The sequence below is a fragment of the Silurus aristotelis genome (assembly GCF_946808225.1).
Source record: "Silurus aristotelis genome assembly, chromosome: 20".
NCBI classification, from domain to species: Eukaryota; Metazoa; Chordata; class Actinopteri; order Siluriformes; family Siluridae; genus Silurus; species Silurus aristotelis.
In genome coordinates this window covers 13952079-14069381 of record NC_139593.1, presented here as the reverse complement: position 1 = coordinate 14069381, position 117303 = coordinate 13952079, and the positions used below count along the sequence as shown (strand labels likewise).

Genomic DNA, 117303 nt, shown 5'->3' with positions numbered 1-117303 from the left:
TGCACCTCAAAACAGCTATTCGAACGTATGCTGTAATTCTTAAAAGAAGCCTCAAGATGGCGATATTGTCAAGCTTGTGGTTTTTTTTTTTTTGTTTGTTTTTTTAGTCTTCAGTGACTAAAGTATACACACCGTTAAACAATATACAAGTGAGCCAAAGGGATCATTTTACCATTTCTGACAATTGTTTCAGGTTATTAAATAGTAAAATAAAGCACTACATTACATAAAATCGAATAAATAGACTTTTCTCTAAAGTTTAAGCAAACATTAAATAATAATAAATCTAAAAATACTAAATGCAAACAACCTTTATCAGGCTTCACTTTTAAATTGTATTGAATATATGTTTTTCTGCACTTTCTGCAGTCCATATTCGAATGTAATCACATGTTGATAAGTTATACATTTTCTGTCATTCGGTGTGTTTGAATCATATATCCCGTAAATTCGTTGAATATTTTCTATTGTCAGAATGAGTACAATTTCTCAGCCATGCGTGATTCAGCAACAAGCAATCAAATAAAAGGTCACTCGAATGATCACTTTACACCCTGTAGTGGTTGCACAGGAGCTGTGTACTTTGTGTACATTCTTTTTGTGTGTGTACATTTGTGTACATGCACTTTTGGTATAATTGAAGCAACAATAGAGCTTGTGTAATGAACTCGACCGTGTGTCATGCGTGGTTGGAGCTGGATTTGACTCATACGGTTTAAAGGAAGCACAATATGCTTACAAAAGGCATGTCCAGACATGTCCCCATTGTTGTCATTAGCATCATAATCACCACTTTTAGCCTTAATACACTTATAGCTGTATTAACAAGTAAAAATAGACAACAAGCTGAGGTCTGTGCACCCACAACGGGACATTTAATATTCGCAAACTGGAACCATTTCTCTCGTTCCAAATGTGTGCACAAGTATATTATTCCCCTTACAGAATCTGTGCACGATCCTGTTTTAAGTGCCAATTACAACAAGGGGATGCAGCAATGTATTTAATGTATTGAGAAAAAAAGATCTTTATGTGCTCACACAAATGAAATGTTTACACACTCATTTATCCACAATAGTGTCAGTAAAGCAGGAACTGATGTAAAGCATAAACCCGTGTAAAGCATATCTTCATGAAGCTGGCTTTATGCACAGGTGCACTGTAATCCTGGAACAGTTTTGGGTTACTAGATATATCCTAGAGAATTGTTTGCCTCCAACATTGTAGTAACAGTTTAGGGAAGAACCACTTTGTTTAAACATGTTTACACAGAACACACACAATTCTCTGTCCAGAAGACTTCCATGTGAAGGTTAGAAAATACTGATACTGGAGACTTCACTTATAAATGCTGAATAAAGATGTCCTTAAAGAAAATGTCACCATATCGGAAATCAGATGTTTTCTTCTTTTAACAACAGTGTGTCAGCAACACATGTCTGTGTGAATCATAAAGCAGAAGAAATGATCACCAATCAAAATATGTCAGTCAGCAGATCTGTTTTATAATACGTCTCCATACCCCTCTGTCCTCTACATCTGCCTCTTTCGAATCAACTACCTGCATGTCTTCCCTCACCACATCCATAAACCTCCTCCTTGGTCTTCCTCTGTTCCTCCCTCCTGGTGACTCCATCCTCAGCATTCTCCTACTGATATACCCCATGTCCCTCCTCTGCACGTGTCCAAACCATCTCAATCTCGCCTCCCTCACCTCGTCTCCAAAACGTCCTACATGCACTGTCCAGCTAATAAACACATTTCTAATCCTGTCTATCATCATCACTCCCATCGAAAACCTCCCATCTGCTACCTCCAGCTCCACCTCCTGTCTTTTACTCAATGCCACTGTCTCTAATCCATACAACATCGCGGGTCTCACCACAGTCCTATGAACATGCTTTTGTGCCGGATTCACAGAAAAATTAAGTTCTGATCATGAGAAAACAACTTTTGTTATGGCAAGATCACGAGAAAAAAGACCGAAACATTTTTTATGCATGGGCTCTTAGGATTTCCGTACAAAACTATAAGATTTGTTCTATCTTAAGGTATTTGATTGGAAATAAAATCCAGTCACTCGATTAATAAAGCATTCATATATTTGATGATATTTGAAGCAGCTGAAATGTTTATTTGTTATTAAAATGAATGCATAATTCCTTACTACAGTGAACATACACACAGTGTACCATCAAACCTGTGATGCAAATGCTGGTGTGCAGTCGGATGCATTAGAAAATTGAAACACTATGAAATCTTTTTTTTCCACTGTTTCACAAAGGATTTGAAATACTGGATTCTGGACAGTTCCTCAGCCGGACTGTGGTTTAGAGTAAAGCTGAAAACAAGAAAAAATAATAAATGACTGGCCAGTTCCACTGATGCATTCCTAACTTCTGCTTTATGCGAATTTGTTTTTAGAGTCCACTGGAATCTTGTGACTTGGTGACGAACAATTCATCAGCAGTTGCCCACTCCTTGTCTGAGACATCACGTGTTTGAGGTAAGTTTCTTCATGGCTATAGATCCAATTCCTGTCTTTCCTCAAGTTGTCAAATTTACAAGTTTAAACACATCACCTGATGTTATCTGGAACCTGAAAATTAAAACACTGTTATGTATTCCTTTAGTGACGAACAAGTTGCTGATAGAGACATGCACCTTGGCTAACTTCCAGTCACGCCATATATTTCTTCATTTTCAGTGTGTCCTCTTTCAATCTGTTGATTGCTGTACATGTAACTGATGCCACTTCGAACCGAATATCTTGGCACATTCGTACAATATTAAATAATTCAAAGTTGAACTGACTATTTCTTGGCTCTGTTTCTCTGGAAAAAAAAATTATCATCTCAACAGGTGCCAACTTTTGGCACCTGTCATGAAAAATGTGGAAAATAAAACTGCCACTTAATTGTTAACCTTCGTATTAATCCTAGCATTATCTTTTTTTATTTTATTTTTTTAAATCTTTTTTATTATCTTTTACATTGTTTTTTATTTACATATTTTTTTCCTGTTTATCACTACAAAACTGAATCTGAGAAAAACATGCATTTGACAGTAAAACATTTATTAATTAGGAAAGATAAAAATTATATTGTGCCATCTCTGGTATAAAGCCAAAATATGCTTTCTCATATCTTATCATAACTATGATAACCTTAAATGCAGCTCGATACGAGTGTTAAACCGATTTCGCAAGTGTAAATCTTCATATTTATACACTTTAACTTGCTGTTTGGATGGACAGTTTCAATTGGGTATGTTCGTTTTTTATATAGAAGCCTGTGCCCATTCTCCTAAAGAGTGCCGATCATTTTGCAGATAATTGTCTAGAAGTTTGTTACTTCTTTGACATTAATGTTTTTGAGATTTTTACACAAATCTAGCAAAGACCTACAAATGTAGATTGGATAAATTGGATATGTTTTTATTCGAAAGGCATTTAATAAATATTAATACATTCCAACTGAAAGAAACTGTCAGAGTTATAGCGCTGGACTGTGGTTCCTATCAGCCACTGCACTTCCACATGCCGAGCAACATGATCTCTTTAACTGATTCACCTCGTCTTGTAATTAGCAGATGTCTCCCCTTCCAAAACACTCACTGTCTCAAGTGTGTCTTCGATGGGTGTTGTTATTGTTCCCGGTCAAGGTTTCTTTGTTAGTTTGTGTTTAGTTTATTTGGAATATGCACAACATGCAAATGAGAAAAGTTCCCAGCATTTCCATACATGTCAAAATTATACATCTTTCCTTTTGATTTAGTTTTTGCTACAAAAAACCCACATAAACACTTTTAGGTGGGTTGCATTCGAACATGAGGCTCCTCAAATTGCGATTGTGTTTTGACAAAGCTCTTATCAGTGAAACTCAAATATTAGCTCTTGTGAGTTGACTGAACTGAACTATAACCTGCTGCCTGAATGTGAGACCTGTGTGAGGAATTAAACACGACACTATTAATAAATAGTCAAATACAAGCTGGTATGAATGTGGCCTGACCCAGTTACAGTGTTATTTTCCAATAACATTATACCCTGAAGTGTTTTGTATGTCAAACGCTATTACAATTTTCATTCAATAAAGAACAATGTGTCATGAGCTTTATGAAATTCTTGAAAATGATCTTGTTTTAAATGTATACGTATATATCATACAGCTTGTCAAAATTTTGGAAACACCTAGTCTTTTATGGTTTCTGAGAGACAATACGAGTTCCTTTTGTTCATATACAACTTTGACCAAACAAATACATAAATAAACAGACAATGAACTTTATTTTCATTGTAAAATCCTCCCTTTATATGAATAACAGCTGTACACACTCTATGTATCCAGGAAGTTTGTTTCTCCAAACATTCAGCTCAAATTCTTTAAGATGACTCTTGTAAAACTTGCCAAAAGTGTTCTCCATTAGTTGGAGATTTCTTTGTGACCTTGCCATCCAGTTCATCCCAGAGCAGTTCAATAGGATTTTGGTGCGGTAACTGGGCAGACCATTCCATGATAGAAAACACTCCATCCACTGTTTGCTCTGTAAATAGTGCTTACAGAGCTTGGACTTATGGTTCGGGTCATTGTCTTGTTGTATGGTGAAGTTGGTTCCAATGAGTCGCAGTCCAGATGAAATTGCATTGAGTTGAAGTATAGAATGGTTGCCATGTTGGTTTAGTATCCCTTTCACCTGGAATAAGTCTTTAACCTTTCTTCCTCCAAAACAACCCCAAACCTTTAAGCTTCCACATCTCCTGGTCTCCATCATAAATAAGTTCTTCTGTTAGAGCCGAAAATGTCTTATTTGGACTCATCTGTCCACAAACCGTTCTTTCAGTCATTCACTTTTCAATTGTTGTTAGTTTTTTTTCCTTTTACCTAGTTTGTTTCATACAAACAAAAGAACCATTTATGTGTTTCATCAAAGGTGTTTCCAAGCTTTTGACAGGCACTGTAACAGCTATCAAATACAATTCCCCTTGTATTTTCTTTGTTAGCAAATTTAAAAGTGTCACCTGTGACAAAGCGTGCATTTTGTTTCTATGCAAATAATAATGTATTAGATATAAATCATTAATTTTTAGAACTTCAGAAATGCTGATACAGAACACAGCTAGAAGGCATACGGTATATTCTTTAACACGCGCCAGCTCGCGTCTCGTATTCATTTTCTATACTCACTCTAAATCTTTTTTGATCGATATAATTTAAATATTTTCACCACAAATTCAATCCTACTTTTTTTTTTTCAGCAGGAGCTTTAATCTTGCTAATGACCTCCTGATGCACAGCATCAGCATTAGGTTGGAGTCACACTTTGCTTTGAGTCATACTTTACATTTCAATTGCTGATTTATCTGACGTCATGGTGCTTCTGACATCATGGTTTTCGACTGCTTACTATAAATATTTAAAAACAGGGATGTTGCAGAATTGTATACAGTTAGATGAGCAACACCTAAAGGCTGAAAATCAAAAATGGTATCATGAAAGATTTGGTGTGTTGGTGTAAAATCCAATTGAAAATTATATCTCTCTTTGTTGGAATTCTTATTGTGCATTTTTTGTTAGATCAAGTGAGTATGGCATCTCTTCCTTTATTTGCAGAAAGACATTTTAAATGTTTTATAATATTTGTAGATACGGCATTCAGACAATCTGTCCTAAGTCTCAGAATTTGCTAAACAGGCGCAGTGTTCATGTGAAATAAAGTCTCAGGCTTAGAAATGTAATGTATGGATGCACTACTCCTGATTGTAGTAAATTCTGATGCTGACTGACTCTGCTACCCATATAAAAGGTATTATAAAGCTGGTGTTCATACATTTTAATGGGTATTGTAAAGCTGACAGTATGTGCTTCCCCTGGTTTAAACTCATCTATCAACGTTTTAGTACAGTAGGTTGACAGGATGTGCTTCACCTGTTATGAACTCATCTATCAAGGTTGTAGTACATATTGATGAGTATATTAAGGCTGACAGGACCTGCTACCCATATTGAACATACTGTAGCAGATTTCGTCACACTAATGCTTGTACTAAAGCTAGGTCAAGCTGAGGAGGTAGCATCGATTAGCAGAACACCAGCTTAACAACTGTTATGTTTGTACCAATCTAGTATTGCTCTCGTTATACCCGTGTTCATTTCAAGGACACACACGACAACAGGTTAGTTGCTACAACTTTCACCGTTTCTATACACCGTCTCACAACCCCAAAATACATACAATTTGGGGTGTCCTCCAGTGACGAACGAATAAAGTGAATGCAACTAAATACATCCGAACAACGACACTAACAAAGGTGTCTAAGCTATTAAACAATTTTCCCCCATAAAAAATATTAAATTGTAAGCAAAATAGTTCACACATGCACACAAACATATATATATAAACACACACACACACACACATACCTAGCCTGACCGGTCTAACCTGTCTGTCAATAAGTGAGTCATTAGGTTTGTTGTATTCATTTCTACCGAGGCTTATTACTGCGAGATCCGAATTCAAGATCAGGAAGTCTGCAGCAGTTGAGTTATTTCTTATTTGAGGTCAACACTGTCCCTTTTATTATGTGCTTTTATTCTCTTTTGTGTTTTGAGTTTTCATGCAAAACACCACACACACACACACACACACACACACACACACACACACACACACACACACTCACACACACACACACAAATTTCAAACCCTTGAAATTGTATGCTACCAAAGCTACATATCACATAATCACATTTCAATTTATTTTCAGATTTAAGCTTCATCACTGTTTTTTTTTATTCCCAAACCTCTACTCATGTACATAATAACAGTCGAGCTTTGATAAGGGATACAGTAATGAGGGCTATGAGCGGATACTATTGCAGATCAAACATCAGTTAATTACCATTGCAATAGACTCGCATTCTATCAGGATGTGTTCTGGTTTTGTGCTCAATGTAAAGGATATTCATTGTAACCCTGACTAGGAGGAACAGTCTCCTGAAAATGACTGAACGAATGAGTCAATGATGATGTACTTTAGAAAGTATAGTTAAGGAAAATTCATCAGGGTCTGTTGGATGTCTAGCACAACAGATGGACACCTCTGGCATCGAACCGAGCGAGAACACCTTGCGGTATTTGTTACCGCCGTTGGTTCAGCCAGCCAGAATAAAAAGGATGGACAAAAAGCTCCACATGCCTTACACAACTGCTAAATCGAATAGCCATCTGGGAAGCTGACCAAACTTCATGCTGATTCGGCGTGATGGCAAATAGCCTCCAAATTGATCTGAGACCAGCACCTCACTGTGTGTATTTTAGACTCCTTCCTGGATGCTTTGTGTTAGAATCCACCCACTTTAGATTATGGGCTCAGAGTATCATTTCATTTGATTTAACATCCAGTGCATCCAAGTAATAATTTGAACTCCTCACAGACACTCCAGGTATTTTAAAGGTTACTAGGCATGCTTGACTGAGAAATCACCACACATATCCTTGGAGTGAAGCATCCAAAATGTTGTGTTTACCTAAGTGAGATAACAAGGGCTGGTTTAGTATCAACTTTTTTCCAATTTCCTATCGAATTATTAAAGAATCCTTTGATGGCTGATTTGTTAAATGTTGCTGACTATCCGTCTCCTTCATCACATTCTTGATTATAGGTTATTACCTGCCACATTTACAGAGCCTGTCAATAGTGTGGAAACACACCTAGTCTTTTATGTTTTTTGAGACACATGCAGCGCTCACTAGAATTGGACAATGAATGACTGGAAGTATGTTCTGCAGAAGGATGAGTCCAGATTTGACATATTTGGCTCTAACAGACGTACTTAAGGAAGACACAGAACAGAAGAAAAGATGTAAGCAGACTGCCTCACCCCACAATCAAACATGGAGGTGGAAGCTTAATGGTTTGGGAAGGTTGGAGACTTATTCCAGGTGAAAGGAATACTGAACCAACATGGCTACCATTCCATAATTCACTACAATGCAATTTCATCTGGACTGCTGCGGCTATTTAGAACCAACTTCACCAAGTCAATGGCTTGACGCATGCATCCAAGCTCTGTGAGCCTTATTTAGAGAGCAAACAGACGGCTGGAATGTTATCTACCGTTGGACAGCCCGCCCAGGCACCGCACCTAAATACTACTGAACTGCTCTGGGATGACCTGGATCGCAAAGTCAGAAAGAAATACCCAAGGACACTTTCGGCAAGTTTTACAAGAGCCAAGGCAAAGTGTTTCGGCTGGATTTTTTGGAGACACTACCTTTACGGATTCTGAGAGAGTTATTTAAAACTAGGGAATGTTTTTTCAATGAAATTGTATATTTTCGTTTGGTCAACATCAATCTTTATACCGTTAAAACGACCGTATAAAAAAATAAATAAAGCACTGCACTTTTTGCAGACGCCGTATTATCAGTAGATGATGTAGTGTATGTCCTTGGTCCATGTCCTTGCCAATTTTTTTTTCCTTTGCTTTCTCCAGGATTTGAATTGTTGTTCCTTAACACACACTTATCCTGTCTACCTCTGTAACCTTGCATAAAGCAAGCCTGGAGCTCAGAAAACACCCATAATGACTGTACCAGTGAGTAAAACAGACGGATGTGTCAGGCTGAGTGATTTATTTGCACACTGTAGCTGAACTGTAATCCGATTGTTTCCTTTGACCACGCCCATCAATTCCGACCACCCTGGCACACCATTTTTTAAAAAAATTTTTTTTGGAAACCCACGACCCACGTGCGCGTTTGTGTGTGTGTGTGGTGCGTGTCCGTCAGCGCGCCTCCGGCTCATTATTATAATTTTTTTACATAAAAAAAACCCCAAGCAAACACATTTTTGATATATTATTTTATTTCATGTAGACATCTCCAGTTTCACCTGGGACTCTATAGTGAGTAATAAACCACTCTGTCTTGAATAAGCCCTGCCCTTCTTGTGTGAATCAGAGGACCGGCTTCCTGTGTTTGTGTTTGTGTGTGTGTGTGTGTGTGTGTGTGTGAGAGAAAGAGAGAGAGAGAGAGAGAAAGAGAGAGAGAGATTGTGAGTGTGTGTGAGAGAGAGAGAGAGAGAGAGAGAGAGTGTGAGTGTGAGTGTGAGTGTGAGTGTGTGTCTCTGTCTGTGTCTCTCTGTGTGTGTGTGTGCTCTTCATGCACAATCGAGCTGCCACCTCAACATGGAGTATTGAGTGTGTGTGTGTGTGTGTTTCAACCTCAACGGCTCCGGAGACAGCCGTTTGCTTTTCTCCCAGCAGAAAATATTGTTATTATTATTATTATTGTTATTATTATATTGTGTTGCTTCTGCGCAGTCGCAGGATTGCTTCCTGAGTAAAGAAGAGAGAGAGAGATTGTATTTATTATAGAGAAGATGGCGAACGACTCTCCAGCTAAAAGTCTAGTCGATATAGACCTGTCGTCCTTAAGGGTGGGTATCAGAGTCTACACACACACACACACACACACACACAGACACCAAGTCATTTGGACAAAAAAAAAATATTTCTCTCAACAACTCGTTCTTTTCATTTGCATTTCTTCATCTTTTCTTTCCTTGTATCCAATACTGAGATCTTGGTCTCCAGTCTTACTACAGGCTGTTCTTGGACTTTTTCCTTTGTTTGAAAAACCTTAGTGTGTGTGTGTGTGTGTGTGTGTGTGTGTGTTTGGAAACAAAAGCCGCGGCTGTTTTCACCTTTTTGATTTTCTTTTCAAAACTAACAATATAAACATCTGCACGCTTTCATGTTGAAAATTTTTTTTTGTGTTTATTTATATATTTGTATTATTTTCTCTAGGACCCTGCTGGCATCTTCGAGTTAGTGGAAGTGGTCGGAAACGGGACATATGGACAAGTGTACAAGGTTGGATTCTTTTTTACGTGTTTTTATTTTTTTTTTAGGACATTGATTGACGTTTTGAGACGGTTAGGGTGGAGAGACGTGTTGTTGTGGACCAAAAAGGCGTGTTGATTGCGTTTAATGGCGTTTACATGGGCTGAAGGAAGCTGCCTTTTTTTTTTTTTTTTTTTATCACTGCTGTTACAGTTCAGAGAATCACATTGTCTCCGGTTTATACAGTGTAACACGCCGTCTGTCTCTTTGTCTATGTGTCTTCAGCAGGACGTTTCCTCCTGTCTCTGTCTACACGCCTGGATCTTATACTGTCTATCTCTCTATCTCACGTGTCGTTTTATCATTTATTATATTTCTCATCCGATTTACAAACGATGCAACTTTTCCCTTTTTTTTTTCTTTTTCAAAAAGGATTTTTGGCAGTCAGCTCTTCTAACGCTCTTCTAATGCGCGTGCACGGCGCATGACGCCACTTCCGCTTCCTTTTTTTTCCCCCTATTCTTTATAATTTGTCGCACGGATCAATGGAAAAGGAAGTTTGTCCAGTTTGTTGCTTTTTGGGTTGTGACCTTTTTTTATTGTTATAGAGAAGAAAAAAAATGTATGTATTTTAGGACTCTTGAAGCAGGGAGTGTTTGAGTGGAACACAGGAAATGACGTACCTATAAGTAGTAACTAAAGCATGCGTCCTAATTACATGCATATTATGTAGTGAAAGTATGGACTCTTGGTATAATTGAGTGAATGAGAGTGGAAGTACTGTAATACAACTATATTCGCACGTGAAGACATGGTTAGAGATGTAGATGTTTCGAGCCACGAAGTCAAATTAAATAGGAGTAAAGACTGGAAAGCATGTAATGGGTGACAGTCAGACTTTTAGAAAGATGCCTTTATTTGTGACAAACACAACACAGCTTGTTAGAAAGGTTGTCTGAGCACAGGGTCAGTCATGAACCCATGAAGCAGAGAGGGTTGAGGGCCCATTGGCAGCTTGTCCATGCTGTGGTTCAAACCTCCAAGATTTGGATGGTGTGCTTTCATTGCAAATGGCAGTTTGCTTCCTCCTAACTTATATGCGTTGTTGCGATTAAATACAAATTCTCTTTCTCCAGACTGTTCCCTTTTTAGCACCAAGAAAAGTCCTCTATGAGGAGTAGCATTGCGTACTGGCCACTTCATAGTACAGCTAACGGTGACGTTCTTGAACATTAAATGGGCGACAACTTTGTCGTCATAAACAAACCCTGCGTTACATTTCAGCTTTTCACAGTAGACCGTAAAACACACATATTAGAGCGTGGTGTTTCCCGTAAAACAAACATTAGACATATCAATGGGCTTTAATACTCTTATTAAAGTCCATCAAGACTTTCCTGGAGACTCCTTCTGTAAACAATCCATAACCCAATTGAATCTGTTTATTAGTATGAATTGATTACAGCTGATACGAAAGTCTGATTTGTGGATGTTAACCAGGACTTTCTGACCAATTCAGACCAATAATTGGGCAGTCAATAAATGTAATGCTACATAATTTGCATTGGATGCTCGTTTTTATAATTTGATGTTTATTGAAAGCGTCTTTTGTGCTGCACAAAACTCCCGATTGCAGTATGGTTGATAATATCCAAGTAATAGGAGCAGCACTTTGTGCCATAGCAACAGATGTTAATAATATTGTTTTTTATTTTAATCAGTTAATTCCAGATTTAATTATGCAAAGTACGAGTATGTGTTCTGTGTAACTGCTCACTTGATTGCACTCAATTCTTTGGTATGCGTTCTGCTTCACGGATGTAGTACACTCCTGCATATTCAGCAAACTACACCGAGTCAGTGTTCACTACACAATTATTTACAGGATAACACACTATTTTTTCCCCTTTACAGTCGTTGAAGCGTTGCATTTATGCCACTTGTTTCTGCATGTGGAATTATGTTGTCTTATAAATTTTTTTATTTTATCTGTGGATGTTGTAAAATCTGCGGCTGTTGTTGCGCACGTACGTAGGTTACGGTCGAGGCATTTTAATGTTTCAGGATGCAGCTAATGAATTAAAAAGTCTAGAGAGAAAACAGAACTTAAAAAGCGAAGGTTTGGGAAAAGAGCTGGACCTTTATTCCCGAAGCCTTTTTAACGTGCTAGTAAACAAGTTTATACGCACACTCACGTGGAGCACGTTCCTACCATTCATTTTTGCTTTCTTTACTCTGCCTGTGAAGTTTTATACATTATTTTTTCAGCTTTGGGTGAGGAAAAAAACTTGATGAGCCTTAATATAAACTTACTGTAACTTCCCTGAGTTTTTCCAATATCTGTCCATACCAGATACCAAAGTGTTTTTTTTTTTTTTGTTTTTTTTTTCCTTCTCTCTTTTTTTTAACAATAGCAGTTTATTAACGATTATGCATAAAAAAAAAACAATTCCTCTCCGGCTTCTCTTTGTATCCTGTGTTGTGAAGACTTTGTGTCAAAAAGCAAAGCAAAGCACTGTAACTGGAGACTCCTTTCATTAAAGCCGCCATATCGAAAGTCACATCACTATATAATGATTAGGAGTCTTTTCTTTATCGAGTTTTCAACGTTAACCACTTTTTAAATGTTAGCCCCGTGCATGGGTGGGTATTTTAGAAAACGATAACGTATTCGAGCGAGCGCAGCGTAGCGTTATGTACGTGTATACCGGTTTTTCACTATTTCGAGTTCCACGCCTATGTGATTGACACTTTTGCCTGGGCCAGCTGCTTTGTCGCTCACTAAAAACACTTGCATTCCTGCCATCTTACATGTGAACAGATGGTGTCTTGGGGCATGATATGATACCTAGCCACAGTCATTTGATATGGTCTTTTATTTATGTATTTTTTTTTTATTAAAGGTAAAAGAACCATATTCTGTTCATTTATTTAATTATCATGTGGCCCCGATTGTTTCAAATTACGAGGCAGCCATTTTTTTCCCCCCAGTCCCTAGACTCATCGGTTTCATGAACAAAGAGTTCATGTTTTTATTATTCTTTTTTTTCCTTTAGTGCTGCAGACCATTTCACATTTCTGAACACTGTGCACTAGTGGTAAAGCTTCGTCGCTAGTGGACAATACACGAGAAGACTTAACAAAATGGAATTGTATCCATCTAACATAGGCAGATATGAGGGAATATTCGGGCTGCAAGGTTTTAGCGTGCATATTTATTCCCCGAGGAGTTGCGGTCTCATCATAATGTGCTCGGTGTTTCCTCAGTAACATTTTGCTCAATGGAACTCTTTTTCGTACTCGCCGTTAAATATTCAAACCTTTGATACACTGCCATGTTGCCCGCCCCAACTAAATGTCTTGCCTTTTTTTTGTGTGTGTTTTCTCTATCCTCAACAGAGTGTGTGCTGCATGTAAGATCATTCTGGTGTGGTATCGAGCCCTCTGATTGGCCAGTTTGCTTGTCTTGTTTAACCGAGTGACAAATGAGCAGAGCGGGTCTAACGCCGAAGCCAGCAGCTGTCGTTGTGTCACTAAGAGCCCTAACTGCTTTATTACAAAGGTGGTTTTGTTTGGCTTTCTGTGGGCTGTTTAGACTGCTTCTTTTTTTTTTCTTTTCACGCAAAGAAGGAACGAGTGTGTTTAGAAAAGAAGGCACCAACCCCGGTATTAACATGGATAAAAAAAAAAAAATAAGTTGAGCTGCCACTTTCGGAATAACCCCCGTTTTTAACGATTGCAGTTCGCATACAATTGCAGTAAACTGGAACATTTTTGTCCTTATTTTAAACAGTAGGGTTGTCTTCCTGTATTTTGTTGTGTTAAGTGACAGTCGCAAGTTATTTTTAGCATTACTGCAATGCCCATAGGACAAAAAGAAGACACGTAGAAGAACAGAGTGTGCCAGTGTTTCTCGCATTTTTTCAGTACTACATGTTCTCTAGAAACAAAAGGGGTGCAAACTTCTGCACGACGGTGAGATAAAAACCACTGATTTATCAGCCAAGTCCTGATACTTCCAAAGGTGGGAACATGCAGGATTTTCCCTGCCCAATTATCTCCACATTTTTTTTTTTCTTTTCATCTGCTAGTTTCTTCCTACCTACATGATCTATGAGCTAGCTCTTCCATCAAACAACAAATATCAGATGTGCAGGGTGAAGACTAACATGCTTCCTCCAAGACGGCTCGCCTAATCTTTTTACTGCTATGTGACATGACAAAAAAACATAATGCAACTCTGAGGAACGCAATATCTTCATACTTACTCCAATAGTGATGTTTTTTCATCTGCCAGGATTTCAACCCGGTGCACTACTTTGTTTTTCTTTCTACCACCGGGTTACCTGAAGAGGAACAGTAGCAGGATGTAGAACATGCGTTTATTTTTGGTAGTGGTTAATTTTGCTTGGTCTTGAGCGCTAATGATAAACAAGTAGGCAGAACTGTGGGCTCCAGGGGTGGAGCTGTTTATGGTTAAATAGAGGTCAATAGATAATTTACTGTTTTCCTGTGCTTAGTGCACATCTGGGGATCCTGTTGGCACCTGATTTTGTTACTCTCCTTTTTTTTTTTTTGAAGTTTAGGGTCAGGAAGATGGACGTTGGAAGAAAGGACATGACTGAGACCCAGTTTTAGTTTTTCTTTCACTTTACTTTCTAGTGTATAATGCAAATTTACATGCGGGAGTAGACAGGACAATATACAACAACAACGAAAAAAAAAAGAAAGGCACAAACAGCCACGATCACTGAGTTCGAAATAGTAAATCGTGGAGGGGGACTTAATGGCGGTGGTGGTAACAAAACAACTTCTAGTTCAACCCTAGTGTGTCTAAACAGAAAACCTTTACTTGGGGGTATGTAGAGGTGCCCAATCTACCTCTCCACACTGCGCTGTCCAAACCGGTAGTAACAGCAGGAGTGATTGTAAGATTAAGTGTGTATGTATATGTTAAATAAACGTTATTGCTATTCACCGGGGGCATAAAATACAGTGTTGCTTTAATTTTATAGCCAAAATGTCTAAACTAAACAAACACACTAGAACGAACGAATGGTGTGATGCCATATAATATTTAAAATTTTTTACTTTAGAAAACATCTGGATTTTTATTGCAGTCTGTTGTGTTCATTCCCAGAGATTTGGCCATCTAGACAAATCATTTCCTCTCATCTTCTTAGTCTGTTTGATGGCTGATCTTTCTTTTTGCCACGCCAGCTGCCGACTCCAGGGTCTCTGAATATATCTAATAAATCGACAGTCCTGTCAAAGCCAACAGCGTCCAGCAACAAATCACACGTTGATACGGAAGCAAAAGCCTGCAAGTTTGGGTCTGACTCTAACGAAGACCCGCAGACTCTTTTAACGTAGCGTACGTGCAATATGGTTTCCTAAACATCATAGATAAGGGATTGTTATATTATTATTGCACTCCACAGTAAGTTAGGGCAAACGTGTTTGACTGCATTCATCCATTACTTCTTTTTTGTTTAAAACCTGTTCCTGTATTGGCTTTGCAGAATTTTTTTTTTTGTTATCCTGGAGTCCATTTATATAATATCATTTTATAAAATTCACTCAGATTTCTGATAATACTTTCTCTCTCGCTACAACATGCTTAGCGATTGGTCAGAGTGAATAAAGAAAGAATCTGTGTTTTATGTAGTGATTGCCTGAATGCAAGTGCCACCAAAATGTGGCTGTTCTTAAATAAAGTCAATCAATATATATCTTTTGTGCAGAACTCTGGATTCTCTTATTTATTTATTTATTTATTTATTTATTTTTTGGTGCTGATGGTTAAATATTGCCAATTTGTATCATTACAATTATATCCACATTTATTTCCTTTCTATTATCTATTCGTAGCCTTTGTTTTGCTGGGAAAAGATTCCAAGGCGTGTTGAAAAAAAAAGGTTTATTTTTATATATATATATATATATATATATTTTAAACAGTCACCTTTTAAAAGCATCGCTGATGCTTTATAAAAAGCTGAATGTTTCAAATAGGACGAGCAGCTTTTGAGCACAGCTTTGTGGAATCCGTTAGAGGTTTTTATCATCCAGGTTTGGGAATTCTCAGGTGGTTTTCTTTAAAAAAAAAAAAAAAAAAAAAAAAAAGGCAGAAAACCAAAGAAAGTGACTGCAAAATTCTTGATGTGCCATGCATTCGAGCGAGTGCAAATAATTCCACCATATAATGGCCATATATAGTCAAACAACCGACAGTCCTCTGGACTTCACTGTACTATTTGGGCTGGAGTGCAAAGCTTTGCGTCATTTGTTGGATCCCAGCTGGGCTTTTCTTTTCTTTTCCCTTTTTCATTTAATCTCATAAACCAACCGCATATCCTCTGATATCAGGTTTTTCCTTTGACCTCTCCTCTCTCCATTCTCCTTATAAACCTTTGGTCATCATTCACTTCGTTTCTACCATATTTGCTTTACTATTGCATTAATACGAATTAAATGAAGTGTGTTTTCGCAATGGCAGAAGAAGGATGGGTTTCGCATGGTGCATTGTTACTCGGAGGTGCCAGACTTGCGAGAATTTTGCCATCAACCAGTCGCATGTCTTGTCACGGTGCCATATTTCTTTGCCAGCATCCAGGGTCACACAGAGTACACACACTCCACGATTTTATTCTTGGGGGAATACAACAATTGATTGCTGAAACTTTCACAGGATTCAGGATTTTTGGCATGGAAAAGGCTTATTTATTTATTTATTATTTTATTTTTTTTTGGCAAGTAAGAGACTGTGCTTGCTTTCTCACTGTATAAATAATATAAATAGCTCTCTCGTTTCATGAACAGTATCGAGGGAGATCAATTCCAGGATCAATTGGTGGTGTAATCATTAATGGTAAATGGTAGACTTTTGTATTCTAAGCCAATAATATTCACATTTTACATTTGTAGCATTCGTCCTTATACAGTGTTCCAGAAATGTTTGGTTGCATCAATTAAAGACGTAATTATTCTAGTTCAACAGATCAGCATCTAAGAATACCATTTAAGCTAACATCCGCTACAGAAAAGAAAGCACAAGTCAACAATGATGCATGTCTAACTTGTTCCTTCATGGAATGTGGCTCCATTTGAGCCATCTTTTATTTAGCTGCAAAGCATTTCATCCATTTTTCCACTTGTCTTTCCATATTCTTCACTGTTATAATTCACTATTTCAGAATCTCCCCAAAAGGCCCTTTGTGTGGTGTTTGTTCGGCTATGGTGGATCTTGACATAGCATGAATCTACACACTCAACTGCTCTGCTCCTTTTGGCTTTTTTTTTGTTTGCACTTTGTGGCTACATCCTGGCTCCCAATTCAGTGTGTGAGTATGTGAGAAATACTTTTTGGCTACTGTGTCCTTGTTTGGTCCCATGGTAACTAATGAATCGGGCCTGCTTCCTGCTATATTTGGGCTAGAGCTGTGACGAAGGACGGAGGTCACATGGCAGCTCATGGGTCAAAAGAAAAGCCTAATGGTTTTTCCCTTTTCTTTGCTCATTGAAGCTAGTGAATGTGGCGGTTGATACATGGTGTATCAACCAAGGCAGCCATTTTCAAGCCTTCTGGTATTGTTACTGCTGGCTTCTATTTGGTGTTTACTCACTGAAAGGTGCAGTTTGTGATGGTCGAGGCCCGATGTTTGCAGTGAACAAATGTAACACGGAATTAACATTTTAAGTTAGGTTCAGGGATCAGGAAGAACATGCACAGATGTTAGTCAAAAAGCCAGATGTGTGAAGCACTTGAGGCTATCATAATCTATTCGATCCACCTCAATAAGCATATCTTCCCAGTGGGAACCATAACTGGCTATCAGCTTGGCATTAAATGCATTACAACCACTGTCCGAGGCCTTTGTTAAACAAGATGGATGATAAATTGGTGGCTAATTTTCTGTATGAGGTATCAGTCATCCAAAAAGCCTTTTGTCCTAATAATAAAATTAAGATATTACAGTAGTTTGCCGTTTAGACAAGTACAACAGGGCCACCGAAAGACAATCCAATAAAAGGAAGACAAAGTTTGCTAACTCTGTTTCATAGCAAAATTAAAGCTTTCAGGATACTGGTCAGATTCAGTATTTTGTGCCCACACAGGCTGTAGTCCTACTTGTGGTATTGGGCGCCATGTATAAGACTGCCGGCCCCTCTGCAGCCATTTTTAATCCAAAGGTTGTGTTTAGGAACTTAGTCAATTTTTACATGTCTAGAAACATGGATTAGTTTTAGTTTTTAAAAACGTGGATCATTCAGAGATGTATTAAGGTGCTTTACTATTATTATTGACCGATAATTAGAATATAGTCTGTATAGCCAATTCTGTAGGAAAAGCAGGCAGCCAGCGGTGCTGCTAAGGTTGGTTAGCTGGTATGTCCTAGCTGTGCACAGCTTTATACAGACATGTCTGTCTCCTGCAGGATGCACTCAAGTGGCCCAACATAACAACCTTAATGATTTGTCTGCTGAGCCAAGAGAGATGATGCAAATGGTTGCAAGCTTGCGTTCAGGGCACCTGCAGTCTGCCACCGAACGGCTTAGCTGCGTTTCCCCACAAAGAAATATCCCACTTCCTTCTTTTGTGTAATAGCCTTTTCACTGATTCTGTTTATTTTCCTGATCTGTTTAACACCTAATAAAGTAAGAGATGGCCAACACGATTAACATTTATTTTGCCGTGTTTATTTTGCATTTGTGTACTAGAGCGTTTCTTTACTCGTCCGCTCGTTAAGAAATGCAATTTTTTTTTCTTTCCCACTTCTCATCAGAGATGCTGCAGAAGCACAACTTAAAGTCCGCCTGTGGTGTTCTGCTGGCTGTGGTTAAACACATCCCTTTAGTGCAAGCTGCCTAATACAGTCTAATACTAGGCAGGGCCATATGGACCTGAGTGAGGGATTCACCTCACACTAAACCTGCAGAGACACTCTCATAAGGAGGAGCAGGGAATCTATGCCAATTTGAAACCCAGAATCTTGGGCGGTTATCAGCAGATCTTTGAAGATATTGACAATTTGCCGTCAAGTATTCACATTTGCCATGAAACCTAATACACACAATGTGATACTCAACACATTTGACCCTTTTTTCCTTGGTACCATTTGTGTTCACTTGACCTATCCATGGGAGGAGCACTAAAATGATTAGCTAACATTCTAGAAAATCATTCACCTCACGTGGCTGACAGGCTGACAGTTAAGACAGGACTCAGCTGAGCAGACAAAAAGGTTGCTGTTCTTGATCAATGATCCAGAATCGGCTTTAGCGTCCAGAGATTTTAACTCTCAACCTTCTAATCCGTGGCCCAATGCGTTAACCACTGATCTAGCTCTAAACTACATCCTATGAACTTTGGTGAAACCTATTACTTGAGTCTGACTAGCATGATTATTTAGTATGGGCATGTTCAGCAACAAGGTGCCTGCATGTTATAAGCTGTCGAACAATCTTGTGGAGCAATGTTCTTGTTTCATTTTGACAGGGTTTACACTTGATTGTACTTGATAGAAAATCTATCAATCATTTTTTTTTCTGTGCACAATAATTAATATTTCTGGTTGTTCTATATCTGCTATGGTATTTGATTTTTCTACCCTTTATCCTGGTTCTTATTCAGTGTTCTCAATGCGGTTTTAAATGAGACAGCGTGGGTAGTGACCTTCACCAGGCAAAGAACTCCACCCTGACAACGTCTTGTACCTTCTTAAGTGTTTAATCAGAACTTTCTGTTTCCTCTTCGTTTTTTGGCTGTTGTTTTTCCTGCTATTGCTATTGTACTCGCCTGATGTCTTGTGAACAAACCCAATAGAAACGTTTCTTCTAATTTACATTTGTGCCATTTAGCAGACCGACTTGTCCAGAGCGACGTGCAAAAGTACTTCTAATGAGACGCTCATTCACTGTAATCTTATTTCAGTTGTTCCAATTACAACACACATTTTCCCACTTTACACCGGAAGGCAGAGGTGGAAGCATGGTCAACAATGTATCTTAAACCTGGTGTGTATCAAGTGTTGCATGCTAAGCATAAATGAGACATTGAAAAGTGGAGGCTTGTGCATGGTGGCCATATGGTTGTGGGCAAGTCGTCTATTTTTGACGTTCAAAGGTTTTCGAGGATCGCCATGACTCATGTTGCGAGGGTTCTTATAAACGTTGCATTCTTTAATTGCACACTCGACTATTTTAAAGCCAAGTTTGTGCCTCATAAACACGCAACGCCACCAGGCTCGCATTTAAATAACGCATACATGCACACAGTGTATACAAGGCCGCCCGTTTTAGCATCTGTGGCGTCCTCCACACAGGGCGTGCTGTATGTTTGTTGTAATTCTAGAGGAAGTGGGGAAAGAGGTTGCAGTTTCAGTCATAGTCTTTACATCCTTTTTTTTTTTTTTTTTTTTTTAAAACAAGATGCACATGATTTCAGTGTTTCAGTAACCAGGAGTGAATATTTTCAGGCGGCTTCGGATGAGTTTGCCTTTTTCATTAAGCGTCTTGTATTCGAATGCTCCATCTAACACTTTGAGTTAACGACCCCTACTGTGGTTAAGTGCTATGTTTAGCTCAATGGAAACAGAATTGTGGGTTAGTGTGCTAGAGGGAGTGGTGGGCCACAGGCACATTTGTTTTGCTCAGCTTTCTCTTTCTCTAAATAATGGCATTTTGCTATTTGCTCAGCCACAAAGGTTTAAAAACAGTCTAAAATCCTTGTGGCTCTGCCCAGAGTGGCTCTGCTTTTTGTGGCCCAAAGTATAACATGTACCACGTTTTCCCGCCTTTGAATGGCAGAACCCTTCTGTTAAAGGAATAATGGATGTTCTGTCTTCATTGTGTTGCATATTGGAGGCAGACAGAATCTGGTGAAATGGCAGAGGTTAACCCCCCCCCAATCCTTATGGATAAAATGGTTGGGTGTTGAATGTCAGCCTTTCAGCTTTTCAGCTGGCAGCCAAGTGTCACATTGACCAAGGCATTATCAGAGTCCACACATTTCTGTGGCCCAGTGCCAGCATGGTCCTAGAGAGAGAATGGGACGCCTGAACAAAAGTAATGAGGTGCTGAGGCAGCAGGGAGGGGACGTCTTACCTAACTCGTTGAATAGTTGCTAAGCTCCTCAAACTAATAAATTCGTGTGTACATAAAAATCACCTCTTTCTTTTGTCTCTTGACTCCATTGAATCTTTGCCCCCAACCCACACTTTTTTTTCCTAGGCTGTAATAGATGTCACAAGAGCATAAATCCATTGACTGTTAATGGAACGTCCCAAATCCCAGATCTCTCTCTCTCTCTCTTTCTCTTCTCGGAGCCACAGTTTGTTTAAAAGTATCTCTATCTCATTTTACATCTCCACTGGTTAAATAATTGCACTCTTGCACTTTCCATAAGTGGTGATCTTTTATTACAGCCTGCTGTGAATATGATACCCCACCTCACTGCACAGCTTCTGTTTAGTTTAATCTTAGGCACTTGGAAAATGGCGAGAGAAAAAAAATCCCCATTTTGAAGTTGTCACAGTTACACCGTCTTTCCCCGAAGCGGACGGTTGTTAGCAGCCCCGAAGGGTCCAGTAATCCCTTTACAGGGTGGATGTTATTTCTAGCTAAATGATAGTGTTAGCGATGCTCCCATCATACGCCCATAACATGTAGGATTACTATGTTAACATCACACTGTGCAAGCAGCCTTGATTTATTTAGTTTTTTTTTATATGGGAAACATGTCGTCATGTAGAAGTAGAATGGAACTAAGGAATAGGGCCACTGCTATCGAGTATTCCAGCGATTATTCCATCGAATAATGAAGTAATTGGATTAGAAGTCCTTTCTTTATTAGTACTTTATTAAAGAGCAATACTAAATGGAGGGAGAAAACGAGACGGGTCTCTTATTTATCTTTTATTAAAGTAATTTGGTTTCTTTTTTAGCAATATTTATGTTTTTGTTGCTGAAATTGCATGTAAGTATATCTAAAAAACTAAACCATTTGGTGCATAGCCACATTACATCAAAATACAAATACCGTGCGTTCAAAAACAGTCCCTCGGCAGTGGCCCTGTAGCGTAGGTTATGGGAAACTAATTTGTTTTAACGAAAGTCATTATTCTCACTCGCGTATTTATTTATGAAATCTCGCACAGTATCGCGATGTGTTCTGTATTTTCTGTGGAAAAGCTGCTTGGGATTTTCCACGGTATAAATAACAGCTTTAGAAAGGTGCTCCACTACCCGCTATCATTTCAGCCCTACTAAGGAACAAAAAGAAGTCAGGAATAAAAGATTCTACACCCTGTTTTTGCTTGGTACTGTAAGTTGTGTATGGTAGATGGGGAAACCGATCAACCCGGACACCCCTGCTGTACCCCTCATTCCACAGTTATGTAAGTTACATGGTCAAGACGTCCATTTAAAAATCATGAAGCTGCCACAGTGTGATTTTTGCCATAGTCGTCTCGCATTTTATAAGAATGCTGCTCAAATTAGCTTCATGGCTCAATCCACAATAAATCCTGTTTAACCCATAAGCTAGTTAAACGTAGTTGTCAGCATGAGGAGTTTACGTTAATGAAACACAGCTTGGGTAAAAGGAGAGTTTGTGGCGTTGCTCTTAAACCATAGTTTCATGCTTTGCATCATAATCGAATGTTGTTTTTGTCACATGACCCTCCATTACTACAGTAAAACCCCATTGTACGAGCATAATTCGTTCTTGAAAATTGCTCGTAGGTCCATTTGCTCGTACGTTCGAACTGATTTTCTCCATAAGAATGAATGTAAAAGTGATTGAATCCGTTCCGAGATCTCATTTGATCGCCTATTTTTCTGCACTTAAAAAGTATTTGTAGCCTATTTTAACAAACAAATACACCGCAAAATACCGTAATTTAAACATAATTTAACACTCATGTGCTAGTGGTTGATTGCGAGTGTGAGAGGCGCACCACTCTCGTAACCTTCATGGTAATTCTATTTACTTTCGTTTTCACAGCACCATCACTGATTTTCTTGGGAGACATTTTTCAAGATTTCTAGTGAAATAAAAATATAACACTTGTTTTTTAAGTTACGTTTTTACTGCACTGAACAACGTCATCAACTAAGCGACTGATGCTTCTCTCCGCCGAAAACGGGGAACCGGCAGCGTGGGTTTGCTCCTGCCTTCGAAATTTGCTAGTGAAATAGGGTATTTTATTTTAAATTTTGCGAGCAAGGTCGCTCGTATCTCCGTTTGCTCGTACTATAGGTTGCTCTTAAAACGGGGTTTTACTGTATATCTTTCAACAAGGTGAGATATCAAAAAGCTCTAACATACGAGTAAATCACGCGTTCCGTGTGTTTTGGCGAATTCCCACTCTTTTCTTTCACGTGTTATCTTAATTCTACACTTCAAACATTTCTTTATCTTTTAAAATTTGTCTTTGTCCATAAGAGCATTCGGTTGTAATCACCTACATTAATAATGGCCTAAACATTTTCAAATGTTCCTCCACTGGATTTACAGATTCTGACATGGATATAGACGGCATATTATTTCAACTGTGGACACAAAGCTTTGCAAAGTTTCACCCAGCAGCCTGAGGCCAGAGTTCACCTCCTTGGTCTGCTTATACAGCAGATTCCCAACATCAGAAACTTCAGATCCCAGGAATTTTCTTTATACAAGCGCACTCAGCCGAGCGGCTGTAGAATGTATTCATTGGAGCCCGAACAAGATTCAGACTTGTGCTTTCCGTGTCACTTGAACAGAAACTACATCACTGTTATAAAGCAGACAATACATGATATACCATTATTCTTTTCGGTATGTTAGCACTTGTTTATGGTTTACATCTGTTTAAGATTCTCAGCCCCCATGTACACGCATGGGGACTGTTAGATTTTCTTTCTTAGTCCTAAATGCTTGCAGAATGAATGTGTGGATGATATACTTAAGTAGAAAGTCAAGAAGACTACAAATCCTTATGAGGATCGTGATCGGTATTTTTCAGCAGTACGGTACATATTGTATTCCTTTTATACTCGATATGAATTTCCACAGAAAAATCTTTTCAAACAATAGTTCTCTGGATCCTCCAGGAACACCAGCACACTCTCTGCCAGCAACATCTTTATGTTCTGCTACACATCAAACTTAATGTTGCTGTGTGGTCTGGACCCATTTTAGTGTAGCAGTGATTCTGCTGAAGTGCTGCAAGCTGCAGATTTACTCGATCAATAGCCATGCCATTATGGTCCACTGCTTGAGTCAGTCCTGTTAGTCTGCTGCCGTTTCTGTATTTTCTTTTTTTTTTTGGCTCTCCTTCACAATCGTTATTTTTTTGGGCTCTGTCCATTTCTGCTTTTCTCTTTCATGTCACTATTTCAGCCTGCCCTTTGCAGGTGTGTTTTGCACGTGAGAGAGGAGGGTAAGAGGCAAAAAGAACATTTGTTAGATCAGTGGCATTGTCCAGTCTTTGTTTACTCGCAATCTGCATCCACTTACTGAGGCAGCGCTTCATTTGTTTTTGAAGGATTGCTCACTGCAGGTATGCACATAGGTCATGTTAAGAAAAGAAAAGAAAAAAGCATCCTTAGCAACATTGGACCTTTACATGACCTGGTGTGTGTATATTAGGTCAATTTATTTTTGTTCAATATAATGTATGTGCAATACCCTTTGGACGAACAAAGAAATTACATGCGTTATTACACGCAGCAGATGTAGCAGCGAAAGTACCGGCCGCATGGGGGATTAAGCAGACTTTTCCCAATGTTTGGGAATCATTAGCGTTTACACCACATGCTTCTCCTGTTCCACAAAGATGTATTTGACCTGTTTCCACACAGTGTGGGATACAGCTAATATGTTGTCATACTGTATATTCGACAGAAAACCCATTTCGTTCACCAACTCAGCCGTTAACTTTTTTTTTTTTGCATAACCCCCAATTGCATAACCCCAGTTTTTGCGCTACCCCTCTCTAACCAGCAAATCATGTTTTTTTTATTAGCTGTTGTTTGATTTGAAGCAAATCCTTGTATATACAACATAAAGCACCAATCTGTTTAATGTCGATGTTGTTGTAGCCATGCTGAATCCTGGACGTTAATGCTTTGAATTCTGGGGGAGTTTCAGACGAGAAAACTACCCCCAGTTCCCAAATAGGAATGCTTCTATTCAAGCAATTTACACTATACACCATGCACTTGATTTGACTAGTACACAGTAACTAACCTTTTATGCCAAATGCAAGGACAATGGTACCTCAGAGTTTTAGATACCCAAATGATTGATTATTAGGAAGCCTGAAACGCATGCTTTGGTTGGTTGATGCTATAATTTTGTTATCCCTTTAAAACCTCAGTCGTGGGCCATACTGACATCGAAGGGAGAAAAAAAACCCACAATTTCTGACACGATGATCAGATTTTTCTGCTAGAGGCAAGGACATCTTGATCACCATTTCCCTGTAGCAGTCAGTGTCAATAATAGATACAGTGAGCACTGGGCTCCATAAAGGGAATGTAAAGATTATGGGAATAACTCGATTTGCTTGGTATCGATTAAGGTATTGGAATGATGGTTGACAATTTAGCAGAGGTGGAAAGTAACGAATTCCGTGTTGTTGTACTTTTTGAAGTGGTTTTTCAAATCTACCGCACCCCATGCTATAAAAAAATAAATAAAAATCGGTAACTTGTACTTAAGTACTGCTACTCCAATTGAATTTTACATTTTACTCGAGCAGAATTTTTTATTACTCCTTCCACCTCTGCACTTCAGACCCTGATTGTGTCGAGGATGTGAAAGCTGGATAGACCGCGGGGTCTAAATCCCATTGACGCCCCGACAACAGGAATCAAACTGCATTGTGGTTAATGTAGGGAAGTCTGAAGTTAGACCAATGATGATGACTTTGAAATAAAATGGCAAACCCAGGATTTCGTCTCGAAGAAAATTTCACACACACTTAATTAAGTTTCAGTTTGCATTTCCAGTGTTGCAGTTTTTTCTCCTTGGTGCATCAGCCATTTTTTTTCTACACACATTTCTCCTCCAGTTCTGATGGGTAGTGCAGACTACTACCACTGAGGGGAAAAAAAAAAAAAAAAGGTGCCCCAGTTTAACTTTCTCAAGCAGATTTTTAATGACATTTTACATCTCGACGGATTTTCCACTCTGAACACGCTTGTATTCAAATTACACAATTTGAGACACCACTACTGACACTCTGGGGCAGGTGATTGAGCAGCTGTGTTTAGAGCAGCACCGCTGTTGCGGTAAAGCGGAGGCCCCGTTTTACCCTGCGCACTGTAACGGGCTCAACTTCGGCAATACACAAGTTGCCAACGAACAAATGGTCCAGTGCACTCCATTTCTTATGCTCTCACCAGCTTTCCTTTTTTCACCACTGCTCCGAGGGTTTCAGGGATCCTTTTGTGCTCTGCCTTCATTTTGCTAAAACACTATTGCGCATTATGGCTCAATCCTATTCATAAATAAATGAAAGCGTCTACGATCGGATCTTTTCCACGGGGGTGGTGATGCATCTGTAATAACTAGACGCAACTCGGCATATCGTTCACAACAGGACCGAATCCAAACGTTTCTTTCAATTAAAAGAAGGGAGAATGGAGAATTAAAAAGGATTGCATGTGGATTGCATTCTTAATTGACTACCCAAGGCAGCCAAACCTATTCACAGCCGTTTTTTTCAGCACTGAACCTAATGAACTTTGAGAGTCTTGTCAAGGATTGGAATCGAGTACCGTAACCTTCACATGTTTAGTGTTTCAGCCCATTTAACCCCCTCAACCCATCCACAGGAAGTAGCACAAACATGCTAATATCTTTTACATTTTGATATTTGAGCTGCAAAAAAATGAAAGACATAATAGAAAGCTGAGCTCCATTTTGGCCTGTTCCAGCAGAGGCACAGTTTATTTAGGATATCTGGTCTGAAGAATGGAAAAATAATATAACGCAGGCTGTTCAAGTGACATTCTATGTGAAACATTTCCATTTCCTGTTAACATATGTTAGAGCATTTTCGTCCTCATTTCAACATTTTAGATGCTTTTTGGTTTTTCTTGGAACCAAACGGGGACCAAACAGAATACAAAATAGGGGTATCGGTTTTACTCTTTATAACTGTGCTAAAAGGATATCAGGGGTACCCCCCCCCCTTTTTTTTTTTTCACTTCTTGGATCTTCTCTCTCCCCCAAACCCACCCCCCAACTAAAAATTATTTTTTTATTTTTTTATTTTTTTTTTCTTCTCCAACAAATCTTGATATTTAGTGAGAGATGTGGTTATGTAAAGCATTTTCAAAGTTCTAACTTGGAGCAAGGATGAATTTTATCATTTTAGTCAAATTTTTCAGGATTTCTCAACCGTAAACACATGGACAATCATGCACAGACTTTACAAAATAATTTTTCCATTGGTAGCTGGAATATGGATGTGCCTGGAAATATGGACAATTATATTCAGCCTACAAAAGATAGCACACAGTCTTCGAGCCATAGATGGAGTGTCTAGACAGAGACTAAGTGTAATCTGACTTCAAGTGACTATAGATCATGGTTTAGTTCTAATGCAGTCAGAAGAAGGCCTGTGTCTTGGAGTGCCATGAATGCTCATCTGTTTAGTGTTCAGGACAGTGGAGGAACATAAGAGGTTCCTGTTTAACCTGGTGAGACTATTTGTAGACTCTGGCAGATTCCCAGGGGGTTGTTCAAGCTTATGCCTCTTTTAGCAGGTATGCTGATTTCCTATTCCTTTTGATTTGTATTTATTTATTTATTTATTTATTTATTTATTTATTTATTTATTTATTTATTTATTTATTAGCTAATTGCTTATTAGCAGCTGGGTAATAGATATTTTGCTTTCACAGCATGATCTTGCATCATTTACGCAGATCATAATTAAAATAGTGGTAACATCGGAGAGATCTGGCAACCTTGCACTGTTGAATTTGTTGAGTCGAAACGCCCGGGATGAGTTAGTGTTGCGCCTCATGTACAGTTTGAAGCCAAATTAAAGATGGCAGATATTAGATGTTTGTAGATTATTTTTAATAATTATATTTTTAGTTATGAATTACTTAATGTCTACAATGGACCAGTTAGTATTTGAATACAGTTTGAAAGAACAATTTATTTATTTTTTAATGTTTATGATGGCCCGAGGCTTAAAAATCTATAAAATGTTACAAAAAAGCCTTATTTTTTTTTTCCCCCTTTCTTACTTTTACTAATATATAAGAGATCAAAATGAATCTCTGCACTTGTATTTTCTTACAGTGGTTATTTACAGAAAGTCAAACTGTTCTCCAAAAGAGAAAGACTTGGAGATCACACATGGCTTGTATTAAGTCTTCAGTTTTTGAGCCCTAATGTTAATTCACCTGCATTGTTCGTTAGTGAACGGTAACAGAATGTGCATACAGCACCCTTACTAGTATTCCAAACTTCTCAATTCTCATTCTTTACATTTAGTGATTGCAGGACATCTCGTGTGATCTGCCTGCATGCTGTTTTCACTCTCAGGTCCCTTCTCATTTCCTTACTGCCAATCTGATCCTCACCACTTCCTGTTCGAGAGGCAGCTCTTCAGCATTCCTTCCTGCACTATTATCTCTCTCTTCCAGCTTTGTCCCAGAATTATCGCATCTCATAAATTGCACGGGATCAGTGTTTGTCAGGAACAGTGGTTGAGAGAGAGGAAAAAACTACCCCCCCTCCCCACTCCCAAACTACCCGTCTACCCCACAAAACCCTCTCGGTTGCACCTGTGAACTCTGACCCCATCAAAGGCTTGCGTTTGCAGTTGCCTTGAAATTGATAACGTTTGCTGTTTTGATAGGCGCATTCTTACATCAAAGCCAAAGGAGATTCGGCTTCAATCCGCGCCGTCCTACTTCTGGCTGCTTATGATTTATAGAAAGCCAAGTACTAATCAGTGCGTCTGCTGACCTTCGGGTCATGTAATGATCATTCATTAAAATGTGATTTGGTCGTCTATTGGAAATATCCGCTCTCTTTTGTCACACGGTGGAAACCTTTCTTTGATATTGCTGTTTTTCTTTCTTTCTTTCTTTTTTTTTAAATAGTGTGATGAAATCACTTGGAAATTCTGGCTCACAGTTTGATGCTGCGACTAGGAACACTACAGTTTGTATTTATTTATTTTTCTCCAGAAGAATCACTGGGATTAATTTTTTTTCATTTCTTTTTCACTTTTTGGTAAACCATACCATTTTTGCTATTGCTTAGTGTTTTTAAGAACAAGTATGTGAAAAGACCCTGTAACACCCAGATTTAGGGTATTTGTTCCAGGATTTAAAAAAGAATCTACAAAAAAATACCCGACAATCGCCATTGAATGTTTAAATATAATTCCTGCAGCTATTAAGAACATCTGCTTTTTGCAAATAATCTTCAGTTTTGTAACAAAATAAAGTATAGCATTTATTCTTCCATACCACTTGTATGATCTTTTATACAGTAGACAAAGACAGTTTCTGATTGTCGAGGTTAGTGAAATATCTACTGTAGTGCCAAATCTCCCATTCAACTCGATGTAAAAAGTAGGTAAATCAAGCTAATGTATGTAGCATGCTAGTCACGGCTTTAATCAGGCACAGTGTGTATCGAGCAACACAGAATAGAAATCCAGCATGGAAGACCCAATAAACATTGGATCTCTGCAGCATGGTTCAGTTTTTACTGATATTTCCAATCAATGCAGAGTATTTTAACTTTTTTTATTTATTTATATCTAGTTGTAGAAGCACATGGTTGTTTGTCCATTGCTCTGGTTGAAATTTTAACAGCTATGCTAAAAGATCACTTGAATGTTGAGGCTTGATGTTGATTTTTTTTTTTTTTTTTTTTTAATGTTTTGATTTGAATTAGATTATTTTTCCCCCACAGGATTTCATACTTCTGGGCAGATGTTTTGCATCTCTGTGACATCTGACTTTTCCAGCCATATGTGGGGCTTTCCCCAAACTGTTATCGCAAATTTCGAGACACATTTGTATAGGGTTGGATCTGGTAGCAAAATTTCCCTTCTCCTCAATCTTGGAGAGCCAAACCTGTTCCAGCATGGCAGTGCCTCTGTGCCCGAAACCAGCTTCATGAAAAGATGCTTTTCATGGGTTTGACTGGAGGATCTGGAGTGGCCTGCCACAGAGCATTAAATGTAACCCTATTGAACCCGTTTCTGATAAACTGGAACACTGACTGCACCTCAGGCCTCCTCACATGACCTTCATCAGTACCTGGCATCAGTACCTCACGCCTAAAAGAGTGAAGGTTATTATAACAGCGAATGGAGACTAAATGTAAATTGAAGTGTTTAAAGGTGTCCACAAACTTTTGTCCACATTTGACTAATAACTGAGTTAAATTTAAATGATTGTCTAATATGATCTGCAATCCAATTTGCCCTATAAATGATTTTTATTACTCAAGTCATGCACATAGTAATGAGGAACAGGATAACGATGGAATCGTTCTTATGTACTAATGTACTCTTTCAACATTACTGGTCTTTAAACAGTTTTGAGACTGGTTTAATGGAGCTTTACCTGCCTATCACAGTTGCTCACTGGATTTAGTCTCCTCTTTACACTCAGGACATCACCTCACACTCTCTCTGCCTCTTTTGGATGTGGCTGGAAACTCACAAAAATTGCTGTAGCCTGTTACTGCTCTGTTGGTTTGTGCAAGTCTTTCCACTGATATATAGGATAAAGGGCTGGAGCTGGCGATATATTATCTGCTAGGAAATGAGGAAATGTCCGTCATCTATTTTGTTGCTCTATGCCATAGAACATGGTGAAGGCGGAGTTTGTGTTGCGGCTAAAACAAAACGTGACGCACGGATATCCTTTAGTCGCGTCACGGTTATACCAACCTGTTCCCACATGCACTCTCAAGTCTCTTTTTGTTAAGATTTCCTTTCGAATAATTCTTTTGTGCGTGCGTTTGTGGAAACTGCTACTTCGGCCAGTACGATTTGCCCAGTCTTTAGAGGATAAAGGTTTTTCTTTTTACAATTCTGTAATTTTAGTCATCATGTACAAGACCTTACCTTACCATCGAATGTTCACGTGTGACTCCCCTAAAAATGTCAAATGGAATTCCGAAACCCTCTCCCACTGAACCCATGCACACTGTATAATACCAGAGATTTAGCTCTGGACCTGGTAAAGAACTTTGACAGGGTCACACAACAGCTCCGTGTTCTGCTTGTGCTCCAGGTCAAACACAACTATTTGTTTGATGTGCCGTATGCAAATATGTTCGCTACAGCCCTGCTGTTTATTTGCAGTAAACCACACCGCTTTTGTCAGTAAGCCATTTTTGTCTTTATGGGCTGACCATTCTCTGTGAATGCTGGTTCCCTTCAATATTTGCTATGACTCGTTCTTCCTGGCATTTCCTCAGGGAAGTCCAGTGCTCAACACCCGATGCTATCAAATGACTGTCGCTTTAAGGCCTGGGACATTTTAGGACACTGACTTCCTTGGTACCGTCTTTCTTCAAATGACTTGCCGAAACTCAAGAAAACCTGTTTTTTTCTTTCTTTAGTTAGACTGCAGACTTTTTTCACTCGTTTTCTTTCTCCTTTGCTTGCTCCAGCTTTGTGTCAGAGACGGGCTTTAAACCACGCTTGATCAAAAATGGTTTGTTTTCGGGTGCCAAATCATCGTTTCTCTTTTTTTTGTTTTGTTTCTAAACGGAAATGACCTGATGTGTGTTCGCACTATATGACTAAAATATAATTCCAAGCAATTCTAATCTCTAATTATGACTTTACTATTGCCCCCCCCCCCCCAATTTAAACTAATCCAGCAAAACTTCAACGCTAAAAAGTCACTAGGGTGGTGTGAATAGGGTCACATTTTAATAGATTAGCCTGGAGCTTAAACTGGTGGTGCCTGGCATCCTAATGAGCCATCCAGATAAACCACACTCATTAAAGTTTGCCCTAAGGCACTGAAGAGGCCTCCGTCTTTATCTAGATGAACAGAAACGCACACTGGCTCAATTCACAATGGGACATGCCAGAAGCATGCGTTAGCAGCAAAATGCAATGTAAAGATAATGGAGAAAAATGGGTACATGTGTAGCACTTGGATGTGAAAAGGGCTACATCTTTTCTCTGTAGACACGAGTTGATTTCCTGTCTGCGCCATTAAAAACCCGCCTCATCACTCGACAGTTGTTGAAATGCATTTCAAAGTGTTCCTCAAGCCCTCTTTATGTCGTACAGAGTGCCGAGTGATTATAATTTCATCTGGTACTAGTTTTACAGCTCAGTCAAATTTGAGTGACTCGACACAAAAACCCTGCTGGATTCCAGAAAGCAATGAGCTCACAAACCCACTTTTATCTGCACAGCTTTCTGTTGGCTGCGCTCCCGGTCTGCCAGGACTGGGCGCTCGGTTTATAGGTGCGTTTGTAAAACGTGATCACTGTGGTGTTCTTTAGATTGAGCAGTCGAAGAATCCTGTCTTTGCACCAATAACTAATAGAGTATTAGCCAACATTTGTTGTTTTGATATTTCATCTTTTTGGTTGTTAAACTGGACTTGCATGTTTGCTGCAGGTAGTGACTGGTCGTAATGTTGATGTAATGGTGCCTGTTTTTTGACCATTAGGTGGAGCAGCTATGTGTAAGTGAACACACGTTGGTTCGTTTTAATGGTAGTATTCTAAATTGCAGTTGATCAACTGGTGGGCTGCAATCTTTTAGTAGGTTTTTTTTCCCCCTCCACTGGACTAAACCAATCCTGTAGCATGAATAATCTAGATCTATATGTGTTTAAAAATGGGCAGTTTTGTAAATCGGAGTCCCTCGTTGCCAATTGTGCAGAATGGATTTTTGTGAAAAAAACACTACAGTTACTGGCTTCAGAAGATCGGGGTGTAAAACTTCACAAATAATGTGTGTTTGTTTAGTATTCGATATTCATACGTTTGATATTCAGATTTCAATCGTGTGAGCACATTATTATTTTTAAATTTTGGTGGGAGATCTATAAATTAAATCAGTTTAATTTGTATGTACCTTATGGTAGAAATTTGGTTTTATTTCAGGGATTATTAGGGCAGTGTTTAGGTTGGCCAACTGGAGTAAACCATTGATTGGGTGGTGGGATTTATTGTTGCAAACATGGATTTGGACTTAATGTTCTTTGGATTGCCGGTTCAGCATGTAAGATCTTGGTAGGAGAGGCAGCAAATCATGTGCAACACTGCTAACTTGCTCGCCAAACAGATACTGAGGAAAAAGATGAAGCGGTGTCCACCATATTTCTTGCTCTATGAACATGCTATAGGCTAGTTTTAGTTTAGGTGTGTTCGCATGTGGGGGAGATTGGAGAGGGGTAACTTTAGTTGGAGTTGGGAATTTTGCTAAAACCACTTAATGCTGTCCATGTACTTCTACATGCTGTCCTTTCAAGCTTCACATAAAAGTAAAAAAACCTTTTTGTTTTGCCCTCTGGGATCCTCGACCAATGCATACATCTGGTGTGATGCTTTCTGGCAGGCTTTTATAGTCTAGCCTGTCTACTATTCATGTCTGTATTTGTATTACATACCATTTTTTACAATGATATCATTTGGCAGACACTCTTATCCAGAACAAGTGAAAAAAGTGTTTTGAATGCTCCATCAATAAATGTTTCCTTATAGCGGTTCACAGGGTCACAGGCTAAGAGTACCACCAGTCTTAAAAACTGTGTTTGGCAGGAAAATAGTAAAGCAAAGAATTTTTAAAGGTCATTTAGTACTTTTTTTGTAGGAATAATGTATTTTTATATTCGAATACATCCGTACCAAAAAGGGAAGTGTGGCTTCCTCTCATTTACCCATTCAAGTTTTGGGAGTGAAGTGATAACTTGTTAAACTTGAATTGCTCGTGAAGCATGCAAATATTTTTTTCCCAAGTTTAGATTTTATTATAGAAATGTATTGGGAACAAAAGAAAAAAAAACGGAGGAGGGTGTGTAAGTGTGGATTGATTTTCTGCCTGGGCTCTACCTCCTCCTGACATATCTCTATACCCTGCTTTGATTAAAACATGTTTCCAGTTTTGCATACAGCCTCTGGTTTTACATTTTCCCACAGTATGCTTCGATGTTATTGCTTCACCTCTCCACACATTAAGCTGGAAGCAGCATGATGTAATTCCACTTTACTTTTGGAAAAACTGCCAAGGACAGCGTATTGACCCACAAAGCAATCATAATCTATCCATCCTAGAGCTGGTTTCATTTCTTATCTGTCATCCCCCAGACCTCTGACCCTCTTCATAACCGGGAGGCTGAGAGAGTAAAGGACTTGGCACTTCTATCAACTCTGTATAGAGGGGGAAATAAAGAAATCTAATACCTCACTGCTGCCCGATGCTATTTTCTTTTGGAGCAGGTTCTGTTCAGCTCCTGTTTTTTTTTTTACACGAGCTTATCACATCCAATCGATTGTCAGAATGTCTTCGCTTGAGAGAGCATGGCGTCAATGATTGACCATAACAATCCCGTGACATAGGACGACTGCTTTACTTTCCACGCCACCCAGCCTCTTTTCATCATTGCTTCCCCAATGACCCTTTTTATGGTCAGACGGAACAGTGCTGTAAGAAAATCTTCATTTGGGGATAAGTTTACATCTGAATTTCTTTAGACTCCTGGTAGTAGTTCTTTTATTACTTACCACCAAAGTCACCTTTTTTTCTGCACTCTAAAGGTGGTATTTCCAATGTGTCCCATTTTTTTTTTTCTTCCCCCAGCAAAGATGTATTTTTGCACACATCTGCACGTGTCTGCAAGTTAAAGCCCTAGATATTTTGATAGGTTTCATGATTGCGTAATAACTTGATAGGTTTCGTAATTGCCTAATAATAGTGCTTTTATTCAGGGACTTGAGATTTGGATATCAGAAAAAGGACGAGTCTGTCTATTTTTGGCTTTGTTTATTTATGCGATGAGTGAAGGACAGAGCAATGTTTGAAGTCAGAGAAATCCAAAGGGAGAAGAGATTCTTGAAATGTGCCAAGGAGTGATTGGGAATGTTTTCACGAGGGCCCAGGATCGGGGTAAAACTTCTAATGGCTAAGAGGAAGCCTGACATTAAGTTTTATAAAAGCATGAAATTGTAAATCATCTTCGGGTTGTGATTTGTTCTTTCAACAATAATGTGGCAATGATGTGGTCACTGTGTTTTTGTATTAGTTCACTCTCTTTTGGCCGTACATGAGGAAGTAATAATACGTTCAGAATTTTTTTTTTTTGCGGAATAATTGTCCAAACCACTTCTCAGTTCACGAAGTTCACAATTTCCCCTCTTAGAACTTTTGTGCCAACGAGAGATGGATGAACAACTGTTTTTCTTTTCTTTTTTCTCCTACAGGGCCGACATGTCAAAACAGGACAGCTGGCGGCCATCAAGGTCATGGACGTCACAGAGGTAAAGTAATACATTGCTCCGTTGGAGCCTTCATCCATTAAGAGCGCAGATTTCTAGTCATCTTCTTTAGGGTTGATCTGAAATGGATTAGTCCTGGATAAAAGTGTGACATTGGTTTTGTTCATAGGGATTAGAACAGTTCATTCTGTTGGTATGAGAGAACATTTACCACTTCCTGTGTTTATTGGACTTGCATAGGGTTAAAAGAAACCTAAAAAAAAAAACTTTCACTGTTATGTTGTGAATGGTTTGATGTTTATATAACTTTTAATGCTACATATACAAAGGCCAACTAATCTGAGTACTGCAATTGTATCAGATTGAATAATTCATTTTGCAGCGAGAGGCTATAATACACCCTGGATAGGATATTGGACCATCGTCGTGCACCATGCCCACCTAATAGCTAATCTGTAAGCAATTTCTGAGAGATGTAATATGTGAAACTTCACACAGACAGTAACCTCAAGCACCGAATCGAACAAGGGATCCCAGAGATGTGAGGCAGCGTGCTGTGCTGCTTTGCTATCCATGGATACCGGAGTATAGATAAGACATTATACTCACCATAGAAATAATCAGTTAAACGATTTAGATACATTTTCCTACCATGCTTAGAAGCACGGGCAATGCACAGACATGGCGCAATCTGTTTTCAACCAGCCAACCAAAACATCTAGCTGGCAATGCCAAATTAGACATTACAACAGGTTAGATCTCAGTCATTTTACTGAGCATTTCATTCAGACATATCATTAACCGCTTATCTTTGTAATGACTCATGACGATTGTGACATCGATTTCACTTCCTTGCCGTCAAACATTAACCATTAACCAGTTGGCAAGGCATACATGGTCTCGCATTCGGTATGAAGGTCTCCCTCAACTCCTTGTCTTTACTCAAACGCGAATCGGTTTTATTGGCCAAAGCCTGCCTAAACATACAAGGAATTCGTTTCTGGTCTGTTACAAACCACCAGTGCACATTTACACATACAGACACTGTACAGAGGTGCTGGACCGAATGAGACATAGACTAATCCGAACATGATTGCACTTACCACATTATGGACCACGGTGCAAAGCATCTAAAACCGCACACACTCAGAGCAGTCCAGTGCAGAGCATACACACATTAACAGTGCGTGAGCCAATACTTGAGAGGCTTCATAATGTTGCATACGTTATTGGAGTTTGTGTATTCACTATAGCAAATGATTTTGCTGATCAATTATTATATTAAACCTCAGCAGCAGCAGCAGCAGCAGGTTGTTTGGATGTGATTTCAGAGCAAATCTGTTTAATAAACAAATTTCTTGTCAGCATTTAGATTTTTGCGTGTCCAGCAATTTGACTGTATGTGGTTATTTCCCAATTGTTTTTTCCATGGCATTGGTTTCAGTCATGACAGCCTGTGTCATTCACGTTAAAACCTCCTAGCTTCAGAACAAAGGCCCTCAAATATGACTCAACAGGCGCAATCAGATTAAACGTCCGCAAAAATCTAAACATTGATAAACACCAAAGCGAGGTTGGGGTGCGTATCATTTGTTACCCGATTCCCAAGCCACCCGAAACAGTTAAGCAACACTCAGATATGATGAAAGACTTTATTATGAAACTCAATGCCAATGACATAAATAAGGAGCGTCCTCGACAAGTTCTGACACCTTAACAAAACTGGTCCCACAGTCTTCTCACTGGATATAAGCCAATGTTTTCAATTCGGAGTACAAAAAAAACTGGGTTTTTTTTGGCAAGTGAGTCAATGTTTTGATTGCATTCGAATAAAAAAAAAATTGGATCTCAAAACTGTCATTTTGAATATAATCCACAACATTGAGTGGATGGACTGCTTCATAGATATATCAGTGAAATGTAGAGAAAGACTTGCTAGATGTAGCTGGTCTTTCTTGATAAAAAGCTTTCATCTGATCACTTGTTAGGTCTTTTTATTTTTAATTGGAAACATTTTCAGCCATTAATGGGACGTTTCCCTTTTAGTCTGTGCCACATGGGAACAGAGAGGGAGGGCTGTTTAATTGGAGCCGCGATAACATTCCACATCGTTTACACCGTACGCAAACCAGCAATAACGGCTCACAAGGAATACAGATTGGCAAACATACAGCCGCTATGAAAGTCAGCTAGAATAAGAAAACTTTTTTTCAAAACATTGAACTTGGCCATGCTTTGCTGCTTTGGATGGCAGATAGTTTGTGAACTCCAGACTGTAAGTCTGGATCTGCTGAGCTTGAACGTGTGGACCCTTAATATGGGCTGCGTGGGTGGGCATACCCCTCTCAACCCTCAATTACTACTCTGTGTGTCTGTGTGTACCACCACCACATTTTTGGGGGTGTTCCTCCAACAGGCTCTGCAGGAAATCTGGCTTGTTAGATAGTTTTATTTCTACAGTGGATTCACATTGACATATGTCAAGTCAAGAAGCTTTTATTGTCATTTCAACCATTTATAGCTGACACAGTGAAATGAAACAACATTCCTCCAGAACCCTGGTGCTACATTTAACAACATAAAGCTATATCACAGAAAACCCGGGGCTAGGACTAGTTAGTGTCCTCGCCACATAAAGTGCATCGTGTGCAACCTGGTGCAAACAGTGTAAAGACAACACAACAACAATTTACAATGTAAACAGGATGTTGTGCAAAAAAACAATAGCAGCAGTCGAAAAAGGTGTGCAAAAACAGCATGTAAATGAGGCGATGTAATATGAGCGGTGCTGAAGACGTGGATGTGTGAAGTGAGTACGATTGTGTGTGTTGTGTCCGGGTTGATCAGTCACACAGTTGTGTGTGCGTGAGTTTCAGTTCAGTTCTGCGTCTAGTGTATGTCCAGCATTGACTAATATATAGGCATGTGCAGTATAACTGATTCTAATATAATCATTATAGTGTGTGGACACCTGATTATAATACTATATGTCCTGGTTCAACATCTCATTTTTCTAGGAAAGCTTCTCACTACATTTTGCAGTGTGACTGTGGGGATTTGTGTTCATTCAGCCACAAAGGCATAAGTGAGATCAGATACTGATGTTTGAGAATGGCTAGAGTGCAGTCAGTGTGTCCAGTTTAACGTAATGCTGGTCAGTGGGGTTGAGATCAGATCTCTGTGCAGTTTAATGGAGGTCTTCCACTCCAGCCTTAGCAAAACCACATCTTTTGTTAAGCTTTCATTAAACAGGTTTGGGTCTGTTGATTTCAGTGAAGGGAAATTGTAATTCTATAGCACACACACATTCTAAATATTGTGTGTGCCCCCAAGAACAACCACCACATATGTTGTTAATGGTTGGGGTGTCCAAAGATTTCTAATGTATAGTAGGGGTGTAATGAGGCAGATCGGTAAGTACCTCATCACGTTTCGGTTCAATTTCAGTACAGTTATGGGGAAGAAATGCAAAACAAAATTGCTTGGTTTTTTTTATTATTTTTTTTTTATTAACGTCATTTATTATTAGTAACATTTGTAAACAAATTTTTATTGAATTTTTTTATTTTAAATCAAATGCATGCCTGGTGTAAATAAAAAAATCTCTCTCTCTCTCTCTCTCTCTCTCTCTCTCTCTCTCTCTCTCTCTCTCTCTCTCTCTCTCTCTATCTATATATATATATATATATATATATATATATATATATATATATATATATATATATATATATACAAGGATTAAATCAAGTTAATGCAAAATACTTTATATTTAGTTATTTAAATAATGGATTAAATGGGTATAAATGAAACAGATTAAATGAAATCGTTTACATTTGTTCTCCTTGACCATTCTACCTATGGTAGCATACTTTTTAACAAACGTCTGCATTTCAGGAACACGCAAGAGATTTTTTTTTTTCTTTCCTTAAATTTATGTATTCAAAAGTGAATTCATTCCATTCATCCTTCATTTATTCACTCCCCTGATACGCAGATTTTTAAGAAAAATTCTTAAATGCAGTGGATGAGGGGAATGGCACCGGTTTCCAGCATTTGCAGGAGCAGTACTAATGGTGTTTCCAGCAGGGATCAAGCAGCGACACTGCCCTCAATGTGCGAGGCGGAGACCATGTTCATGAGGGAACTTTAATTTTAACTAAGTGCGTAAAACAAGGATCGCACTCGGTACACATGTGCACCATACTTCAGTATAAATACGTGTACCATTACATGTATTTATACGAAAAAATTTGTCGTTTCAGGAAAATGTTACTCTCCTGGCACAGAGATTTCGTGTCAATTTGTGTATTAGGGGAGTCTGTAAATTAGCACGAATTTAGCTAAAGCTCTAAATAAATTTAGGAAGTTGTAGTTGTTTTAAAATGCATTCTGTAGCAGTTCACTTTTTCTTTGTCTGATGCCGGAACACATTTCTTGGTTTTTCATGGTGTAATACAAATGCTACGATGTTGAAATGATGACAGAATATGAACTCTGGTAAACCTGCACTTTCAAGAACTTGACACTGAGTGAAAATGACATGATGATGGGTCTTTTACATGTTTTTTTTTTGTTGTTTTTGAAAATCTCCAAGATGCCCCTTGAGCATGAGTGCAGCATTGATTTAACATTGAATCCGAATTGAAATGAATAAATTGAATATTCTCATTTTTTTGTATTATAAGAATGATTATTTACCCTTGAGAAATCCAACTGTGGATCATGTATACATGTGTATATATTTATAAAGCCAAGCCATACTTCTGCTTTTCTTTGTTTTGCATTTCTGCATTTATATGCTCTTTGGTTTCCGCAAGATGCCTGTCTAGTCGTCATGGCAGACAGAGTAGTCTGCTCTTTTGGTTTATTGTAAGCGCAGCTTTGTTGGCTCTAAAATAGGATCAGTAGCAAAGGGCAGCATATTTTAGCACAGTCATAAGTTGGCTCTGTCTGTGTTCATCTGTTCATCAGTGTCAGGTGACAGATGTAATGTGACCCGTTAGAGTGGGCTAATCCAGACTGCCTCAGGAAGATTTTGTGTGTGTGTGTGTGTGTGTGTGTGTGTGTGTGTGTGTGTGTGTGTGTGTGTGTGTGTGTGTGTGTGTGTGTGTGTGTGTGTGTGTGTGTGTGTGTGTGTGTGTGTGTGTGTGTGTGTGTGTGTGTGTGTGAGAGAACCACTGACAAATTCCTTCAATGAACATAGAAAGTCCAAAATTAAAAATGCACTTTTGTGATATTTTGAAAGCATTTTCTTTATTGTGGTGGTAATTGTATTTTCTAACTGCACATAAATTAGGAAGCTAACAAATTGTTCAGAAAATATTAACAAGGTCTTAGTTTAGATTGTTTAGCCATGTCTGTGTTTTTTATTTGATCTTCCTTTTGTTTTGTGGTCAGTTTCCACCTACCAGTCATGTGACATTTATAAAACAAAGCGAGTGAATGTTAACACATGCTTCCTAAAAAACACAGGAACGGAGCTGACCAAACCTTTTCGAACTGCTGCTCATATTGCCTCGAATGGAAGAAGGCAGGAAAGTGCTATTTACCCTCTTCCACATATACGAGCTCACTGATGACAGTGATTGGCGACTGCATCAGTGATTGACAAGGGAGAAAGAGTATACAGTCCCTCCCACCTTAAGAGCACAGCTTGTTTTCCTCCCTCGGGCTCTAAACGGCTGTGGCATAATTAAAATTCCCGTAAAAACTCGCCAATAGGGCAGACATTTTCCATGCAGGAGCCGATAGAAGAAATGTTTTCAACTAGGTCTCCATACTCTGGTCATACTTGTGATTTGATTAGATTTTTCTTTGTGAAATATTATTTCCGTAAATGTTCTAGTGAGCAGTACTTTTATGTACTGACTAGCAGGGCTATTAGATGGTTTGTTGGTTTTTAAGGTGAATATCAGCAGGGAACGGTGAATAATTAATTAGTCAATTGTGCTATGACCAGATTTCTTTGCAGCTAACCAGACTAGCAGCAGAGGCTATTTAATTGCGTTAGACAGAAAGCCTTTGTAAAAGCATGCCTCATCCCTGGTGCACTTGACTCACGGATAAACAGAATGTTTTAAATTAACCATAATACGCGGCGAAGGAGTCAAGGGCTCGGCTTTGGTCAACGGCATTTTTTCACTCCGTAATGGCAGTGGATAATTGGGTGGATCCGCCGTCTTACATCCTGGTGAACGGTCAATGTTCCAGACATCATCTCTGAAGGTGTGCCAGCTGTTTTTCCCCAAGAGTCCAAACATGAAGTCCTACCACCTTGAATGATTTGTTTAACAAAGAATAAAAACGGTGCATCTTATATGAAATCCTTGTGCCAGTAAAGTAATCCTGCTTATTTGCTCTCCTCAGAGCGTTCATTAGGAAAATCTTGGCGTTCATTTCTTTATACCGCTTTGAAAAACGACCGAAGGCCGACGCGGCAAAACCAGGCTAATCAATTACCCCTAATTTCTATAAACCGTGATTTAAACGGATTACGCTCTTTCTTTTTTTGTCTTTGTAACGAATGTGCCATTTTGAGGTTTTTATAGGAAGAGAGCCAATTACACAAATTTCAAAAGGAGGTTGTTCATCATGCATTGGTTAGCATCGAAACCAGACTGTTTCTCATCTCATTATGTGAATCCATCTGTCACAGGCCGAATCACATAAGACCTCCTGTAGTGCCTTTGTAAATGGAATTAGCACAAACTGTGTCCAGGCTAATTATGTCAGGCTTAACTCCATATCTCATTTAATGTGATTTTAGGATGAAGAAGAAGAGATTAAGCTTGAGATCAACATGCTAAAGAAATATTCACATCACAGAAACATTGCCACCTATTATGGCGCATTCATTAAAAAGAGTCCCCCAGGACATGATGACCAGCTTTGGGTGAGTTGTGTTTTTATTTATTTTTTAATAATTTTTTGTGATATACAGCATATATATATATATATATATATAGTGGTGCATGTGTGTTGTTTTTCTTTTTTTTTTTCTTTTTTTATAAACAGTTTTTAGAAAATATGAGGACTATATAATATAGATGTACTGCTGAATTCTTTAACCTTCCTTAATCGGTCAAAAGGCTTTTTTTTTTTTTATTTATTAATTTTTCGAATGAACTGAATAATTTGTTATACTTTTGCAGGGTGGAACTAATAAAAAATGTTATTGAACGGTAAAACATTCCTGTAAGGAAGCACTCGTGTCATTGCTTTGTAATATCAGTAGGCTTTCCACTAAAGAAAAGACTTCACAACTGAGGACTTTGTGTTTTCTGATTTTCCACTAGCGCAACATCTTTACCAAAGTCCTAGAAGGCCATGCATTATAATATATATTTTGTATATTATTAGAACTTTTTTTTTTCTTGTTTTCTCGTGATCGCGACTTAATTTTCTCACGATCTTAACATAAACATTGCTACTGTGATCAGCGCTTCATTTTTCTGTGTATTACACACACACACACACACACACACTGAAGCATGGCCTCAGGATTTCTGTACAATTTTTTTATTTATATATCTTTTTTCCGGCAGTAAATGCAACTGTTAACAGATAAAACATGGCATGCTATTTATTTATATACTTATTGGCTTCCCAAAAAAATTTGCTGCCAAATTTTTTCATAAAAATAAAATATATTGGCTTGTGGTATGAGGAAACACTTGGCATTTTGGCACCAGGCAACCTCATACCACTCAATCACTGATGATTTTCCCATAACCCCCCCCCCCCCCCCCTTCTCTCTTACTTATTGTGTCTCGCTGTAGCTGGTGATGGAATTCTGTGGAGCTGGCTCAATCACAGACCTTGTGAAGAACACAAAAAACGGCCTGAAGGAAGACTGGATCGCCTACATTTCACGAGAGATCCTCAGAGTTAGTAGATTTAAGCATGTTTTTCAGTTTGTTTGTTTTTTCTTACCAACACGGCATTTATTATAAAAGGCAGCAGTACAAGAACGTAGGATAGGTCTGTGCACGTGTAGTAATGAAGTAGAGTTTGTGCTTTAAAAGCTTATAGTGAGATTTTTATGACCCTTAATTATGAAAAGAGGTTTAATCGTTGTTGCATGAAATACATGTTGCGCAATCTGAACTTTCTTCTCCTGCAGTTTCTATGTTACAAGAGCTTTTTTTTTTTCTCAGGTTTTTTTCTGGTTAGATTTTAAACATTACAAATAATCTTTTTAATTCAAATATAACGAGATATTGTTTACTAAATGGCTTGCAAGTAAAACAATCCTCTACCGTTTCCAGTCCATTTTAGATGCATTAGATGTTGCTTTGTTTTGGATTGTCGTGACCGAATTCTACAGTTTGCTATTTATTCCAAATTTCTACTTATTACTCCTAAAGTGTGCATTAAATGCACCAGTCGGAACTCCATACCTTAATACATGTCATCATTACCTTGTGTGTTCAGGGTCTGGCCCATCTACACGCACATCACGTCATCCACCGTGACATCAAAGGCCAAAACGTCCTGCTCACAGAGAACGCCGAGGTCAAACTAGGTGAGAGAAGTTGTTAATGTAATTGTGTGAAATGAAAATAAACCTTCGGAAGAAAATCATTTTACTGCCGTATCCCAGCGTCTGCTTCATCTTGTTCTGTGCGATTTCCTCCAGTTGATTTTGGCGTGAGCGCCCAGTTGGACCGGACAGTCGGCAGGAGGAACACTTTCATCGGCACGCCTTACTGGATGGCACCCGAGGTCATCGCCTGCGACGAAAACCCAGACGCAACCTACGATTACAGAGTAGGTTTATTTAACTGGCTTCAGTAATGTTTTTACTATTAGGTTTTATCGTGACGTGGTTTATTCTAATGATTATGATGACCACCAACACCACTAATTGTGTATTTTTGTGCAGAGTGACCTGTGGTCATGTGGAATCACTGCTATTGAAATGGCAGAGGGAGCTCCCCGTACGTATTCTTACACGTTGATCTGTACATTATATACAGGCATGTGCTTATATGATATTGGGGTGGACAGACCTCCGATTTCTTATTTAGCTGACCTACCAGGCCAGAAAACAAAACTGACTAGGAAGAAAATCTAAAACACAAAGCAGTTTGATGTCTGTCAAGTACATTGATGTTCATAAAGGGAAGAATAGAATGTATTCAGTATAATGGATTATAACAGTTTTTAACGCAGCACATTGTTTCTGAGCCCTAGGCAAAATTGTTGACCAGAATTTTGAAAAAGATTAAAAACAATCTTCTACAATCCTCCAGATCGAGTCTCGACTGATGATTCAAAGCGTTTAATGTAACAATGTACATAGTGAAGTGAATTATATTAAAAACGTACAGAATGAACCAAAAAGGTTTTGTTTTGCAAAAGTGATTGGATTTTTCTGGTTTTGGTTGTTGGAACTATGAATGCAAAACTAATAGACTGGATATTATATCCATTTAAGTACCCAAGCTACTGTCCACCTGAAATATAGGTTATACTCTAACTTATGGTTGCCAGGGAGAGTTTGTAAAAATGTGATAATCCTCCCTTTCCTTGTTCAGCACTCTGTGACATGCACCCAATGCGAGCTCTTTTCCTCATCCCAAGAAATCCACCTCCCCGTCTGAAGTCCAAAAAATGGTGAGGTTCTTGAACAATTGCCTCTTTTAAAAAAAAATAATAATGATTAACATTTATGGGGGTTTGTAAAAGACTTTTTTTTTTTTTGCAGCATGATTGTTAGCTTTAAGTCAGTGTCGTTATAAAGTATCCAGCCATGTAGGTCTTCTACTACTTGGTTCTAAGGCCTGGCTAGAATGTCAGGAATGTGGTGATTGGTTTTCACTGCATTATCCAGATATAATAAGGTGATTATGGAAGCTGAAACACTTGCCAAAAGGAGCGTTATGAAAAAAAAAAAGCTTCGCACTTGTATAATTATGGATGAACCTGAATGCGGCGCCTCCTATTGACCTAAGGTCTGTTTTCCGGATAATGATGAATCATTTGCCTGTAGTGAAAGGTTTCTTTATTGGAGAATTCTTCAGACTTGATGCAAGAGCTAATAGTGCTAATATACATCCTGTTCATAACGATTTTCTCATTAACCACCGTGCATCTCTAGCTTAGCATGCGCTAATGGAGTAAATCAGAACAAAGGTCTTTCCTTGTGCCTCGTATAACCTTGGCTGGCTGATCTCACAATTTCCATGATACAACCCTCTGTCTTTAGCCATAAAACTGAAATGCAGGAGGTTCTTGACAGTTTCAAGGCTGACCGCTTTCTCTCACGGAGTACAACGCCCACATCACAACTTGCACTGTATACTGACACACTTCCTGAAAATCTGTCTAGACAAGTGGCTTATGAAACTTTCCCAAAAGAAGGTTTCTCCTTTTATCTCATGTTCATATTTTACACATCTGTATTTTTATTTTATTCTCACCAGGTCCAAGAAGTTCATCAATTTTATTGAGAACTGTTTAGTGAAGAATTACACCCAGCGGCCACCCACCGATCAGCTTCTAAAACACCCTTTCATCAGAGACCAGCCGAACGAGAGGCAGGTCCGCATCCAGCTCAAAGACCACATCGACCACACACGCAAGAAGCGAGGGGACAAAGGTTTGACTTCGACTTCTATTTATACTCGTTCATTATTTTCACCTAAAGTTTCTTAATGATAATGAATTCTGCGTTAGGTAACTACAGATGTCCAAATTGTATTATTCAGAGTTTACTGAATTACTTGCACCACTGTCTTGCAGATGAGACAGAGTACGATTGGAGTCTAAGTGAAGACGAAGAGGACGAGGCTCCAGAGCAGGAAGGAGAACCCAGGTACTTTTACTATTTTACGCAATTATTGCTAAACCGAACGGTTGATTAATTTGTTTTCCACTTTCAGTTTCACATTATGAAGCCTAAGATGCTTAGGTAAAAATCCTAGTGTGTTGTGTTACCAGCATAAGTAATTTGTTTATACAACAAAGTGTTGGATTTATTCCCAATGTATTTGTGCCATGGCCAAAATGAACAAAGAACACCTTGGTTAACCTTTCCCACGAAGTTCTACATTTGGCAGAAAACCTACACTGCTTCTCACTCTGAATCACAATAAAGCATGATTGTGGTAGCATCATGTTGTAGGGATGCTTCTGCTCCATACCCCCCTGTCCTCTACATCTGCATGTCTTCCCTCACCACATCCATAAACCTCCTCCTTGGTCTTCCTCTTTTCCTTCTTCCTGGTGGCTCCATCCTCAGCATTTTCCTACCGATATCTTCTACCGATCAATACTTTCTACTACTTTCATTTTCAAAACAGACTCATTACTTCAGTTTGAATCTATTCGGTGACACGATCAATATTTTTTTTCTGGTTGCGTGCCGTTTTCAGCCTATTACCCCGATTTGTTGTCATTGCGCCGCTTTTTCAACCTGCCACTGGTGTTTATTTTTTGCCTCTCACACACCACAGATGTAGGCTAGTTTACGAAGCTCACGATGAGCAGGGCAGAAGGCTACAAGAAGTCTGGGGTTAACATGGATGAGACAGAGGGATTCAGCAATGTGAACATGACCGAGAACAGAGACCTTCCTGATCACTGATAATTTTTCTCTGCTTGTGTTTTATATGGTGGTTATTCAGCTTGGATACATTCGTTAGATAACAACATGGTTCTTTTGTATTAATATATAATGTAATGTGGTGATATGACGTGAGGTCCAGTTACCAGCGTGACACTAAAACCGGTAGTAGTAATGACTACTTTTTACTTAAGTACATGTCAGAGTCCAAATTTCTTTACTTTAACTTGAGTTAAAAATTTCAGTATTGCAACTTTTACCAGAGCATTTTTAAAACATAAGTATCCGCTTGAGCGAAGTGTGTGTGTGTAAATAGCTGAAAATAGCAGCAAAGTCTGTTATGTTTTATTGTCTCGTTATGCAACATGACAGTGATGGAGGAAAAAACCTATTAAGAACTACACTCTTTAGCATAATTTAAAGCGCTTTGCAAAGTTTTTAGGATGGCTGCTCAATGATCTTATAATTAAGCTACTCTGAAGAAAAATAAGAAGCTATTTGAAACTGTCAGCCAGGATTATTAGAATGTTTTTAATACTACTTTCTGTTTCTTTTCTCACAGCTCTATCGTGAATGTACCTGGCGAATCGACGTTGCGACGGGACTTCATCCGGCTGCAGCAGGAAAACAAGGAGCGCTCAGAGGCCCTGAAGAGACAACAGCTCCTTCAGGAACAGCAGCTCCGCGAGCAGGAGGAATACAAGCGCCAACTGCTGGCTGAGCGCCAGAAACGTATAGAGCAGCAGAAAGAACAAAGGAGACGCCTGGAGGAGGTGAGTGAGAGGGGGAACACCTGAGTATGTGACAGTTTAGAGAGCGTTTAAATCATTTGGTCATATTTCAACACACTGAAACCTGGTGGAGGTCGTTTTAGCGACTGGACTTGTGCGATTCGCTTTTTGGAACAATCTGACAAAGACTACGGAAACGCTATGTCGGCAAATTTACAAGAAATCCATTCAATCTAATTGCGAACATCATCATGCTGCATGTCGATTATTAAAAACATGCTGCCAAAACAACAAAGTACTATCATTAGGGGGTGGGGGGGTGGCTGTGGTGGGGGGGGGGGGGGGGGGGGGGTTTAGACCAAATCAGTCACCAAATCTTCACACAGCTGGCATGTTTGTAGAGGAGCTTGAAGTGGGGAAACCCCCAACCACCATCCCCCCTACAAAAAAAAAAAACAACAACAACGGAAGGAAGCTGCTGTACAAGTCTGAAAAGGCATTGCAAAAGGCGGTGCAACAGTTTAACGTCCATAGTGGGTTGGCAGCTTGACGCAGTTATAGTAAACGAGGGATGGTTTCCAAGACCATGTCCTACATGTAGATGTTAACATTAGGCAATGAAAGTTAAAATTCGGGTCTGTTTGTGCTAATTAAAAAAAAAAAAAACAGAAAACCAAAGACCAAAGTTTTCTCTAAGGGGTCTCCTATTTGACTTTTGATCGTAATCCCAAATGTTTTCAGTACATAGCAAAAATAGAATCTGCATTGCTGTTCCAATACTTTTGAAGGGGCCAGTTCTTTGTCATTTTGCATCTTGCTAGAGTGTTCAGAGGGTTTTCATAGCAAACCCGGGCTACCATAGCAAAGGCTCTGGGTTAGTAAAAGGAAGGTCGGGTATCGCCAAGCTTCTCCTTAACCATCTGTGCTCCAGGGGGTGCTGTATCATGGCTGACCCTGTGTTCCGACCCCATAACATTGCTGGGACATTCGAACAAAGAATTTCACTGTGCTGTTAAAACAAGTACATCTGACAAATATAAAGCAGCTTTTCTTTCTTTCTTTTATTACCGAGTTTAAGTTTGGCTTGTTAAAAAAGGTCCTGGAGAGGCCATTCTGTTCTCAGCCCTTATCAGCATCATCAGCCAAGCGCTTTTGTTGGAACTGTTTTTGTTTGGGGAAAGTTGCAGGGTGCACCCTGCATGCATATGTGTATTTTGTTCATCTTTGGACAAGGTTAATACATTTGGACAAGGTTAATACAGGTTAATACATGTTAATACATTTATATCTTATGAGATTTTTTCAGAGCTGAACCAAGTCCACAGACCGAGTTCTAGTTAAAAAAATCGCCAAAACCCAAATATCGTGTTGCTCATTTAAAACATTTGTCAACTTTGAGTTTCCTGTGCACGATGCACTCACTGTTGTTATCTCCTGGCGTGTTACAGCAACAGCGTCGTGAGCGAGAGTTGCGAAGGCAGCAGGAGCGTGAGCAGAGGCGGCGGGAGCAGGAGGAAAAAAGGAGAATAGAGGAGCTGGAGCGCCGGCGCAAAGAGGAGGACGAGCGCCGGAGGGCAGAGGAAGAGAAAAGACGGAATGATCGCGAGCAGGTAATCGGACAAGGCGCCTGTTTTTCCTGCAATTTCTCAGATAACCGAGTTGTCTTTGTGGACGACGCTAGTATTAGGAATTCGAGGATGCCATTTTTTTGTAATGGAAAAAATAAATGCATTACGATTAGACAAAACGGTTAGATATGCATGATGCAGTCTAGATTGAAAGTTAAGTAATGTGCATAATTATTGCATCTATCACCAGTCTAACAACACTGATTCTTTTGTGGTGCTTGAGTTTGGAGCATGGATTTGGAAATCCTTCTTTTATTTTGTAATTGACCTGTTGGAAGGTTCACCCGTGACACAGTTATTGTTTCTTGGTTAAGTCAGACTGACTAATTTTAAATCTAATGTATTGTACCAAGTTTCTCAGGGCTTTTAGAGGCTGAGAGAACCTCTGCCATAATTAACAGTGCAGATGATGTTCTTTAGTGAATAACTCTCCTTGTTGTTCTGCCAAACCCAGTGTTGTCGAAAACTTTTTTTAGTCTCACCTGCCCAAGAACTCGGTTCCTTTCAGAGTGTGTTGTACCTCAGGTGATTACATTTGTGGTTAGGTGAAAGAAATGACTTTCTTCACACACGCCTTCGAAACAGCTTGTGGTCATGCAAGTGGCACTTAACTGTAGACGTAGTGGTGGTGATTTTGCAAATCTCAAACGAAGATCGCAAAACGGAAAATGTCCGCTTCCCTGAACATCCTCTTCCAGACGACATCATCCTTCCTAATTGTTGACCTAGCAGTGGTTGTTTAGCTATATTTTAGACATTGTATTATTGTTTTCTTTCATGTTTTGTTTTCAGGGTCCGCACAAACTGTCAGGACAAATCTTTGTTTATTAAATGTGTACACTATTAATGTAGCTATTTATTGCCCCGGTTTTATTTAGTGCCACATTTTTTACCCTGTAAGGTCCAAGGAGACATTACTTATAGTCTACTTGTTTTTACTGAGGTTTGGATTAAACCCATTCACTTGAAATCAACTTGAAACATGTTTATACAGACAGGGTAATATGTCATTTCCAACACTGTAACAAAAAACTAACTAAATAAAAAAAGATTCCTGCTTATAATTACATTCTAAGAAAACAAGGAATTTTAGAGTTTTTGAACATTTAGGTGCACAAAGTGATAAGAATTTTAAGAGCAGCACATAGGACTTAGTAGATATTTCTATGTAATCATTTATATATTTACATGAATTATAGAGTGGAAATTCTGTTCTCTTTATTGTGTGACCAATCTAATCAAAAGGAAAAACACTTTTTTTGATGCTGAGCCGAGTCTAACCTCGACACGTTTGATCGACAGGAATATATCCGCCGTCAGCTGGAAGAGGAGCAGAGGCATCTCGAGATCCTTCAGCAGCAGCTGCTTCACGAGCAGGCCATGTTACTGGTAGGATCTCTGAACTTTCCTTCTCAGGTTCTCTCACAAAATGCCTTAGAACACAGTCTGTTTTTTTTGTTTAGTTTTGTTGGGAGCTCCGTGTTTTTCTGGCCTGTTCCGTTAAGCTAAAATGTCATTGAGCTCAACACAAGATCAGAGTCACTTAGATTTCTAATGGTGTCATCAGTCATGTTCAGTATATCGTACGTTCTCAGAGTGAGAAGGTTTAATCTGTATAATTATATGAGTAGTCTCATGACATTGCCACAGGAAATGCCCAGCAGGAAGAGCAGGGGATTTCCTTCCATTTCTTTCTCTCCTGTGGTTAGGCCAAAGTCATTGTTCTTGTCTTTACAGAGAGATGTTTATGCTATAAACAGGCTGCACAATATCTCAGGGGAGAAAGTGGAAATGAGTTAATACGGGACAAACAAAGTTAAATGCTTCTCTCTCAGGGTTTTTGTTGACCTTCTCCCCATTTCTTCCTCTCATTTCTGTCCATCACATGTCCACCAGTGCATAAACAAATACAGTATTTCATTAAATTACTAGTTAGAAGCTTGTAAAGCGATGTTTCCATGTTTGGGAAAAGTGGTTTTGTGTAAGCAGCCGGAAACAAGTTTTCTCACCGTTGTTTGTCCTCATGGAGATCTTACAGTTTTAAAACAGCACCACATGCACTAAAGCAAAAATTTGATTCTCAAATTATTTACTAACTGTGAGCTTATTAATCTGTGAAAAGAATATTTACAGGCCCATCATCAAGACCATTCAATTTAGCTCACTGAAATGTCAAGAATATTTTGGCTATAGTTTTACAGGGTTTTCGCAGAGTCTTAAAAAAGCCTTAAATTAAAAAATCCAAATTTTAGGGCTTAAAAAAGAAGTCGTAAATTCGCTGTTCGAGGCGTTAAATAATTTTAAACGGGTCTTAATTTTTCAATGTCCATGTAACGCCGCCTTTTATGCACTTCGCTCCCGCAGCACTTTAGAATTTTTTTTCCCTTTGTTTCCTTGGTGTTTCTTTCGCTAGCCCAAATATCATTTGATGATTTGCGACTACAACCAAGAGACCAACACGCAACAGTCGATCATCTTTCTGTTGCTGCTGCGAATCTGTCTTGGATTGTACCACAGACGTGAAATGGATTATATTTTTCAGATATGGGGAAGTGCAAGTTAAGTGATACTTGGCTTTGAAAAAAAATACTGAATTTAAGGCTTGTTTAAGGCCAGTTGCTAATATCTGTGTGTATGTTTTTGATTTTGTGATATATCGGTCATAAATTTAATTCTTAATGGTTTCAAAAGTCTTGAAATTTGACTACAGAAAGCCTGTATTAAAGCCAGTGTTTGGTATTTACTCTGACGCTAGAGCGTGTTTATACAGTAATATTTGCCTCAAATACAGAATTTAATGTTATAGACCATACTGAATAAAATTACAAAGCAACCTATTGTATTAGCAGTATGTGTACCAGCACATGTAAGGATTTAAGACGCATGGAAATGTCTTCAATAATTGTGGAGCTTTTTCATGGAGCTACACTCTGTGCTCAGGAGTTCAAATGGCGAGAGCTGGAAGAGCAGCGGAAGGCGGAGAGGCTGCAGCGGCAGCTCCAGCAGGAACAGGCTTACCTGCTGTCCCTGCAGCACGGGCCGACACAGCGTACCTCCTCCCTCACGACCCCGCCCGACTGGGCAAAATTACCCCAAGCACGCCCCTTAGACAGTTCTGATACCCCAGTTAACTCTAACACAGATGAGTGCAAGCCAAGGGCTGACCTTCCACGTCAGACTGAGAGTGAGCAAAGTATAAATCCAGATTCAGAGCAGAATAAACCTGTAGATGGGATTGAAGCCCTTACTGAGAGCAGGGAACATACTGGAAGTGTATCTATGGACTCATCCCCTTTAATCACACAGCCAGTGAGTGAGACAGACAGGACTGACGACCCCCTTGTCCAGTCAACGCCAGCAAGTGGCCCGGTGTCTGAAGCCCAGCCAGTCAGAGAGGTGAAAAACCATCCCGTTGGTCCACCCACTGTTGCCTGCTGCTATTCTGGCTTCTCGAGCTAACCTCGGCTCAGTATTGCATGTGAAGAACGTTTAACTTACAGGCTATTAGGTAAAAAGTGTGCTGGTGGAAGTGGCAAAACATTGTTTTTTTTGGGAAATTGAAATTCTTTACCAATCATATAATAAGCATCAATATTTTATCATTATTGTTTATTCACCATATCACATTTTGCTTAATTTTTTATGCAAATTATGTCTGATTGATGATTAAGTACAATATAAACATACTCCCACACCTTTTTTTTTCCACTGACAAGGTGACGGCTTGCAGTCTAAAACAATGGAGACATCAAAGACCTCATAGGGGGGAAAAAAGAAAAATCCTTTAGACGTTAAATACACTGTCAAAGAAAATCAGTGAACTTACACACGCATTTAGAGGATTAGGGTTAAAAATCAATCAATCAACCAATAAATAAATAAATAAAAGACCAGACATCCGAAGTTCCAATTGGATTTTATCAGTTTTTTTTTTTTTTTTTTGTTTGTTTTTTTAACAATTAAAATGAAGAACAGGTTTAGGTGCATGTCCTCACTCCGCTGCTAGCCTGGGCATCATGTCAGTGGAAGGCGTATGTTCGTACGCACTTACACGCTTAAAAATTGGATTATAAACGTTTTCAGCCAGAAAGAAAAACATATTGCTCACCACCATAGTCATGTACCAGAACCCCACCTTCACCTTGTCTCCCTTTGTCTTGTCTTGCTTTCTTGTGTAAACTAAACTCACATATTTGAAATTTAAATATAGTTAAATAAATATAGTATAAGTTTATTTTTTTTTCCATCTTTTCAACTTGACCTACATTGATCATTTGTAATTATTAGTTCTCAAAGACTTCTTTTCCCATTTTTCCACGTTTGTTTTGCATGTCACGGTTTGGCTGTGATTCTACCTCTTAGGAAAGACATTGTCTTAATATTTAAAAAAAGTTTAATAAAAGTGTTTTTTTTTGTTTGTTTTTTTGAGCATGAAACATGGCTGTAATATAAGCCAGAGCAACAATGTCCTAACAATTTGTCTGTTTTGTCCCTCTCCTATATGAGCTTGCTGAGAGCAAATAAATATCAGCATGCAGTCTCCTGGTTTGGAACGACTGTCAATTCCCGTTGACGTGACCCTCATTAAAACCAATGAATCTCCTTTGTGACAGGCTGATGAAAGATATCGCAAGAACCATCAGGGCTCGCCTCAGACAGCGCCACCCAAGCAGCCGCCGGTACCTCCTCGTTCGTCTGAGCCTTATTCTAATGGGAATGCCTCATCCGAATCCCCGAGCATGCACAAGCCCATGGAACCACAGGTAATGCCCAACATCCCCCTTGTCTGTTTCTGCACTTTTGATGTGTCTCACCTATACGTTGCTATGAAAATGGCTGTATGATACCAGATGACTGTGGTCATCTAGGGAATGTGCGTTGCTTCCATCGTGCATTTTGTGTGCTTGGCTGTGATCACGCCTTTCTGTCTCACTGTGTCTCTGGTGTTCTCTTTCCTTCACACCCCTCACCCACACACCCCTCTCCTTCTGTTCTTTTCCCTTCTGGAAGGTCCAGTGGTCTCACCTGGCCGCTCTAAAGAACAACGCATCCGCTCCCCCCGTGTCCCGTTCCCATTCATTCAGCGATCCGGTCCCTAATTTTGCACATCTCCATCTGCGCTCTCAGGAGCCACACCACCCAGCGCACCCTGCACATCCTACACGCTCTGAGCATCCACACCCTCTGTCACTTTCCCAGTCTCGGAGCCATGAGACACCTGAACCATCTCTTAATGAAGAGGTTCCACCAAAGGTAAGAGCAGGATCTGTACTTTACTCATGTATTTCCGTTTGGGGAGACTTTTACTTTCACTTCACTACATTTCAAAGTCAAATATTAAACTTTTTTACTCAACTACAATTCAGGAAATCAGTTGTTCCTTTTTATTAATGAGTGGGTGAAAGTTTCATTACTAAAATTATATAATTTTATAAATAGTGTAGCGAGTGACGTTTTAAGTCATAGAGGATCGATCGTGGCTTTAAATAAGAACCGGGGGAAAAAAAAACAGACTCCTGTCCCGGTGACCCCAAATTGTTTTTTTTTCTTATTTAAAGCCGCGGTACGGTACGTTGGATGCGCAGCTGGGATGAGCGTATCTCAGATGCCCCACTCTTGTTTTTTTTTTCTCTCTCTCCTCTGTTTCAAGAAAAAAGCAATTTTATCGATAAAATCATGTTTTAAAAAGCCCCCATGTATGTCTCCTGCTGGTAGTGAAAATAAAGAAGAGGAACGCCATCAGTTTGGAGCAGAAAATTTTAATTATAAATCAGCATGAAGCAGGAAAGACTGTCAGTCATAGAACTATCTATATATATAAAATATCGTAACGTATCTCCATCGTAGGTAGAGGACTACTACGTAGTGTGTGTGTGTGTGTGTGTGTGTGTGTGTGGATAGATAGATAGATAGATAGATAGATAGATAGATAGATAGATAGATAGATAGATAGATAGATAGATAGATAGATAGATAGAGTGTAACATTTATGGCTATAATAAATAATAGTACTTTGGATACTTAAGTATATTTGGAGGCAAATACTTTTGTTTTATTTACTCAAGTAATATCTTATCTAGTGTGTCTCTACTTTTATTTAAGTACATGGTTTGTGTACTTTGTCCAGCACTTCTAATTACAATTACTGGTGTCATTATTACTTAATTTGTGTTTAAAGTACCTGGGGGCTAACAGTGCAAAGTAATGAAGAGAGTAGAGGACAGGGTGGCATGGAGATTAAAGATCTGCTGTGGTGACCCCTATTGGGAAGTAGAAGAATAAGATTATTACTTAGTTGATTGCAAAAATAAACTATGCTGTTTTGCATGATTTCTTGGAAATACCAGATGCCCAGATGAAATACATTTTACAGTAGGGTTAGGGTTAGTGATCCAGTAGAAGAAAAATAAGACTCTCTGGCAAGACTTGACATGCCTAATGGAAACAATAGTGCTGATTTATCTGTTACATATTTTTTTAGTTCGCTGCAAACAGCTTCATATTAATAGCACGAGTGACACTGGGTTAGAAAATGTCGAGTACAGTGAAATAAACAGGGTAATACTGCAGTGCACCTGGAGGCTCGGATTAAAATTCACACCGTGGGAAAGTTTGCCACACTATAAACACAAAATTTTTAATAACTAAACATTTGTTTTACTGACGCCAAGTCTCAAATGAAGCACCAAAATCCGGCAATTAAAACAGTCTGTGTGGAAACATGGCAAAAGTTCCGTTCCGGTGTCCTGATGTTTTAGGTAATTTAAAACACCATGATTTAAAACATTACAAATACTAGAGTATTTTTACGAGCTGCCTGATCATCTAAAATTGTAAACAGGCTTGTGTAAGCAAATTGCTCAGGGCAAAAATAGAGAAGTAATGGTAGCCTGGTATGTCTGTTTTTTTTTGTTTTTTTTTCATGTGTCCACTTGGCATAAACAAATATTTTGGGGAAATCTGATAATCATTTGAAACGATGGTTAAATATTTGAATATACATACATACAATATATACAATATATACACACACACACACACACACACACACACACACACACACACACACATACACATACACATATATATATATATATATATATATATATATATATATATATATATATATATATATATATATATATATATATATATATAAAAAATATTATGGTAAATGATGTGGTTGACCATTTCAACTTATGTCACAGAAAAATAAATGAGCTTGTATGTCTCTGTTTCTGTAAGGTCCCTGTGAGGACAACATCCAGATCACCTGTTCAGCCTCGGAGAGACTCCCCACTTCAAAACAACCAGCAAAGCAGCCAACCTGGACAGAGGAATGCTGGAAGGTCTGATCTCTCGATGTTCTATGATTCATGCTAAATCTCTTTGACTAGTTATACTGAATGTGTTTATCTGGTTGTACAAGTTATCACTCTACATTCAGAAGAGAATGAAGATGTATTGTTTGTTTATTTTGTTTGTCCTCTCTTTTATTCCTTGTCAGTAACGTGGAGCCGCGTCTGCTGTGGGATCGGGTGGAAAAGCTGGCTAGACCAGGGAGTGGAAGCTCTACTGGCTCCAGTAACTCCAGCTCACAGACCGGCTCTCAGAGTTCCGGGGAGAAGTTCAGGGTTCGCTGTAAGTATTGCAGATTGAACCTTTATCCAGTCATAAATCATCTATGAATACATGTTAGATTAACATAAATTGTTTAAAAGTTGTATGACATTTCCATTGACGTGTATTTTTTTCAACTTTTCGAAGCATCTTCAAAATCCGAGGGCTCGCCACATCAACGGCTGGAAAACACGAGCAAAAAAAACGAGGAAAAGAAGGACTTTGTCAGACCAACCAGGCCCTCTGTGAGTTCAAAATTGGTTTGAATGTTGTTTACATCACCAAACTGTTTCTAAAGAGTGTTAAGCTGAATGGAAAATTGGGTCCTGGTGTTTCGGTTAATGTGGCCTGTTGCGTGCTTATTAAGACATTTATATATTAACACCACTTTTAGGATCTCACTCTATTGGCCAATGAGGTGCGTGCAATTGAAGAGACACGTCCTCCTCACAAGGTGACCGACTACTCCTCATCTAGTGAAGATTCCGATTCGGAAGAGGATGATGAGGTGGAACAGGAGCTGGGCAACGAGTCTACATCTGGCACAGAGGATTCAAGGGCAAGGTGTGCCATCTTCATTTTATGCTTTACTGTAACAGACAGACATACAGAGTACTATATTGTCATTGCATAGTACAGGTACACAGCAACGAAACCTAGAGGTTCAATTAGTAGCAATTGTGCAAATAAATATGCAAATGTTATGTACATGAGGTAAAATGTGTGTATATATATAATAAATAAATATAAAGGCTATGCCAGTGAAAAATGTCATGAGCTGTTGAGTAGGTACACCAAGAATAAATATATGGTGCAATATGTGTAGTGTGTGTGGTATATAAAAATGTACAGTGTGGGATGTGTACAATGTATGAACAAAGGTTATACACAATGTATATGCAAATGATATTGATATGAGGATAATCTGGGATGTGCAATCATTTTATATACAGGATAAAGGAATAGAACGATTGAATAAAATAATAGTCTTAAATACAGAATAAATGTCACACCGAATGTACACAGTGGAGCAGAACTGCATGATGATTACTGCAAAAAAGTGTCAGTGCGCCATCAGTGTCCTAGCGATGTCCCAGATATATAATCACACAGCTTGATTAATGCGCTTTTAGAATGGAAATAATTGAATGATCCTGTCTGTCTCTGTCCTTCAGCTCAGCGAAAGTTAGCAACGGTGAGACCGAGTCTGTAAAGACCATGATTGTTCAGGATGATGCAGAAAGCGACACGGCCATCACACCCTCTAAAGACGGCACTTTAATTGTCAGACCGGTACGAGGACCGCTTCTGTTTTTCTGTTCGATATTTTGTGTCTTTTTCTATTTTCATCATTCGCCCATTCCTTTTGTATGCACTTTTTAATTATGATTTTTTTGTTTGGTTTGTTTGGTCTATCTCGGAAAACCAACGCTCTTTTTTTTTTTTATACAAATGCAAATCCGAGTAATTAGTTTTGCTGGCCCATTACTCCATTCTTCCCCCAAACCACCCTCCCCACCGAGTATAGACTCAGCTGTGCTTGTTTTTGATTCCAGAGTGTAGCAGAGAAAATCCGATTGGTTCCGGGGCCTGGTTCTGGTCCTGGCCCTGGTCAAGGTCCTGCTCTAGGCCACCAGGAAAGAAATGGCTTCGCAGGCCGTATTCACCTGTTGCCCGACCTCATCCAACAGAGCCATCACTCCCCCTCCCCCTCCATCACCTCCTCCCCTTCCTCCAGTCACACCAGCCCCTCCATGTCCCCTCAATCCGCCTTGGAGAGGCTGCTTGCCAGCGAGGTATGTTTAGCCATTGTACCACTCTGTAACTGCTGGCTAGCTTTTCACTTAGCTTTATTCCCACTATTCACTAATTGATGCTGGGTGATGGATGAGCCGTAAGAACCATAAACGCCATAAGGAGCTAATTTTGGGATGCTGTTGTTCCCTTGAGGGAGCTATTTTTATACTGTTATCAGAATCTCTCGTATTTAAGAATTCACTTTGTTTTAGTTGCTTTTTTGGCTTAAATGTTAGTGTTTTGTAAAGTAAGAAAAATCACCCAAAGAGTAAAAATAAAAAAAAATCTACAAAATCACATTTCTCCCCCGATCACTGTTGGGATTTTCCTGGCACAGGTTCAGTAAAGGAAATTCATAAAGCAGCTGAGCACTGAGCTTAATATTTTTAATACGGGGTGTCTTACTGTACGTCAACATTTTAGCCACGTCCAACTACTCCTTTAAAACTGGCGAAACTAATTCATTTTGCTTTTCCGTCATCCTTTATTTTTCCTTTTTTTTCTTTATTCAGTTCTCTCTTTAACCTTCAGTTAATTCTTAACCCTCTTTGATTCACTTTGCATGTCTCCATTTTAACAATCACTTGTTTTCTCAGGTCACAATTTAGTTTACTTCTAAATACTTTTACTTCCAATATGGACACCAGGAAAGATTAACACTAATTTCATAGCTATGAGAAAATGAAATAATTTATGATTGTAAGACTGGAGTTTATAAACTTCTTAAAACAGAAGAATATATGTTTGATACTGTCCTAGATGTTGTAAAAAACAGATATTATTTGGCTAAATATTCATCATTTAATGCTTCTTCCCTCTCAGACGCTCTCTGGTAGTAATTCCCTGCAAAAACACAAGTCCTCTTCCTCCTTCACCCCCTTCATTGATCCTCGACTTCTACAAATATCGCCCTCCACTGGCAGCTCTCTCAACAACATGGGTAAGCCACAAAATTGGTAGTAGGTGTAGTCATGATATAGAAATATATTTAAAATAATGCACAATCCTAGTTTTGTAAAACAGTGTATTTAGGAACTACAGATTCCTTGCGCAATACATTTTCGGTAATTTTACTACACGTACACTGTTCTATCTAGTGTTGCTTTAAATGAAGATGAAGACATGAAGATAAAGCTGATACCGACTTTTTTTTTTTTTTTTGCTTTCTTTCAGCAATCATTGGGAATGACACTCGGCTGCATGAAGCCTTACGGCCAGACCCAATGCGTAAAGGCTCGGTGGTTAACGTGAACCCAGTAAACACTCGGCCACAAAGTGACACGCCAGAGATTCGCAAATACAAGAAGAGGTTTAATGCGGAGATCCTGTGTGCTGCACTCTGGGGTACATACATTTACATATATTTATTTATACATTTATTTATTTATTTTTTGTTATTTTTGAAAATACATTTTTAAACAAATGAGCAGTTCTTAAAACCCCATCTACACTGGCTAGATTTGCATCAATTGAACTTCAGAGAAATGAGTCTGATGTCATTGATTTAAATATCTTACACAAGTAAATGTAAACATCAAGGCCTTCTGTGTACATTAGACCAAAAAAACTTAGGGAAATTTAAATACCGGATTTGTTTTTCTCACACACACACACACACACACACACACACACACACACACACACACACACACACACACACACACACACACACACACACACGTGCATGCACATACACCATCTTCGGGAATATGGGTTGGGTTTGACCTATGAAGTTTGATTTGGAAACAAGATGAACAGATGTTTTGGCTTCACTAATAATTTTTGAAAAATAGAATGCCCTAAAAGATGCAATCGTGTTCACATTCTCAATTGTGTATCTTATGTACAACTGGAGCAGGGTTGGAGGCAACTGGTGGCCAGGAAATGACCTTTACCGGACCATGTCAATATGATCGGTGAAAAATGAAAAGACTGCTTTTATATTATGATGTTAATTCACCAATCAGGAGAGGGTGCTGGTTTCTGCACATCACTATATTAATTAAAACATAGTAGGATATGCGCACTGTTGGGAACGATCACCGAAATGAGTAAAAAGAAAATAATAGTTGACAGCAAAAACCCGTGTTTTTCCAGGCAAGAGGGGAAGCAGATCTGTTTACTCAGTTTGAGGGGGCATTTGACATGGATTCAATTGATAGAAACCACAGACTATAAGACTATTTGGCAATAGTAATTTTGTCTGCAATGATCAATAAATGAATGTGTTTTGGGGAAATGTGTGCACTGAATTGTTTATATATTTAGTAGTATTAGTATTTTAAATTCTAGTTTTAAAGGAATAGTTCACCCCACCAAAAAAAATCATATACTCACCCATATATTGTTTTAAACCTGTATGAGTTTCTTTTTGTTTCTTTCAAAAAGAAGAAAGAAACTTCTACAGGTTTGAATCAAAAGTGTGAGTGAATGATGACAATTTTCTTTTTTGGATGTGGGAAAGGAGGGGTTGGGGGCACTATCCCTTTAATAACTGTTTTATATAGCACTTTGAACTACAACTAATCCAAGATAGGGTACATTTTGTTGAGTTGTATACATTTGCTTGTCAATGAACAACGCTGGCCATTTGAATGAGCATAACTGCACAAGTTTTTTCTCAATAAAGAGTAAATTGAGCAATTATGTCAAATGTGTTAGTCTGGATTAGTAATCTGGCCTCCTAATATGAAGGAGAAAAAATGATGGTCCTCATCACTGTGAAAGCTGCCCATCCCTGATATTCTTCTTTTGGCTTCTTCCATTAGGGGTCGCCACAGCGGATCATCCGTCCTCTACATCTGCTTCTTTCAAACCAACTACCTGCATGTCTTCCCTCACCACATCCATAAACCTCCTTCTTGGTATTCCTCTTTTCCTCCTTTCTAGTGCCTCTATCCTCAGCATTCTCCTACTGATATACCTCATGTCCCTCCTCTGCACATGTCCAAACCATCTCAATCTCTCCTCCCTCACCTTGTCTCCAAAACGTCCTACATGCGCTGTCCCTCTAATAAGCTCGTTTCTAATCCTGTCCATGGTTTTCACGCCCAACGAAAACCTCAACATCTTCAGCTCTGCTACCTCCAGCTCCACCTCCTGTCTTTTAGTCAACAAGGACTTAAAGTGATATCAACTGAACAGCATGTTATACACAAAACATTCCTGTTCATCTGGTTTCCAAGTCGATCCACAGCGATTTCATGCATTAAACAACTTTAAACTGACTCACCATGTTTTTTCTATATTCGATAGCTGAGCTTAATATTGGTCAGTTTTACAGTGATTATTACATTTCTTTACTCTGCCTCTGTAGGGGTGAACTTATTGGTGGGGACAGAAAGTGGGCTTTTGCTTTTGGATCGCAGCGGGCAGGGTAAAGTTTACCCCCTCATCAACCGGCGCCGTTTTCAGCAAATGGATGTTCTGGAGGGCCTTAATGTTCTTGTCACAATATCAGGTAAGATACAGAGCTCGCATACATTTTATTTTATTAACATTTAGCCAAGAACTATGGAACCCATAGTTTATACGTCCTTGGGTTTTTTTGGGGCAGGAAAAAAGAACAAGCTGCGAGTGTATTATCTGTCCTGGCTGAGGAACAAGATCCTCCACAATGACCCCGAGGTGGAGAAGAAGCAGGGGTGGACTACAGTGGGAGAACTGGAGGGCTGCGTGCACTACAAAGTTGGTATGTGCTGCTTCAAGTTTCCTGATGGTACCATATCAGTAGTGACTTTTATGGTTAATGATAAAGAGAAGTTCAGTTCGAAACATGTTATGAAATGTTTCAAATGTTTGTCTTTCACAGTTAAATATGAAAGAATCAAGTTTTTGGTGCTCGCCTTGAAAAACTCTGTAGAGGTCTATGCATGGGCACCAAAGCCATATCATAAATTCATGGCTTTTAAGGTGAGTGCTTTTAAAGTTAAACCCTTTTTTTTTTTTTTTTTTAAACAAAACACTTCCTGAAATTGCATCTAAATAGAAATTACCGATCCAAGCTTTATTATATTGACATTAAATCTTCCTTTTTTTTTATTAAATTATTTGTTTATTTTAATCTTGCAGTCATTTGGAGACCTGGCGCACAAGCCCTTGCTAGTGGACCTGACAGTAGAGGAGGGTCAGAGGTTAAAGGTGATTTATGGCTCCTGCTCTGGGTTTCACGCAGTCGATGTGGATTCTGGTGCGGTTTACGACATCTATTTGCCCACACATGTAAGCATTACAGTATTCTCGGTAACAGGAAGCTAATAAAAAAACCCACCTTGTGTTTGGCCTCCTTTCTTTCATTTGTTTTAAAGCTGCTACCATACGGTTGATGTGATTAATAGAGCCATGGCTTTTTCACTTTTCTATTTTGATAGATTCAGACAAACATCCAGTCACACGCCATCATCATCCTCCCCAACACGGATGGCATCGAGCTTTTGGTGTGCTACGAGGACGAAGGCGTCTATGTGAACACGTACGGGCGCATCACCAAAGATGTGGTATTACAGTGGGGAGAGATGCCCACCTCTGTAGGTACGCTAAACACACAAGCGTTCAATCATATCACTTCGGATAAGACCAGAACACGCGTAGCCTCTGGTGCCGCCTCTGATCGCCTTGTAATTCTTTCGTATATTATATGAATTGAATCTCAATTCTTACTTCAGGTAAAGTCACATGACCTCTCAATCCTTTGCTTCGCAGCATACATCAGATCTAATCAGATCATGGGCTGGGGCGAGAAGGCCATAGAGATCCGCTCGGTTGAGACGGGCCACCTGGATGGTGTGTTTATGCACAAAAGGGCACAAAGGCTCAAATTTCTGTGCGAGAGAAATGACAAGGTGAGATTTATGGATTTAGACTGAACATTGCTGTTATTAACTGTTGTTAAATGTAGCAACATTTTTGAATCGATAAAGCATTGAGCCGTCCCACCTTTAGACATGGCTTTTTTTTATTTATTTTTATTATTTTTTTTTTTTTGTGATTTCTTTGTTTTTCTTTTCAGATTTGTCTCTAGCACTTTTTGTATTGTGTGTGGTGTACTATTGAAAGCTATTAGTAAAATGCAGGTGAATAAAAAAGAACCCGAAACACTTCTTAAGCATCTTCTTAAACAGCATGGAAAGTGCAGCACTATTGCTTAGAGGTCAATCGAATTGTCGGTTTTGCCGATTAATCGGAAACGATTGTTGATTGCTGGAACTATCAGCAAAACCTTGTACTGATTTCAGTTTTTCCGAGTTGTACGAGTATCTGACATTACATGCTGTTTGGTTTTAAACACAAGATTGCAACTTTGTACCGCATTCGTGTAAGCTCATAGTGCTTTAACTAAAGTTAATGGATAAAATGGATTTGTTTTAAAACCGTCTTCGAAAATGAACAAACAATACTTCTAAAGCATTTATTAACTTCAGTTAATGTTACAAATAGAATCTTACTTTAAAGCGTTTCCATTTCGCATCAATCCAAACAGTCCTGCTAAAAAATGGACATCTTTACATTTCTTCACAAAGGCCAGAGCATTAAAATAAATTTATATATATTTTTTTTTTATCATTTTTATATGTAATAAAGATTGTGACATGGTCGACCTCTACTATTGCTAATGTTTGTCTCTGGTGCTTTAAAATGATATGCTTTTAAATATTCATTTTATTCACGCAGCTGCTGGTTTTGCAATTTACTGTAAAACGTGAAGTAATATTGCTTTCTCACTATTAAATCTAATTAAATTATATCCATAATTAAATCATAGATCTCGAATAATTCAATAGAAAACTTAATGAAATGCCCATTACTAGCAGAGAGAGTGTATAGCAGCAAGATTATGACTTTGTGTCTGAAAATGTGGAACTGTCACTTCTCCTGCAGGTTTTCTTCGCTTCTGTACGCCAAGGAGGCGCGAGTCAGGTCTACTTCATGACTCTGGGACGCAGCAATCTGCTCAGCTGGTAAAGCACGTGACTACAAAAACGCAGCGTTTGTGAAACCACTGGCGAGCCGGCGTTGAGCTGAAATGTCTTCTTGGGCCTCGTGCTCCGTAAAGCAGCGGCAGTTTTCCTTTTCTTCTCCTAAGTAGCTGTGACTTGTGAATGCAGAGACGTTTGTGGAAGGGAGCGACCGCAACCGCTGCAGCCGTCATTCGTGCGGAGGCTTGAAGTCACAAATGTTTTCCAGACTTTCATGGAGATCTCTAACACTTAACATTCAGGGGCTTCACTTTTCAACACTTTAAAACACTGAGGGATCCGAGCGCATGAACGGTTACTAACTACGTTTTACGTCAAATGATTTGTGCAGAACTCTGTGAAGGGAGCGTGCATGTTGCCCCTTTCTCTCTTTCTCTCATTATTTCTCTTTCTCTCTCATACACACACACACACACACACACACACACACACACACACAAACACTCGAGGGAAAGCAAGGATGGGGCTTCATGGCAGCAGGTGATGAAGGAGCTCTGTTTTTATTTTAATTTTTTTTCTGTGAATTTGTCAACTGCCAAAACATCAGTCATACTGTATTATCGTGGTAGTCTGGGTTATTTCAGGGGATTATTACTCACCGGCGTTTTTAACAACCTTGACTTTAGTGTGTTGAGATTTTACGCTGATGAACTTGTACCAATGTTTCATATACAGTACATTGAGTGTTTTTATTTTTTATGCATTGCACTTGATAAATAAATTCTTAGTTTCCTTCTCAATGTGCTGCTCCGTGTCCAGGTGATTCATTGTTGAAGCTTTGAATACCAAAAATCAGACATCGCTCTCCTCACCACATCCGGCATTCCTTTGGCCTGAGTAAATCATTTAGATTTAGGATTTACAAATCAGCTTAAACTGAAGAACATTCTGTAAACAATAATGACCTCTACAGCCAATCATAACTAAGAAATAACAATCCGTCTGGTTTGGCCCGTCCATGTCGGCAGAAGGTATAATCTTTATGCACACAGATGCTTGCTCGGTTGCTAGAGCTGAAATATCTCACACTTTGCATTCCTGTGTTATCGGTCACCCTAAAACAATGATATTTAGGGTCTTTTTGAGGTAAAATCATTCAGAAATGTGACATTTAGTGGGGGGTTTGTTTGTTTTTTACACACAAATGCTTAAAACAGATCTTGACCCATTGCACGTTATTTAAAAATTTTGCACGTTTTCTTTCCACAATATTTAAATTAAAATTTCATCCTCACCTACAATACAAACTTTTGTGCTTGATTTTTACTGCAGAAACAGCTTTTATTTTAATACACACCTTTAATACACACCACACAATTTATTATTTTTTTTTATCTTCTGTCAATAGATGTAAGGTTTCCAGGCGAAAACCTTTGACTAGAGTCGACAACTCGCCTATCTCTTTTGAGCAAACTCGAGTGCCCATGATGGATTGGACCCTGATATTGTTTTCTGCTGCCCATCCACTTCAATAGCTGATGTCTTGTGTGTTCTGCGATGCTTTTCTGTTTACTACGATTATAAAGAAGGAGGGGAGTGACTGCTGAGTTCCTGAACCAAAGAACCAATGGTTCAAGTATCAGAAATCACCCATTCCAATGTTTAATGTGAACATTAACTGAAGTCCCATGGAATTATAATTGTATGCTTTGTGCTGCAGACAAGTGATTGAATGAAATAGAATAAAATAATTCAAATAAAAAAATGTATATATATTTTTTTTATTCTATTTATTTTGTTCATTATTACTCTTAAATAATTAATTTCTCCCTCATATTTAGAAAAGCTCTTTATAATAATGTAAAAATGCGATAATCTTTAAGCACCAATTTTTTTTAAAGATAATTTCAAGATAAGAATCCGATTCTTTCTAAGAAATCGGATACGTTCAATAAACTGCAATGGATGTTTACTGTGATAAATTCTTGTCTATAATATTCTGTTTCCATTACATTCCTATGTGCTTGTGTAAACTTGCCAGAACTGCAAAGACATAAAATGCAGTATTTACTGTAGCAATGTTGCATCTGTATATGGCGCTGTTCTACTCTGCTTTAGAGTCACTCACTGACTTTGCTCATACAAAAATACTGACACTTTGGACACAGTTTTGACGTGTTCACTTAGGGTGGCAGTTAATTTGACAATAATGTCTGTGTTTAGTTATATTTTAGAGCACAGTAAATCTGTACTGCTATACAAACTGCACATGAACTAAAATACTTGCAAGTTACATTTCTATAGTATTTTCCCTTGAGAGGATATAAAATGGTTGTGGAAATTTAGAGGCGGTATATAGAAGTGGTTGCTCGGTGGTAAAGACATTGTACTTTGTATCAGAAGGTCACAAGTTCAAATCCCACCACCACCAAGCGGCCCTTAACCCTTCCCTGCTCAATTGTAAGCCAATCTGAAAAAAATGCAATAAATGTAAATATTGTTGTGTTGGGCTGATCACAGAGACAGTAGGCGAAGAATAGGGTTCAAACAAGTGTGTATTGTGCTTTCTCTGTACAATGCAAACTTGGCTATGCATAAAGGTGCGTCTTTGAAGGCTTGTGAAGAAGTTATGCGAACTCGTAGGGGGACCCGGGGGGCTGTCTGAGGCAGGCGCGTGGTTGGGCTTGGCGGGTTCTTAAATTCTTGCTGCTGGAGCTGCTGCCTGTAGGAGAAAGTAGAGAGATATGTTCTATCAGTGTGGTTTGGACTGAGCTTTCCTCCGCCCATTTTTTTGTCTTCCTTTATGCACCTTAGGCTCCCCAAGAATGGTGAGGAGCAGCTGTGTGCTTGATCAGGTATCAGCTGTGTCTCGTTCCTCTGCCCCACCTTTCTGTTATGTGTTTGCCTGCTTTCCAAAACACACAAACGGTGTGGAGGGGTGCAAAACATATAAATTGCTTGTCATTTTTTATTAATGCAGTTTATTATTAGCAACATTTGTGAACAACAGTTTATATTTTAGATCTATTTTAAGTAAAATTCCTGATTAGTTAAATAATATATAAAATTATATTTTATAAAAAAAAAAATTAAAATAAAACAGAAAAATCTAAATAATGCAATACACTTATTATATTGATTCAATTGCCATGAATTAAATTGATTAAATAAAATAAAACATTTATTAAATAACTTACATTTGTTAGACCCTTTAATTTGTCAGACCATTTCATTTTCTAAAGATATGATCCGGTTTTACTAATTTCAGAATACTTTAAGAAATGACTCCATTCTTTTCATCCTTCATTTATTCATTCCCTTGATATGTGGAATTGTGTGGCTTTTTTCCTTTTAAGAAAAGTTTTAAGAATTCATAACACTAGCATTAGTTGCTAACCACTTCCTGTTTAGTGGCTAATGCTAGTACTATGGATTCATTATCATTTTCATGCATGCGCAAAACAAATCTTATTTCCAGTAGTGAGTAGCCACAGTGACACTGCGCTAACTCTAGTTTCTTTTTTTTTATTTTTTTATACCCCTTGCATTGTTTATGTTTTCAAGGTTAATAATTAAAGTGCGAGGTGGAGACTAAACAAGCTTGCATTCTGCCAGTTTATACGTTCCTGAGGGAACTCAGATTTTAACTATGTTCTGCCCGTAAAAAGGATTGCAATCAGTGTGTATATATATATATATATATATATATATATATATATATATATATATATATATATATATATATATATATATATATATATTTACACACACACACACACACACACACACTACAGACCAAAAGTTTGGACACACCTTCTCATTCAAAGAGTTTTCTTTATTTTCATGACTATTGAAATTGTAGAGTCACACTGAAGGCATCAAGGGCTATTTGACCAAGAAGGAGAGTGATGGGGTGCTGCGCCAGATGACCTGCCCTCCACAGTCACCGGACCTGAAACCAATCGAGATGGTTTAGGGGTGAGCTGGATCGCAGAGTGAAGGCAAAAGGGCCAACAAGTGCCAAGCATCTCTCGGGGAACTCCTTCAAGACTGTTGGAAGACTATTTCAGGTGACTACCTCTTGAAGCTCATCAAGAGAATGCCAAGAGTGTGCAAAGCAGTAATCAAAGCAAAAGGTGGCTACTTTGAAGAACCTAGAATATGACATTTTTCAGTTGTTTCACAATTTTTTGTTATGTATATAATTCCATATATAATTTCACATGTGTTAATTCATAGTTTTGATGCCTTCAGTGTGAATCTACAATTTTCATAGTCATGAAAATAAAGAAAACTCTTTGAATGAGAAGGTGTGTCCAAACTTTTGGTCTGTACTGTATGTATATATATATATATATATATATATATATATATATATATATATATATATATATATATGTCAATTCAGTTGTTCTGTACTAACCTAGCTTTGGAACCATTTATGTGTGAGGACCTGATCGAGGGTTGGTCGTCTAGTGAGGTCTTCCTCTAAACACCAACCAATTAGACTGTAGCAAGCTGTGTATGCAGTAATGCAACTGGTTAATATAACTCTAAAATCTACAATCATATACATAACTTAGTCAGTTGTTTATGTCAGTGTCATTGGTTATAACTTATTACTTATATAATATATAATATTACTTATAGAATTATAACTGTAAAATAAAAGTATAAAACATTTTTTTGACCATCAGACAGATTATCCTTGAACACCAACAAGTCGTCATCAAAAACATGAATTCCTCCACATAACATGCTAAGTAAGAGTAGGCCCAGATCCCGGATGACATCATATTCTGCTCTTTTCTCATCTTCACATATCCAGATCTTTGGGACAATGATTGTAGTGGCTGAATGTAAAACAGAGAAGCAGTACTGTCAGCAAGATCATAAAATAAATAATAAAATAAAAAAATATATATTCACCATTGAATTTTTATTTAATCGACTCATCCCACTTACCATCACATTCTGTGCAGATGGTGTCCTTGCGAAGGAAACTAAAGCCGAAATCAATCAGCTTCACTTCCATGGTTTGAATGTTAGATAGAATGTTGTCTAATTTCATGTCTCTGTGGAAGACGCCACGGTCATGGCAGTGGCGTAGAGCTTTAACTAACTGCTGCATGATGGACTGAGCCTGAGCATCAGGCACTTGGTTTTGTAAACTTCTACAATAGTCGAAGAGCGTTACGCAGGGTTCGGGCCGCTCTAGTATTAAGATGAAGGCTGTGTCTGTCTCAAACCACTCCAACAACTCTATCACGTAAGGGCATCGAGGCGGCTTGCACACGAGTTTCATTATTGCCAACTCCAGAGGAAAACTTTCTCTGTCACAGGGCTAAATACAGAGTGGACATGGTTAGTATTGGACTGGATAGAATGCATGTGATTATGTAAAATCCACATTGGTCAATGTGTATGAACACAAATCAGACTTTGATCTTATATATGATAAAACAAGTTCAGATTTGATTTCAACGTAAAGACTTACACAATAGATATATGTTGATAATTCCTTTAAAACACATTTAACGGCAACCTGCAAAACAGAAGCAGATAGTTAATGCTGTTAATGCTTAAAGGCTCAGGACTGTTCTCTTTCAAACATTCATTCTCACTTTGGGAATCGCCTCGGGCATGACCAATCCTGGAAGCATCAATCACACCACGTCTGTCGGCTGACAGACCAATCACGACAGTGATGCGGGAGTCCCGCCTCCCTATATACACCCTTTGCCGGCGGTCCCTGCCTCATTCTCGTTCTCTTCCCCGTGAAGATCCTTTTAGGAAGCTATCCTCAGCAGATCCTCTGGGGGCGGTCGTTTAACTGTTCATAGACTGGCCGTTAAGGTACGTCTCTGAGCGCGGCTGCTTCTTTAGGAGATTATCCACTGTAAAAGCGGATATTCCCTTCTGCTGTTTCTTTCCTTATTTTCTTTTTCACATCGCGTCAAGCGAGTATTCGAATATCGTTCGAGACCCATTTCGAGAAGCACGTCGTGGTGATCTCATTGTTCCCTTTTCTTTTTTGTCCGGTGATTGCACCTCCGTTATGGCGACTGCGAGTTCATCCGTGTGCATGCGGGTCTACAATCTCGGCAAAAGACTCTCATCCCCTGTGCATCGTGTGCTTGGGAGTTCGGCACGCTCAAACCGTGCTCGCTAACCCCGAGTGCTGCCCGCACTGCGCTCTTTTCCCGTCAAGGGTTCGGGAGCGCCGCCTGCGAGTCACGGCCGCAAATAAAGGGGATCCATGTCTCTCTCCGCTGCCCGCAGAGAGGGACGAAGCTGCTTCGCAAGCACAGTGCAGCTGGGAAGAGTTGATGGACGAGGTTTCTCCTGTCCTTCCTTCACTCTTCAAATCTAACTCTCTACTGGATAACAAGGGTGAGGGAGAGGAAGATGATGAGGTCGCTCATTTTTTGGAGGAAGATTTGGAGGACGACGAGGAGGATGCTATCCTTCCTCCTGATCTTCTCTCCAGACCTGGAAGTGCTACGGGCCCTTCCCCCATGCCAGGTGAGCTGGACCTCGTGGAGGTGTGTAGGAGAGCAGCCAAGAAACTTTCCATCGAATGGCCATCTCAGCAGGTGCATCAGGACGCTGAGAGGGATTTATATGATGGGAAGAGGCTGCCATCGCGCACTTCCCCAGTTAAGCAGCTGATTCCTGCTGTACCGGCGTGTGTCACAGAAATGCATCGTCTTTGGGACAAGCCCTCCCGCATAGAGTGCCCGTTAAGGGTTTCTCTAGACTGGAGGTGCATGATATGGAGGCTTTGGGGATGTACAACCGCCCCCCCCCCCCCCGGTGGAGCTGTCGGTGGCTAGATCGTCACCCAGATCGACGAGCTGCTCTATCCTCCTCCTCCCGTTCTCTGCCAGGATGTACGGAAAGGCTGTCCGCCTCCCTTTTCCAGAAGATCTACCGCTCCTCGGCCCTGGCGGATAGAGCTCTGAATGCCACCTCAATGCTCACGGCTTACCAGGCAGAGCTTATGGAGGAAATGGGGAGGCAGATTGATGCTGGGTCACCAGATTCAGCCTTGTGGGAAGAAATCTGCGTCATTGCGGATCTCAACCTACGTTCTTCTAGAGGAGCGGTCCAGAGCTGCGGCCGCAGCATGGGCCTCGCTGTGTTAGGCGAAAGAGCCCTGTGGTTGGGGTTGACGGGCTTATCGGAGAGGGAGAAGGTGGAGTTCCTTGATGCCCCGATAGAGCCGAAAGCCCTTTTCGGGGCTGCGGTGGCGAATATGCGCCAGCAATGCGACCTTCGCAAGAAGGACGGTGAAGCGTTTGAAGCATGCCTCCCAAGGAAGCCTCCTGCTCGCCCTCCCCAACCCGCACGTTCATATTTCGGCCCTACGCCCAGGGAGAGACAGCCTGGTTTCGGGGCCCCTAGGCAACCCCCACCCCAGCAGTCAATGCGCGGAGAGGCTCGCCAGAAACAGCCCCAGCCCAGGAACAAGACAGCGGCGGCTGCTAGGCATCGCCCAACGGACCCTCAGGGAGGGAAGAAAAGGCGGGGGACCTAACCTGTGGTCTGATTTTGGGTCAAAAGAGAGGTGGCAGCACTCTTGGAGTTTCTGTAGCACCCCTCGACTCATCTCAGGAGTCTTGTCCTCCCCCTCCAGCGAAAATGCGTTGGGGAGCGTTTCAAAGACTGTGTTTGACGAACGAGTTTTCTCCGGTTGGAGTGTTGGCACCAGTTCCCCCAGTGCCCGGAAAGTTGCTTCTCCCCTCTCCACCCGTGGGGTTATGCAAGAGAGAGAGCAGAATGTTCCATGTTCGTTCGAAAATATCAAAGATTTGTTCTGTGCATCCAGGCAGTGGGCCGAGGGCACAGATGTGTGTAAAAAAGGGAAAAGTGAAAAAATCCACACACACAATAAAAGAACTCGAATCAGAGTTGCAACCCCTGGCTCCGCCGCCAGATGGTGCCACCGCGCCGTCTGTATGCGAGAGCCACAGAGGTCCGCTCTCTGCTCGCGCGGAGAGTTGGCGCGCATGCGCAGTTCATCATTGGGTGTATTCCACAATACAGCGGGGATATCGCCTGCAGTTTGCCGTGAGAAAACCGCTTTTCATCGGCATGATTTGGTCGACAGCAGAGGGCGAATCTGCTCAGGTTTTGGAGGACGAAATAACCTCCTTACTGAGCAAAGGGGTAATTCGATCGGTGCCGCGAGAAGACAGCCAGCTCGGCTTTTATTCCCGGTACTTTGTCGTTCCCAAGAAAGGGGGGGGTCTCCGTCCCATTCTGGCTTTACGGAACCTCAACAAACACCTCAGAAAGTACAAGTTCAAGATGCTCACATTGAAAGCTTTGTACAGTGTTATTCGTCCCAGAGACTGGTTTACGTCAGTGGATCTGAAGGACGCGTATTACCACATAAGCATTTATCCGGCACACAGGAGATTCCTACGCTTTGCCTATCAGGGCACAGCCTACGAATATTTGGCGGTTCCGTTCAGGCTAGCTCTAGCTCCGCGCATCTTTACCAAATGTGTCGAAGCTGCACTGTCTCCGTTGAGAACGACGGGTTTAAGAGTGTCAGCGTATTTGGACGATCTCCTCCTCTGCGCTCTGTCAGGGCAGCAAGCGGAGGTGGATACGAGTGTGCTTCTGTCTCACCTGACTGGCTTAGGTTTCAGAATAAACGAGACAAAGAGCTTCTTGGTGCCCGCACAGGAAATAATATACCTGGGTCTCAGATTGAACTCGGACCTGTATCAGGCTTTTCTATCAGAAGAACGCATCAGGTCGATTCGCAGTTGTCTCTCTCTTTTTCAGAGAGGAAGGACAGTTCCATTCAGACTCTGTTTACGCCTGCTGGGGCTGATGGCTTCGTCAGTGTCTGTCATACCGCTGGGGCTGTTGCGAATGAGAGAGTTTCAGTGCTGGGTTACAGCGCAGCGCTTATGTCCGAAGCGCCACCTCAATCGCAAGGTGATGGTGACGTCACTGTGCTTACGCGCTCTCCATCACTGGAGAAATCGCGATTTTCTCGAGTCGGGAACCCCGCTGAGGGCTGTTTCCCTGAGAAAAGTAGTGACGACGGATGCGTCACTCGCAGGTTGGGGTGCGGTGTGCGAAGGCAGGGAAATGGCCCGTTTCGCTTCGGTGCGCGCACAAACTTTCTGGAGCTGTTAACGGTGTTTCTAGCTTTGAAACATTTCGTGCAGTTTCTTCGGAGTCACCACATATTGGTCAGATCAGACAACACGACGGCGGTGGCGTACATAAATCGCCAGGGCGGAACGCGCTCTCCTTGACTTCACCGTCTGGCGCAAGATCTCATGGTGTGGGGCATGGAGCATTTCCTGTCGCTGCGAGCGACTCATGTGCCGGGAGTGCTGAATGCGGGGGCGGATCTCTTGTCCAGGGAAAATCCCCTGTACGGGGAGGGGTCTCTCCATCCTCAGGTGGTGAACCTGTTATGGGAGAGATTCGGCCGGGCTGCCGTAGATCTCTTCGCCTCGCACGAAAACACTCATTGCCCTCCGTTCTTTTCTCTGGCGAGAAACGGTGCACCTATGGGTGTGGATGCGTTAGCCCACCCGTGGCCAAACGTTCTGCTTTACGCATTTCCTCCACTGAGTCTGATCGTGCCGACTTTACAAAGAGTAAGAGAAGGTGGTCACTCTGTCATACTAATCGCTCCGAACTGGCCAGGGAAAGTGTGGCTGATGGAGATATTCCAACTCCTGCACGATCGACCCTGGCCTCTCCCGTTGCGCAGGGATCTCCTCTCACAAGCGCGCGGGGAGATTTTTCACCCGACACCGGACAGAGAGTCCCGTGAGAGGATGAATCTTAGTGTCGCAGGTTTGCCTCCGAGGGTGATTGAGACGATTCAGAATGCGAGAGCAGCTTCGACACGCTCTGCATATGATAGGAAACGGAATGTGTTTGAGCTGTGGTGTGCTCAGAGACGTATTTTTACTGTTCTGTGGCAGATGTGTTGTGCTTTTTGCAGGAACTTTTGGATAAGGGCAGGGCTTTTTCAACCGCCGCCGTTTCTGCATGCCACGTAGGGATTGACGGTAATACTATCGGTCATCACCCGCTCGTGTGCAGGTTTTTGAAGGGGGCGCGCCGCCTTAGCACGTTCTCAAAGCCGCTGGTTCCGCCATGGGACCTGAGCCGATAGGGAGTATTGATTTAAAGCTCCTGCCGCTTAAGGTTGCTTTGTTATTGGCTCTTTCTACCGCGAAGCGGGTTAGTGAACTTCATGCTTTGTCTGTTCATAACTCCTGTATGCGTTTTGCTTTGGATTTCTCGCGAGTGGCGCTCAAGACTAATCCGGCTTTTGTCCCTAAGGTGAGCGAGTCAGCTTTCGCCTGCAGACAGGTGGATTTAATGGCCTTTCACCCGCCTCCTTTTTACTCAGCAGAGGAGGAGCGGCTTCACTGTCTGTGTTCACTGTCCTTGCGTTACGTCACTACGTTGACAGGACAAAGGGTTTGAGACGGAGTACTCAGCTGTTTGTTTCATGGGCTGGTTCCCGTGAGGGAAGTCCCGTTTCCCGGCAGCGCCTGTCCCATTGGCTCGTGGAGGCTATAATAATGAGTTATAATAGCGTGGGTCTTAACCCTCCGGAAGGACTGAGGGCTCATAGTACCCGAGGCTTGGCCGCTTCGTGGGCGCTTTTTAAGGGTGTTTCGATTCAGGACATCTGTGCGGGAGCATGCTGGGTTTCGCCGCACACTTTTGTCCGTTTTTATAGGCTGGATGTCACGGAGCCTTCGCTGGCTCATTCCGTCCTGAGTGTGTAATACATATATGTATACATTTTGTATGTGCGTATATGTATGTATGTATATATTATATGGTTTTATATATATACATATATATATATATATATATATATATATATATATATACATATATATATATATATATATATATATATATATATATATGTATATATATATATATATATATATATATACATATATATATATATATATATATATGTATATATATAAAACCATATAATATATACATACATACATATACAGGGACCGCCGGCAGCGGTGTATATAGGGAGGCGGGACTTCCGCATCACTTTCGTGATTGGTCTGTCAGCTGACAGACGTGGTGTGATTGATGCTTCCAGGATTGGTCACGCCCGAGGCGATTCCCATAGTGAGATACCTCACTCCTGTTATCAGAGAACCGGGCTTACGTAAGTAACCTAAAGTTCTGACAGCAAAAGGGGGACCAACAAAATATTAGGCAGGTGATCATATTGTTATGCCTGATCTGCGGCCATATATACTGATAATCACCTCTTTGCCATCCGATATCCGAACACCTGCATAGACGGAACTAAAGGCTCCTCTTCCCAGCTGTGCTCCCGTAGAGTAGAGTTCAAAAAAGCTGTTTACTGTTGACCAAAAATAACTACATTAACACACACATCAATCATCAGGTTACTATTTTTACACAATGTGAACTATATTTTCTCAGCATATGTGATTTTTGGTTTGGAGATCCTGCTTTGTGGTCCTTTCAAAGGTACCAGCTTTACTGCTGCTGTATAATGAGTCCAGACTGTGTGTAACAGTTTAAGGTGTGATTTTGGACATGCCGTGTTCAACATTGTCTGATGCCGTTCCCTCTCTTGTCACATGGATCTGTTCTGTCATCCTTTCTTTTAGCCATTCTTCAAAAAGATTGTCGATGACGCTTCTTTTTAGATGTTTTCTCTTGGTGAAAAAGCAGGATGCCTCTGACTGGGTTTTATTTGAGACTGAGCCTACTGAAGGAAACGTGAGAAATTAATAGATTTCTGATATAATATTCTGTACGGTGTTTTTTTTTTTTTTTTTTTTTTTAAATCATGTGTATATATGGGTATACCCATGTACACTCTATTATCAAAAGTTTGCAGACACCTGGTCATAAGTATGGTATGTGCTTTTTGAGAATCTCATTCCACATTTAGTCCCAATTTGCTCTTATAATAACCTCCACTCTTCAGGGAAGATGTTTCACTAGATTTTGGAGTTCTAATTTATCCCAAAGGGGTTCAGTAGGGTTGAGATCAGAGCTCTATAGCAGGCCACTCAAGATCTTCCTCTCCAAATCATGTAAAGCATATCGACAAAGATCGCTTTGTGCACAGAGACATTAACATGCTGGAACAGGTTCGGGTTTCCAAGATTAAGTGAAGGCAAAATTTTATTATACTGCATCCAAAAAGATCCTATACAGTTGCATGCCTCCAGCTTTGTGGTAACAGTTTGGAGAAGAACCACTAATGGAAGGAAAGGTCTGGTTGCCCAATACTTTTGTCTATATAGTTTATAAAATATGTATATCAAGGCTGAAGTGATTTATAAATTTCCAATACCAGATATCCTACACAGAGGCTGTGTAGGGCACAAGCACACACTACATACAATTTATACACATCCCTTCTCTAATAATGTGGATTTGTTTAACAGGTGATCCTGTTCCCAGTCTCTTGGCATGTTTCTGTTCTGTCTCTGTCATCATCTTTTTTGCCAGCAATTCTTTATGATCATTAATGCTTTTTCTGTTCAGATGATCCTCACTCTTCTTGCTTTTGTCTTACAGTAAAAGAGCAGGGTGCTTCTAAATGGTTCTCAACTAAGACTGTGCCTGCTGAAAACAATATTTTAGAAATGATTAGAGGTCTCTGATATTATACCATAAATCACATTACACTTATTCAAATTACTTTCATAGCACTGGATTGTCTCCTAATGGATCAAGTAGTGCATTAGACTAAATGTTTGCAACATGCACAAAATTCATTTCACCCTACTGATGTTCCATAATAACTGTTTTTACTTTCAAGCATTTTGTTTGCAGAACATAACATCCTGATACATAAAGTGTCTCGAAAATAACCTCTGCTTTGACAAGATCATTTTGACATTTCACCTTCCATATCAAAGTCCAAAGTATAATAGAGTTATGTTTTACCATTTTACTGTTTACTGCTACATTGTTTTACTCTACATTATAATGACAAATACGCATTAATAATAATAATACTAATAATAATAATATATTGCTGAACAAATAATAAAAAAGAAATTTCATGAAGTTGCATATTTATACATGTACAGTGTCTATAGAAAATCCTCATACCCTGTGAAATTCTTTACCTTTTGTCACATTATATCTTGAAAAATCAAGTCAAGTCAAGTTTATTTCTATAGCGCTTTTCACAACAGACATCTCAAAGCAGCTTTACAGAAATCAACAGTCAAGGTAAATGGTGTGCAATTATCCCTGATGAGCAGCCATGGCGACTAAAATAATTTTTTTTTGAATAAAATAAAATCAATTAAAGTAAAATGTAAATGTAATGAATTGCAATAAATTCAACAAAAAAATTTAGTCTAAATGTTTTAATTAGCCCCTTAAATTATACCATTATAAACTTACTCAGATGCCACCTATCAGCTTCCAGATCAAACCCCAGACTAATTGATCCATCTGACAGTATTGCATGGCATATAGTGTTTTTTTGTAGCACATATCACATTAGCACATGACACATTATTATTAGTTATTTCTTTTGTTATTCCTTTTGGTTTATATCATGTTATTAATTAGTGTATAACATTCACAGTGTTATTTCTTTTTGTATTACTTTTTTATATTTATATCACTCAGTATAACCAAAGAAAAGTGCACTCAGTATATCCACAGTAAGACTTAATGTGTGCGAGTGGGTGAAAGCATAAGTCTCATTCATGGTCAGTATTTCCTTTGCCAGCCTTATAGAGAGTTCCACTTCCAACACAAAGAGTTTCGGTTCTGGCATGATTATTAAAAATACCGTACCGTATGTTTTGGGGATAATGGTGGCAGACCTGTTGTCAAATAAAAAATTGAGAATGATGTAACCAATGACAAATAAGAATAAGGGTTGTTATCTATGCTGTAAAACTATGTCTATTCTTTGACATCACAACTATGAGTGTTAGTTCTCACTCTCCAGTGTTCCGTATTGTTGAAAGATTTATGATCCAACTCTTGATGTCACCCGAATGAGGATGGGTTCCTCTTTTGAGTCTGATTCCTCTCAAGGTTTCCTCCTCATAACATCTAAGGGAGTTTTTCCTTGCCACAGTCGCCATGGCTGCTCATCAGGGATAAATACACACCATTCATCTTAACTGTTGATTTCTGTAAAGCTGCTTTGAGACAATGTCTGTTGTGAAAAGCTCGATAGAAATAAACTTGACTTTACTTGACTTGACTTGACACTGCCAAAACTTTACAATGGTTGGGAAAATGCTTTTACAAGACCTCCAGAATAAAGTTGTAGTAAGGAAAGCAAACGCAACACACCACCCAAAAACATACCACCTACTGTGACGCATCGTGGTGTCAACGTTATATTGTGAAGGTGTTTCTCTATAGTGGAAATTGGTCAGGATTGAAGAGAAAATGGATGCTGCCAAGGACATCTACATTTTTGAGGAAAAACTATGCTGTTCCAGACAACTGAAGATGGACAGCTCATTCACTTTCCAAAACGTACCACCAAAAGAACAAAGAACTTCAGCTATGAACCTCTGATGAACCTCTTACTCAATGCCACTGTCTCTAATCCATACAACACCGCAGGTCTCACCACAGTCCTATAAACTTTCCCTTTCACTCTCGCAGATACTCTTCTATCACAAATCACTCCTGTTATCACTCTTCTCCACCCACTCCACCCTGCCTGCACTCTTTTCTTCACTTCTCTAACACAATTTCCATTACTTTGCACTGTTGACCCCAGTTACCTGAACTCCTCCACCTTCTCCACCTCTTCTCCCTGCAACCGCACCACTCCATTGTCCACACAATGCAACTCTTTCTGACCTTTTTATACTTCTCCATCAACATTCTCAAAGCAAATAAGGTGTCTTTGGTGCTCTTCCTCAGCATAAAACCATATTGTTGCTCACAGATCGTCACCTCTTCTCTCAGCCTGGCTTCCACTACCCTTTCCCATAACTTCATGGTTTATGGTCTTTATGGTCATGGATTGATTAACTTTAATCCCCTGTAGTTACTGCAGGTCTGCACATCTCCCTTATTCTTAAAGCTCTGTACCAGCACATTTCTTCTCCATTACTCAGGCATCCTCTCACCTTCCAAAATATTGTTTAACAACCTGGTAAAAACTCCACTGCATCTCTCCTAAACATCTCCACGCTTCTACCGATATGTCACCTGGTCCTACCAACTTTCCACTCCTCATCCTCTCAATCGCTGCTTTCACTTCCTCCTTACTAATCCTATCCACTTCCTGCTTTACCATCTCCACACCATTCAACTTTCTCTCTCTCCCATTGTCCTTACTAATCATTTTACTAGTTTATAATGTAATCTGTAATATTTTGGCAAATATTTATGTAAACAATTAACTAAAAACAAAGGTGAGAGTGTTGATGAGGACAAGCCTGGATATCACTTTGTCCTGCTGATTGAGTTCAATTAATAGACTGGAAAATTTAAAAGGATGATTGTGCTTAAAATCATTGTTCTTCTTCTGTTACCTGTCAGAATCTGGGCGAATTCCTTGACTGTGCTTCAATCTAATTCAATGGCCACTAGATGCCGCCACTGAGCCCTGATTCCCTTCTCCCTATCCCCTAGTCTCTAACTGTGTCTTAATGTTTTCCACCTTCTCCTTGTTAGTACCCTGTGTATTTAAGCTCCTTGTAAGTACCCTGTGTATTTAAGCTCCTTGTTACTACCCTGTGTATTTAAGCTCCTTGTTACTACCCTGTGCCACCTGTTCTTGTGGTTCCCCCCGGTTGTGATATAATATTGTTTACTTGTTTATTTATGTTGAAGCTGTTTGTGTAATTTTGGGTGTTTCTTTATCTTGATTTTGGTGTTTTCTGTGTTTGTGTATTCTGCCCTTTTTCAGAGTTTCCGTAGAAGAAATTCAGGGCTACCATCAGTCGTGAGTCATGCCACCTGTAAAGCATCCTGAGACCTTTCATGTGTGGGTTGCTTCTCAGCCAAGAGAGTGGGCTCACACTCAGAGAACTGTCTATTTACACAGCCATGAATAAAGAATGCTACAGAAACATCTGCAGAGAACTTCTCTAAACCATCCAAGAACAGTTTGATGATGAACAGTGCTTTTTCCAGCCATGACTGTATGTCAAGACTTCTATTTTCTGTAACTTTTTTACCACACAGGGCACACACCATAGACAATTTTAGAGACAAACCTTTACTTGTAAGAGGACGTGATCCTGTTTCCTGTCTCTTCACATGTTTCTGTTCTGTCCATTGTCTCATCATTTCCTGTTGATCAGAATTCTGACCATGCCATTGTTTTCTTTTCATATGATTCACCTTGTTCTTTCTTGAATTTAAGTTGTAGCAGGATGACACTAGCTGGTTCATAGCTAAAGAAAACAAATGATTTATCATAATTTGTAAAAGCATTTTTTTTTCTGTTTAAACTAAATATGCTGCGATTACTTGTTATAACATGAGACGAACGCTGGATTTAAACTCTTTATCAAGTAGATGTGAAGTAAACATGCTATCCACTAACCCATATTATATAAACCCCCTCCCCTACATATACTATAGTTTCATATTGTAAAAGCGTGTGGTAGGACTCTTTAAAGTTTAATAAGAATGCTTTTATTGTCTATAAGACTGACCATACACAGATAGATAATAATATATATATTCAGGACTGTGTACACCTAATTTATATAATCAGAAGCATAAAATGCACATTTGTATTAATCCTGTAAGTGTCTGTATTATAATAATAATAATAATAATAATAATAATAATAATAATAATAATAATAATAATAATATATACGCTGTGCAGTGTGATCAGAATGCTTTATTAAATGTTACACATGACTATACACATGTTTAGGTCATTTGACACCGAATTTATTTAATCCTTAGCATAATAAACAGTTGTATTATTTATTCAGTATATACAGTGTGTATGTAAAAAACAAAACTAGTTATTTTAAGGATATTTCAGTTCACACGAGTTGACTTACATTTTGCTGAAGAATTGTCTGTTTTACAACTATAGTTATCAACGAATATCAACGAAATAAATTGAAACTGATTTATTGCGTCCAGTCTACAGCTTAAATGATCCGAAGTGTCCATCAGTCCACATTATATTTACCTGCCAGGCGCGTCATCGGTCTGTGACGCAACATTCCCTATGACGATTTATTTTAAACAATAAAACCGAGCCGCATCTCGATGCATTTTAAATTCGTATAAAAAAAAACAGGACCCGCTTAAGGTAAAGGTCAAGTGGCAAAATACCGATAATAAAATAAACAATAATGATAATAATAAAGATTTTTGTCATTAAGATGTTAAATGATAAATAAGCATAGTAAGAAATTGAATTTTATATATATATACAGAGGTGGGAAGTAACAGAGTACAAATACTTCGTTACTGTACTTAAGTAGATTTTTCTGGTATCAGTACTTTACTCCACGATTTATTTATTAACTTTTTACTTTTACTCATTACATTTTTACACAAATATCTGTACTTTTTACTTCTTACATTTTCAAAACCGGCTCGTTACTTTAGTTTTAATCTATTGATTTGGTGAAATATTATTTTTTTATTTTCACTGCGCACCGATTTCAGCCGAACAACCGATTTCCTGTAACTGCGCGTCTTTTTCAATCCACTCTTGTATAAAGTACGGACTCTCACTCACCACAGAAGCAGTAAGAAGTTTGGGGTTAACGTGGATGAGACAGAGGGAGTCAGTGATGTAAACATGACTGAGAACAGACACATTCCTGATCATCATCATCTTTTCTCTGCTTGTGTTCGATATGTGGATCTTCAGCCTGGGTACATTCATTAGGTAACAACATTTTTAATTAGTTTTGTATATATATATATATATATATATATATATATATATATATATATATATATATATATATATATATATATTAATACATCTGGAATATTTTTATCTGGAGTTAATTTAGATAAAAATTAATTAATTGGAGTTAATTAATTTATTTTGACAGCCAAATATATATATATATATATATATATATATATATATATATATATATATATATATATATATATATATATATATATTTGGCTGTCAAAATTACAATTATTTTAAATGGCACAAAATGTTTTCCTTTCTTTACTTAGATATAAAATAAATAAATTAACTCCAGATAAAAATATTTTTAATCAGTAAACTTTTGTTTTATTTCTGAGTCTCAAACACCAAATCCGCCATGTTTTACACAATTTACCCTCTGGGTGGCGTTTTGTGGGTTTTTCCCTCATAATGGCGACACAAACTTAAATTAATGTCTTTATGGATCGTACAGATAAACACAATACATCATTTAAATCTGTAAGATGTCTATAATTGTATATATATATATATATATATATATATATATATATATATATATATATATATATATATATATATATATATATATATATATATATATATATATATATATAAAAGCTTCCTGACTTGACTTGAAGAGGTGCATTTTCTCCGGTATCACCTCATTAACTGTCCGTGTGGAAACATAGCAAAGGCTCTTAATGATGTCCACACATCTCTGCACTGATATAGCCTTTATATTTAATCACTGTACATATGCTTACATATATATCACATGCTGTAAATATGATACATGTTTAACACCTCCAAGCTGCCAGTTTTGGGCACCTGAGCAAGCACTTAACTCACTACTAATCATTTAGTAAATGAGATCATTAAGAGTCGCTCGGGATAAACACTTCCAACAGGAAGTGGCTATATCTCGCTATCATTGTCTCTCTATTTTCTCTATCTAATTGTCTCTGTGTCTCTTTTAGTAAAAGTCTCTGTCTCACTGCTCTCTCTCTTGCTGTCTCTCTATTTGTTTTTCACTCTTTCTAAAGCTGTGTCTGTGTCTCTTTGTCTTTGTCTCTGTCTTTCCTGCTTATTTACATGTCTAACAAAGTTTTGAGTTTTGAAGTAATGCCATTAGTGATCTATGATGATAGACTTCCCTGGTTTGATTCTTACCTCTAAATTCATATTGAACATTATAAGAAGTTTTTAAAAACAGAACAATGAAAGATCATTAAAATTGGTTGCTGGTAAATCATGGTATATCAGTGGTGCAGGTGTGGTTCTTGTACCTGAGTCACTTCTCATAGACTTCGAGTTACTGAGAGAATGTACAGAAAGGAGAAGTTTTGACCCTCTACCATCATGATCTAAGAGAAAACACTGGTCTCCTAACAATAGAAAAGCCAAGAGTCCAATAAGCAAAGGCTTGTTTGCCTCTCCTGTGTTGGTGTAATGGTCAGTGAAGTGGTTGCTGCTATCTGACTCACCTGGTTCGATTCCTACTCCTTAGCTTTCCTTTAAATTGTTTAAAAAGTTTTTGAAAAGAACCAAAAAAGATCCTAAAAATCAGGTTCTTGCAGGAAGTCCTGTGGCTCAATTGGAGGAGCTTTACCTCTGGGTTGAGAGGTTGCCGGTTCAAACCCCGGCCAGGGCTCAAAGTTATGAGTACGGAAGGTTTCGGTGGCCGTAGTAAGGAAGGTGTCAGAAATGGCTGCGTGGAAGGTTGGATGTGGTTTCGGAGGGTGTATCCTGAAGCAGGGGGGCAATATCCGGGCATCTGCCCCCCCGCCATCTGAAAACAGGGGGTTGCGAAGCAAACATGTTCAAAAAAGTAACTACTTAGTTTTGCATATATAGGGAAAAATTCTGGCAAAAACCTATTACCCTCACTTTCTCTGAGGCTGTGAAGAAGCTAGTATTCACAGCCTTTGTTTACAGTCAACTACCTCATTGCCCACCAGACACTACTTTCCACACAGCTTATCCAGTGTGGGGACAAGCCAGATTCAAACCAGCAACCTCTGAGCTCAGAGGCAAGGCTTTTATCACAAAGCCATCAAGTCCCACAAGACACTTTCTTTTTTTGGGGGGTTTATCGTTTGTTTCATGCTTCAAAGCAAGAAATTCAGACCAGACAGAAACACAGAAAGCAGGATTCGAACCCTGAACCCCGCCAACAGCGAAATACCAGTCTTAACCCACTGAACCATCGGGAAGGACGGCTGCGATCGTTGATTAGAGCAGGTCTATCATTCTTTCAAACCATCAACACAAGAATATAATGCTAAAGAAAGACATAGGAAGCAAACCCATAACGTGACTAGTAGGTACAAAGCAGGATTCGAACCCTGATTCACACCATTAGCAAGGCACCAGCATTAACCCACTAAGCCATCGGAAAAAAACATGATGTTAAGCTTGATTAGAGCAGGTCTATCATTCTTTTCAAACCATCAACACAAGAATTTAACGGTAAAGAAAGATGTAGGAAGCGAATACAGATGTAAGTAGCACAAGTTGAACCCACATTGTAAATAACAGGAAGAAAGCAGGATTCACACCATGATCCCCACTACCAGTGAGATACCAACCTTAACCCATTGAACCATTGGTGAGGACAGGCTACGAAGCTTATTTAGAGCAGGTCTATCTTTCTTTTCAACCCATTGAAAACAAAAATATATCGCTAAAGAAAGATGGAGGAAGTGAATCCTGATCGTGACTGGCAGAAAGAAAGCAGGATTCGAACCCTGAACCCCACCAAAAGCAAGAAACCTGATTTAACCCACTGAACCATCAGGGAAGGCAGGCCAGGATGGTTGTTTAGAGCAGGTCTATCTACCTTTAAACCATCAACACAAGAATATAAAGCTAAAGAAAGATTTAGGAAGCAGGAACATAAACTACATCGCAACTAGCAGGCAGAAAGCAGGATTCAAACCCTGCTCCTCACCATCAACCAGGTACCAGCCTTAACCCACTGAACCATGGAAGAGATCGGACTGGGAAGCATGTTTAGATGAGGCACAAGCCTTAAACCACTGAGCGACCGCTGCTGAAAAGCATGTGTGCTTTTTGGAGTGTTCATACTTTGTTTCATGCCAGCGCAGTAAGAAAGAAGGCATGTAGGACTGGCTTTGAAACCTTATCACCAGCGTGGACTATATTAAGGACCACGATCAGGCACAAGCCGTAACCCACTGAGCTACCACTGAAGTGCCGTTTTTTTGGTGAAATTATCTTTCATTAAAGACCATGAAATCAAGAAATTAATCCAACACAGAAAGGACAGAATTGAAATGTTTTCAGAGTGGACAAGGTCCAGAAGTTATATTTACCAACACAGCAACCAGCTCATTGCCCACCAGACACTACTTTCCACACAGCTTATCCAGTGTGGGGACAAGCCAGATTCAAACCAGCAACCTCTGCTCATTTAGTAAATGAGATCATTAAGAGTCGCTCAGGATAAACACTTCCAACAGGAAGTGGCTATATCGCGCTATCATTGTCTCTCTATTTTCTCTATCTAATTGTCTCTGTGTCTCTTTTAGTAAAAGTCTCTGTCTCACTGTATATGTCTCTCTCTTGCTGTCTCTCTATTTGTTTCTCACTCTTTCTAAAGCTGTGTCTGTGTCTCTTTGTCTTTGTCTCTGTCTTTCCTGCTTATTTACATGTCTAACAAAGTTTTGAGTTTTGAAGTAATGCCATTAGTGATCTATGATGAAAGACTTCCCTGGTTCGATTCTTACCTCTAAATTCATATTGAACATTATAAGAAGTTTTTAAAAACAGAACAATGAAAGATCATTAAAATTGGTTGCTGGTAAATCATGGTATATCAGTGGTGCAGGTGTGGTTCTTGTACCTGAGTCACTTCTCATAGACTTCGAGTTACTGAGAGAATGTACAGGAAGGAGAAGTTTTGACCCTCTACCATCATGATCTAAGAGAAAACACTGGTCTCCTAACAATAGAAAAGCCAAGAGTCCAATAAGCAAAGGCTTGCTTGCCTTTCCTGTGTTGGTGTAATGGTCAGTGAAGTGGTTGCTGCTATCTGACTCACCTGGTTCGATTCCTACTCCTTAGCTTTCCTTTAAATTGTTTAAAAAGTTTTTAAAAAGAACCAAAAAAGGTCCTAAAAATCAGGTTCTTGCAGGAAGTCCTGTGGCTCAATTGGAAGAGCTTTACCTCTGGGTTGAGAGGTTGCCGGTTCAAACCCCGGCCAGGGCTCAAAGTTAAGAGTGCGGAAGGTTCCGGTGGCCGTAGTAAGGAAGGTGTCAGAAATGGCTGCATGGAAGGTTGGATGTGGTTTTGGAGGGTGTATCCTGAAGCAGGGGGGCAATATCCGGGCATCTGCCCCCCCCAGCATCTGAGAAGCTAAAAAAACAGGGGGTTATGAAGCAAAAATGTTCAAAAAAGTAACGACTTAGTTTTGCATATATAGGGAAAAATTCTGCCAAAAACCTATCACCCTCACTTTTTCTGAGGCTGTGAAGAAGCTAGTATTCACAGCCTTTGTTTACAGTCAACTACCTCATTGCCCACCAGACACTACTTTCCACACAGCTTATCCAGTGTGGGGACAAGCCAGATTCAAACCAGCAACCTCTGAGCTCAGAGGCAAAGCTTTTATCACAAAGCCATCAAGTCCCACAAGACACCTTCTTTTTTTTGGGGGTTTATCGTTTGTTTCATGCTTCAAAACAAGAAATTCAGACCAGACAGAAACACAGAAAGCAGGATTCGAACCCTGAACCCCGCCAACAGCGAAATACCAGTCTTAACCCACTGAACCATCGGGAAGGACCGGCTGCGACCGTTGTTTAGAGCAGGTCTATCTTTTCTTTCAAACCATCAACACAAGAATATAATGCTAAAGAAAGACATAGGAAGCAAACCCATAACGTGACTAGTAGGTACAAAGCAGGATTCAAAACCCTGATTCACACCATTAGCAAGGCACCAGCATTAACCCACTAAGCCATCGGAAAAATACATGATGTGAAGCTTGATTAGAGCAGGTCTATCATTCTTTTCAAACCATCAACACAAGAATTTAACGGTAAAGAAAGATGTAGGAAGCGAATACAGATGTAAGTAGCACAAGTTGAACCCACATTGTTAATAACAGGAAGAAAGCAGGATTCACACCATGATCCCCACTACCAGTGAGATACCAACCTTAACCCATTGAACCATTGGTGAGGACAGGCTACGAAGCTTATTTAGAGCAGGTCTATCTTTCTTTTCAACCCATTAAAAACAAAAATATATCGCTAAAGAAAGATGGAGGAAGTGAATCCTGATCGTGACTGGCAGAAAGAAAGCAGGATTCGAACCCTGAACCCCACCAAAAGCAAGAAACCTGATTTAACCCACTGAACCATCAGGGAAGGCAGGCCAGGATGGTTGTTTAGAGCAGGTCTATCTACCTTTAAACCATCAACACAAGAATATAAAGCTAAAGAAAGGTTTAGGAAGCAGGAACATAAACTACATCGCAACTAGCAGGCAGAAAGCAGGATTCAAACCCTGCTCCTCACCATCAACCAGGTACCAGCCTTAACCCACTGAACCATGGAAGAGATCGGACTGGGAAGCATGTTTAGATGAGGCACAAGCCTTAAACCACTGAGCGACCGCTGCTGAAAAGCATGTGTGCTTTTTGGAGTGTTCATACTTTGTTTCATGCCAGCGCAGTAAGAAAGAAGGCATGTAGGACTGGCTTTGAAACCTTATCACCAGCGTGGACTATATTAAGGACCACGATCAGGCACAAGCCGTAACCCACTGAGCTACCACTGAAGTGCCATTTTTTTGGTGAAATTATCTTTCATTAAAGACCATGAAATCAAGAAATTAATCCAACACAGAAAGGACAGAATTGAAATGTTTTCAGAGTGGACAAGGTCCAGAAGTTATATTTACCAACACAGCAACCAGCTCGACCAGGAATCCAGCAAGCACTTAACTCACTACTGCTCATTTAGTAAATGAGATCATTAAGAGTCGCTCGGGATAAACACTTCCAACAGGAAGTGGCTATATCGCGCTATCATTGTCTCTCTATTTTCTCTATCTAATTGTCTCTGTGTCTCTTTTAGTAAAAGTCTCTGTCTCACTGTATATGTCTCTCTCTTGCTGTCTCTCTATTTGTTTCTCACTCTTTCTAAAGCTGTGTCTGTGTCTCTTTGTCTTTGTCTCTGTCTTTCCTGCTTATTTACATGTCTAACAAAGTTTTGAGTTTTGAAGTAATGCCATTAGTGATCTATGATGAAAGACTTCCCTGGTTCGATTCTTACCTCTAAATTAATATTGAACATTATAAGAAGTTTTTAAAAACAGAACAATGAAAGATCATTAAAATTGGTTGCTGGTAAATCATGGTATATCAGTGGTGCAGGTGTGGTTCTTGTACCTGAGTCACTTCTCATAGACTTCGAGTTACTGAGAGAATGTACAGGAAGGAGAAGTTTTGACCCTCTACCATCATGATCTAAGAGAAAACACTGGTCTCCTAACAATAGAAAAGCCAAGAGTCCAATAAGCAAAGGCTTGCTTGCCTTTCCTGTGTTGGTGTAATGGTCAGTGAAGTGGTTGCTGCTATCTGACTCACCTGGTTCGATTCCTACTCCTTAGCTTTCCTTTAAATTGTTTAAAAAGTTTTTAAAAAGAACCAAAAAAGGTCCTAAAAATCAGGTTCTTGCAGGAAGTCCTGTGGCTCAATTGGAAGAGCTTTACCTCTGGGTTGAGAGATTGCCGGTTCAAACCCCGGCCAGGGCTCAAAGTTAAGAGTGCGGAAGGTTCCGGTGGCCGTAGTAAGGAAGGTGTCAGAAATGGCTGCATGGAAGGTTGGATGTGGTTTCGGAGGGTGTATCCTGAAGCAGGGGGGCTATATCGGGCATCTGCCCTCCCGGCGTCTGAGTAGCTGAAAACAGGGTTTATGAAGCAAAAAAGTATCGACTTCATTTTGCATATATAGGGAAAAATTCTGCCAAAAACCTATCACCCTCACTTTTTCTGAGGCTGTGAAGAAGCTAGTATTCACAGCCTTTGTTTACAGTCAACTACCTCATTGCCCACCAGACACTACTTTCCACACAGCTTATCCAGTGTGGGGACAAGCCAGATTCAAACCAGCAACCTCTGAGGCAAAGCTTTTATTACAAAGCCATCAAGTCCCACAAGACACCTTCTTTTTTTTGGGGGTTTATCGTTTGTTTCATGCTTCAAAGCAAGAAATTCAGACCAGACAGAAACACAGAAAGCAGGATTCGAACCCTGAACCCCGCCAACAGCGAAATACCAGTCTTAACCCACTGAACCATCGGGAAGGACCGGCTGCGACCGTTGTTTAGAGCAGGTCTATCTTTTCTTTCAAACCATCAACACAAGAATTTAACGGTAAAGAAAGATGTAGGAAGCGAATACAGATGTAAGTAGCACAAGTTGAACCCACATTGTAAATAACAGGAAGAAAGCAGGATTCACACCATGATCCCCACTACCAGTGAGATACCAACCTTAACCCATTGAACCATTGGTGAGGACAGGCTACGAAGCTTATTTAGAGCATGTCTATCTTTCTTTTCAACCCATTAAAAACAAAAATATATCGCTAAAGAAAGATGGAGGAAGTGAATCCTGATCGTGACTGGCAGAAAGAAAGCAGGATTCGAACCCTGAACCCCACCAAAAGCAAGAAACCTAATTTTAACCCACTGAACCATCAGGGAAGGCAGGCCAGGATGGTTGTCTAGAGCAGGTCTATCTACCTTTAAACCATCAACACAAGAATATAAAGCTAAAGAAAGATTTAGGAAGCAGGAACATAAACTACATCGCAACTAGCAGGCAGAGAGAAGGATTCAAACCCTGCTCCTCACCATCAACCAGGCACCAGCCTTAACCCACTGAACCATGGAAGAGATCGGACTGGGACGCATGTTTAGATGAGGCACAAGCCTTAAACCACTGAGCGACCGCTGCTGAAAAGCATGTGTGCTTTTTGGAGGGTTCATACTTTGTTTCATGCCAGCGCAGTAAGAAAGAAGGCATGTAGGACTGGCTTTGAAACCTTATCACCAGCGTGGACTATATTAAGGACCACGTTCAGGTACAAGGCGTAACCCACTGAGCTACCACTGAAGTGCCGTTTTTTTGGTGAAATTATCTTTCATTAAAGACCATGAAATCAAGAAATTAATCCAACACAGAAAGGACAGAATTGAAATGTTTTCAGAGTGGACAAGGTCCAGAAGTTATATTTACCAATACAGCAACCAGCTCGACCAGGAATCCAGCAAGCACTTAACTCACTACTGCTCATTTAGTAAATGAGATCATTAAGAGTCGCTCGGGATAAACACTTCCAACAGGAAGTGGCTATATCGCGCTATCATTGTCTCTCTATTTTCTCTATCTAATTGTCTCTGTGTCTCTTTTAGTAAAAGTCTCTGTCTCACTGTATATGTCTCTCTCTTGCTGTCTCTCTATTTGTTTCTCACTCTTTCTAAAGCTGTGTCTGTGTCTCTTTGTCTTTGTCTCTGTCTTTCCTGCTTATTTACATGTCTAACAAAGTTTTGAGTTTTGAAGTAATGCCATTAGTGATCTATGATGAAAGACTTCCCTGGTTCGATTCTTACCTCTAAATTCATATTGAACATTATAAGAAGTTTTTAAAAACAGAACAATGAAAGATCATTAAAATTGGTTGCTGGTAAATCATGGTATATCAGTGGTGCAGGTGTGGTTCTTGTACATGAGTCACTTCTCATAGACTTCGAGTTACTGAGAGAATGTACAGGAAGGAGAAGTTTTGACCCTCTACCATCATGATCTAAGAGAAAACACTGGTCTCCTAACAATAGAAAAGCCAAGAGTCCAATAAGCAAAGGCTTGCTTGCCTTTCCTGTGTTGGTGTAATGGTCAGTGAAGTGGTTGCTGCTATCTGACTCACCTGGTTCGATTCCTACTCCTTAGCTTTCCTTTAAATTGTTTAAAAAGTTTTTAAAAAGAACCAAAAAAGGTCCTAAAAATCAGGTTCTTGCAGGAAGTCCTGTGGCTCAATTGGAAGAGCTTTACCTCAGGGTTGAGAGGTTGCCGGTTCAAACCCCGGCCAGTGCTCAAAGTTAAGAGTGTGGAAGGTTCCGGTGGCCGTAGTAAGGAAGGTGTCAGAAATGGCTGCGTGGAAGGTTGGATGTGGTTTCGGAGGGTGTATCCTGAAGCAGGGGGGCAATATCCGGGCATCTGCCCGCCCAGCATCTGAGAAGCTGAAAACAGGGGGTTATGAAGCAAAAATGTTCAAAAAAGTAACGACTTAGTTTTGCATATATAGGGAAAAATTCTGCCAAAAACCTATCACCCTCACTTTTTTTGAGGCTGTGAAGAAGCTAGTATTCACAGCCTTTGTTTACAGTCAACTACCTCATTGCCCACCAGACACTACTTTCCACACAGCTTATCCAGTGTGGGGACAAGCCAGATTCAAACCAGCAACCTCTGAGCTCAGAGGCAAAGCTTTTATCACAAAGCCATCAAGTCCCACATGACACCTTCTTTTTTTGGGGGGTTTATCGTTTGTTTCATGCTTCAAAGCAAGAAATTCAGACCAGACAGAAACACAGAAAGCAGGATTCGAACCCTGAACCCCGCCAACAGCGAAATACCAGTCTTAACCCACTGAACCATCGGGAAGGACCGGCTGCGACCGTTGTTTAGAGCAGGTCTATCTTTTCTTTCAAACCATCAACACAAGAATATAATGCTAAAGAAAGACATAGGAAGCAAACCCATAACGTGACTAGTAGGTACAAAGCAGGATTCGAACCCTGATTCACACCATTAGCAAGGCACCAGCATTAACCCACTAAGCCATCGGAAAAAAACATGATGTGAAGCTTGATTAGAGCAGGTCTATCATTCTTTTGAAACCATCAACACAAGAATTTAACGGTAAAGAAAGATGTAGGAAGCGAATACAGATGTAAGTAGCACAAGTTGAACCCACATTGTAAATAACAGGAAGAAAGCAGGATTCACACCATGATCCCCACTACCAGTGAGATACCAACCTTAACCCATTGAACCATTGGTGAGGACAGGCTACGAAGCTTATTTAGAGCATGTCTATCTTTCTTTTCAACCCATTAAAAACAAAAATATATCGCTAAAGAGAGATGGAGGAAGTGAATCCTGATCGTGACTGGCAGAAAGAAAGCAGGATTCGAACCCTGAACCCCACCAAAAGCAAGAAAGCTAATTTTAACCCACTGAACCATCAGGGAAGGCAGGCCAGGATGGTTGTCTAGAGCAGGTCTATCTACCTTTAAACCATCAACACAAGAATATAAAGCTAAAGAAAGATTTAGGAAGCAGGAACATAAACTACATCGCAACTAGCAGGCAGAGAGAAGGATTCAAACCCTGCTCCTCACCATCAACCAGGCACCAGCCTTAACCCACTGAACCATGGAAGAGATCGGACTGGGAAGCATGTTTAGATGAGGCACAAGCCTTAAACCACTGAGCGGCCGCTGCTGAAAAGCATGTGTGCTTTTTGGAGGGTTCATACTTTGTTTCATGCCAGCGCAGTAAGAAAGAAGGCATGTAGGACTGGCTTTGAAACCTTATCACCAGCGTGGACTATATTAAGGACCACGTTCAGGCACAAGCCGTAACCCACTGAGCTACCACTGAAGTGCCGTTTTTTTTTTTGGTGAAATTATCTTTCATTAAAAACCATGAAATCAAGAAATTAATCCAACACAGAAAGGACAGAATTGAAATGTTTTCAGAGTGGACAAGGTCCAGAAGTTATATTTACCAACACAGCAACCAGCTCATTGCCCACCAGACACTACTTTCCACACAGCTTATCCAGTGTGGGGACAAGCCAGATTCAAACCAGCAACCTCTGCTCATTTAGTAAATGAGATCATTAAGAGTCGCTCGGGATAAACACTTCCAACAGGAAGTGGCTATATCGCGCTATCATTGTCTCTCTATTTTCTCTATCTAATTGTCTCTGTGTCTCTTTTAGTAAAAGTCTCTGTCTCACTGTATATGTCTCTCTCTTGCTGTCTCTCTATTTGTTTCTCACTCTTTCTAAAGCTGTGTCTGTGTCTCTTTGTCTTTGTCTCTGTCTTTCCTGCTTATTTACATGTCTAACAAAGTTTTGAGTTTTGAAGTAATGCCATTAGTGATCTATGATGAAAGACTTCCCTGGTTCGATTCTTACCTCTAAATTCATATTGAACATTATAAGAAGTTTTTAAAAACAGAACAATGAAAGATCATTAAAATTGGTTGCTGGTAAATCATGGTATATCAGTGGTGCAGGTGTGGTTCTTGTACCTGAGTCACTTCTCATAGACTTCGAGTTACTGAGAGAATGTACAGGAAGGAGAAGTTTTGACCCTCTACCATCATGATCTAAGAGAAAACACTGGTCTCCTAACAATAGAAAAGCCAAGAGTCCAATAAGCAAAGGCTTGTTTGCCACTCCTGTGTTGGTGTAATGGTCAGTGAAGTGGTTGCTGCTGTCTGACTCACCTGGTTCGATTCCTACTCCTTAGCTTTCCTTTAAATTGTTTAAAAAGTTTTTAAAAAGAACCAAAAAAGGTCCTAAAAATCAGGTTCTTGCAGGAAGTCCTGTGGCTCAATTGGAAGAGCTTTACCTCTGGGTTGAGAGGTTGCCGGTTCAAACCCCGGCCAGGGCTCAAAGTTAAGAGTGCGGAAGGTTCCGGTGGCCGTAGTAAGGAAGGTGTCAGAAATTGCTGCGTGGAAGGTTGGATGTGGTTTCGGAGGGTGTATCCTGAAGCAGGGGGGCAATATCCGGGCATCTGCCCCCCCAGCATCCGAGAAGCTGAAAACAGGGGGTTATGAAGCAAAAATGTTCAAAAAAGTAATGACTTAGTTTTGCAAATATAGGGAAAAATTCTGCCAAAAACCTATCACCCTCACTTTTTCTGAGGCTGTGAAGAAGCTAGTATTCACAGCCTTTGTTTACAGTCAACTACCTCATTGCCCACCAGACACTACTTTCCACACAGCTTATCCAGTGTGGGGACAAGCCAGATTAAAACCAGCAACCTCTGAGCTCAGAGGCAAAGCTTTTATCACAAAGCCATCAAGTCCCACAAGACACCTTCTTTTTTTGGGGGGTTTATCGGTTTTTTCATGCTTCAAAGCAAGAAATTCAGACCAGACAGAAACACAGAAAGCAGAATTCGAACCCTGAACCCCGCCAACAGCGAAATACCAGTCTTAACCCACTGAACCATCGGGAAGGACCGGCTGCGACCGTTGTTTAGAGCAGGTCTATCTTTTCTTTCAAACCATCAACACAAGAATATAATGCTAAAGAAAGACATAGGAAGCAAACCCATAACGTGACTAGTAGGTACAAAGCAGGATTCGAACCCTGATTCACACCATTAGCAAGGCACCAGCATTAACCCACTAAGCCATCGGAAAAAAACATCATGTGAAGCTTGATTAGAGCAGGTCTATCATTCTTTTCAAACCATCAACACAAGAATTTAACGGTAAAGAAAGATGTAGGAAGCGAATACAGATGTAAGTAGCACAAGTTGAACCCACATTGTAAATAACAGGAAGAAAGCAGGATTCACACCATGATCCCCACTACCAGTGAGATACCAACCTTAACCCATTGAACCATTGGTGAGGACAGGCTACGAAGCTTATTTAGAGCATGTCTATCTTTCTTTTCAACCCATTAAAAACAAAAATATATCGCTAAAGAAAGATGGAGGAAGTGAATCCTGATCGTGACTGGCAGAAAGAAAGCAGGATTCGAACCCTGAACCCCACCAAAAGCAAGAAACCTAATTTTAACCCACTGAACCATCAGGGAAGGCAGGCCAGGATGGTTGTCTAGAGCAGGTCTATCTACCTTTAAACCATCAACACAAGAATATAAAGCTAAAGAAAGATTTAGGAAGCAGGAACATAAACTACATCGCAACTAGCAGGCAGAGAGAAGGATTCAAACCCTGCTCCTCACCATCAATCAGGCACCAGCCTTAACCCACTGAACCATGGAAGAGATCGGACTGGGAAGCATGTTTAGATGAGGCACAAGCCTTAAACCACTGAGCGGCCGCTGCTGAAAAGCATGTGTGCTTTTTGGAGGGTTCATACTTTGTTTCATGCCAGCGCAGTAAGAAAGAAGGCATGTAGGACTGGCTTTGAAACCTTATCACCAGCGTGGACTATATTAAGGACCACGTTCAGGCACAAGCCGTAACCCACTGAGCTACCACTGAAGTGCCGTTTGTTTTTTTGGTGAAATTATCTTTCATTAAAGACCATAAAATCAAGAAATTAATCCAACACAGAAAGGACAGAATTGAAATGTTTTCAGAGTGGACAAGGTCCAGAAGTTATATTTACCAACACAGCAACCAGCTCGACCAGGAATCAAGCAAGCACTTAACTCACTACTGCTCATTTAGTAAATGAGATCATTAAGAGTCGCTCGGGATAAACACTTCCAACAGGAAGTGGCTATATCGCGCTATCATTGTCTCTCTATTTTCTCTATCTAATTGTCTCTGTGTCTCTTTTAGTAAAAGTCTCTGTCTCACTGTATATGTCTCTCTCTTGCTGTCTCTCTATTTGTTTCTCACTCTTTCTAAAGCTGTGTCTGTGTCTCTTTGTCTTTGTCTCTGTCTTTCCTGCTTATTTACATGTCTAAAAAAGTTTTGAGTTTTGAAGTAATGCCATTAGTGATCTATGATGAAAGACTTCCCTGGTTCGATTCTTACCTCTAAATTCATATTGAACATTATAAGAAGTTTTTAAAAACAGAACAATGAACGATCATTAAAATTGGTTGCTGGTAAATCACGGTATATCAGTGGTGCAGGTGTGGTTCTTGTACCTGAGTCACTTCTCATAGACTTCGAGTTACTGAGAGAATGTACAGGAAGGAGAAGTTTTGACCCTCTACCATCATGATCTAAGAGAAAACACTGGTCTCCTAACAATAGAAAAGCCAAGAGTCCAATAAGCAAAGGCTTGCTTGCCTTTCCTGTTTTGGTGTAATGGTCAGTGAAGTGGTTGCTGCTATCTGACTCACCTGGTTCGATTCCTACTCCTTAGCTTTCCTTTAAATTGTTTAAAAAGTTTTTAAAAAGAACCAAAAAAGGTCCTAAAAATCAGGTTCTTGCAGGAAGTCCTGTGGCTCAATTGGAAGAGCTTTACCTCTGGGTTGAGAGGTTGCCGGTTCAAACCCCGGCCAGGGCTCAAAGTTAAGAGTGCGGAAGGTTCCGGTGGCCGTAGTAAGGAAGGTGTCAGAAATGGCTGAGTGGAAGGTTGGATGTGGTTTCGGAGGGTGTATCCTGAAGCAGGGGGGCAATATCCGGGCATCTGCCCCCCCAGCATCTGAGAAGCTGAAAACAGGGGGTTATGAAGCAAAAATGTTCAAAAAAGTAACCACTTAGTTTTGCATATATAGGGAAAAATTCTGCCAAAAACCTATCACCCTCACTTTTTCTGAGGCTGTAAAGAAGCTAGTATTCACAGCCTTTGTTTACAGTCAACTACCTCATTGCCAACCAGACACTACTTTCCACACAGCTTATCCAGCGTGGGGACAAGCCAGATTCAAACCAGCAACCTCTGAGCTCAGAGGCAAAGCTTTTATCACAAAGCCATCAAGTCCCACAAGACACCTTCTTTTTTTTGGGGGTTTATCGTTTGTTTCATGCTTCAAAGCAAGAAATTCAGACCAGACAGAAACACAGAAAGCAGGATTCGAACCCTGAACCCCGCCAACAGCGAAATACCAGTCTTAACCCACTGAACCATCGGGAAGGACCGGCTGCGATCGTTGTTTAGAGCAGGTCTATCTTTTCTTTCAAACCATCAACACAAGAATATAATGCTAAAGAAAGACATAGGAAGCAAACCCTGATTCACACCATTAGCAAGGCACCAGCATTAACCCACTAAGCCATCGGAAAAAAACATGATGTGAAGCTTGATTAGAGCAGGTCTATCATTCTTTTCAAACCATCAACACAAGAATTTAACGGTAAAGAAAGATGTAGGAAGCGAATACAGATGTAAGTAGCACAAGTTGAACCCACATTGTAAATAACAGGAAGAAAGCAGGATTCACACCATGATCCCCACTACCAGTGAGATACCAACCTTAACCCATTGAACCATTGGTGAGGACAGGCTACGAAGCTTATTTAGAGCATGTCTATCTTTCTTTTCAACCCATTAAAAACAAAAATATATCGCTAAAGAAAGATGGAGGAAGTGAATCCTGATCGTGACTGGCAGAAAGAAAGCAGGATTCGAACCCTGAACCCCACCAAAAGCAAGAAACCTGATTTAACCCACTGAACCATCAGGGAAGGCAGGCCAGGATGGTTGTTTAGAGCAGGTCTATCTACCTTTAAACCATCAACACAAGAATATAAAGCTAAAGAAAGATTTAGGAAGCAGGAACATAAACTACATCGCAACTAGTAGGCAGAAAGCAGGATTCAAACGCTGCTCCTCACCATCAACCAGGTACCAGCCTTAACCCACTGAACCATGGAAGAGATCGGACTGGGAAGCATGTTTAGATGAGGCACAAGCCTTAAACCACTGAGCGACCGCTGCTGAAAAGCATGTGTGCTTTTTGGAGTGTTCATACTTTGTTTCATGCCAGCGCAGTAAGAAAGAAGGCATGTAGGACTGGCTTTGAAACCTTATCACCAGCGTGGACTATATTAAGGACGACGTTCAGGCACAAGCCGTAACCCACTGAGCTACCACTGAAGTGCCGTTTTTTTGGTGAAATTATCTTTCATTAAAGACCATGAAATCAAGAAATTAATCCAACACAGAAAGGACAGAATTGAAATGTTTTCAGAGTGGACAAGGTCCAGAAGTTATATTTACCAACACAGCAACCAGCTCGACCAGGAATCCAGCAAGCACTTAACTCACTACTGCTCATTTAGTAAATGGGATCATTAAGAGTCGCTCGGGATAAACACTTCCAACAGGAAGTGGCTATATCGCGCTATCATTGTCTCTCTATTTTCTCTATCTAATTGTCTCTGTGTCTCTTTTAGTAAAAGTCTCTGTCTCACTGTATATGTCTCTCTCTTGCTGTCTCTCTATTTGTTTCTCACTCTTTCTAAAGCTGTGTCTGTGTCTCTTTGTCTTTGTCTCTGTCTTTCCTGCTTATTTACATGTCTAACAAAGTTTTGAGTTTTGAAGTAATGCCATTAGTGATCTATGATGAAAGACTTCCCTGGTTCGATTCTTACCTCTAAATTCATATTGAACATTATAAGAAGTTTTTAAAAACAGAACAATGAAAGATCATTAAAATTGGTTGTTGGTAAATCATGGTATATCAGTGGTGCAGGTGTGGTTCTTGTACCTGAGTCACTTCTCATAGACTTCGAGTTACTGAGAGAATGTACAGGAAGGAGAAGTTTTGACCCTCTACCATCATGATCTAAGAGAAAACACTGGTCTCCTAACAATAGAAAAGCCAAGAGTCCAATAAGCAAAGGCTTGTTTGCCTCTCCTGTGTTGGTGTAATGGTCAGTGAAGTGGTTGCTGCTATCTGACTCACCTGGTTCGATTTCAACTCCTTAGCTTTCCTTTAAAGTTTTTAAAAAGAACCAAAAAAGGTCCTAAAAATCAGGTTCTTGCAGGAAATCCTGTGGCTCAATTGGAAGAGCTTTACCTCTGGGTTGAGAGGTTGCCGGTTCAAACCCCGGCCAGGGCTCAAAGTTAAGAGTGCGGAAGGTTGGATGTGGTTTCGGAGGGTGTATCCTGAAGCAGGGGGGCAATATCCGGGCATCTGCCCCCCCAGCATCTGAGAAGCTGAAAACAGGGGGTTATGAAGCAAAAATGTTCAAAAAAGTAACCACTTAGTTTTGCATATATAGGGAAAAATTCTGCCAAAAACCTATCACCCTCACTTTTTCTGAGGCTGTAAAGAAGCTAGTATTCACAGCCTTTGTTTACAGTCAACTACCTCATTGCCCACCAGACACTACTTTCCACACAGCTTATCCAGTGTGGGGACAAGCCAGATTCAAACCAGCAACCTCTGAGCTCAGAGGCAAAGCTTTTATCACAAAGCCATCAAGTCCCACAAGACACCTTCTTTTTTTGGGGGGTTTATCGTTTGTTTCATGCTTCAAAGCAAGAAATTCAGACCAGACAGAAACACAGAAAGCAGGATTCGAACCCTGAACCCCGCCAACAGCGAAATACCAGCCTTAACCCACTGAACCATCGGGACGGACCGGCTGCGATCGTTGTTTAGAGCAGGTCTATCTTTTCTTTCAAACCATCAACACAAGAATATAATGCTAAAGAAAGACATAGGAAGCAAACCCATAACGTGACTAGTAGGTACAAAGCAGGATTCGAACCCTGATTCACACCATTAGCAAGGCACCAGCATTAACCCACTAAGCCATCGGAAAAAAACATGATGTGAAGCTTGATTAGAGCAGGTCTATCATTCTTTTCAAACCATCAACACAAGAATTTAACGGTAAAGAAAGATGTAGGAAGCGAATACAGATGTAAGTAGCACAAGTTGAACCCACATTGTAAATAACAGGAAGAAAGCAGGATTCACACCATGATCCCCACTACCAGTGAGATACCAACCTTAACCCATTGAACCATTGGTGAGGACAGGCTACGAAGCTTATTTAGAGCATGTCTATCTTTCTTTTCAACCCATTAAAAACAAAAATATATCGCTAAAGAAAGATGGAGGAAGTGAATCCTGATCGTGACTGGCAGAAAGAAAGCAGGATTCAAACCCTGAACCCCACCAAAAGCAAGAAACCTGATTTTAACCCACTGAACCATCAGGGAAGGCAGGCCAGGATGGTTGTCTAGAGCAGGTCTATCTACCTTTAAACCATCAACACAAGAATATAAAGCTAAAGAAAGATTTAGGAAGCAGGAACATAAACTACATCGCAACTAGCAGGCAGAGAGAAGGATTCAAACCCTGCTCCTCACCATCAATCAGGCACCAGCCTTAACCCACTGAACCATGGAAGAGATCGGACTGGGAAGCATGTTTAGATGAGGCACAAGCCTTAAACCACTGAGCGGCCGCTGCTGAAAAGCATGTGTGCTTTTTGGAGGGTTCATACTTTGTTTCATGCCAGCGCAGTAAGAAAGAAGGCATGTAGGACTGGCTTTGAAACCTTATCACCAGCGTGGACTATATTAAGGACCACGTTCAGGCACAAGCCGTAACCCACTGAGCTACCACTGAAGTGCCGTTTTTTTTTTGGTGAAATTATCTTTCATTAAAGACCATGAAATCAAGAAATTAATCCAACACAGAAAGGACAGAATTGAAATGTTTTCAGAGTGGACAAGGTCCAGAAGTTATATTTACCAACACAGCAACCAGCTCGACCAGGAATCAAGCAAGCACTTAACTCACTACTGCTCATTTAGTAAATGAGATCATTAAGAGTCGCTCGGGATAAACACTTCCAACAGGAAGTGGCTATATCGCGCTATCATTGTCTCTCTATTTTCTCTATCTAATTGTCTCTGTGTCTCTTTTAGTAAAAGTCTCTGTCTCACTGTATATGTCTCTCTCTTGCTGTCTCTCTATTTGTTTCTCACTCTTTCTAAAGCTGTGTCTGTGTCTCTTTGTCTTTGTCTCTGTCTTTCCTGCTTATTTACATGTCTAACAAAGTTTTGAGTTTTGAAGTAATGCCAATAGTGATCTATGAGGAAAGACTTCCCTGGTTCGATTCTTACCTCTAAATTCATATTGAACATTATAAGAAGTTTTTAAAAACAGAACAATGAAAGATCATTAAAATTGGTTGCTGGTAAATCATGGTATATCAGTGGTGCAGGTGTGGTTCTTGTACCTGAGTCACTTCTCATAGACTTCGAGTTACTGAGAGAATGTACAGGAAGGAGAAGTTTTGACCCTCTACCATCATGATCTAAGAGAAAACACTGGTCTCCTAACAATAGAAAAGCCAAGAGTCCAATAAGCAAAGGCTTGCTTGCCTTTCCTGTGTTGGTGTAATGGTCAGTGAAGTGGTTGCTGCTATCTGACTCACCTGGTTCGATTCCTACTCCTTAGCTTTCCTTTAAATTGTTTAAAAAGTTTTTAAAAAGAACCAAAAAAGGTCCTAAAAACCAGGTTCTTGCAGGAAGTCCTGTGGCTCAATTGGAAGAGCTTTACCTCTGGGTTGAGAGGTTGCCGGTTCAAACCCCGGCCAGGGCTCAAAGTTAAGAGTGCGGAAGGTTCCGGTGGCCGTAGTAAGGAAGGTGTCAGAAATGGCTGCATGGAAGGTTGGATGTGGTTTCGGAGGGTGTATCCTGAAGCAGGGGGGCAATATCCGGGCATCTGCCCCCCCAGCATCTGAGAAGCTGAAAACAGGGGGTTATGAAGCAAAAATGTTCAAAAAAGTAACGACTTAGTTTTGCATATATAGGGAAAAATTCTGCCAAAAACCTATCACCCTCACTTTTTCTGAGGCTGTGAAGAAGCTAGTATTCTCAGCCTTTGTTTACAGTCAACTACCTCATTGCCCACCAGACACTACTTTCCACACAGCTTATCCAGTGTGGGGACAAGCCAGATTCAAACCAGCAACCTCTGAGCTCAGAGGCAAAGCTTTTATCACAAAGCCATCAAGTCCCACAAGACACCTTCTTCTTTTTTTGGGGGGTTTATCGTTTGTTTCATGCTTCAAAGCAAGAAATTCAGACCAGACAGAAACACAGAAAGCAGGATTCGAACCCTGAACCCCGCCAACAGCGAAATACCAGTCTTAACCCACTGAACCATCGGGAAGGACCGGCTGCGACCGTTGTTTAGAGCAGGTCTATCTTTTCTTTCAAACCATCAACACAAGAATATAATACTAAAAAAAAAGACATAGGAAGCAAACCCATAACGTGACTAGTAGGTACAAAGCAGGATTCGAACCCTGATTCACACCATTATCAAGGCACCAGCATTAACCCACTAGGCCATCGGAAAAAAACATGATGTGAAGCTTGATTAGAGCAGGTCTATCATTCTTTTCAAACCATCAACACAAGAATTTAACGGTAAAGAAAGATGTAGGAAGCGAATACAGATGTAAGTAGCACAAGTTGAACCCACATTGTAAATAACAGGAAGAAAGCAGGATTCACACCATGATCCCCACTACCAGTGAGATACCAACCTTAACCCATTGAACCATTGGTGAGGACAGGCTACGAAGCTTATTTAGAGCATGTCTATCTTTCTTTTCAACCCATTAAAAACAAAAATATATCGCTAAAGAAAGATGGAGGAAGTGAATCCTGATCGTGACTGGCAGAAAGAAAGCAGGATTAGAACCCTGAACCCCACCAAAAGCAAGAAACCTAATTTTAACCCACTGAACCATCAGGGAAGGCAGGCCAGGATGGTTGTCTAGAGCAGGTCTATCTACCTTTAAACCATCAACACAAGAATATAAAGCTAAAGAAAGATTTAGGAAGCAGGAACATAAACTACATCGCAACTAGCAGGCAGAGAGAAGGATTCAAACCCTGCTCCTCACCATCAATCAGGCACCAGCCTTAACCCACTGAACCATGGAAGAGATCGGACTGGGAAGCATGTTTAGATGAGGCACAAGCCTTAAACCACTGAGCGGCCGCTGCTGAAAAGCATGTGTGCTTTTTGGAGGGTTCATACTTTGTTTCATGCCAGCGCAGTAAGAAAGAAGGCATGTAGGACTGGCTTTGAAACCTTATCACCAGCGTGGACTATATTAAGGACCACGTTCAGGCACAAGCCGTAACCCACTGAGCTACCACTGAAGTGCCGTTTTTTTTTTGGTGAAATTATCTTTCATTAAAGACCATGAAATCAAGAAATTAATCCAACACAGAAAGGACAGAATTGAAATGTTTTCAGAGTGGACAAGGTCCAGAAGTTATATTTACCAACACAGCAACCAGCTCGACCAGGAATCAAGCAAGCACTTAACTCACTACTGCTCATTTAGTAAATGAGATCATTAAGAGTCGCTCGGGATAAACACTTCCAACAGGAAGTGGCTATATCGCGCTATCATTGTCTCTCTATTTTCTCTATCTAATTGTCTCTGTGTCTCTTTTAGTAAAAGTCTCTGTCTCACTGTATATGTCTCTCTCTTGCTGTCTCTCTATTTGTTTCTCACTCTTTCTAAAGCTGTGTCTGTGTCTCTTTGTCTTTGTCTCTGTCTTTCCTGCTTATTTACATGTCTAACAAAGTTTTGAGTTTTGAAGTAATGCCAATAGTGATCTATGAGGAAAGACTTCCCTGGTTCGATTCTTACCTCTAAATTCATATTGAACATTATAAGAAGTTTTTAAAAACAGAACAATGAAAGATCATTAAAATTGGTTGCTGGTAAATCATGGTATATCAGTGGTGCAGGTGTGGTTCTTGTACCTGAGTCACTTCTCATAGACTTCGAGTTACTGAGAGAATGTACAGGAAGGAGAAGTTTTGACCCTCTACCATCATGATCTAAGAGAAAACACTGGTCTCCTAACAATAGAAAAGCCAAGAGTCCAATAAGCAAAGGCTTGCTTGCCTTTCCTGTGTTGGTGTAATGGTCAGTGAAGTGGTTGCTGCTATCTGACTCACCTGGTTCGATTCCTACTCCTTAGCTTTCCTTTAAATTGTTTAAAAAGTTTTTAAAAAGAACCAAAAAAGGTCCTAAAAACCAGGTTCTTGCAGGAAGTCCTGTGGCTCAATTGGAAGAGCTTTACCTCTGGGTTGAGAGGTTGCCGGTTCAAACCCCGGCCAGGGCTCAAAGTTAAGAGTGCGGAAGGTTCCGGTGGCCGTAGTAAGGAAGGTGTCAGAAATGGCTGCATGGAAGGTTGGATGTGGTTTCGGAGGGTGTATCCTGAAGCAGGGGGGCAATATCCGGGCATCTGCCCCCCCAGCATCTGAGAAGCTGAAAACAGGGGGTTATGAAGCAAAAATGTTCAAAAAAGTAACGACTTAGTTTTGCATATATAGGGAAAAATTCTGCCAAAAACCTATCACCCTCACTTTTTCTGAGGCTGTGAAGAAGCTAGTATTCACAGCCTTTGTTTACAGTCAACTACCTCATTGCCCACCAGACACTACTTTCCACACAGCTTATCCAGTGTGGGGACAAGCCAGATTCAAACCAGCAACCTCTGAGCTCAGAGGCAAAGCTTTTATCACAAAGCCATCAAGTCCCACAAGACACCTTCTTTTTTTTGGGGGTTTATCATTTGTTTCATGCTTCAAAGCAAGAAATTCAGACCAGACAGAAACACAGAAAGCAGGATTCGAACCCTGAACCCCGCCAACAGCGAAATACCAGTCTTAACCCACTGAACCATCGGGAAGGACCGGCTGCGACCGTTGTTTAGAGCAGGTCTATCTTTTCTTTCAAACCATCAACACAAGAATATAATGCTAAAGAAAGACATAGGAAGCAAACCCATAACGTGACTAGTAGGTACAAAGCAGGATTCGAACCCTGATTCACACCATTAGCAAGGCACCAGCATTAACCCACTAGGCCATCGGAAAAAAACATGATGTGAAGCTTGATTAGAGCAGGTCTATCATTCTTTTCAAACCATCAACACAAGAATTTAACGGTAAAGAAAGATGTAGGAAGCGAATACAGATGTAAGTAGCACAAGTTGAACCCACATTGTAAATAACAGGAAGAAAGCAGGATTCACACCATGATCCCCACTACCAGTGAGATACCAACCTTAACCCATTGAACCATTGGTGAGGACAGGCTACGAAGCTTATTTAGAGCATGTCTATCTTTCTTTTCAACCCATTAAAAACAAAAATATATCGCTAAAGAAAGATGGAGGAAGTGAATCCTGATCGTGACTGGCAGAAAGAAAGCAGGATTAGAACCCTGAACCCCACCAAAAGCAAGAAACCTAATTTTAACCCACTGAACCATCAGGGAAGGCAGGCCAGGATGGTTGTCTAGAGCAGGTCTATCTACCTTTAAACCATCAACACAAGAATATAAAGCTAAAGAAAGATTTAGGAAGCAGGAACATAAACTACATCGCAACTAGCAGGCAGAGAGAAGGATTCAAACCCTGCTCCTCACCATCAATCAGGCACCAGCCTTAACCCACTGAACCATGGAAGAGATCGGACTGGGAAGCATGTTTAGATGAGGCACAAGCCTTAAACCACTGAGCGGCCGCTGCTGAAAAGCATGTGTGCTTTTTGGAGGGTTCATACTTTGTTTCATGCCAGCGCAGTAAGAAAGAAGGCATGTAGGACTGGCTTTGAAACCTTATCACCAGCGTGGACTATATTAAGGACCACGTTCAGGCACAAGCCGTAACCCACTGAGCTACCACTGAAGTGCCGTTTTTTTTTTGGTGAAATTATCTTTCATTAAAGACCATGAAATCAAGAAATTAATCCAACACAGAAAGGACAGAATTGAAATGTTTTCAGAGTGGACAAGGTCCAGAAGTTATATTTACCAACACAGCAACCAGCTCGACCAGGAATCAAGCAAGCACTTAACTCACTACTGCTCATTTAGTAAATGAGATCATTAAGAGTCGCTCGGGATAAACACTTCCAACAGGAAGTGGCTATATCGCGCTATCATTGTCTCTCTATTTTCTCTATCTAATTGTCTCTGTGTCTCTTTTAGTAAAAGTCTCTGTCTCACTGTATATGTCTCTCTCTTGCTGTCTCTCTATTTGTTTCTCACTCTTTCTAAAGCTGTGTCTGTGTCTCTTTGTCTTTGTCTCTGTCTTTCCTGCTTATTTACATGTCTAACAAAGTTTTGAGTTTTGAAGTAATGCCAATAGTGATCTATGAGGAAAGACTTCCCTGGTTCGATTCTTACCTCTAAATTCATATTGAACATTATAAGAAGTTTTTAAAAACAGAACAATGAAAGATCATTAAAATTGGTTGCTGGTAAATCATGGTATATCAGTGGTGCAGGTGTGGTTCTTGTACCTGAGTCACTTCTCATAGACTTCGAGTTACTGAGAGAATGTACAGGAAGGAGAAGTTTTGACCCTCTACCATCATGATCTAAGAGAAAACACTGGTCTCCTAACAATAGAAAAGCCAAGAGTCCAATAAGCAAAGGCTTGCTTGCCTTTCCTGTGTTGGTGTAATGGTCAGTGAAGTGGTTGCTGCTATCTGACTCACCTGGTTCGATTCCTACTCCTTAGCTTTCCTTTAAATTGTTTAAAAAGTTTTTAAAAAGAACCAAAAAAGGTCCTAAAAACCAGGTTCTTGCAGGAAGTCCTGTGGCTCAATTGGAAGAGCTTTACCTCTGGGTTGAGAGGTTGCCGGTTCAAACCCCGGCCAGGGCTCAAAGTTAAGAGTGCGGAAGGTTCCGGTGGCCGTAGTAAGGAAGGTGTCAGAAATGGCTGCATGGAAGGTTGGATGTGGTTTCGGAGGGTGTATCCTGAAGCAGGGGGGCAATATCCGGGCATCTGCCCCCCCAGCATCTGAGAAGCTGAAAACAGGGGGTTATGAAGCAAAAATGTTCAAAAAAGTAACGACTTAGTTTTGCATATATAGGGAAAAATTCTGCCAAAAACCTATCACCCTCACTTTTTCTGAGGCTGTGAAGAAGCTAGTATTCTCAGCCTTTGTTTACAGTCAACTACCTCATTGCCCACCAGACACTACTTTCCACACAGCTTATCCAGTGTGGGGACAAGCCAGATTCAAACCAGCAACCTCTGAGCTCAGAGGCAAAGCTTTTATCACAAAGCCATCAAGTCCCACAAGACACCTTCTTCTTTTTTTGGGGGGTTTATCGTTTGTTTCATGCTTCAAAGCAAGAAATTCAGACCAGACAGAAACACAGAAAGCAGGATTCGAACCCTGAACCCCGCCAACAGCGAAATACCAGTCTTAACCCACTGAACCATCGGGAAGGACCGGCTGCGACCGTTGTTTAGAGCAGGTCTATCTTTTCTTTCAAACCATCAACACAAGAATATAATACTAAAAAAAAAGACATAGGAAGCAAACCCATAACGTGACTAGTAGGTACAAAGCAGGATTCGAACCCTGATTCACACCATTATCAAGGCACCAGCATTAACCCACTAGGCCATCGGAAAAAAACATGATGTGAAGCTTGATTAGAGCAGGTCTATCATTCTTTTCAAACCATCAACACAAGAATTTAACGGTAAAGAAAGATGTAGGAAGCGAATACAGATGTAAGTAGCACAAGTTGAACCCACATTGTAAATAACAGGAAGAAAGCAGGATTCACACCATGATCCCCACTACCAGTGAGATACCAACCTTAACCCATTGAACCATTGGTGAGGACAGGCTACGAAGCTTATTTAGAGCATGTCTATCTTTCTTTTCAACCCATTAAAAACAAAAATATATCGCTAAAGAAAGATGGAGGAAGTGAATCCTGATCGTGACTGGCAGAAAGAAAGCAGGATTAGAACCCTGAACCCCACCAAAAGCAAGAAACCTAATTTTAACCCACTGAACCATCAGGGAAGGCAGGCCAGGATGGTTGTCTAGAGCAGGTCTATCTACCTTTAAACCATCAACACAAGAATATAAAGCTAAAGAAAGATTTAGGAAGCAGGAACATAAACTACATCGCAACTAGCAGGCAGAGAGAAGGATTCAAACCCTGCTCCTCACCATCAATCAGGCACCAGCCTTAACCCACTGAACCATGGAAGAGATCGGACTGGGAAGCATGTTTAGATGAGGCACAAGCCTTAAACCACTGAGCGGCCGCTGCTGAAAAGCATGTGTGCTTTTTGGAGGGTTCATACTTTGTTTCATGCCAGCGCAGTAAGAAAGAAGGCATGTAGGACTGGCTTTGAAACCTTATCACCAGCGTGGACTATATTAAGGACCACGTTCAGGCACAAGCCGTAACCCACTGAGCTACCACTGAAGTGCCGTTTTTTTTTTGGTGAAATTATCTTTCATTAAAGACCATGAAATCAAGAAATTAATCCAACACAGAAAGGACAGAATTGAAATGTTTTCAGAGTGGACAAGGTCCAGAAGTTATATTTACCAACACAGCAACCAGCTCGACCAGGAATCAAGCAAGCACTTAACTCACTACTGCTCATTTAGTAAATGAGATCATTAAGAGTCGCTCGGGATAAACACTTCCAACAGGAAGTGGCTATATCGCGCTATCATTGTCTCTCTATTTTCTCTATCTAATTGTCTCTGTGTCTCTTTTAGTAAAAGTCTCTGTCTCACTGTATATGTCTCTCTCTTGCTGTCTCTCTATTTGTTTCTCACTCTTTCTAAAGCTGTGTCTGTGTCTCTTTGTCTTTGTCTCTGTCTTTCCTGCTTATTTACATGTCTAACAAAGTTTTGAGTTTTGAAGTAATGCCAATAGTGATCTATGAGGAAAGACTTCCCTGGTTCGATTCTTACCTCTAAATTCATATTGAACATTATAAGAAGTTTTTAAAAACAGAACAATGAAAGATCATTAAAATTGGTTGCTGGTAAATCATGGTATATCAGTGGTGCAGGTGTGGTTCTTGTACCTGAGTCACTTCTCATAGACTTCGAGTTACTGAGAGAATGTACAGGAAGGAGAAGTTTTGACCCTCTACCATCATGATCTAAGAGAAAACACTGGTCTCCTAACAATAGAAAAGCCAAGAGTCCAATAAGCAAAGGCTTGCTTGCCTTTCCTGTGTTGGTGTAATGGTCAGTGAAGTGGTTGCTGCTATCTGACTCACCTGGTTCGATTCCTACTCCTTAGCTTTCCTTTAAATTGTTTAAAAAGTTTTTAAAAAGAACCAAAAAAGGTCCTAAAAACCAGGTTCTTGCAGGAAGTCCTGTGGCTCAATTGGAAGAGCTTTACCTCTGGGTTGAGAGGTTGCCGGTTCAAACCCCGGCCAGGGCTCAAAGTTAAGAGTGCGGAAGGTTCCGGTGGCCGTAGTAAGGAAGGTGTCAGAAATGGCTGCATGGAAGGTTGGATGTGGTTTCGGAGGGTGTATCCTGAAGCAGGGGGGCAATATCCGGGCATCTGCCCCCCCAGCATCTGAGAAGCTGAAAACAGGGGGTTATGAAGCAAAAATGTTCAAAAAAGTAACGACTTAGTTTTGCATATATAGGGAAAAATTCTGCCAAAAACCTATCACCCTCACTTTTTCTGAGGCTGTGAAGAAGCTAGTATTCACAGCCTTTGTTTACAGTCAACTACCTCATTGCCCACCAGACACTACTTTCCACACAGCTTATCCAGTGTGGGGACAAGCCAGATTCAAACCAGCAACCTCTGAGCTCAGAGGCAAAGCTTTTATCACAAAGCCATCAAGTCCCACAAGACACCTTCTTTTTTTTGGGGGTTTATCATTTGTTTCATGCTTCAAAGCAAGAAATTCAGACCAGACAGAAACACAGAAAGCAGGATTCGAACCCTGAACCCCGCCAACAGCGAAATACCAGTCTTAACCCACTGAACCATTGGGAAGGACCGGCTGCGACCGTTGTTTAGAGCAGGTCTATCTTTTCTTTCAAACCATCAACACAAGAATATAATGCTAAAGAAAGACATAGGAAGCAAACCCATAACGTGACTAGTAGGTACAAAGCAGGATTCGAACCCTGATTCACACCATTAGCAAGGCACCAGCATTAACCCACTAGGCCATCGGAAAAAAACATGATGTGAAGCTTGATTAGAGCAGGTCTATCATTCTTTTCAAACCATCAACACAAGAATTTAACGGTAAAGAAAGATGTAGGAAGCGAATACAGATGTAAGTAGCACAAGTTGAACCCACATTGTAAATAACAGGAAGAAAGCAGGATTCACACCATGATCCCCACTACCAGTGAGATACCAACCTTAACCCATTGAACCATTGGTGAGGACAGGCTACGAAGCTTATTTAGAGCATGTCTATCTTTCTTTTCAACCCATTAAAAACAAAAATATATCGCTAAAGAAAGATGGAGGAAGTGAATCCTGATCGTGACTGGCAGAAAGAAAGCAGGATTAGAACCCTGAACCCCACCAAAAGCAAGAAACCTAATTTTAACCCACTGAACCATCAGGGAAGGCAGGCCAGGATGGTTGTCTAGAGCAGGTCTATCTACCTTTAAACCATCAACACAAGAATATAAAGCTAAAGAAAGATTTAGGAAGCAGGAACATAAACTACATCGCAACTAGCAGGCAGAGAGAAGGATTCAAACCCTGCTCCTCACCATCAATCAGGCACCAGCCTTAACCCACTGAACCATGGAAGAGATCGGACTGGGAAGCATGTTTAGATGAGGCACAAGCCTTAAACCACTGAGCGGCCGCTGCTGAAAAGCATGTGTGCTTTTTGGAGGGTTCATACTTTGTTTCATGCCAGCGCAGTAAGAAAGAAGGCATGTAGGACTGGCTTTGAAACCTTATCACCAGCGTGGACTATATTAAGGACCACGTTCAGGCACAAGCCGTAACCCACTGAGCTACCACTGAAGTGCCGTTTGTTTTTTTGGTGAAATTATCTTTCATTAAAGACCATAAAATCAAGAAATTAATCCAACACAGAAAGGACAGAATTGAAATGTTTTCAGAGTGGACAAGGTCCAGAAGTTATATTTACCAACACAGCAACCAGCTCGACCAGGAATCAAGCAAGCACTTAACTCACTACTGCTCATTTAGTAAATGAGATCATTAAGAGTCGCTCGGGATAAACACTTCCAACAGGAAGTGGCTATATCGCGCTATCATTGTCTCTCTATTTTCTCTATCTAATTGTCTCTGTGTCTCTTTTAGTAAAAGTCTCTGTCTCACTGTATATGTCTCTCTCTTGCTGTCTCTCTATTTGTTTCTCACTCTTTCTAAAGCTGTGTCTGTGTCTCTTTGTCTTTGTCTCTGTCTTTCCTGCTTATTTACATGTCTAACAAAGTTTTGAGTTTTGAAGTAATGCCAATAGTGATCTATGAGGAAAGACTTCCCTGGTTCGATTCTTACCTCTAAATTCATATTGAACATTATAAGAAGTTTTTAAAAACAGAACAATGAAAGATCATTAAAATTGGTTGCTGGTAAATCATGGTATATCAGTGGTGCAGGTGTGGTTCTTGTACCTGAGTCACTTCTCATAGACTTCGAGTTACTGAGAGAATGTACAGGAAGGAGAAGTTTTGACCCTCTACCATCATGATCTAAGAGAAAACACTGGTCTCCTAACAATAGAAAAGCCAAGAGTCCAATAAGCAAAGGCTTGCTTGCCTTTCCTGTGTTGGTGTAATGGTCAGTGAAGTGGTTGCTGATATCTGACTCACCTGGTTCGATTCCTACTCCTTAGCTTTCCTTTAAATTGTTTAAAAAGTTTTTAAAAAGAACCAAAAAAGGTCCTAAAAACCAGGTTCTTGCAGGAAGTCCTGTGGCTCAATTGGAAGAGCTTTACCTCTGGGTTGAGAGGTTGCCGGTTCAAACCCCGGCCAGGGCTCAAAGTTAAGAGTGCGGAAGGTTCCGGTGGCCGTAGTAAGGAAGGTGTCAGAAATGGCTGCATGGAAGGGTGGATGTGGTTTCGGAGGGTGTATCCTGAAGGGGGGGGGCAATATCCGGGCATCTGCCCCCCCAGCATCTGAGAAGCTGAAAACAGGGGGTTATGAAGCAAAAATGTTCAAAAAAGTAACGACTTAGTTTTGCATATATAGGGAAAATTTCTGCCAAAAACCTATCACCCTCACTTTTTCTGAGGCTGTGAAGAAGCTAGTATTCACAGCCTTTGTTTACAGTCAACTACCTCATTGCCCACCAGACACTACTTTCCACACAGCTTATCCAGTGTGGGGACAAGCCAGATTCAAACCAGCAATCTCTGAGCTCAGAGGCAAAGCTTTTATCACAAAGCCATCAAGTCCCACAAGACACCTTCTTTTTTTTGGGGGTTTATCGTTTGTTTCATGCTTCAAAGCAAGAAATTCAGACCAGACAGAAACACAGAAAGCAGGATTCGAACCCTGAACCCCGCCAACAGCGAAATACCAGTCTTAACCCACTGAACCATCGGGAAGGACCGGCTGCGATCGTTGTTTAGAGCAGGTCTATCTTTTCTTTCAAACCATCAACACAAGAATATAATGCTAAAGAAAGACATAGGAAGCAAACCCATAACGTGACTAGTAGGTACAAAGCAGGATTCGAACCCTGATTCACACCATTATCAAGGCACCAGCATTAACCCACTAGGCCATCGGAAAAAAACATGATGTGAAGCTTGATTAGAGCAGGTCTATCATTCTTTTCAAACCATCAACACAAGAATTTAACGGTAAAGAAAGATGTAGGAAGCGAATACAGATGTAAGTAGCACAAGTTGAACCCACATTGTAAATAACAGGAAGAAAGCAGGATTCACACCATGATCCCCACTACCAGTGAGATACCAACCTTAACCCATTGAACCATTGGTGAGGACAGGCTACGAAGCTTATTTAGAGCATGTCTATCTTTCTTTTCGACCCATTAAAAACAAAAATATATCGCTAAAGAAAGATGGAGGAAGTGAATCCTGATCGTGACTGGCAGAAAGAAAGCAGGATTCGAACCCTGAACCCCACCAAAAGCAAGAAACCTAATTTTAACCCACTGAACCATCAGGGAAGGCAGGCCAGGATGGTTGTCTAGAGCAGGTCTATCTACCTTTAAACCATCAACACAAGAATATAAAGCTAAAGAAAGATTTAGGAAGCAGGAACATAAACTACATCGCAACTAGCAGGCAGAGAGAAGGATTCAAACCCTGCTCCTCACCATCAACCAGGCACCAGCCTTAACCCACTGAACCATGGAAGAGATCGGACTGGGAAGCATGTTTAGATGAGGCACAAGCCTTAAACCACTGAGCGGCCGCTGCTGAAAAGCATGTGTGCTTTTTGGAGGGTTCATACTTTGTTTCATGCCAGCGCAGTAAGAAAGAAGGCATGTAGGACTTGCTTTGAAACCTTATCACCAGCGTGGACTATATTAAGGACCACGTTCAGGCACAAGCCGTAACCCACTGAGCTACCACTGAAGTGCCGTTTTTTTTTTGGTGAAATTATCTTTCATTAAAGACCATGAAATCAAGAAATTAATCCAACACAGAAAGGACAGAATTGAAATGTTTTCAGAGTGGACAAGGTCCAGAAGTTATATTTACCAACACAGCAACCAGCTCATTGCCCACCAGACACTACTTTCCACACAGCTTATCCAGTGTGGGGACAAGCCAGATTCAAACCAGCAACCTCTGCTCATTTAGTAAATGAGATCATTAAGAGTTGCTCGGGATAAACACTTCCAACAGGAAGTGGCTATATCGCGCTATCATTGTCTCTCTATTTTCTCTATCTAATTGTCTCTGTGTCTCTTTTAGTAAAAGTCTCTGTCTCACTGTATATGTCTCTCTCTTGCTGTCTCTCTATTTGTTTCTCACTCTTTCTAAAGCTGTGTCTGTGTCTCTTTGTCTTTGTCTCTGTCTTTCCTGCTTATTTACATGTCTAACAAAGTTTTGAGTTTTGAAGTAATGCCATTAGTGATCTATGAGGAAAGACTTCCCTGGTTCGATTCTTACCTCTAAATTCATATTGAACATTATAAGAAGTTTTTAAAAACAGAACAATGAAAGATCATTAAAATTGGTTGCTGGTAAATCATGGTATATCAGTGGTGCAGGTGTGGTTCTTGTACCTGAGTCACTTCTCATAGACTTCGAGTTACTGAGAGAATGTACAGGAAGGAGAAGTTTTGACCCTCTACCATCATGATCTAAGAGAAAACACTGGTCTCCTAACAATAGAAAAGCCAAGAGTCCAATAAGCAAAGGCTTTCTTGCCTTTCCTGTGTTGGTGTAATGGTCAGTGAAGTGGTTGCTGCTATCTGACTCACCTGGTTCGATTCCTACTCCTTAGCTTTCTTTTAAATTGTTTAAAAAGTTTTTAAAAAGAACTAAAAAAGGTCCTAAAAATCAGGTTCTTGCAGGAAGTCCTGTGGCTCAATTGGAAGAGCTTTACCTCTGGGTTGAGAGGTTGCCGGTTCAAAGCCCGGCCTGGGCTCAAAGTTAAGAGTGCGGAAGGTTCCGGTGGCCGTAGTAAGGAAGGTGTCAGAAATGGCTGCGTGGAAGGTTGGATGTGGTTTCGGAGGGTGTATCCTGAAGCAGGGGGGCAATATCCGGGCATCTGCCCCCCCAGCATCTGAGAAGCTGAAAACAGGGGGTTATGAAGCAAAAATGTTCAAAAAAGTAACGACTTAGTTTTGCATATATAGGGAAAAATTCTGCCAAAAACCTATCACCCTCACTTTTTCTGAGGCTGTAAAGAAGCTAGTATTCACAGCCTTTGTTTACAGTCAACTACCTCATTGCCAACCAGACACTACTTTCCACACAGCTTATCCAGCGTGGGGACAAGCCAGATTCAAACCAGCAACCTCTGAGCTCAGAGGCAAAGCTTTTATCACAAAGCCATCAAGTCCCACAAGACACCTTCTTTTTTTTGGGGGTTTATCGTTTGTTTCATGCTTCAAAGCAAGAAATTCAGACCAGACAGAAACACAGAAAGCAGGATTCGAACCCTGAACCCCGCCAACAGCGAAATACCAGTCTTAACCCATTGAACCATCGGGAAGGACCGTCTGCGACCGTTGTTTAGAGCAGGTCTATCTTTTCTTTTAAACCATCAACACAAGAATATAATGCTAAAGAAAGACATAGGAAGCAAACCCATAACGTGACTAGTAGGTACAAAGCAGGATTCGAACCCTGATTCACACCATTAGCAAGGCACCAGCATTAACCCACTAAGCCATCGGAAAAAAACATGATGTGAAGCTTGATTAGAGCAGGTCTATCATTCTTTTCAAACCATCAACACAATAATTTAACGGTAAAGAAAGATGTAGGAAGCGAATACAGATGTAAGTAGCACAAGTTGAACCCACATTGTAAATAACAGGAAGAAAGCAGGATTCACACCATGATCCCCACTACCAGTGAGATACCAACCTTAACCCATTGAACCATTGGTGAGGACAGGCTACGAAGCTTATTTAGAGCATGTCTATCTTTCTTTTCAACCCATTAAAAACAAAAATATATCGCTAAAGAAAGATGGAGGAAGTGAATCCTGATCGTGACTGGCAGAAAGAAAGCAGGATTAGAACCCTGAACCCCACCAAAAGCAAGAAACCTAATTTTAACCCACTGAACCATCAGGGAAGGCAGGCCAGGATGGTTGTCTAGAGCAGGTCTATCTACCTTTAAACCATCAACACAAGAATATAAAGCTAAAGAAAGATTTAGGAAGCAGGAACATAAACTACATCGCAACTAGCAGGCAGAGAGAAGGATTCAAACCCTGCTCCTCACCATCAACCAGGCACCAGCCTTAACCCACTGAACCATGGAAGAGATCGGACTGGGAAGCATGTTTAGATGAGGTACAAGCCTTAAACCACTGAGCGGCCGCTGCTGAAAAGCATGTGTGCTTTTTGGAGGGTTCATACTTTGTTTCATGCCAGCGCAGTAAGAAAGAAGGCATGTAGGACTGGCTTTGAAACCTTATCACCAGCGTGGACTATATTAAGGACCACGTTCAGGCACAAGCCGTAACCCACTGAGCTACCACTGAAGTGCCGTTTTTTTTTTGGTGAAATTATCTTTCATTAAAGACCATGAAATCAAGAAATTAATCCAACACAGAAAGGACAGAATTGAAATGTTTTCAGAGTGGACAAGGTCCAGAAGTTATATTTACCAACACAGCAACCAGCTCATTGCCCACCAGACACTACTTTCCACACAGCTTATCCAGTGTGGGGACAAGCCAGATTCAAACCAGCAACCTCTGCTCATTTAGTAAATGAGATCATTAAGAGTCGCTCGGGATAAACACTTCCAACAGGAAGTGGCTATATCGCGCTATCATTGTCTCTCTATTTTCTCTATCTAATTGTCTCTGTGTCTCTTTTAGTAAAAGTCTCTGTCTCACTGTATATGTCTCTCTCTTGCTGTCTCTCTATTTGTTTCTCACTCTTTCTAAAGCTGTGTCTGTGTCTCTTTGTCTTTGTCTCTGTCTTTCCTGCTTATTTACATGTCTAACAAAGTTTTGAGTTTTGAAGTAATGCCATTAGTGATCTATGAGGAAAGACTTCCCTGGTTCGATTCTTACCTCTAAATTCATATTGAACATTATAAGAAGTTTTTAAAAACAGAACAATGAAAGATCATTAAAATTGGTTGCTGGTAAATCATGGTATATCAGTGGTGCAGGTGTGGTTCTTGTACCTGAGTCACTTCTCATAGACTTCGAGTTACTGAGAGAATGTACAGGAAGGAGAAGTTTTGACCCTCTACCATCATGATCTAAGAGAAAACACTGGTCTCCTAACAATAGAAAAGCCAAGAGTCCAATAAGCAAAGGCTTGCTTGCCTTTCCTGTGTTGGTGTAATGGTCAGTGAAGTGGTTGCTGCTATCTGACTCACCTGGTTCGATTCCTACTCCTTAGCTTTCTTTTAAATTGTTTAAAAAGTTTTTAAAAAGAACTAAAAAAGGTCCTAAAAATCAGGTTCTTGCAGGAAGTCCTGTGGCTCAATTGGAAGAGCTTTACCTCTGGGTTGAGAGGTTGCCGGTTCAAAGCCCGGCCTGGGCTCAAAGTTAAGAGTGCGGAAGGTTCCGGTGGCCGTAGTAAGGAAGGTGTCAGAAATGGCTGCGTGGAAGGTTGGATGTGGTTTCGGAGGGTGTATCCTGAAGCAGGGGGGCAATATCCGGGCATCTGCCCCCCCAGCATCTGAGAAGCTGAAAAC

General features: G+C 40.1%; 2 protein-coding genes across 8 annotated transcripts; one reads left to right on the top strand and one right to left on the bottom strand.

Moving 5' to 3' along the window:
* The first annotated feature begins 9006 nt into the window (after window positions 1-9006).
* LOC310715671 (mitogen-activated protein kinase kinase kinase kinase 4-like) lies at window positions 9007-65354 on the top strand. 7 transcript variants are annotated; one of them, XM_083522265.1, is made up of 32 exons: window positions 9009-9441; window positions 9812-9877; window positions 35280-35336; window positions 42061-42186; window positions 43073-43180; window positions 43728-43818; window positions 43933-44063; window positions 44179-44233; window positions 44834-44912; window positions 45722-45897; window positions 46041-46113; window positions 47426-47636; window positions 49043-49204; window positions 50525-50611; window positions 52163-52618; window positions 53836-53985; window positions 54239-54475; window positions 56468-56571; window positions 56730-56863; window positions 56990-57087; window positions 57237-57406; window positions 58018-58135; window positions 58399-58638; window positions 59462-59579; window positions 59813-59983; window positions 61956-62099; window positions 62196-62330; window positions 62451-62551; window positions 62711-62860; window positions 63010-63169; window positions 63341-63480; window positions 64517-65354. In XM_083522265.1, exons 1-32 carry the CDS (start codon window positions 9385-9387, stop codon window positions 64598-64600), a joined length of 4389 nt encoding a protein of 1462 aa, XP_083378391.1. In that variant the 5' UTR covers window positions 9009-9384; the 3' UTR covers window positions 64601-65354. The 7 variants fall into 7 exon arrangements, with proteins under 7 accessions (XP_083378393.1, XP_083378391.1, XP_083378390.1 ...); XM_083522264.1 differs by having other exon boundaries at window positions 54233-54475; XM_083522267.1 differs by lacking the exon at window positions 52163-52618 and having other exon boundaries at window positions 9007-9441; window positions 54233-54475.
* Window positions 65355-67181: 1827 nt separating this feature from the next.
* Window positions 67182-75967, bottom strand: LOC310715606 (serine/threonine-protein kinase pim-1-like; the record flags this gene model as incomplete). Its single annotated transcript, XM_083522116.1, has 6 exons — window positions 75855-75967; window positions 70052-70099; window positions 69520-69898; window positions 69246-69407; window positions 69055-69072; window positions 67182-67276 (listed from the first exon to the last, which is right to left on the bottom strand). Exons 3-6 carry the CDS (start codon window positions 69857-69859, stop codon window positions 67182-67184), a joined length of 615 nt encoding a protein of 204 aa, XP_083378242.1. The 5' UTR covers window positions 69860-69898; window positions 70052-70099; window positions 75855-75967.
* Between the last annotated feature and the right edge of the window lie 41336 nt (window positions 75968-117303).

Coding starts and splice junctions, on each gene's coding strand:
- LOC310715671 (XM_083522264.1), top strand. CDS start 9,385: ATGGCGAACGACTCTCCAGCTAAAAGTCTAGTCGATATAGACCTGTCG. Junction 9,878..35,279: donor CATATGGACAAGTGTACAAG/GTTGGATTCTTT, acceptor TTTCTCCTACAG/GGCCGACATGTCAAAACAGG. Junction 58,136..58,398: donor GCACTTTAATTGTCAGACCG/GTACGAGGACCG, acceptor TTTTGATTCCAG/AGTGTAGCAGAGAAAATCCG.